At 34.8% G+C, this 144,179-nt stretch overlaps 5 protein-coding genes across 17 annotated transcripts in view; 3 read left to right on the forward strand and 2 right to left on the reverse strand.

Annotated features, from left to right (window-relative positions):
• Positions 1-4,909: 4,909 nt before the first annotated feature.
• On the reverse strand, positions 4,910-40,596 carry LOC143256258 (serine/threonine-protein phosphatase PP1-gamma catalytic subunit A-like). 2 transcript variants are annotated; one of them, XM_076513221.1, is made up of 7 exons: positions 40,406-40,593; positions 33,629-33,760; positions 19,172-19,402; positions 17,864-17,968; positions 12,823-13,046; positions 8,033-8,167; positions 4,910-7,612 (listed from the first exon to the last, which is right to left on the reverse strand). In XM_076513221.1, exons 1-7 carry the CDS (start codon positions 40,458-40,460, stop codon positions 7,502-7,504), a joined length of 993 nt encoding a protein of 330 aa, XP_076369336.1. In that variant the 5' UTR covers positions 40,461-40,593; the 3' UTR covers positions 4,910-7,501. The 2 variants fall into 2 exon arrangements, with proteins under 2 accessions (XP_076369336.1, XP_076369337.1); XM_076513222.1 differs by lacking the exon at positions 8,033-8,167 and having other exon boundaries at positions 7,369-7,612; positions 40,406-40,596.
• Positions 40,597-44,174: 3,578 nt separating this feature from the next.
• LOC143256259 (uncharacterized) lies at positions 44,175-52,806 on the forward strand. 4 transcript variants are annotated; one of them, XM_076513224.1, is made up of 4 exons: positions 44,175-44,303; positions 44,978-45,161; positions 48,103-48,198; positions 52,570-52,806. In XM_076513224.1, the coding sequence occupies exons 2-4, from the start codon at positions 44,990-44,992 to the stop codon at positions 52,644-52,646; spliced, it is 345 nt and encodes a 114-aa protein (XP_076369339.1). In that variant the 5' UTR covers positions 44,175-44,303; positions 44,978-44,989; the 3' UTR covers positions 52,647-52,806. The 4 variants fall into 4 exon arrangements, with proteins under 4 accessions (XP_076369339.1, XP_076369341.1, XP_076369340.1 ...); XM_076513226.1 differs by having other exon boundaries at positions 44,294-44,504; XM_076513225.1 differs by having other exon boundaries at positions 44,294-44,472.
• An 11,614-nt stretch (positions 52,807-64,420) lies between these two features.
• LOC143256261 (uncharacterized protein CG3556-like) lies at positions 64,421-96,069 on the forward strand. Of its 4 annotated transcripts, XM_076513228.1 has the most exons (7): positions 64,421-64,622; positions 78,682-78,938; positions 79,241-79,400; positions 87,787-87,961; positions 90,580-90,772; positions 91,884-92,020; positions 93,940-96,069. In XM_076513228.1, exons 4-7 carry the CDS (start codon positions 87,946-87,948, stop codon positions 94,011-94,013), a joined length of 420 nt encoding a protein of 139 aa, XP_076369343.1. In that variant the 5' UTR covers positions 64,421-64,622; positions 78,682-78,938; positions 79,241-79,400; positions 87,787-87,945; the 3' UTR covers positions 94,014-96,069. The 4 variants fall into 4 exon arrangements, with proteins under 4 accessions (XP_076369343.1, XP_076369344.1, XP_076369342.1 ...); XM_076513229.1 differs by lacking the exons at positions 78,682-78,938; positions 79,241-79,400; XM_076513227.1 differs by lacking the exons at positions 64,421-64,622; positions 78,682-78,938; positions 79,241-79,400 and adding an exon at positions 84,509-84,622.
• A 7,582-nt stretch (positions 96,070-103,651) lies between these two features.
• LOC143256262 (uncharacterized protein CG3556-like) lies at positions 103,652-119,689 on the forward strand. 2 transcript variants are annotated; one of them, XM_076513232.1, is made up of 9 exons: positions 103,652-103,804; positions 104,207-104,283; positions 108,226-108,448; positions 109,505-109,770; positions 110,005-110,165; positions 116,589-116,787; positions 117,719-117,908; positions 118,475-118,611; positions 119,432-119,689. In XM_076513232.1, exons 2-9 carry the CDS (start codon positions 104,232-104,234, stop codon positions 119,497-119,499), a joined length of 1,296 nt encoding a protein of 431 aa, XP_076369347.1. In that variant the 5' UTR covers positions 103,652-103,804; positions 104,207-104,231; the 3' UTR covers positions 119,500-119,689. The 2 variants fall into 2 exon arrangements, with proteins under 2 accessions (XP_076369347.1, XP_076369348.1); XM_076513233.1 differs by lacking the exon at positions 103,652-103,804 and adding an exon at positions 103,975-104,091.
• Positions 119,690-124,880: 5,191 nt separating this feature from the next.
• The window catches only part of LOC143256263 (serine/threonine-protein kinase unc-51-like), a 145,655-nt gene continuing 126,356 nt past the window's right edge, over positions 124,881-144,179 (reverse strand). For 2 of the 5 annotated variants that reach the window (XM_076513236.1, XM_076513238.1), the window contains exons 14-22: positions 144,037-144,179; positions 141,873-141,998; positions 140,388-140,617; positions 136,967-137,092; positions 134,600-134,759; positions 133,655-133,803; positions 133,259-133,303; positions 129,139-129,229; positions 124,881-127,921 (exon numbers count right to left, since the gene is read on the reverse strand). The exon at positions 144,037-144,179 is cut by the window's right edge and continues 100 nt beyond it. In XM_076513236.1, the coding sequence (XP_076369351.1) occupies positions 127,842-127,921; positions 129,139-129,229; positions 133,259-133,303; positions 133,655-133,803; positions 134,600-134,759; positions 136,967-137,092; positions 140,388-140,617; positions 141,873-141,998; positions 144,037-144,179 (1,150 nt within the window). In that variant the 3' untranslated portion in view covers positions 124,881-127,841. Of the gene's footprint in view, positions 127,922-129,138; positions 129,230-133,258; positions 133,304-133,654; positions 133,804-134,599; positions 134,760-136,966; positions 137,093-140,387; positions 140,636-141,872; positions 141,999-144,036 lie in introns of all 5 variants that reach the window. The other 3 variants (XM_076513234.1, XM_076513235.1, XM_076513239.1) reach the window with 2 other exon arrangements.

A 144,179-nucleotide genomic window follows, 5' to 3' on the forward strand; every position in this document is an offset into this window, starting at 1 on the left:
ATTAAAAATACCTGTTCAACGTATTATAGGTGGTGTGTGATTAAAAACAAGGCCGAGATTAAAAATACCTGTTCAACGTATTATAGGTGGTGTGTGATTAAAAACAAGGCCGAGATTAAAAATACCTGTTCAACGTATTATAGGTGGTGTGTGATTAAAAACAAGGCCGAGATTAAAAATACCTGTTCAACGTATTATAGGTGGTGTGTGATTAAAAACAAGGCCGAGATTAAAAATACCTGTTCAACGTATTATAGGTGGTGTGTGATTAAAAACAAGGCCGAGATTAAAAATACCTGTTCAACGTATTATAGGTGGTGTGTGATTAAAAACAAGGCCGAGATTAAAATACCTGTTCAACGTATTATAGGTGGTGTGTGATTAAAAACAAGGCCGAGATTAAAAATACCTGTTCAACGTATTATAGGTGGTGTGTGATTAAAAACAAGGCCGAGATTAAAAATACCTGTTCAACGTATTATAGGTGGTGTGTGATTAAAAACAAGGCCGAGATTAAAAATACCTGTTCAACGTATTATAGGTGGTGTGTGATTAAAAACAAGGCCGAGATTAAAAATACCTGTTCAACGTATTATAGGTGGTGTGTGATTAAAAACAAGGCCGAGATTAAAAATACCTGTTCAACGTATTATAGGTGGTGTGTGATTAAAAACAAGGCCGAGATTAAAAATACCTGTTCAACGTATTATAGGTGGTGTGTGATTAAAAACAAGGCCGAGATTAAAAATACCTGTTCAACGTATTATAGGTGGTGTGTGATTAAAAACAAGGCCGATTCAAAAATACCTAAAAACAAGGCCGAGGATTAAAAATACCTGTTCAACGTATTATAGGTGGTGTGTGATTAAAAACAAGGCCGAGATTAAAAATACCTGTTCAACGTATTATAGGTGGTGTGTGATTAAAAACAAGGCCGAGATTAAAAATACCTGTTCAACGTATTATAGGTGGTGTGTGATTAAAAACAAGGCCGAGATTAAAAATACCTGTTCAACGTATTATAGGTGGTGTGTGATTAAAACAAGGCCGAGATTAAAATACCTGTTCAACGTATTATAGGTGGTGTGTGATTAAAAACAAGGCCGAGATTAAAAATTAGTAAGGAAAGGCTTTTCATAACGAGAAGGGCCCTTTTCTACAAGCATTATTCTAAAATAGATTAAAATCTCACACACACGTGAAGTATTTATACAGAATTCCATAAAATTATAGATATATCATACAGATATTTTATAGTAAACAAAGTTCTGAATGTAGGACAGAAACGGTAGAGAAACTACCAGGTTTGTCTGTAAAGAGTACAAAAGAAACAATTTATCTAACTAATGATCTCTCTAATGAAACTTTATATTTTAGAAATGTCTAATACTTGTACTTTAAGTTTTCAGAAAACACTATAATAATTATATCATTCTTCCACCATAAGCAGATTTACAGTTTCATATCCATTCCAACTCTTCCAGATGGCTACTTAAAGTTTTCTTTCTTGATATTAATATAACACAGCTCTTACAAGTATAAAATAACTAGCACTTTGTACACTGAATCCAGAGAAGAAACAAAGGAATGAACTTTCAGAAACAATGAAAGACAAAAATTTAAATAAACTTATCTACTACAATAAATCTTTGTAAACTGTTTCACACGAGTATTTGTTTCCTTAGTTTTTCCAGAAGATACACAAAAATATTAAACAAAGAAATAAATACATGGTTAACAGCTATTTGGATTTAACAAAGGTTATGTACAAATGGCTCACTAGAAAGAGGCAGTTATATTCTATTCTTCCTGTAAACCATCAGGTTCCAGTTTATTTTCCTACTAACAACATTCTTTTCACCCTTCCTCCAACAAACAGGTACATTCTGCTACCCTCAAAATAATCAGTTATATTCTATTCCTCATATAAATAATTACATTCTATTCATTCAGAAAAATGGTTGTAATCTGTTGTACATCAAACAATACTTCAGACTAAATGTATATAAAAAATAAAAAAATACAATTATAAAGGGCATTTTTATATTAATAATAATAAAAACTTTTCACAGCTATTTGTAAAAGCCAATTTTGAAATCAAAAACTAAGTACTAAAAGGTTGTTTTCTTCGAACACTCTTTACGGACCAGGTCCTTGATAAATACTAGTTTTTCACTGATCAACATTTTTCAGATACAAACTGAAATCACTATAAATGCTACACCATTTATCTCTATCATGCTAAACACAATACAATTAGAAAAAAACTATTTGGCACAAAGAACCAGAACAATAGAAAATCACACAACATCACTCATTATTTAAGCCAATCATAAAATTATCTTTGACACATAATTTCGAATTATTAATTCCCAAAAATAAAAACAGGTTAACATTTCAATAATATTTCAGATATAATGCATGCACACAAAATGTATTATTTCAGTAATAATTATAATATGTACACTTTTATTGTAGTTACCTCTATCAACAAAAGAACTAAGCCTGAAATGGACAGATGAACTTCAAAATTTGCAAGTTTTAATATTATGAAAGCAACATAAGAAAACAGAGAGAGTGACAGACCACATGAAATGTCATGTAATTGATGGCCCCTTATGTCATTACAATTAGTTTCCTGAAAATGACAAAATAAAGAATCTATGTCGGGATTTACAAAATATCTGTCAAAGATTTTTGTTTTTGTCGAAAACAAACAGTGAATAGCCACCTATTTTCTACCTTATACCAATACAAATCAATTTGTAGTTTGTGAAAAATAAAGATTGGGATGAAACTAAGGAAGAGTGTAGTTTAATAGTGTTGAAATGTATCACAAAAAAAGAAAGTACCACAAACTACATAAAAGTTAATACCATTCTGTATACAACAGATATCACATGGAAAGGTGGTGTTCTATATAGAACAGCAAAACAAACTAAGTAAATGTTAAAATATGATTTTATTTCAATAAATAAATAAAATACAATTTTCTTTTTAAATTTGTAAAATTTTGCTTCACCTCAATATTACCGTGAGTAAAAAGATAAAACTAGTGAATTTAATTTTTGACATGAATTCATATAAATGAAGTTGTGTTATTTGTCTGTCAAAACTAGCTGAGAAACCACCTGGTAGAAAAAACTTGGGAGGATAAATCAATTTCAAAATGGCAAGTTTAAACAGATAAAAAAAAATGGAAGAACAGTTTGACTTTGGTGGCCGTTTGAGTTTTTTATGTGAATCCAAAGCCAAATTAAAGTGACTCTTAACACCCCATTTAGAATCGACATCTTTGCTGGTCAGTTGTATTAAGCAAACCTGCTACTTCCATGAAGCAAACTAACTAACTAAATGCAATGCAATGCAAAGTGCAAATACATTTGTTGTTAACCAAAACTTGTAAAACAATTCCAATACATAAATCACATACATGCAATCTCATTCTCTTCATTAAAAAAAAATATACAAGCATTACATTTGTATATACTCGAGCAAAGTACAGGGTGTCTCAAAAGTCAGGACCCATAGGGAAAATATTCATTATATTCTTGAAGATAAACACATTTCTAATGTTAGTTGTACGTTTCAGGAAAAAAATACCCTGATAGCACAGTATGTTAAGGATTGATGTGTGTGTATTAATAAATACAATAATTTGTTCCTATGGATGTGGGACACCCTGTAGAAACAAAAGTGTTGAGGTATGTTTCTGTGCATGTGTGACTGAAAGTATACTTCACTTGGCATAAGTCATAGTTTACCTGTGATGTTAGTATTTGTTAAGTTAGAGCTTTGGACTTTTTAAGTTCATGTTAAAAGTAGTTACATAACTCTGAGATTTAGACGTCACAACAATATATTATCGCTAATTTATAGTATTATATGACAAAATCTGGCAGTCAAAAACAGAAAAAGTTACAAGATAATAAATTAAAAGTTATAACTATTACAGAACCAGCTATATAAATCTCATTTACTCATACAAGAACCAATACTTATCTTTTCAAAACAAATAATTTGTTACTCAGTCATGAATTAATGGATGTTCTATACATTTCATGTAGGTTACTGACAAAGATGAATTATACACAACTGTTCATATTTGCCTAAACTGAAGTGTATTTCCAATAGATACTTATTTCTGCTCATAAAATAGCTCTTCTCAATTAGTACTGCCCTCTGTTGACACAAAGTCTCAAGGCTCACCACTAGTCTTCCACTTCCCACTTTACCAAATCCACATGTAAATGATTATCCAGCAGCTGTCCACCAATAGGAGCTAGACACAATGCCTGTAACATTTGTACTCATTAATCACTTTAAGATTGGTCAGACAACCTATGCCACATACCTATGGAAGTGAGGAGGGGTGGGTAGGAACAGTGAAATCTAACAGAACTATATTTTCAGTTTGTGAAATTGTTAACTTCCCACACAATATCTTACCTCCTCTCTTTAAATAACTAGAATCCACATTGAACAGGTGGAGAGCTGATAAAAAAATAATCCTCCCTTCATGAAGTGGCCACAGAGAGCACATGAGGTGTGGAACCTAAAAGAAAACATCACAACTCAGCAGGTTTTCTTGTCATTACGGGTCTCACATTTCCTACCCACCCTTCCCTATTTCCAGAGGTATGTGGCATAGGTTGTCTGACCAATCTTAAAGTGATTAATGAGTCCAAATGTTACAGGCATTGTGTCTAGCTCCTATTGGTGAACAACTGCTGCATAATCATTTACATGTGGATTTGGTGAAGTGGGAGGTGGAAGGCCAGTGGTGAGCCTTGAGAATTTGTGTCAACAGAGGGCAGTACTAATTGGGAAGAGCTACTTTGTAGTGAAAAATGTTTCGACCTTCTTCGGTCATCCTAAGGTTCACGAAGTTAGTCGAAATGTTGTTTGCTTTTCTGCTAGTGCTTTCTCTACCCATACCAGCCGTTTTTAAATATATAATTTTCAGTGGGAAACCACACCACATCTAATATAGGTATACCTCATTCTTATGACTTTGTTGCAAACATGAAAGAAGGAAAAGCATGAAGGAGATGCATAACACACATCACAAATTAATTGTATTCCTCTGTGTTGAGTGGCAAGGATGCAACAGCTTGAAGTGATAGTTCAACCTCATCAAACACCTATCAGTATCTTTGATTGTACAGTAGTTCCACAGTTGACAGAGAATCACCCACTTCTTCACCTCAAAACAGAAATTGCTAAACAAGACGAACTTTCATACTAAAATTCATTTCCACTTGCACACGTTTCCAGCCTAACCAACACCTGATTTACCAAGAACTGACATCCAACAGATGGTAGGAAGGAGGAAAGCCCAGAGTAAGTGAAATCTCTAGTTAAAAAATCTGGCAATATAAGGTATGGTTCTTCCATACTGTAGTAGGAGGATGATACCCAGCCATACTAAATGAAACACGTGTTGCATCCAGCTATGACCAACACTAGATAGATTCCTGAGAATGAACATCAAGCAGATGGTAGGAAAAAAGATGGACCACAAACCTGGTATACATCTCCATTCTAAAACTGGTGGCAATAGGATAGTTCATCCAGCCTGTGGTAGGACAAGGTATGCTGGTCAGTGCATGGAAGAGGACTTACTTAGCTGGACCATCGTCAACTAACACCTACTCCCCTGGGAGTGACAGATTGTACATCGGAGGAATATCTCAACCTGAGGGGCAAACTACATTATATATACATATATATAGTTGTGACATGGTGGAGTGCTTCAACTAAAACCTGGGAGTATCTAGAATTGTATATCAGATGTTTGGTAGGAAGTGCTATATGCCATCAACATCTGCAAATTCCACCACCCTCCTCTCAACTGTGTTGTACGATGCATCATGAAGACAGGTCTTCATGGTCCACAATCCCAGTGGCTGGGAACTGGTAAGTAGGAAGGACTCCCATGGAGAGAAAACAAAGAGCTGAAGAGGATCACACTACCAAAACAGTGCAACAGGTAACCACAATACCCTGTTTTGAAAAGCAGAGCTACCACATCAATGGAGTTGATAAACCAACACTTAATAGCATTTGGAAATGTCTCTCAGTTCTGCAGTAGGAAGAATCAACACCATAGAGCACCAGAGATGGACACCAATCCCTGTCAGCTTTACTCGTGTGTGTCCACGAGCGTATGGTCTAGGATGAACATACTTATGAAGCAAAAATCCACTAGAGAGAACTACCAGCAGTCCTATGTTACATCCCATCTCTATAATATAATCCTGCAACATAATGTTTTCACTACAGATGATAATTGAACAGACACACAACACCTGGCAGAACCTGAAAGAGCTATAACATAATTTCTAATGGATACTTACCTCCACTCACACAGAGCCTCCCCACTTCTGGAGGTATGTGGTGAAGGTCATCTCGTCAACCTCGAAGTGATTAACGAGTACAACTGTGAGAAAGAGCTGTTTACAAAAGACGTTGTGCTGAGCTCCTATTGGTGGAGAGCTTCTGCATAATCATTTACATGCGGATGTGGACAAGTCAGAGACGGAAGGCTAGTGACGAGTGTTGAGAAGATGTGACAATAGATAACAGTACCAATTGAGAAGAGGTAAGATATCGTATTGGAAATATGATTTTATGGAAGACTTACTTCACGATGTAATTGCATTTTCAGAAGTAAATATTTATGAATGATCTTTAGAATATTAAAAGTTTTAATCATATTTAAGAAACTCTGTAAATGCTAAATGTCTGAAGTATTTATTAAGCCTAATGAAGGAATTTCAGTCCTTACATTCCAAAATAACTTATTAAGAAAAAGGAAAGCATTTATATGCAAAACTATTTGATCTTTTTCATGGAAAGTACAAGAGGTAATGAAACAGGACTGAAAGCCGAGATATTTTTCCATTGACGACATTCTTTGCATCTTGTTTTATATTTGAATGTCAAAGATATTTTAAGCTAAGAAGTTGAAAAATATATAAATCCACAAAACTGCATCAATATGATAAGAGAAAGTGACAAAACATAAAATTATACTAAGAATGTTTTAACTTAAAAACGAAGAGGAAAACAGCACAAGCAAAGACAAAACTTTGGCTGATATATGTAGATTAACAAAGGGAAAGAAAATTTGGTAGCATTCTACAAATAAAAGGTCAAACTTATATTTTGTTGAAAGCAAACATGTACTCTTGTATAGCTAAATGCTACTTAACATTTCTATAAATGTATGTGTTCAAAACTACACATACGATGAGGTCAAAAAAGTACAAATAGAACAATACTTTATAAATGTACTGACAATGATCAAAAATTGTTTTTCCTCTAATTTATATTGTACAACTGCAAAGCTTTACTACAGAACCTCTATCATAGATTCATTTTTTACAAGCTTTTCAACTACTAATATCCACATGGACTTGTACAGATCCTCCTACTGAACTTCAAACCTGCACCTGTGATGATTTTCTAAGATATAAAAAGAGAGAGTAGTAAGATATTATTTTTTGCTGTTTTTCTTAACGACCTGACCTCTAGGAGGAGTTACTGGACGATTGGATGATGCCATTTTACCGTATGGTGAATTCTTTTTGTCTGCTGGTTTCAGAATCTGTAATTTAGAATTATTTCAAACAAAAATATTTAAAAAACTATAAAAAAACTGAATTTACATCAAATAAAATAACAAATATACAATTATCACAACAGTATTTACAAAGTCTCCATTGTAACAAGCATGAGTTAGTTGCAAAACAATAACCAAACACATTTCATTTACATATTGATAGGTTAAAAAGATGAACAAAATATACAGTTTATCCAAGAAATGTGTTCTCCCTGAAAAAGTAGTAACATGTGGTTTAATACAAAAATGTTTCAGGGAAACATCACTACATTCCACATTTATTTATCAAGAATGATCTAAATTTATAGTACTGGAGGTGAAAAATTTCAAATGTCTCATCATGAAACATGCTTAAAAGAAAAAAAAATGTTAAATGATCTAGGATCAAAAGAGAAATGTGCTTACCTGAAATGAGCACATAAGAGTTTCATCAACACTCATCATGGCTCCTGCATTATCAAACTCACCACAGTAGTTAGGAGCTGAGAAGAGAGTAACTAACTGTCGTTTTGCAAAGAATTCATATCCATCTTCTACCACCTACCATTAGAATAAAGTATACAGTGGTGAGAATTCATATCCATCTTCTACCACCTACCATTAGAATAAAGTACACAGTGGTGAGAATTCATATCCATCTTCTACCACCTACCATTAGAATAAAGTATACAGTGGTAAGAATTCATATCCCTCTTCTACCACCTACCATTAGAATAAAGTATACAGTGGTGAGAATTCATATCCCTCTTCTACCACCTACCATTAGAATAAAGTATACAGTGGTGAGAATTCATATCCCTCTTCTACCACCTACCATTAGAATAAAGTATACAGTGGTGAGAATTCATATCCATCTTCTAACACCTACCATTAGAATAAAGTATACAGTGGTGAGAATTCATATCCATCTTCTAACACCTACCATTAGAATAAAGTATACAGTGGTGAGAATTCATATCCATCTTCTACCACCTACCATTAGAATAAAGTATACAGTGGTGAGAATTCATATCCATCTTCTACCACCTACCATTAGAATAAAGTATACAGTGGTGAGAATTCATATCCATCTTCTACCACCTACCATTAGAATAAAGTATACAGTGGTGAGAATTCATATCCATCTTCTACCACCTACCATTAGAATAAAGTATACAGTGGTGAGAATTCATATCCATCTTCTACCACCTACCATTAGAATAAAGTATACAGTGGTGAGAATTCATATCCATCTTCTACCACCTACCATTAGAATAAAGTATACAGTGGTGAGAATTCATATCCCTTTTCTACCACCTACCATTAGAATAAAGTATACAGTGGTGAGAATTCATATCCCTCTTCTACCACCTACCATTAGAATAAAGTATACAATGGTAAGAATTCATATCCATCTTCTACCACCTACCATTAGAAGAAAGTATACAGTGGTGAGAATTCATATCCATCTTCTACCACCTACCATTAGAAGAAAGTATACAGTGGTGAGAATTCATATCCATCTTCTAACACCTACCATTAGAATAAAGTATACAGTGGTGAGAATTCATATCCATCTTCTACCATCTACCATTAGAATAAAGTATACAGTGGTGAGAATTCATATCCATCTTCTAACACCTACCATTAGAATAAAGTATACAGTGGTGAGAATTCATATCCATCTTCTACCACCTACCATTAGAATAAAGTATACAGTGGTGAGAATTCATATCCATCTTCTACCACCTACCATTAGAATAAAGTATACAGTGGTGAGAATTCATATCCATCTTCTACCACCTACCATTAGAATAAAGTATACTGTGGTGAGAATTCATATCCATCTTCTACCACCTACCATTAGAATAAAGTATACAGTGGTGAGAATTCATATCCATCTTCTACCACCTACCATTAGAAGAAAGTATACAGTGGTGAGAATTCATATCCATCTTCTACCACCTACCATTAGAATAAAGTATACAGTGGTGAGAATTCATATCCATCTTCTACCACCTACCATTAGAATAAAGTATACTGTGGTGAGAATTCATATCCATCTTCTACCACCTACCATTAGAATAAAGTATACAGTGGTGAGAATTCATATCCATCTTCTACCACCTACCATTAGAAGAAAGTATACAGTGGTGAGAATTCATATCCATCTTCTACCACCTACCATTAGAAGAAAGTATACAGTGGTGAGAATTCACATCCATCTTCTACCACCTACCATTAGAAGAAAGTATACAGTGGTGAGAATTCATATCCATCTTCTACCACCTACCATTAGAATAAAGTATACAGTGGTGAGAATTCATATCCATCTTCTACCACCTACCATTAGAATAAAGTATACAGTGGTGAGAATTCATATCCATCTTCTAACACCTACCATTAGAATAAAGTATACAGTGGTGAGAATTCATATCCATCTTCTAACACCTACCATTAGAATAAAGTATACAGTGGTGAGAATTCATATCCATCTTCTACCACCTACCATTAGAATAAAGTATACAGTGGTTAGAATTCATATCCATCTTCTACCACCTACCATCAGAATAAAGTATACAGTGGTTAGAATTCATATCCATCTTCTACCACCTACCATTAGAATAAAGTATACAGTGGTTAGAATTCATATCCATCTTCTACCACCTACCATTAGAATAAAGTATACAATGGTAAGAATTCATATCCCTTTTCTACCACCTACCATTAGAATAAAGTATACAGTGGTTAGAATTCATATCCATCTTCTACCACCTACCATTAGAATAAAGTATACAGTGGTTAGAATTCATATCCATCTTCTACCACCTACCATTAGAATAAAGTATACAATGGTAAGAATTCATATCCCTTTTCTACCACCTACCATTAGAATAAAGTATACAGTGGTTAGAATTCATATCCATCTTCAACCACCTTCCATCAGAATAAAGTATACAGTGGTTAGAATTCATATCCCTCTTCTACCACCTGTCATTAGAATAAAGTATACAGTGGTGAGAATTCATATCCATCTTCTACCACCTACCATCAGAATAAAGTATACAGTGGTTAGAATTCATATCCATCTTCTACCACCTACCATCAGAATAAAGTATACAGTGGTTAGAATTCATATCCATCTTCTACCACCTACCATTAGAATAAAGTATACAGTGGTTAGAATTCATATCCATCTTCTACCACCTACCATTAGAATAAAGTATACAGTGTTTAGAATTCATATCCATCTTCTACCACCTACCATTAGAATAAAGTATACAGTGTTTAGAATTCATATCCATCTTCTACCACCTACCATTAGAATAAAGTATACAGTGGTGAGAATTCATATCCATCTTCTACCACCTACCATCAGAATAAAGTATACAGTGGTTAGAATTCATATCCCTTTTCTACCATCTACCATTAGAATAAAGTATACAGTGGTGAGAATTCATATACATCTTCTACCACCTACCATCATAATAAAGTATACAGTGGTTAGAATTCATATCCCTCTTCTACCACCTACCATCATAATAAAGTATACAGTGGTTAGAATTCATATCCCTCTTCTACCACCTGTCATTAGAATAAAGTATACAGTGGTGAGAATTCATATCCATCTTCTACCACCTACCATCAGAATAAAGTATACAGTGGTTAGAATTCATATCCATCTTCTACCACCTACCATCAGAATAAAGTATACAGTGGTTAGAATTCATATCCCTTTTCTACCACCTATCATTAAAATAAAGTATACAGTGGTTAGAATTCATATCCATCTTCTACCACCTACCATCAGAATAAAGTATACAGTGGTTAGAATTCATATCCCTTTTCTACCACCTATCATTAGAATAAAGTATACAGTGGTTAGAATTCATATCCCTCTTCTACCACCTGTCATTAGAATAAAGTATATAGTGGTGAGAAAGAAATGTTTCTGTAAACTAACTTGAAGTTAACATAAAAAGTTATTTCATTTAATAAATAATTGTGTGAAACAAAAACTGCTACTTCCTCTCTAAAAATAGCCTATTTACTACAATTGATATTTACACTCACTATTTACTACAACTGATATTTACACTCACTATTTACTACAACTGATATTTACACTCACTATTTACTGTATACTAGTTTCAGATCAGTTATGCAGTTAAGCTCAAGAAAAGTACAAAGCCTTATAACTTGAAAGCTTTTGAAAGTTGTATCTTTCTTAGTGAGGCAATTCTGGTAGAAAAATTCATATTATTTGGTTTTGTATTTTTTGAAGTTGTGTTTTTTCTAACGTCATGAATGAATATTCATTTCAGTCATGCTTGTGTAAAACAGAAAATGTTGAAAGTGAGCTGATGGTGTTCGTCCCAAAAATTAAAATTTTCTACAGTCATGAAAAAAAAAAAAAAACCAAAAAAGGAACAAAACCAAAACATATTAGAATAAAACTTTCACTGTAAAGTTAAGATCTAATCATGAGTGTTTTGAAGTATTTATGTACTTGTGGTCTTACTTCACTTTTCCATAAGTGTACATATTAGTATTGTGTATTATTTTGTTTTAGTAGATCGAGATGATTCCTTGGGAAGAAAAGTCCAACAAACACTGGTATAGAGTGTTTCATTATTAAGAAATAATGATACAGCTACAGCCTAGTCCTACGAGTACAAAATATAATGCAAATTATATATACAACCTATAGTAATAGTGTACTTAGTAGGTCAATCAAACAAACAGTATTTAGGTTTGATTCTCACAAAGCAGCTTCCTTGTGATAGACACAAATGTTAACATTTTTCTTATCTGGAAAGGTATTTCATTTAAACCCGTCTTTATGCCACTAAGAACTATTACCTTACTGATAACCAGCATGAGATCAGTGTATTGCATTAACCTGTGATGTAACTGCCATATAGCTACAGTTCTCCACCAATAGGGTGGTGACATGACCCCTAAACACAATAATCCCTGTGGGCACTAACACGTGATCATAAACTCACTTTTCCGCATTACTGCCTGTGTTCAGGGAAGAGAGTTTGTTCAAAGCTCATGACATGCACGGGAAATTCTATGACAGTTGCATGCAAGGTAATAGTTCTTTATGATGTAGAAAGGTTAGTACTGTTTCTAAACTTATACCTGTATCAAAATTACAAGAAAATTTTTAAATGATGAGAACTATTAAAGATATTTTCTGATAGACTAACTTGATGTGCTCTGCATATCAAATCAAGATCATGTTTATGTAGGAACTTGGCCACTACATCAGCACCAAAGGTGTAAGAAACACCACGGTCATTTTCTCCCCACCCCATAACATCTTTATCTGGATCTGACCAAAGTAAATCACACAGGAGGCCTTGATCTGGCACATCTGTTGGCCGCATGATACGACGGATCTGCTCCATGGACTGAAGATCTGGACTTAATCCTGTCAAGAAAAATCACCATTTGGCTTCACACAACAGAACAGTATCACTTTACACAACGGAACAGTGCATCACTTTACACAACGGAACAGTGCATCACTTTACACAACGGAACAGTGCATCACTTTACACAACGGAACAGTGCATCACTTTACACAACAGAACAGTGCATCACTTTACACAACAGAACAGTATCACTTTACACAACAGAACAGTATCACTTTACACAACAGAACAGTATCACTTTACACAACAGAACAGTATCACTTTACACAACAGAACAGTATCACTTTACACAACAGAACAGTATCACTTTACACAACAGAACAGTATCACTTTACACAACAGAACAGTATCACTTTACACAACAGAACAGTATCACTTTACACAACAGAACAGTATCACTTTACACAACAGAACAGTATCACTTTACACAACAGAACAGTATCACTTTACACAACAGAACAGTGTATCACTTTACACAACAGAACAGTGTATCACTTTACACAACAGAACAGTATCAGTTTACACAACAGAACAGTATCAGTTTACACAACAGAACAGTATCACTTTACACAACAGAACAGTGTATCACTTTACACAACAGAACAGTGTATCACTTTACACAACAGAACAGTGTATCACTTTACACAACAGAACAGTGTATCACTTTACACAACAGAACAGTGTATCACTTTACACAACAGAACAGTGTATCACTTTACACAACAGAACAGTGTATCACTTTACACAACAGAACAGTGTATCACTTTACACAACAGAACAGTGTATCACTTTACACAACAGAACAGTGTATCACTTTACACAACAGAACAGTGTATCACTTTACACAACAGAACAGTGTATCACTTTACACAACAGAACAGTGTATCACTTTACACAACAGAACAGTGTATCACTTTACACAACAGAACAGTGTATCACTTTCCAATCATTCAATTTTTGACATAAACGCCTTCTAAATGGAGACCTTCAAACCAAAATATATTTTTAAGCACATGTAGTAACTTAAATCTCACTCCAGACTTTGTTTGACATACTTTAATATATAACACTTTCTACCCACTTTTTATGATCTATAAATACAATTACTTGCATAAATAAAGTTTCTCTATTCAACTACACTAGTTGTTGTTGTTTTTATACTTCATATCAAAACTAAGTCTGTTCCAAAGCTCTGTATCGTAATTCAGAGTTAACTTGTTTACTTAGGGTATATTAAATACAGTAAGTTCTGTATTTTTTGGTGTATAACACACCCCTATTTTCTAGGCTATCTTCACGGAAAAAAAAAATTTTTCACAGTTATTTATTAATTGGTTCAATATCAACATAATCTTTTAATGTTCTTTAGAATACTTCAAAAGCAGTGTCCACAATAAAATAAAATATAGTTGTTTCATACATTTACATCAAAACATTGTTCATTCATTATGAAAACTTTCAAAATCTTATGCATCACTGAATTCACTGAAAACCAGTTCTGAAAGTTCACTCTCACTTGTCCTCAATGTCATCTGTGGTGCCATTAAGGCAACAGCTCACATAAATTTTTTTGAAATACATATATTACAGTTTCCACACCTTGAAGACAAAAAGGTTTAGTACTTTTAAACATTTAGGAAACAAAAACTTCTTACTCACTATAAACCCCTTAAAAGTCTTTAAAAGCAGTATTAGAAAGGAAATAATACAAGGTTGTTCTATATACTCAATGCAGAAACATTTGTTATAAAACTATTCAAAATCATGTGCATCACTGCATTCAGTCACTGAAATCTGGAGGTTCACTCCCACCGGCATTACCCCTTTTCTTAAACAGATTATCGTCTCCACTACTACCAAAGAAACTACTTATGCCACATTCCTTAAATGTCTATTACAATTTCAGTCTTAAATCTGTCCCATGAGTTTTTCACCCACTCACACACAATTGGAATGCTTGGTCTCTTCCTTCTTCCTGTAGGAGTCACTTCTTGGTCTCTTCCTGCTTCCTATAGGAGTCACTTTGTAGTTGACCATCTACATTCACTCCTCACACATGAAGCACTTGAAGGACTTACTGATTGATACATAGATACATCCAGTGGTTGTAATTGGCTTGTTAGCCCACCAGGTATAACAGATAGCTGGTTCTTCATTTGGGCAATTTTTTTTCTTAACTGCATCAGTCTCATGTGCTCTAAAAGAATACCATTCAAGCAAGGCCAGGGTTTTCAGTAATCCACCTGTATGTTTAGCCCACACTTTCTCTAGCCATGACTACACCCACGAACAAGAATATCACTTGGCAACATTTCTTTTGACAAGGTCTTTCTTTTAAATATCAGCATTGATGGAAGTTTTGAGAGATCGGCACAGCATGATAACACTACTGTGTAATGGGATTTCTCCTCTTGTTTTTACAGTTATGCTCTTTGTGCCCATCTTGTCAACAGTTTTATTACTTGGAACATCAAAAGTTAGTGGTACCTCATACATATATAATCAACACAAGAAAATCAAAAACTTTGAGCTATTTCAAATGACTAATATATAAAGTATAATACCTTGACTTCTCTTTTTTACCCAAGAGTACAATTCTCCTTCAAGTTCTGGCCACTCAATTTTCTTACCTCAAGTTGTATTTACTGCCCCAACCTGGCTGTAACTCATCTTCTTGCTTATGCCAAGTAAAAATCATTTGTTCAGTTGGTGGTGACCCAAAAATTCTTTCAGATGCCCTACTACCATGATTCCTTTGCATACTTTATGGCATCTACCATAAATTTTATATTGTAGCAATGTCTTTTCTGCTTTGACATGGTGTTCCACCCAATATTTTTTTTATATTTCCTAAAACAATGACTTTTTGTTATGTAAGGCTCAGTGTGGCCCCAAGCTTCTTCACAATACAAAGGATAAACTCACCAGGCCAATGAGAACAGCTGTGATGCACCTCACACCTTAATTTCCACCAATCAGGCAACTCACCTTCTGGTTGCTATGGTTTGTCCTTTGTATTCTAAATGCATCATACTCTACTGTTAGCCAAATAATGGCATCACCCAAAGAAGTTGTACGAGAGAAGGCAGCGTAAGCTTGTTTACATTCGCTCTGACCTGAAGCCACAGAGATGTATATTAGATCACGTGTTCCCTATCTCGCTCTGTGTTGATGGGTGATGCCAGCGAGCCTCACCTGGCAGCCATCTTGGTGTGTACACTCGCCTCATATTTTGAACTTGTGTTAGCTGCCCGTATAGAGTTTTGTGCTCACAATTACTACTAATTTCCACGCTTAAATGTTTTTATTGTGTTCTTTATGGATATGACTCTAGTATTGTTAGTACAATGTCTAATTTAAGTTAAAGAAAGGTCCCCCTAACAGAACACTGTTCTACAGTTGTTTCTCATAATAACCCATTCTCTTTAGCCTATAAGAGAAGGAAAACAAGCCCAGGAAAGTGTAAAGGTTGATCTCACTAGTTTCTAGTCCTTGCTGTATGAGGTACGGTATGCCATAACTTTTTACCTTAGGTGTGTAGGACATAGGGGGTGCATCTTATAAACAGAAAAACACAGTATGTACTATCTTTTGCATGTCCCTACTATGTGCTTGAATAGCAAAATTCATCACATACCAGTGAAAAGTTACACACAGAAAAGACACATTTTGTTTGTTTGCTGTTAAGCACAAAGCTGCAAAACGGGCTATCTGTTCTGTGCCCACTACAGGAATAAAACATGAATTTAGTGCTGTAAGCCCTAAAACTTACCAATGGGAGTAAGAGAAGACAATCACAAGCAAGGAGAAAACTTTTAATTGTCTCTTTAAGAAATGTTTTACCTTGTGTGTGTGTGTGTGTGTGTGTGTGTGTGTGTGTGTGTGTGTGTGTGTGTGTGTGTGTGTGTGTGTGTGTGTGTGTGTGTAGACTTACCGCTGTACTAATGGGGGGGCTACAAGTATTGCAATCCTACAAGTACAAGTAAAATAAGGCAACACAAATTTCATACAACAATAACAGGTTATTGTTGGCCCTTTGTAAACATTCAAAACAACTCAAATGTCCCAAAGAAAGTCGGAATTTATTTTTTGTTTCTCTTTTCCAACATGACTATCTTGGTTTTGTTTTGTTTTTACATCTGTTTTTCATTTTCTTCTGTTTATTCTTTAGTGATTCTTCAGAATTACCACAAAATCACATGTATTTATATACCACTAAATTTATATATATTTCTAAGATTATTTTTAAAATTATTTAAATGTTATTGACTAACTAGTAGTATGTAATATCTGAAGTATATTCACATTTTATGGTATGATAGTCACAAGCTTAGTCAAACTAACATGTACTAAAGGCTTAAAACTGCAATTTTCAAAGAGTTTCCTTGGCTTACACAAACATTTGTTTTTTTAAGACATTAATAAAGTATCCTAAGACTTCCCCACAAATTAATTTTTAAAATTAAACTTCAAGACTTTTCATGTATGTTCAAGCCCAATAAAATATTTACATTCATGAAAAAACATCAAATGTAACCAACAGTTACGTTTGGAACTTAACGAAATACCAACAACTTTATATTCAAATATGAACTCAATGAAATGATAGCAAACAACATTAACTATCTAATTACAAGATATTCTAACTACATCTGTTGTTAAATGTAGTAGAATTACAAAACAGTTTAACTCCAAACTGAACAATTATAATAAAGATGTGTATTTTTATATTCCATACATAAGTGGGTTACAAAAACTATTGCTTAAGTATAAGAAAATTAAAACTAGAAACAAGACAAAAATGTTTACCAACCTCCATGGCAACAGAATATTTTTTCATCAACAATAGCAGCTACTGGTAAACAGTTGAAACAGTCTGTGAATGTTTTCCAAAGTTTAATATTATACCTTCTTTTACCTGAAAGAGTAAAACACAGTAGAACTAACTTTATTAACTTGTAAACAAACTAGCACAAAATTGTAAATTTTGTTTGGTAAAAAAACTTAAACAACAATAACCTTTATACTCCAGATAATTTTAAAATAACCTATTTTAATCCATATTCTGCATTTGCAATTTCTTCAGGGTTACAACATACAAATGAAAGATAAACTTTATTTGAATCATGCAGTTTTCAAATATGATTAACAGTATACTAAATTCAACTTTCATCTTGTTAGTTCTAAACTTATTTGTTCCGAAAAATAATTTCTAATTTTTCAAACAAAATCTTTTCACATAATCGTGGTACGTACAGCACACAAAAACAATAAATTAATGTGTGTATGGTATGCAACTTGTAAAGGTCACTTTCACACACATAACAAATACTGAACGTGCTACTCAGTAATTGCTGTAAATAAATATCCCCGTGTTTCAATGTTTTCCACAAGAGATATTCTTCAAAGAGTCAAACCAACCAAGTAACAGTCATAGTTAAGTGTACTCTACTACCAAATTAAACTAACTTTCACAGAAAAGTTTATTTCTTTGATAACAATCATTGAATAAACCATCATGTGAATATTACCAATATACAAAGTATACAAACTTGCATTACTTTAGCATAAAGTTATCACATTTGTTCCTTAACTTATATCATACAGGTATGTTTTGAGTACCTTGTATACTTTTGTTGTTTTTTTAATAATATTACACCTACGTCTGTTGGAAGGTGCTATGTCATAATTCAGTGTTTTTAGATAGATTTATCAACAATGCATAACACATATCATAGCAGACTAACAACTGATGTCTTTAAGGTATTTGCATGATACCATACCATACGATACTATACCATACCATAATAACTGTGAAGGCTTCATGGTATTTATGATGTTTGAAGAAGTAAAAAAAACATCACTATTAATAACTAGAAAACCATAAAGATATTCAGAAAAGATCTCACAAAACAGTAATTACTAACACTGAACCAAAAAACTGGTGCACAATAGTTCAGTCATTACTATTAATTAAAACTGCATCTTTCAGTGCAAGGCATAAAATTAAATCTTGGAGGCTGGAGACGTTCCTTCAATTTAATGTGTTACTTGGAGCTGATACATACTTCAAGTGTATGATACTTAAAATACAATAACTTGTATTTACTCATGTACTTACACTCATCATAGAAACCATAAATCCTATTAATACTCGCACATTCATGGTTCCCTCGTAGAAGGAAAAAATTCTCTGGATATTTTATTTTGTAAGCTAACAAAAGGCATATTGTTTCCAAAGACTGCTTTCCTCTATCTACATAATCTCCCAGAAACAAATAGTTGCTTTCTGGAGGAAATCCACCATACTCAAAGAGTCTTAATAAATCATAATACTGGCCGTGAACATCACCTAAAATAGAAAAAAAAAAAGACATTTAAAGATAACTATTAATGATGTTACATTGCATGTAACTATCATGAATTTATGTTCTCTAAGGTTGCTAAAACTTTTTTAATTTCAATTCTCTCCAGTACTCTTGTTCTAATTACTTGCTTTATCAACAGACCACAATGTAGTCTTTGTTTTATCATATCTACAGTTTGACTTAACTTCACATCCTAATTACAGATAACACAATTTGATATATCTCCACATTTTATCACTAGACCACAGCCACACCCTGGTGCAACTTCATAATGCATCACCTGATCTCAAGTTATAAACTTTAAAACCCTTAAAATACAAGTCACATAAACAGTTGTTTTTGTAAATATTGAGTAATTAAAATAAATCACATTATTCCTTGTCATCTGATTTTTTCCTCTTGTGTATATTTTGTTTACCAGTTGGCATAAAGAACAAAGGCACATTAATTTTATCAGGTATCATTTGCAGCAGTTATCCAAACTGCATTTACAATGTAAAAAAATTCATATTATTTCTCTAAGATAAAATTAATACCTGTACCAAGAAGGGTCAGTTTTTGAGATGTTTAATACTAATCGTGCACATACAGCTAGACAAGTAATTATAGTTAGTTTTGTGTGTGTTTATATTGCTATATCACTTTGTGCATATATTTTTTCTTTATCTATATAATAAACATCCCACTCAAGTTTTATGAAACAGAGCTCAAACAATAATCAGGTTTTTAGTTTGATAACAGAATAATGTCTGCAGTCACAAATATAGACAGACAGACACACACACACACACACACACACACACACACACACATGTAACTTCTTTACAATAACATCACCAATAAAAATGCATTTGCAAGATACTATATATGACAGTTGTGATACTTGTTTATTTTCCACAAAAAGTTACAAACTGGCTATCTGTTCTAGCCATCTCTAATTTTGAAGTGTGTGTTTCTAAAAGCAAAGCCACATCGAGCTATCTGCTGAGTCCACTGTGGAGAATCAAACCCCTGATTTTAGCATTGTAAATCCATAGACTTACTACTGTACTAGTTGGGGACATTTTGAAGTGACAGACTAGAGAGAAAACAGCTAGTTGAAAACACCCATCACCAACTATTGAGTTACTCTGATCAAATAGTGGGATTTGACTGTCATCTTTACAACAAATCCATTAACCAAAGTAAAGGCTGTATTGCTGTTGTTTTAACAGTAATAGGGGGTAAATTACAGAATCTCAAACCCAGAGTCTGACACCCTAACCATTGGACCAAGTTAGAAGTTAGCATTATTCAAAACTGAATATGTATTGCCAATAAATACTTCATCTCACATCTAGCTTTTCCCAATTCAGTGCTGTTCTCCACGTGTGAACTTTTTTGCTCACCTCTAGCCTTAAGAATCATATCCAACTTCAAGCAGTGTTGCTACACTATTGCAAGAAAGTGAACATCCAAAACTTTTCACCAATATGATTGCAAAACTACCTTGTACTGTAGCTGGCTTCACTCTAAAATCCTCCCTTCAAAATTAGGCAGAGAGAAAGAATGGAAAGTGTGAAAAGTACCTCTCAGAAATAGTGTCAGTGTTAGAAAATGTTAACTTCCAATATGACACCTAACCACTTCATTCATCTAACTAGAATCCCATAATGAAGTGTTGGGGGGATCAGAATCCCACAATGAAGTGTTGGAGGGATCAATTCAAGCTTTTATCTGGATGATTCCCCTTTGGGAAGCATTCAAAAAGAATCCATGAAGTGTAACATCCTTTACTTTCAAATATTACTGGGGCACACTAGTGGGAAACTGTACTTCATTGATACCAGGGTACACTCTTTGCCTGAAAATAAGGGTAATGAAAGTATTTCAAATGCAGAAATATGATACAAGCATAATCCAAACCCTGCCTTTCAGAAGTTCTGTACGTGTAGTGTAACTAGGGTGAACATGACTGTATGTTAACTCAAATACAAACCAAATGGCACTGGGAATTCAGCTTCCAAACCATTATAGGAGAAAGTCCTATCATCTTAACCTCAAACTCAGTGAGAGTAACATATAGCCTACAGATGAATGAAAATATACATCACAATTCCTGCACCAATCCAACACCAGACCACCTTGAAACCTGACATCTGAGAAGCTTAAGGAAAGGCAGCCAGAGGGGGTGAACTGTACTACATGGACAAAACACCACCACCCTGCTCTTAAGATAAAGGAAAGGCGGCCAGAGGGGGTGAACTGTACTACATGGACAAAACACCACCACCCTGCTCTTAAGATAAAGGAAAGGCAGCCAGAGGGGGTGAACTGTACTACATGGACAAAACACCACCACCCTGCTCTCTGCTGAGTGGAACTGGTCACACTTAAGAGACATCTTCCATGGTTCATTGGAAGGCAGCCAGAGGGGATGAACTGTACTACATGGACAAAACACCACCACCCTGCTCTCTGCTGAGTGGAACTGGTCACACTTAAGAGACATCTTCCATGGTTCATTGGAAGGCAGCCAGAGGGGTGAACTGTACTACATGGACAAAACACCACCACCCTGCTCTCTGCTGAGTGGAACTGGTCACACTTAAGAGACATCTTCCATGGTTCATTGGAAGGCAGCCAGAGGGGTGAACTGTACTACATGGACAAAACACCACCACCCTGCTCTCTGCTGAGTGGAACTGGTCACACTTAAGAGACATCTTTCATGGTTCATTGGAAGGCAGCCAGAGGGGTGAACTGTACTACATGGACAAAACACCACCACCCTGCTCTCTGCTGAGTGGAACTGGTCACACTTAAGAGACATCTCCATGGTTCATTGGAAGGCAGCCAGAGGGGTGAACTGTACTACATGGACAAAACACCACCACCCTGCTCTCTGCTGAGTGGAACTGGTCACACTTAAGAGACATCTTCCATGGTTCATTGGAAGGCAGCCAGAGGGGGTGAACTGTACTACATGGACAAAACACCACCACCCTGCTCTCTGCTGAGTGGAACTGGTCACACTTAAGAGACATCTTCCATGGTTCATTGGAAGGCAGCCAGAGGGGTGAACTGTACTACATGGACAAAACACCACCACCCTGCTCTCTGCTGAGTGGAACTGGTCACACTTAAGAGACATCTTCCATGGTTCATTGGAAGGCAGCCAGAGGGGGTGAACTGTACTACATGGACAAAACACCACCACCCTGCTCTCTGCTGAGTGGAACTGGTCACACTTAAGAGACATCTTCCATGGTTCATTGGAAGGCAGCCAGAGGGGGTGAACTGTACTACATGGACAAAACACCACCACCCTGCTCTCTGCTGAGTGGAACTGGTCACACTTAAGAGACATCTTCCATGGTTCATTGTCCCAGCAGCTACAAATGACAAAGACTTGCAAGCTCCACCAAAAGAAAATTAGAGGAGGGGGGGGTGAAATTATGCTGGAAAGTCTGGAGAGGTGCAACAGGTGACCATGAAAATCATAGGTGAGGAAGAGATTCCCCTGCCAGCTTTATTCATGCTTGTCCATTAGGGGTTAAGGTCTGAGCCAGGCTTTATTAACAGTGCACAGCCATTCGAAGCAGTCTTGTGGAATATCCCATAGCATGGGTGATTACTGTGTTAGACTAGCATGGCCCTATAACATGTGGATTTTGGTTACGTATATCCCGGTAGGTACTGTTTACCACTGAGTAGGATACTGTAAGGGGTTAGAGAGCTTTGTTAAAAGAAGCTAAAAGAGAAAGACGTGCCTTATGAGAAATGAAGCATAGCAACCAGAGGCAGTTTCAAAAAGGAAAAAAAGCCATATGATGGAGACAGTATGCAACAAAGGTCATGCATATTCTAACCTAAATAATCTCCTCTAATGAATAATAGAGGTGAACAGCCAATGAGTGAGATATTTGATAAATTTGATGGGAGAACACCTGGAAGTACAAATATGCATCTAAACACAACAAAGCATACAATAAAAAATAAGCTGTTAGCCCCACCTAGTGAGAGTAACAGGAAAAAGATCTCATGTGAATAAAGAAATATAAGAAAGTGATAAAAGGTGACATACCCAAGAAGAAAAATCATAGAAGGATGCAGGTATATAGGTGCCTCCATTAAATGAATTGTTTGTAAATTGAGGCAGAAGGAAAGAATTACAAAAGTTCTTGTCATGGCCACTTAAAAAAGCCCCAGGCCAAGTGCAAGACTCTACCACCTACCAAAAAATAGCCATCACATCCACTGTCAGACAAAAAGAAGCAAATAATTCTATAGCAATAGTCTGTCTAGGGTGAACAAAGTTAAGATGGTCAGAATTAGACAGCATCAAGATACCATCTCTGTATAATCCATGTTGCAGAAAACAAAAGCCACAGAATCTGCAGAAAAAGATTTTTTTGAAAATAAAAAGAGTTCTACAACCAAATGTTTATGTTAAGAAACCTCACACGAGTGATGAGACAACATGCTCTAATACACGAGCATAAGATTGAGAAGTGACAGCTGAACAATCAGCACAGAGTGAGGCAGCTGTTCTAAGTGGTGATGTTCCTGTTGGTAGAGGGTCGTAACACACCCATTTGAATGCAACAATACACCAGAAAGGTTCATATATGTAGGGCAACAATAAATCAGAAAAACTAGATGTAAGCAGAGGTTAAAAGTTGTATTGGAAACATTTCTGAAGTGATATTCTGTATTTTTAAAATTATAAATGCTAGCTTAACCTGTACAGATACACTTTACTACAAGACTCCAGTTCTGGTATATACCATATCTAGTATATACAATTAAGCATAGCCATCTGCAAGGAAGAGGGGCACTTATCCTCCTTCCAGAAAATGAGGAACAATTATTTATTTATCCATTCAGTATATGCGAGTTTTTTTATTCACTTCACAATTTCACATGCTTTACCCTTCCCTGCTGAGAAAAAGTTCTGTGGACACCCATGCAACTAAAGGTTGAAATTTTAAAATATTTTCTCTTTACCAGTCAAACTGGTACTGCAATATTATCTAACACCTGTTTGTCAAAATTAAAAGGAATGGATACACAGCTGAGAAAAGTACTGTTAGTTTTACGCACTACTTAAGGAAAATGTCCCAAGATACTTTCTCAATACCTTTCCTACATGTTTATTTGAGGTCACTGAAATTTAAAGAAATTGATGTAAAGTACAAGGGAATGGGGAACACCAAGGTTGTTCTTCAAACCGTTCTTCAGATTTGAGCAGGTGTCTTAATATTAAGACAGTACACTGTCACATGACTACAAAAAAAAAAAAACATTGTTTCAGTCTGGTTTACACTGGGAGAATCAACTGTTTTTACAAATTTCATTTTTGCACATGCTGCTGGAATAATTTTCCTGATTTCCTAATTATTATCACTGTACTTTATAAAAGTTCAGTTTCCTTAGCTACGTGGATAGTGACAGGGTATCAATTAATTTTCAGCCAGGGGGACATGAATGTTATAGGACACTATTACCATCTGATGCGTAAATCAGTAGTTTCAACCAGACACTGGTAGTGTCTGCTCGGGTTTAAGGAGTTAACATTAGAGAAATACTCTGCGGCATTTTCACTGATAAAAGATAAATTAGTTTTTATGTGACACAATGTCCCAAAGTTTTGTTTTATATCAAAGACAAAACTTAAACTCAAAATACACTTTAGTCAAGACATTAAGTCTAAAAACAGTGATGATCGCTAAACGCATTATAATTAACAGACTTCACACATAGAATTGTGATTTGTTTCTTAAATAAACCAAATGTACTTAATGTAGAAAGACAGAAGTAACTAATTCAAATAAGATCATAAAAACAGACACAAAATATAATCTAAAATAAACCTTAAATCATAAGAAATGTTTTGACTGACATCACAGAAAGGTAGTAAAACAAACCTGAAAACATTTAACTGTTTAAAGTATTCAGTTGTTATAAAAATATAACAAAAACAGCCATTTCATATCTTAAAATGCAACTTTGGCAACATTAATCTTACAGTATATATTACACAACTTGTGAATAACATAACATGACATTGGTCATAAACAACGTAAACAAAAACTCAATCAAGATCTGTTCTCATTTGTAACTAGCACACTTTGTTTTCTGTGTCAGACACATTATATCCATACCTGTATACTTACGTTTGTATCATTTCCAAGACAGCATTAAGAATAAACATTTGTCATCATCTACTTATTTCACAGAAATTAAAACAACTGGTTTTCTTAATTACTTCTTAGAGAGATGTTTGAAACCTTAGATGTTTACTGAGTTCTTTTACAAAACTCATCTGACTTCACCAATTCTTTAATTAATTATTCTTTTAATTACACTTTTTACAGTTACATTTACCTTTCTGTAATTTAATAATACATGACGTACAACTATTCTTGATGTCAGTGTTTTAAAATACAATTTTTTTTCTCAACTACTTTAATTAGTACCTGCCACTGCTAATGTCCTGAAGTAACGACAAACTAGGTGAAAGGCAGTCCTCTACACATAATTACAGATTGTAAAGTAGATCAAACACACACAATGTAAACCTCTCCAGTTACTAAAGGTGGCATGTACACTAGCAGTACAATTTTTTTTCTTTTAAATTACAAAATAATTTTGCGAAAAAAACAAATTATGTACTAGTTTTTGAGAGATACAATGAACAAACAGTAACAAACTGACCAAAACTTTAAATATGCCACTTTTGTATTTTAAAAACTGGACACTTACTAAATAAAGCAGGATTAGCAGTAAATAAAAAAGCACCAGTAAGCAGGCAGAAGTAGATTTGGACCTAAAAATAATATTAATTTAATTCAATTTAACATGGGTACAGCGTGTAGGTTAGGGTGCTCAACTCACAATCTGAGGGTTGAAGATTTGAATCCACTTCACACCATTATGGGGGCATAATTTCAGTAAATCCCACTGTTCATTGGTAGAAGAGTAACCGAAAAGTTGGTTGTGGTTGGTGATTCTAGTCTTACAGTGGAAAATTAGGGACAGCTAGCACAGACACCCCCTCATGTAGCTTTGCACAAAATTCAAAACAAATGAACAACTTGACATTTAATACATTCATAAATACTTTAAAATAAAAGTTAACATCATCATCATAAGGTTGATTGATTGATTTAGTGTTTTATGGCACAAAGCAGCTAGGCTATCTGTGCCAAACGTCCGGTTAAAAGGTAAAAATAAAGTAAATGTAGTAAAATACAGAAAAGGAAACGAAGGTAAAACAAAACATCATTGAAAAGCAGAAAAAGCATAAAACCAATGTTGACACCTGGTTTACAATGTTAAGAGAGAAAGCAGAGTAAAAGAAGTTGTAAAGGACTTCCTGTAGCAGAATGGTAATGATCATAACCCACCAGGAAGACTAACAGGTAAGTACAAAAACCACCGTCAGTCACCTGAAGTTGGCCTTTCCAGTCCTGGTTCCAGGTTGTGTGTCATTATGGCCAGTACTAAAAGGTAAAGCAATAAAAGTGTTAAATGACATGCAGCAAAAGTGTAATAACAACACGCCAGGATGACTAACGAGTAGTTCAAACAAATAGTTTAAACAGCAGCGTTAGTCATCTGAAGTTGGCCTTTCCAGTCCTGGTGTCGAGTTATTTAATGTTCTGGCCATTTTACAATTTCAAACTGAACTAGAGAGAATGAAACTGTGAAAAGGGAACCACATAAAAAGGTGTAATGAATAAATATGCAACACTTAAATGAGATTAAAAAGATTAATGGCCATTAAAAAACTAAAAACTTTATCAAGGTGGACAGTGTCACTATCACCAATAACACTGTCCAATGTTACAGATAAACCCTGGGAAAAAACATGTTTAAAATAGTGCTGTCCTTGAAAATCGTAACGATGGCAAGAAAGTAAAATATGGCTTACAGTGATTTGAGTGTTACACAAACTACACATTGGTGCATCAGTTCCAGATAAAGGAAAACAATGAGTTAAAAAACTGTGACCAATGTGTAGTCTAGTTAGAACAACTTCCTCCTTCCGAACCTTATAGAAGCTAGATGGCCAAAGCCCAATATAGAGTTTTATGTGAAAAACCTTGTTGTCGCGTTGCTCACTCCAAGTGGACTGCCAGCTGACACGGAGCCGAGCCTTGAATACAAGACCATAGTCCATGCACAGTGGTGATAGTGCTGGAGCAGATAGATTTAGCTGCCGTGTCTGCAAGCTCGTTCCTGCAAATACCAACATGGCCTGGTATCCAGAAAAACTGGATAGAAGTAGCAGTTAATGAGAAATGGGTCAGTCGGTGTTGAATATCAGCAAGAACAGGGTGTGAGCCAACATGTAGCGATTCCAGTGCCAGAAGAGAACTAAGCGAGTCAGTATAAATAGTGCAGTTGGAGTACTGCTCAGCTTCAATATGATCCAGGGCAAGAGATATGGCATACAGTTCAGTAGTGAACACAGAAGCTGTAGAGGGGATTCTGCACGCAACTACTGACCCATAGCAAACCATAGCAGAGCCCACTGAATTACCTGATTTGGAACCATCTGTATTAATGGGAACGGAATGATTGTTTGAAAGATATTCATTAAATAAAAGACGGTACTTCCAATCTGGAGTATCTGACTTTTTCAGAGGACTGAAAGAAAGGTCACATTTGGGGGCTATAATAAGCCATGGTGGGATGAGTTGACCAGTGGATTCTGCAATGTTATCCAAGGACAGATTCAATTCATCCAATTGCACCTGGATGCGAAGGCCAAAAGGAGCAATGGCAGATCATCTGTTCTGAAAAAGTACGGCCCACTGAGGAAGGAAAACACATCCCTAGGTTGGATGCTTTGGTATGGAACGAAGTTTCAAAGAATATAGTAAAGATAGTTGCAAACGGCGAAGGTGCAGAGAAGGTTCATGAGATTCAATGTACAAACTTTGAACTGGAGAGGTGCAGAAAGCCCCAGTGCAGACTCGAAGCCCTTGGTGATGAATGGGGTTCAGCACCTTTATTGCCGAGGGTCTGGCAGAGCCATAAACCATTGATCCATAGTCGAGTTTCGATCGATTAAGAGCACGATATACCTTTAACATAAAACATCGATCTGCTCCCCAACTGGTAGTAGAGAGGACATGAAGGATGTTCAGTGCTCTTGTGCATTTGACCTGAAGCTGCTTTAAGTGTGGTATAAAGGTCATCTTACTGTCAAATATAAGCCCCAAGAACTTGGTCTCAGGGACCACTGGCAGTGAAACTTCATCGATATGAAGTTCAGGATCAGGGTGAATACCCCGTTGGTGGCAAAAGTGCATGCAAACGGTTTTAGAGAGAGAGAAATTAAAGCTATTCGCCATAGTTCACTTCAGTACACGATTGAGGGCAGTTTGTAGTTGCAGCTCAATATATCACATGTTCGACGACTGACATGAGATGTGAAAGTCGTCGACATACAGCCCATTCGCAATAGTGAGAGGGAGTTGTTCACTGATGGCATATATCTTTATACTGAAAAGTGTGACACTCAAAACACAGCCCTGAGGGACTCCAAGTTCCTGCACAAAAGAACGGGAAAGTGTCGAACCCACACGAACTTGGAATCTTCTGTCCATTAAAAATTTTTTAATAAACATGGGTAAATGGCCACGTAACCCATATGTATGGAAGTCTCACAAAATGCCACACCTCCATGTTGTGTCATAAGCCTTCTCTATGTCAAAGAATATTGATACAAGATGTTGGCGGTTGAGAAAGGCTTCTCTGATAGATGTTTCAAGACGAATTAGGTGGTCTGTGGTGGAGTGCTGTCGATGGAACCCACACTGGGTGGGCGAGAGGAGGTTGTTTGATTCAAGGAACCAAACAAGACGAGCATTAACCATCCTCTCTAAGGTCTTACAGAGACAGCTCGTCAAAGCAATTGGACGGTAGTTTGAAGGAATCCTGGGATCTTTCCCTGGCTTAGAGAAAGGTAAAATAATAGATGCCAGGCATCAGGAAAAACATTCTCCTGCCAGATCCGGTTAAAGACAATTAGAAGGACACCAAAAAAAGCAGGATATAGATGGTGCAGCATGTCATAGTGTACATCATCAGGTCCAACAGATGTACTGCCAGATTGATGAAGGGCCATTTTCAGTTTCACCAGTGTAAAGGGACAATTACAGTCAAAGAGACAGTCAGTTTGAAAGGAAAGAGGTGAACTCTCTGCCCGAGTCTTGATGGCCAAGAAGGTGGAGGAACAAGCAGAAGTACTAGATACACAGCAAAAGCTTTCACCTAGAGTATCAGCGATGCTCCGGACATCAGCCACCTCCTGACCATCAGAGAGTAAGATCAAGAGGGGGGCAGAATTGTAGTGCCAACTGACCTTTTGAATCCTTTCCCACATGACCTTGGAACTGGTGGTAGAAGATATGCTAGTAGTGAACTTAATCCAAGATTCCTTCTGGCTTTGACATCTTACCCACCTAGCATGTGCACGGGCCTGTTGGAATGTGATGCGGTTTGAAAGTGTGGGATATCTACGGAAAGTATCCCAGGCCCGTTTTTGAGCCTTCCGTGCTAAGTGGCAAGCAGGATTCCACTACGGACGAGGATATCGTGGAAAACGTGTCGAGATTTTAGGAATACACTGAGCAGCTGCTTGTATAATACAGCCAGTTACCGCTGCCACACAGTCGTCTATTAATGGCTAATTCACGATGGCAGGATCAAGTTCTGCAAGAGCAGTGAAAGTGGACCAGTCTGCCTGATCCAGCTTCCACCGGGGTACGAGGAAAGAGTGGCATCGACCACAGCCAGTCTCTCTCTCAAAGGTATAGGAAAATTATCACTGCCTAGTGGATAATTGTCAACCCTCCATGAAAAATGGGAGAATAATGAAGGGGAGCAAACTGAAAGATCAATACCAGTAAAGGACTGACAAGGTGCATGAAAATAAGTGGAAGAACCAGTATTGAAAAGAGAAAGATTGTGATCAGAGAGCATACGCTCTACAGAGCGACCCCTCCCATCAATAACAGCACTTCCCCAGAGGGGATGATGTCCATTAAAGTCCCCCAGGATTAGAAAGGGAGACGGCAACTGTTCAACGAGAGCATCAAGGTCTGATTGATCATATCTCTCACCAGGGGACAGTAAGAGAGAACAAACAGTGATGGTATGACCCAAGGAAACACAGATGGCTACGGCCTCCAAGGGTGTGTTGAGTGACAAGGACAGGGTGGGCACATGCTGATCAACCAATAGTGCTACCCCTCCATGTACTCGACCATCACACAACCTGTCATTTCTGTACAGAGAATACTGCCGAATGGAGACAGTAGCAGCAGTTTTGAGAAATGTTTCTTGTAAAGAAAGACAAACAGGATGGTAGGAAGCAATCAGCGTTTTGATATCATCCAGATTAGAACGTAAACCTCGACAGTTCCATTGTATCAAGGTGGCCATTTTTAAGAACGGGTAGGTGAAGTGGCTGGAGAACCCTTCGGTTTACGGCCACGTCTTTTTTCTTTACTGTCTTTAGTCGGAGGAGGTCTGTCAAACTCCATGGATCCTGCTCTGGGTCGGGTAGGCAGCTTTTTGTTATTGGAAGGGGAATCCAGTGACTGAGGACACGAATGAATGATTGTTTTGCCTCTTGGGATGGGAGAAAAAGATGTATCAGAAGAAATGCCTGTATTTGAAACTGAAGGATGTGGATCTTGAGGTTTGTTGGAATGTATGGGAGGAACAGAGATGGGTGTGGAAGTCGATTCATCAACCTTTTTAACCATGAAGGTCAAAAGGCTTTTCATTTGTTTTGAAAACGATTCTCTTGGAGGCACAGAGAAATCTGTCTGCACTCCCACTGTTGTTGTGGAATGAAGTGCAGCAGCATATGTCCGAGATTGAGTGGCAGGCAGCAATTTCCGAGCCTCAGGATAACTAATGTTATGAGTCATTTTCAAACGCTGCACCTCTTTTTCCTCCAACCATTTTGGGCAAGAACAAAAGTAGGAAGGGAGAAAACCATTGCAGTTGATGCAATGTGGGTCCATGTCACATTCATAGGCATCGTGGTCCTTGCCACCACAACGAGCACATGTCAGGGAACCACAACATGATGTCTTTGAGTGGCCAAATCTCCGACATTGGAAACGTCGGAGAGGGTTTGGAATGTATGGCCGTACCCTGCAAATTAGATAACCTGCCTTGATGGTGGCAGGTGCACATGATGATGTAAATGTCAAAACGAGGGTATTTGTTGGCAGTGTAACTCCATCTTTGCAAGTGGAGATGCACCTCACTGCAGAAACTCCTTGAGTGGAGAGACCAGCGAGAATCTCTGACTCTGGGACGTTCTTCAAATCCCTCTCAACAATAACTCCTCATGATGAATTCAAAGTAGCATGAGGGGTAACCTCAATAGGTATATCCCCAATTGCCGTTGAATTCAAGATGTGTTCACTGTGTTGGGATGTGGATGTTTCAAATAATATGTCCCCAGATCGAAGTTTCTTTACTGACTTTGGAGGTACGTGTGTTACAAATGTCGAAGATCGCTGCTCAGTCTTCAAGACGTGGTCGCTTACCTATTGACTGTTTTTTTACTATTTATTTACATTTTTTGAAGGAGGATCCATAGGAAAAAAGAAAATTTCGGTACCCACTGACCCCACCCACCATGGACCCCTACGAGGGGACGCACTACAATGTCACGCAAGGACAATGCAGTAATTCCAGGGTTTCGTGAGCACTATACCCAAACACCAGCATCAGGCACAATGTCCACAACACACATTGAGAACTTCCAACACTGGTACTTGGTTGACTCTTGCCCAAGTGGATCAGCCGATTGACCCAAGGGGGGCCACCCAAAAGCCGCCCATCTACAGGAATTCAAGGCCAAAGTGGTGTGTTAGGGTTGGACCCCTCAACCACCAGGATCCTCTCCTCCCCTTCACGGGTCGCCATGCATGGCAAACACGTGGGTGGATGTTTAGATCCCAGAGAAGGTATCCAGACAGAACAGAACCTTCCCTGAGAGATCCCCTCACCATGTACAGGAATCCACACCAAAGGGTCATCATAAGGAAAAACAATAATTAAGTATTAATTAATTAATTAATAATTAACATCTTGTTAATAGTACAATACGATCACTACTGAACCATGGATATAATTAACATCTTGTTAACAGTACAATATGATCACTACTGAACCATGGATACTAAAGTGATGAAAAGCAAGTAAATATAGTTAGAGCTTGGTGACTTCTGGATAAACACCATCAATGTTGTAACCATGACAATGCTCTTTCTTTTAAAGTAATTCTAATTGTTTATTCATATTCTTAAATATCAAAAACATACATGTTTGTGTTAATAATGTTTCTCTAATGTACTGTTAACTAACCTTCTCTCTCTCACACCCAAGTTTTCAAATTCTGTTTAAAATGTGACTAAGTAAAGGGAGGGCTGTCATTAAACTGTGAAGATTTTCCCCCAAGAGGTATTACTATGAACTGAAGACACTTTGAAAATATATATGGATACCCTCACGTATAAGAGAATTTTCATTAAGTGATGCTCTGTATGTTCATAAGTAGTTACAAAATAAAACCGTACATCAATGTCATTAGCAAAATCAATACTGACAGTTATTACCTTGTTAACATTTAATATAACACTCAATCAGCAATAAAAAGTATCTTTAGTGGATATGAATCATCAACTTATGATTTGTCTACCTAAATTAGAAGTCTGCAAGGGTTCTAGATATTACATGCTTTTATTATTTTCACAGTGCAACTACATATTGAACAAAAGGAATCTGTTTGGATTTTTTCAGCAGCTAGCAAAAAAATGTCAGAACAGAAAAGCTGTAGTTCTCCAAAACTATCAGTTTCAGTTAATTTCACAGATGAATAATACTATGGCTAGTAGCTGTTCATAAATCTGACACCAGGGAAAAAAACCACAACCAGCCATCATTTGCTAATACCTTCAAAAACTAAGGTCACAGCCTCTTAAACTTATAATAATGATAAAAAAACATATCTGTCATTTGCAACTTACTACATAAAACTTAATGCATACTTGTTAACATTAGAAGAAAAAAAAATGCTTTTAAACTAGCATTGATTCATTTAGGAGCCAAACTTCACATCCTAATGACAGTTCTCCTTTAAGACTATCATACATCCATGTATTCATTGTTTAATGAGAATCACTTACCACAGATTTTAAGTGGTGCTTCTAATTCTAGGAGAATGGGTTGACTAAGGAATATTTCTCGTGATTTTAAACACAACCCTCGAATTTCTGTTTCACTCAGTTGGACATTCTTACCTGGACGTGACCCTCTCACTGGAAGAGGATATATGAATATTAACACAAAATAATTTTTAAATTAACATCTTAAAAACACAAATACTGATATTAATATATATAAATATATCGCAGTTCTGACCAATAACAAAATTAGAGGACGGGGTAAAAGGAGGGTTGGTTATGATGCTATCCTCCATTGTTGAGCTGGAAATAACAGTCGAGAAGACAACTGCTTTCCACTCAGTTTTCAATACTTGTTGGGTTTCTATTCATGAGCATAAATCAAGTGAAACAACTGGCTCTGTTCTTCTTTGTTATGTATAACACTACTATTGAATGATAAATGTCTTGAAACTAAAATAGATTATTAAATGAATAACAACTTTTCATAAAACATGTTGACGATCACATAAATCTATCTTTTCATTTTAAAAAAGTTTGACTAGAGAAAAAATATTAACAAACAAGACTTAAGAATATGACATTATAAAAATGTACAAATTCTGTAAGTATAACTTTCTGTATTACATACATATTATACATACCCAAATGACTACAAAAATGGATTAAATATCTTACAAAACATATATTCTATAACGTAACTTACGTGTGAATGAATATTTCTAGATTGTTTAATATAATATTCTTCCAAATGTAAAACAATAAAACAAGTAATATTTTCAACACTGTAAAACAAGTAATATTTTCAACACTGTTTATCATAATTTAATTGTTTACACTGTATTAGCCCATGGCATTTATAAACAATCACTCACACACACACATGCAACGAAAACACTGCACTCACATTTTCTAATATAAACTAACCTCACGGCCTGAGGTACAGATAGAAAAACAGAATGAATATCCTCAAGTCTTCAATTACTGATAGCTCTGACAAACAATCTGGTAAGAGAACTAGTCTCAAAAAGTAGAACACTGCCTGCTCATTTACATTTTAAACACGTCTGAAAATATAAAATGAACAGGGCTATCAAGCTTATTACACCAATAACTAAGAATTTGAAGTGGACACTTGGGGAGTACTGTAATGGAGCCATAAGAAAGACATTAAAAACTCTGTGCTATTCAAAGCCATCCAGATGGTTGGACCTATGAAAGTTTCCATTGGTCTGAGAGCTTAAAATTTAGTGGACTTATCACCAGAGTAAAAAAATGACAATTAGAATTGGTTGGTTGATTTGGTGTTTTATGGTGCAAAGCAACTCGGCTATCTGTACCAAACATCCAGTAAAAAGTTAAAATTAAAGTAAAATTAGTAAAAGGAAATTAAGGTAAAACAAATCTGTGATGACATAAAAACCCACTTGTTGAAAAAAATATATATGTAAAACAAAAGTTTAAATTTTGAATTAAAAAACAACTAGCATTAAAAACAACGTTTACATCTAGTCTACAGTGGTAAGAGAAAAACTACAGTAATACAAGTTGTAAAGAACTTTCTGCAGCATAACTGTTATTATCATAACTTGCCAGGAAGACTAACAGGTAAGTACAAAACTCACAGTCAGTCACCAGAAGTTGGCCTTTCCAGTCCTGGTTCTGGTTCCAAGTTATTTGACATTATGGCCATTTTCAGAAAGTAATAAAAGTTTTAAAAAACTTGTAGAGAAATTTCAATTATAACTCGCCAGGATGATTAGCAAGCAGTTCAAACAGCAACGTTAGTCACATGAAGTTGGTCTTTCCAGTCCTGGTTTTGAGTTACTTACAGCAACGTTAGTCACATGAAATTGGTCTTTCCAGTCCTGGTTTTGAGTTACTTACAGCAACGTTAGTCACATGAAATTGGTCTTTCCAGTCCTGGTTTTGAGTTACTTACAGCAACGTTAGTCACATGAAATTGGTCTTTCCAGTCCTGGTTTTGAGTTACTTACAGCAACGTTAGTCACATGAAATTGGTCTTTCCGGTCCTGGTTTTGAGTTACTTACAGCAACGTTAGTCACATGAAGTTGGTCTTTCCGGTCTTGGTTTTGAGTTACTTACAGCAACGTTAGTCACATGAAGTTGGTCTTTCTGGTCCTGGTTTTGAGTTACTTACAGCAACGTTAGTCACATGAAGTTGGTCTTTCCGGTCCTGGTTTTGAGTTACTTACAGCAACGTTAGTCGCATGAAGTTGGTCTTTCCGGTCCTGGTTTTGAGTTCCTTACAGCAACGTTAGTCACATGAAGTTGGTCTTTCCAGTCCTGGTTTTGAGTTACTTACAGCAACGTTAGTCACATGAAGTTGGTCTTTCCAGTCCTGGTTTTGAGTTACTTACAGCAATGTTAGTCACATGAAATTGGTCTTTCCAGTTCTGGTTTTGAGTTACTTACTGCAACATTAGTCACATGAAATTGGTCTTTCCAGTCCTGGTTTTGAGTTACTCACAGCAACGTTAGTCGCATGAAGTTGGTCTTTCCGGTCCTGGTTTTGAGTTACTCACAGCAACGTTAGTCGCATGAAGTTGGTCTTTCCGGTCCTGGTTTTGAGTTACTTACAGCAACGTTAGTCACATGAAGTTGGTCTTTCCAGTCCTGGTTTTGAGTTACTTACAGCAGCGTTAGTCACATGAAGTTGGTCTTTCCAGTTCTGGTTTTGAGTTACTTACAGCAACGTTAGTCACATGAAATTGGTCTTTCCAGTTCTGGTTTTGAGTTACTTACAGCAACATTAGTCACATGAAATTGGTCTTTCCAGTTCTGGTTGTGAGTTACTTACAGCAATGTTAGTCACATGAAGTTGGTCTTTCCAGTTCTGGTTGTGAGTTACTTACAGCAACGTTAGTCACATGAAGTTGGTCTTTCCAGTCCTGGTTTTGAGTTACTTGACATTATGGCCATCTTCTAATTCCAAATTCAACTAGATATACTTTGATTCTTAAAAGGGAATCACATTAAAAAAGGTATAATGAATAAATTGAAAATCAGGACACGCATTAACCATCCTCTCTAACATCTTACAGAGACAGCTCGTCAAATCAACTGGATGGTAGTTTGAAGGAATCTTGGGATCCTTCCCAGGCTTAGAGAAAGGTAGGACAATAGCCTGGAACAAGACATTAGGAATAACATTCTGCCAGAACCGGTTAAAAACAATCAGAAGAGTAGCAAGACAAGCAGGAGATAGAGGGAACAGCATGTCATAGTGTACATCATCAGGTGCAACCCCAGACCGATAAGGGGCCAGTTTGAAATCCACCAGTGTAAAAGAACAATTATAGTCATAGAAACAATCAGCTCGAAAGGAAAGAGGTGATCACTATGCCTGAGTCTTGATGGCCAAGAAGGTGGAGGAAGAAGCAAAAATGCTAAATACCCAACAAAAGCTTTCACCAAGAGTACTGGCGATGCTCCATGTATCACCTACTTCCTGGCCATCAGAGAGCAAGATTGAGAGGAGGACAGAATTATATTGCCCACTGTCCCTTCAAATCTTGTCTCATATGACTTTGAAACTAGTGGTAGATTTGCTGGTTGTGAACATAATCCAAAAGTCCTTCTGGCTTTGATGTCTTTCCCACTGAGCATTTGCACGGGCTTGCTGGAAGGCAATGTGGTGCGAGAGTGTGGGATACCTACAAAAAGTATCCCAAGCTTGTTTTTGAGCCTTCCGTGCCATGTGACAGGCAAGACTCCACCACGGACAAGGATATCATGGAAAATATGTCGAAGTTTTAGGAATGTTTGAGCAGCAGCCTGTATAATACAGTCAGTTACTGCTGCCACACAGTCATCTACTGATGACTTACAGACGATGACAGGATCAAGTTCTGCAAGAGCAGTGAAAGAGGGCCAGTTGCTTGATCCAGCTTCCATTGGGGCACACGGGTCGGGTGGCATCGACCACGGTCAGTCTCTCTCAAAAGTATAGGAAAATGATCACTGCCTAGTGGATTACTGTCAACCCTCCATGAAAAATGGGAGAATAATGAAGGGGAGCAAACCGAGAGATCAATAGCAGTAAAGGACAGAATAGGGGACCCACTACAATGCCAAAAAAGGGTACTCTAGTAATGCCAGGGTTTTGTGAGCACTATAGCTGAATCAGTTACAATGTCCACAACACCTGTTGAGAACATCCAACACTGGTACTTGGTTGACTCTAGCCCAAGTGGACCAGCTGATTGACCCTAGAGGGAGCCACCCCATGGCTGCCCATCTACAGGAATTCAAGGCCAAAGTGGTGTGTTAGGGTTGAATCCCTCAACCACCAGGATCCTCTCCTCTCCTTTACAGGTCACCACGCACGGCAAACATGTGGATGGATGTTTATATCTGGGAGGAGGTAAACTGAGAAAACAGAACCTTCCCTGGGAAGTCCCTTCACCACATACAGGAATACACACTGAGGGGACAATTAGGAATTGTTCAGTTTACAAGCTTTAAATAAATGGCAGTGAAAATACAGATGAGGGTGTCCAAAGGAAATCCAAGGTGGGACATAGGAATTAAGTGCAGTTTAAGAACACTGAACAATCTTAAGAAGTCAAAACATTAATTTTAGATGGGATTCCCAACACAGGTCTAAATGGTTCCTATAAAGATAAATGTATGTAAAAGAATATTGGCATTACTAAGTTAAAGGAGGAGCCATACTGAACTACCTAGACTAAAGGCTGAGAGCCATCACTATCTATCTAGCTGATAAATTTGCTGACAATAACAAAATATTGAAACATCCAAAAGAACCACTACAGACTAACTGAATGTGCTGAAACTTGTATAACATGAATTGTAAAGTTGTGCACTAGAAAAATACTGAAATTTTGAAAAGACAATTAATAGCTGTGTGAGATTATCCTTGGAGAAACAAAGACAGAAAAGGATTTGGGTGTTATTACCAATAAAACTTTACAGCTTTCTACTGAGGTTTCAGTTGTCATTAAAATAGAATTCATTCTTGATTCTATTCATCAGAATTTTGAAATTAAGAGAAGGAATATTACTGTAGCTTGTGGTGAGAATTCATCTGTTAGCAGCTTTAACCTCATTACTGAAGATACTGAACTAGTGAAATATGAGATGAAGAGGTCAAAGTTCAAAATTTATTTCTTAGTGAATAAACAGAATAATATTCTTAATTGATAAACATAGGGCTGTAGGTATACAAAACTTAGTGTTGAAATCAATAATACTTATATTTTAATTTAAGAATATTTAGAGAGGTCATTTGAAAATATCAATTACGGGTAAAAATCATTAAAAACAATTTAATCTTACACTTCAACATACACTATCTGAATTCCAAACACGATTAATCAACAAGTTATTCTGGATAAAATAAACACAGTCAAGAAATTAATGCTTTAGGAGGAAAAAAAATCATAACTTTCTCAATTTTTTTAAGGTGTAGAAAACTATTTTGAGAGTCACATGAAATCTGTGTAAAATGTGATTAAGCAGCTTTTGTTTTCAGTAATAACGTATTATTAACACAGTTTGAAATACAAAAATAACAAAGCTTTTTATTTTCAAATGACTTCATCCTAACTGATAATAAATAATATATGTATACCTTGGTTTATGGTAAGTTTTTATAATATTCCATGCAAATATTTTAATTATGGTAAACTTGCTTGGGAAAATGTTATACTGTTCATGAAAGGTTTTGTTCTGAACCATTTTTACTCATTAAGTTTAGTACTGAGAAAACTACAAAAACGGCATACAAGATATCCACCAGCTTTAAACATGCTATCTCACCTATTTCAGTACTTAAATAGTTGGAATTTCTTGAGATGTTCCACAAAATAAACATATTTTTTATCATGTGAATATATGGATGTGAAAAGTTATATTTTAAGACTGAACAGTTATTTCACTGGAAGTTTCGGTGAGTGGAGAAATATTATCTCAAATACCTGAATGAAGTTATACTGCATTATTTTATTATCTTACTTTGGGTGAGCCAACTGGGCTTTTTTCTTAAATTATGATCAGTATAAAGTCTAACTTAAAGTTTTAAGGTGTATTAAAGAAAAAAAATGTATGATTATATATTTGTATACCAAATTAATGTACAAAATCTGAGTAGGAAATTCAGTAGAATTAACAATTTAAGTTACCCATAAAAAGTATACAATTCTTAACTTTATTATTTTAAAAGTATTGGAAATTAGTTTTCATCAATTTTGTGATGTAATTCATATTAATGATACATATATATATATATATATACACACACACACACACAAAGTTAAATTTTATTAAAACTGATAGATAAATGCATCAGTTTCTAGTTCGTTACATTTATTTTGCCATAATGCTACTTACTTCAGTTATCAAACTTCCTAGATTAATTTGTAATAAATATTATATAAAAATTTACTACCAATTAATCACAATGTTTACACTCTTTTAGTTTCGGGGTCAGCATGTGAAAGAACAGGCGAATGAAATTTATCTGCATTCTAAAATAGAACTTGCAAAGTCAGGAAGATAACAAAAACTGTTTATAAAAATACATAAAGTAATAATAAAGCTTATCAGCTTCGCAGAAAATAGTCAAAATCCATAAAATCATAACAAATCTCTCCGTGTGACAGTGACACAGTGTGAATGACGATTAATATTATGACTGGCGGTAACCTGAAAAATTATTCTATTTTTACACTTTTTGTTCGTATCAACTTATTATTAGCATTTTCAAACATAACATAATTAGAAAATATACTAACCTTCTAAAAGTCGAGCTATTATACTATCAATATTTAGTTTGTCTGAATCAGCCATTTGTTTAATTATTCAACCTGAGTTCGTAGTTTTTGTCTCTACAAGAATGCTGATTCCTTACATCTACCGGTTCAATACATCATCACGACCAAACCCCTAATCGTAGGCCAACACACATAAAATAAATAAATGAAAAAAGAAACAGGTAATAAGGGAGTGTCCATCAACTAGCGCTACCTATTGGTCGTATGATTAAAACAAAGTTGAGAGATTTTCATCGTAAGATATAATTATTACATATTTATTTTCTTTACTGCAAAGCCAAACAATAACTCATAGTCTGCTCATAGGAGGTATAATTATAAAGCTACACTTTGTTTTTGTAAGTCGACTAGACAGTTACATTCTTCAGTTGTGAGTTAGATGATATTTTGAAATTATAAATTCCATTATTCTCAATTAGGAATTACCAGTCACATGAGTAGCACCAGTCACTCTGAAAATGTTTGATATTACGTAACGTACATTTTAGTTAGTCTGCAACAATATTTCAAGTGAATCCTGACTTGCTTTTTAGGGAAAACCAGTTTTATTTGCAATAGTTAGGAAATAAAAATATTTTTTACTGTAAGCATAAGATACTATTGAGAAATGTTCTGCTTGTGAATGTATTGTTTTTACTTAAACCTTGTGTTTTCAAATTTAAAGAAATGCTTGCTCAAGAAATACAATTTTCCTGGAGTAGAAGAACTCTTGATCAATAAAATTAGTTGTTGAAGAAAACAGTTTTGTAAATAAATTTTCAAGCCTAAGAAAATTCTTTTCCTGGGCTTTTGATTTTCGCCAGTGCTGTGAAAATCTATGACTTTGGTTTCTTCGCCACCGAGGGTTTAGAAAGATCAACTTGTACAGGACTCCAAGTCATCACCACTACGAGTAACATAATCCCAACACTGGTTAAGGCCATAAAAGACTGGTTGAGAAGGACTGAAAGTACTGAAAAAGTCCACTAGTCAGAACTGTTTTTATAGAAGATGAGACAGAGGGCATCAACTGATGTAGCCCATGTCCCATAGACCAATCGAGTGTACTTTTTAACAACTATGTTTATTGTTAAGGTAAAAAACTAGAAAAAATGTAACTGAATTAATTTGCAGGGGAGCTGGAAGCTTTCTATTTTAAATTACTAAAGCATGTGGTAAGCTTTAAAAGTAATATATGCATATGACAAAATACGTAAATAAATAAATATGCACATTGAAATATGTTATAAGCAGGCACACTTATGAATATACATGTATTACCTTCATTTTTTAAGTCCAAAATGTAGTTGAAATTGAACATGAAACTGAAGGTTGTGAGCGCATTATCAGAGGCTGAAAGTAAAACCTATACAGTAAAGGTTTATAAGTCACGCAAAATTTTTACTAAACTTGTAACTGGAAAAATATCCTTAAGTGAAGGCAATGTAAACATTAATGAATTCTAAAAGTCAAAATTAGAAGTTTAGTTGACATCAAATAGCCTAAGTCAACTCATGTGTGTTTGAAGGAAGCAATTATTATGGTATTGGCTAACTTGTTTTCCTTCTGAATCTGGACTATATCCACATGATAACCAGACTGTAATGAAAGAAGTATGCTTGAATTGTACTGTAAACTCTGTTGTCTTAAAAGTATGATAGAAGGTAGCATAATTATGGTTATTGGCAAGCTTTTTCTTGTCTTTAAATGGAAATGACCAGCTATATTGATAATTTTAGGCGCTCTGATGTTGTCGTTTTAATTAATTAAGTGTGTGCAAGGTCAGCCTCTAAGACATGTTTCGTATTGTGGAAGGAATATTTACCATAATTCCGAATTTACTTTATGTACCTAAACAAAATGTGGCAAGTTTTTAGTAATTCTGAGAAGTATTTGTACAAAAAAATCAGATGGGTCATAAAACTATTTGTACTTGAGATTTGTCTGTGGTATTTATGCTTCCAGCTTGACTCATACTCTCATAAGTTGGAGTGCAAAGTGATATCCATATGAAGAATGAAAATCCTTTTGTGCATCATACAGTTTGCATATTGCATAACCTATAGAACTCCTAAAGTGCATATATACAGTTTTTCGGTACCACTGTATATTGTATCTGATATTTACTCTTTTCTAGCATAAAACTTTGCTAAATCGGCAATGTAGAGTGAAATGAATAGTTCGTAACTTTGACATCAAATACCATGTTAATGGAACCTTATAAAAGGCTGTGGCATGTGTATTCACCTCCACACGTGCACATAATGCTAGCTAAGTAAGATCATTTTAAGTGAGTTAATCAGTCTGCAATAAATCTCAAAGAAATAACTCCACTCTAATTAATCTATTTCTCCATTATCCACAGGTGATATATATATGTGTGTGTGGGTGTTATTTTGATTATATTTTTATTTAAATTTAATATATTTTATATGCTTATGCCCAGTCCCTTTAGTCATTGTACATATTTAGTTACCTTTATTGGTATTCACTATCATTACTTTTTTTTTTTTTTTTGAATTTCGCACAAAGCTACTCGAGGGCTATCTGTGGTAGCCGGCCATAATTTAGCAGTGTAAGACTAGAGGGAAGGCAGCTAGTCATCACCACCCACCGCCAACTCTTGGGCGACTCTTTTACCAACGAATAGTGGGATTGACCATCACATTATAACGCCCCCACAGCTGGGAGGGCAAGCATGTTTGGTGCGACCGGAATACGAACCCGCGACCCTCGAATTACGATTCGAACGTCTTAACGCACTTGGTTATGCCGGGCCTATCATTACTAAAATTTCTATTATAAAGAGGAATTATCTGATTTACAGTTCAGAGAATCTGCTTTTATCTCACAATATCACAAATTTAAACCAATCAGTGAGAAATGAGCTATTAAAATAATTTGTAATACGATTTAAAATCATAGAAATAAAACAATTATTTTATCATTAATTGTTTGTTTTTGGAATTTTGCACAAAACTACTCGAGGGCTATCTGTGCTAGCCGTCCCTAATTTAGCAGTGTAAGACCAGAGGGAAGGCAGCTAGTCATCACCACCCACCGCCAACTCTTGAGCGACTCTTTTACCAACAAATAGTGGGATTGACCGTCACATTACAACGCCCCCACGGCTGAAAGGGCGAGCATGTTTAGCGCGACGGGGATGCGAACCCTCAGATTACGAGTCGCACGCCTTAATGCGCTTGGCCATGCCGGGCCATTTATTATTAATACTTTGCACTTTTCGTTTTACCAGACAATCCAAAAACATATCAAACAATAGAAACCATCACAACAGTAATTACAGGACTAGAATAATTTCGATAAAGTAAACCAGAATTCAGAATGAACTTTAAAATGACAGCACGTACTTTAAGTAAGATCGAAAATTTGATAGAAATGCTGGAAAAGTAGGAAGATGATTGAAAAGAAATAAACAGAACGGGAAACAGAACATTCATACAAAATCAAAAAAGGAAGAGGGAAGAAGTTAAGAGAAGACCCAGAAAAACAAGAAACGAGATTTAAAGATGAAATGATATTAGAAATCAACGTGATTAAACTCAACATATAGTATTCCAAATAAATTGTACGGAGGGATTATAAAATAAAACAGCGATAGAGATTATTTTCAGCTGAGACTATTTTATTTAAAGTGATTTTTGATTTAGTTTAAACATACACACAACAACTGTTTCTAGTTACAAACCATATAAAATAAAAAATGAATTTATTAAACATTACGAATAGAACAGTACTGGGAGCATCAAATTCGCATCTTTTTGGCAAAATTGGTAATTGCAAAAGCGCCTTCTAGCAGTTAATCGCAAAGTAAATTTAAATAGTAGCCGAATAGATTGATCCAGATTTAGTGAGAGAGGTAACATGAGTATTTTGTGTGTTTGATGTAATATTTCAGTGTATCATCAACTATTAATTTTATAATAATCGAAGTGTTTTTTTTTTTATATTAGGGTTGATGTTAAGTATTTAAAATGAAAACTCGGGTTGACAATTCTTGGGTTTTCTAAATTTGTTGCACTTTTCAAGTAAGAATACGTCAAAGTAACGGATAATTTCGGTATTACATGCTAGTAATAGTAATACTTTTGAGTAAGAAAGTCCTAAGAATAGAAAGTCGACCTATTACTAATGCAACAAAGCACTGTTGTAACGTTACGCAAAGTACGGATTTTAAGTTAAAGTTTCAGTCTTTTTTCCGTTTTTGTTTTATTAGTTCAGTATTTATTATAATACACAATAGAAATCTACAGATAGTAGATATTATCTACTTATTGCATATAATTTTATGTATATGTTCAAAAGTACATTTGGACCACCGTTAACAGTTACTAGATTTTTAATATAATTAAAAATATATATGGGGAAAAAAAGCTTATAAACTGGCATTAGAAGTTGAAAATTTCTATTAACGTTCATAAATTAAATAAAACAATTCCTAGAGAACAACAATTTTTAATTTAAATTTAATACACGTACAAAATTACTGTAAATCTACAAGTCGTGAAACATTGTATTATTATTTTTGCATAGTTTCGATACACCATGCGTTACGTTGCTGCCTATCTTCTGTCGGTTCTTGGGGGAAACAAAAATCCTTCATCTGAGGATATTGAAAAAATATTAGGAAGTGTGGGTATTGAGGCAGAAAAACAAAAACTTGACAAGGTTATTAAAGAACTGAAAGGAAAAGATGTAAAGGAAGTGATGGAACAAGGTTGGTTTAAATATCTTTTGTTTGAACTAAAGAGCTAGTCAGTGGACTAAGCACTTGCATGGGCAGCCTGCATCCAGAACTAATATTTTACAGTATTTGGCTCTTAATTTAGTTAACTTCATGATGTTGCCTCTTAAAGTTTAGAAAAATGCTTAAAATTCACTGTTAAACTGCCATATTGTTCCTGTTTAAGAATGTTTGTTCTCTCTTTGAATGAGCAAATTTTGTGTATTAGGATAGCAAATATCTTGACTTTCAATGTTGAAAGAAGTTGAGTTTCTCTGTTCTCTTTCAAAGTAAGATATGACATTCAGTTTTTAAATTATTACAAGTTGTATTCTACTCAAATATCTCATTTAATAATTTATTATGATCACATTTAATATGCAAACCTCTTTAGAACTTAGGAGACTTATCATGCATTCTTGTATAGTCAGGAAAAAAAATGACCAGTAGTATAGTCCAAGTAATTTCTGTCATTATTTGGTATATCCAAACTCACCATTTTAAGTTTTTGTACTGTAATTGTGAGATTAACTTAACCTAGGAGGGGCCTAAGAAATATTGATAACATTTGATAGAGGAATGTGGGTAGAACCCCCAGAGGTCCAGTTTAAATCAATGAGCAACTAGATAAAGGTTTGAGTTTAAAGGTCATTCCAGTTTCTAATACTTTAAGTTGTCACCATACAAAGAAAATGTTTAATACTGGAAGTAACAGAGGCTCATTTGCTGATACCTATCATTATATATACAGAGTGCATGACATATGATGTTTACAAAAAGCCTAAGGGTACTCTATACATTTCTCATATAGTGGTGGCACTTGTGTGTTGTTTGAAATTATTAATATGAACAATTTGTTTCTGTATTGTTTCAACTATTTGTTTTACTTCATTCTATAAAGATTCAAGTATCTGCAGTTAGTATATTTATTTTAAGACAGAAGTAATTCCCTTCTGACTAGAATTTTGATGCTAACATAAATTTTAGAACCAAGCTGTGCTATTACCTAGACTTGGAAGAAATCCACAGTGAATGAAGCCCTTTTCATCTCTTCAATTCTGCCAGTTTAAAGAAACTTACACTTCTTGTAACTAATTTCACACAAGCCAGGTAACTTTATGTTATCCTGTTTTCAGACTCCAACTTTAAAGAGAGAGCAATCGTCATGTATCTGTTTTTTTACCCTTAAACACAGCATGATCTTAGTTATTCATTTCATAACAAATATTGTTTTTTCAAGATTATTATGTCACATCATTAAAATGCCTTAAGTTATTTTAGATTTACCTACACTTAACTGATGTTACATTTTTATATTTTCCACATGACACGGTAATATATATAAAACTAAAGTTGACTTGTTTTAGCTTTAAAATATTGATGGTTTTGGACTCTCATAAAATATCATAAAGCTTATTTCATATGGCACCATTCTGAGATTATTTTAATCACATGTGTAAAACATAATTATTGTCTTGATACAGGGGTGTAGATTTTTTTACATCTGATGGGGGGGGATGATTTTTGCAACCACTTATGTGGACTGTTCAATTTGCAAATTCGTAATTTCTGATTACGTGAACCTGAAAGCTGTAAACATGCAGTCACAGAGTAATCTTGTTGCCACGATACTTGCATGTATAATTAGGCCTACTGACTGATACTTACAAACTATCGCTTACATCAAAATGTTTAGAAGCACTCTTATATTAAAGATGTACATTTCAGCTACTGAAAAAGCCTACATCTAGGCCTAATTATGTAATTCGATTGGTAAGAACACGAGAATCACAAGAACATACACACAATTTGTAGGCCTGTCATGCAATAAAACAATTCAATAGATGAAACTGTAGGGGAGGATGATTGTATGCACCATACCCCCCACCTAAAATGTTTGGGGGTGTATACCCTCCATCCCCCCAGGATCTACACCCCTGTCTTGATAGCATGTATTACTGAATTTTTATATTTTTATGAGTTTAAGAAGTGAATGGATGTAATGTTTGACAGAATGAGGAATTTGTTTTTAGACCTTTGAACTCTTATACTTAAGTTGTGTTGTTTGCTGGAAAATGGTAACTGTTCAATAGAATTAACCTGAATAATCTCTTGAATGATTTAAATCAAAATAATTTATGACAAGGTTTAACAATAAGAAAACAACTATTTATTCAGTACCCAAAAATAAGTTGCTGAATTCAGACATATTCACAGAAAAAAATTATTAAATAATCTACTTTAAATTAACTTTTCCTGGACTGTTATAACCAAAACTGGACATAGTTAAATGTCTATTATTGAATTTGTTAACTACTAGCACATCATTCTTGTCATCCATGTATTATCTGAAGTTGTACACATGTTATAGGTCATGTCCTGGGTTCAGTCTGTTGTCAGTTTAGGTTTAGTAATGGTATAGGTATGGCTTGAAAGTAATTAAAAACTTATATTCTCGGGTTAAAACAAAACCCCACATCTAGACTCGGTTAAATTCGTCTTTGTTTATGTAAAATGGTGTGTGAAAGTAATTCCAAAATGGAGAAAAAACACATTGTATTAACAACCATATCCTAAGCTTAAATTATGTCATTTTAGGTTTATCAGCACTTGACAATACAAATAAAATTTGGGATAAAAATTCAGATAATTTTCAGATGGTGTTCTTTTTGATGTTCGTCCAGCCCAACTGATGTATTCTAGTATTAAATAAGACTTTTGCTAGAGAAAAGATAACCTGTTGTTAAGTATCTTCAATTTTAAATCTCAAATTTTAAGGTCCTTTCATTTGTAATGTTCTTCCTACAGAATTTGTAACTTGATAGTGTGTTTTATCAGTTAAGTTGTTCACTCATATGAAAGTGTCTTTTTTTTTTATCATTATTCTGTGGTGTTTGCACTAATTCCACTAATGTATCATAAATAAACAAACTAGGAAGATCAAAATTGGCTTCTGTGCCAGTAGGAGGTGGAGTTTCTCCTGCTGTTGGTGTTGCTGCTGATAAGCAAGAAACGACAGAGCCTGCAAAAGGTAGGAGAATGCAGATAAACTGGTTAAACTAATGTGTGTGTGTGTAGACAAAAATTAAGATGTGTTGTGACTGAGAAAAAGTTTATTTTTTAATATCCTTACTGGAAGAAGATGGTCATCCATGTTTTTGTTTCAGAAGGTTTTAATACATATACTATAGTTTACCTATCACACTTAAAAACTCGTTAGGCATAATAAGTGTGAATAGCCGTAACAAGATGCAATTTGTTTGTTTAAGAAGCTTAGTCTATTTAGAGACAAGAACAGACCACTTATATATACAAGTATTTAGTGAAGTGATTGGATATTTCAGTGCCAGTAAAGTTGTTTATTGTTAGATGTGGAAGTTATCACATTCGTTTAGTTACTGGAATGATAAGTGAGGAGATTCTATAAGTGTAAGTTATTTGAACTTACCATCAATCAAGACACTTTGTGTTGAAGTGTTGGCACACTTAAGCCTACAATTACAACTGAAAGTAGCTTGTCGGCAAACATTAAAGAAAAAAATGAAACCAATTTTTACTAAGATATTCAAAAGAATCAACTAAAAGATCGTATACATCACAATACTGTTGTTAAAGTAGGATTACTTTGGTGAAAATAAAGTAGAACTGGGACTGAATTTCAATTTTTAAGATAACCACAAAGTAAGATTGGAAACCTGCTAGAGATGATAAAACAATATAATGAAGAACCAAGAGAAGAAGATATTATATTAAAAAAGGATAAAGAAGATAAGAGATGTAATACTTACAGAAGACTGGGGAGGAGATGAGAGGCATAATACTTAAGAAGACTGGGGAGGAGATGAGAGGCATAATACTTAAGAAGACTGGGGAGGAGATGAGAGGCATAATACTTAAGAAGACTGGGGAGGAGATGAGAGGCATAATACTTAAGAAGACTGGGGAGGAGATGAGAGGCGTAATACTTACAGAAGACTGGGGAGGAGATGAGAGGCGTAATACTTAAGAAGACTGGGGAGGAGATGAGAGGCATAATACTTAAGAAGACTGGGGAGGAGATGAGAGGCATAATACTTAAGAAGACTGGGGAGGAGATGAGAGGCGTAATACTTAAAGAAGGTTTAAAAACAAAAATAAGCTTGATTGAAGAGGAGATTGAAGAAATCAGTTTGAGTTTATAGATGTGATGATGTAAAACATCTGGAAAACAAATTAGTAAATTCAAAACTTGAACCAGTAACAACAACACCTGCATCTGTACCATAATTCCAACCTGAAACGCTGTCTAGTGGAAAATATAATATTACTATCACTATTGCTGTTCCATTTGTAAGTGCAGGGCCTTGCTGGAGTGCTACATCATTACTAAATCCAGTTCTGGAACTTAGCAGTGTTGCTCAGTTAAGTAACCAATGGACTTTGTGAATTTGCCACATGTGACTTATGAAGCTCAATTCGAAATAATTTCCACAGTGACAGGTAGACTATTGAAAAGGATGAATTTTGAAAACATTAAGTTACCTTCTAGCCAATAGCCATAATAGTTATCAAACATTGATAGCATCCTTATCCAACAAAGATGGAGTGACAAACCAGGAAGAAGTATCTAGAGCAATGTTCTGAAATAGAGGGAGGAGAAAAGAAGAGGACTGAGCTAAGCTTGAAGAAGATTTGGGAAGACTTATTCAGTTATCTTTCCTGGATGCTGCATGTAAAATGATGGATTCAAGATATATGAGAATTAGGTTAAACCAAATAAAATCTACATCTTAAAGGAACTTCTGTAATTAGTGTTGGATCTTGAATAATTACAGATATCCCACTAAAGACACCATCTCAAAATTACAGGATCATTGTATTGTAATACTGAAATAAAAACTTCTAATGACAGTCTAGAAGACTAAAAGTGTTAGTTATACAACTTAAAACACAGGTTGGAGGAAGTAAACCTAAGATAGTAGATGGTTTTATCAGGAGCTGCAGACATAACTCTGTAGGGAATAACTCTAAATGATATTAGAAGGAAAATGTTAGCTTTAGGAAGCCTGGTCATTTCAGCCGAGGATCTGATGAGAAATCAAATGATGTTATAGAGACAGTATCCTAAGGGTGAGTTCTTGAGCCCAACCTGATTAAACGAATGACATTGGAAAATGAGAATTAGCTATACATACACTTATGCATAAGCTCAGTTGAAAATCCTCCATTTTACATAAATGAGATGTTTGTAATTTAAAGAAAAGTCCACAGATCTGCAGATGTATTTAGGCATGCAGTATATTGATCAATACAGGTTTTACAGTTCAACTGGCTTGGTAATGGAAGGCTGGATATTTCCTCCAGAGGTGAAGAAAGGAGACGAATTGATGTGAACAGCAGATGTGCATCAATTTCTAAACAGAATAAAGTTGGAATCATCTTGATTATTACATCATTATAGTTAGTCAATGACAAAATTATAACATTGAAATAGAGCTTACAACAAAGAGTATGAAAAATACACTTTACCAAACCTGGAAGGTTAAAATGCTTAGTTATCATGGAGGCATCATGTTAATGATTTAATCTTGAAATGAAAGTGTCCAATTTACAGCTCTGTTCTTTTAACTCTGTGTTCTTTCATTCAAGTACCTTTGAGTGTCTTATTGTTTAATGTATTGAGAAGATAACTTTTTCTTGTGGACATGGTTGCTTGTTGATGGTAAGTTTTTACTCTGAATAATGTAACATGCTTTTCCTTTTATTGCTGAATTTCTCTCAGATTTGAATGAAACTAGTTTACAGTTATGCGAGTCTTAAATTAATCACAGTTTATGCAAGTGATTAACATAAAAAATGTTAGATTTTTTTTTGTAATATTTTTTAATGAAACTTTACAGGTAACTGTGTGCACTTTCCTTTGGTACTATATATGTATTTACATGATCTATCATTAGGACTGAAATGCAAGAACAGTTATATTACAAATAAATAAAACTCCTTTGTTTGATCTAATTCTGATCTAATGTGCTTTCTAGTTGCAAGTAAAAAAACTTTGTTAATCAATTCTAGTGTTAGTAAAGCAGTTAATGTAATATTTGATCAGTGAACACTAATTGAAGTATTTACTTTTGTTTTTACGGGATGTTCTATTATGTAAACACAGGGATGTGCGTACGGTAAGGGGCACCCAGAGCAGGGGTTAATTTTTGGAGCTCTTTTGGTACTTCTATGCTTTCCATGTGATATGCTACTTGATCATATGATCTACTTCTATGCTTTACATGTGATATGCTACTGATCATATGATCTACTTCTATGCTTTACATGTGATATGCTACTGATCATATGATCTGCTTCTATGCTTTACATGTGATATGCTACTGATCATATGATCTGCTTCTATGCTTTACATGTGATATGCTACTGATCATATGATCTGCTTCTGTGCTTTACATGTGATATGCTACTGATCATATGATCTGCTTTTTCCAAATTTAATATTTGTTTTTGTAGAGATCTAAGTGGGGTAGAAAAACATGACTTCACAGACACGGTTTTTAACTTTATCTTTAAAAATATGTCTCTTTTTACGTTTTACTATATCTATTTTTTTATATACTTTTATTTTTCATTTCTTGGGAGCTCTGCCTTTGATTCAGCCCTGAGTCCACAGTTTACTTACCATGTATATTGTAAAATTCAGGGCTGAATAAAATATTTGAGGCACTGCTAGGCCTAATATGCTAGAGGTATGTCTATTGTAACATTACAAAACAAGTATGAACAACTGAAACAGAATGTAACAGAAATACTTTGTAAAGTAACATTTAATTTAGTTTTTCTTTTACTCTAACTAGTTGGGGCTCTGTTAAAGAAGCAAACACTATATATATGTCAATGTTAGATGATCTCTATCTTGTTATTCAATTCATGACCTTATTTAGATGCTGATTGCATGTTCTGCTTTATGGAAAGTGATAACTGACAGAGTTGAATGGCTTAATACTTGGGTCCTTGAAAAAAGTGTGCCCTATTTTAGATCCTTTTAGGTTGCCCTTCTGAAGAAATCCTAGATGGCCAGGTGGTTAAGGTGCTCGACTCATAACCCGAGGGTCACGGATTTGAATGCCCGTCACATCAAACACGCTCCCTTTTTCACCCATGGGGATGTTATAAAGTGACAGTCAATTCTACTATTTGTTGGTAAAAGAGTAGCCCAAGAGTTGGCAGTGGATGGTGGTGACTAGCTGCCTTCCCTCTTGTCTTGCACTGCTAAATTAGGGATGATTAGGACAGATAGCCCTCATGTAGCTTTGCACAAAATTAAAACAACCAACAATAAATCCTAAACTGTTATGCACACTATTGCACATTACTACTGCTATTGATTATATATGAACATATGTTTCTTTTATTACAGTTGAAACAAAGGAAGAAGCTAAGAAAGAAGAATCCGAAAGTTCTGATGAAGACATGGGCTTTGGACTCTTTGATTAAAGTTCTCTTGTTGTTGCTTATTATATATAATTATTTTTAATAGTTTTTAAATGGCTTTCATAAAGTGCAGATTTCTATTGAAAATTGTTTGAAAATCTAGTCGCATTTTATCATGTTTTCTAGTTTTGCTTAACCTGAATAAATACATCTCAAAACTTAATTATTCGTAATTTTAATTAGTTTATTAGAAGTTAAGGTAAACTAGCATTTCATCACGATGTTGAAATGTTTTGTTCTTTCAGAGTAATGTATAATTAATCAATGTTAATGTATTTAAAAAATAAAACTAAGTTAAATGATAAGTAACTTACTAAGCCTAATCACAGAGTTTAAGGTCACAAGAGTTACTGAATTTTGAAATGTTTTAATTTTAGTTTCAGAGCTGTGAAATTATGTTTAAAATGTATGATTAGCTGAATAACTACTGATAATTAGTTATTTCATGGAATAGCATGAGCTGACTACTGGATTTTCTAAAATGAAAGCAGTTATTCCAGTGTTAAAACTGAAAATACCAAAAGCAGAAACTGTTTGTTTCCAGTTAAACATTCATTAGAAAGATTTTCTGACACATTCATATAGTACCTAAATAATGTTTACACTATCTGTCCAGAACTATAACAGACTTTGTCTATATTGTTCAGTTTGTGCTTATTTTCACAGACTCTAAGTCCACCCCAACTTATCTGTCTTAGTTTTACAATGAAAATGATTGCTTTTAATTTATTTAATAAAGCTAAATTTTACGGTTGTAAGATAAATTTTACGAGTCATTAGTTTGCAAAATGTTCATCCCGAATCAGATTTCATCAAATGTCGAGATATTCTGAGCTCAAAGAACTCTGTTTTCAAACCCATTTGCTTAGGTGATAATGTGTTTCTCTGTGTTTGGTGTACTTTGTAAAAAAATAGAAAAGAATAAATACAAATTTAATTTTCTGTCAAACAGTTGTAAAGGGGAAGTTGTATATGGTATCTCATACATTGTTTGTACATAAAAAGATTCTATCATATTCTCTCTCTCAGAGCGGTGCAATAACAATCATTGCAGGCATTATCAGTTACATTCAAGTAATAAATTATCACATGATTAATTATTCTTTAAAAATAGCCGTTAGATTTTGTGTTAAAACTGCTAAAGATTATTTTTACACAGTACAATAGTTAATATATAGTTCAATGAAAATAAATTCATTTCCAGAAATGCAAAAGAAGTACAACATATGATAGTTGGCAAAAATTGTGATTATATGAGATGATCCATTTGCTGAGAAATCAATAACCCGAATCCATGACAACAGTCACTTGATTTCCTTTTTCAGTAAGCCCAGCATGGCCATGTGTTTGTCTCACCAAACATGCTCGTCCTTTCAGTTGTGGGGGCATTATAATGTGACAGTAATCCCACTATTCGTTGGTAAAAGAGTAGCCCAAGAGTTGGCGGTGGGTGGTGATGACAAGCTGTCTTCCCTTTAGTCTTACACTGCTAAATTAGGGACGGCTAGCGCAGATAGCCCTCATGTAGTTTTGCACAAAATTCGAAACAAACCAAGCCTTTTTCAGTGCTTCCAATCTAGCTAGTCTTTCATACAAACAAGTCAACGATGTTAAATGTTGTCAGGTATTCTATGTCTGGTAGTTTTTGACAAACAATTAAAAATGAAGTTACTTGTCAAACCGATTTTGAGCAAATAATATTAATTTGCTGCAACATTTTCTAAATCAAAATTCGCACCTTAAATAACACTGCATTGGGTGATACCTTTTAATGATATATATTGGGTGATACCTTTTAATGATATATATTGGGTGATACCTTTTAATGATATATATTTTAATGATATATATTGGGTGATACCTTTTAATGATATATATTCCAAATATAATTAAACTTTTTGTTTACATTACACCGATAAGTATAGCATGAAATTGTAGCTAATCATATTTTAAGAGTAAGTTTTAGGTTCTTAATTTTGTAAGGCAATACTAAAAAAAATCCCCAATATCTCCTAGTGAGACTTTTTTCTTCAGGCATCCCCCTCTTCATTTATTCACCAACCCTCCAATAAGTATGAAATGTAACATAAATTACTCTAATATCGTCATCGCTCTGGCAGCGCGTAATTTTTGTAGTCTTCAATCTTGTTTGGTTACAAGCTTTGTTTCCACGATAAAATTCTTACGTGATCGGTCAATTTAACCCAGCCTGAACTACTTTACCAGGCGTAGTGTACTACTGTACTACCAATATGTGTTGTCTTTTCAAGATAGCAAAGGATGTAAACACCCTTTAAGAAAACTTTAAAATGAGAATACCGAATTTTTGCAGGACCGCATTACCCGCGTAATACATCTAAAGATTGTGGTGCTTGACATGGTTCCAGATGTATGTTCAACTTTCCAGGAACGCATAACGACGTTTAATTGGGACTCCTTGTAGTTATAGCTTGTAATAAATAAGTAATCTATTAAAATGAAGCTAAATTGTTATTTAGTTAAAACCTGGTAAACTTGAAAACAGATGTCAGTATTGTAAAACGGTCACTTGACCAACCCTCATGTGACTGACCCTTAATCACTGAGCCATACTGACCCAAAAGTGAACAAACTTAAATCATTCAGTAACGAGAACTCGTAACAGCAATATTTCGATTAATTCGTGATGACGAAACACCCACTTGAAGTGATAATGTATTTCAGGACGGCTGGTATAGGTTTTAACACTTTTACTAATAATGCAGTGAACAACGTTTCGACCTTCTTAGGTCATTTTCAGTTAATAAAAAAAGGATTTGTTACCATGAAGATGACTTACGAAGGTCAAAACGCCCTGAGATACAATATTTCGATTAGTTAATTATTTTCTTCAATTTACCTTTTAATCGATCATAGGTAATCGATTAATCACCAAACTATTATCAAATCTCTAATTCTCTTATAGTGGCACAGCGGTATGTCTGCGGATTTATATCGCTAAAAACCGAGTTTCGATACCCGTGGTGAGCAGAACACAGATGGCCCATTGTGTAGATTTGTGGTTAATTACAAACAAAACAAAAACGCATTACTACGATAATAGTTTTATGTTTCCTTTAATAAAACCTTAACTCTACAGTTTCGGACAGTTGTAACAAATTTATGAGCTGTTTTGAAGCAAGAGGTAACCAGAATCGGTAACACGTGTGTAAGTAAATAAAAATAACACAGGTAAAATGTTTAAAAGACAAGCGACAGGAAATACACGATAATGTAAATTTATGGAATTTGAATACAAAATTTTACCGCTCTGTGGGTGGCGGGCTCGAATCCCCGTCGCACCAAACATGCTCACCCTTTCAGTCGTGGGGACAGGTAGCCTTCGTGTTGCTTTGCGCGAAATTCAAAAATAATTTTTTGTTGTTATTGTTCAAAGTAAAATCAGACTACAAAATGAAATAACGTATGACAACTGTTACATAAGATTTAGAAATACTTCTAGGGTATAGTTATCACTTCTCTAAAATCATTAACACTGAACACTATAACTTACGTTATCGAATAAAACAGCCTAGCATTCTGCGTTGGTGATGCATTGTTAATGGTTTCGTATTATTAAGTAAACCTGATTTCCAGAATATTTGAGAAGGTGAAGTTAATACTGTGGTATAGGTAGATATGTGTTGTTCTTTTTTAACTTCTAATTTTAGTAATTTTATATGGTACCCATTTTTTCTCTTGCTACTTAACATAAACGAGTTAAGTACATTTTTTCGATAATATATTCATAATTAATTTAAGCAGTGAAAAATAAGTGGTGTTCGATATATTTTCTTTATTTAAACATAGAAAATAGATTTTGAGTATGGGAACTTTAATCGGATAGTTACATCACAAATGTTAGCATGGCTCGGGCACTATCACATTTAACACCACATCACTGATTATGTGTTTATAAGTTACAGCTATCTTTGTTACAAAACGCCCCTCAGTGGTTCACGGGAAAGTTTGTCACAACGTTATCACTCTGGTTTCAGTAACCACAGTGAGCAGAACAGATAACTCATTGTGTACTTTTGTTCTTAGCAATAAACAAACTTTCCCATGGGAAGACAAAAGTCGTTATCGTAGGTGAGGATAAATACAAATATGTTTAACTGTATTTATCGGTATTTGAATAGGTCACAATAGCGACTTGTGTTTCATTGCATGACCATAACCTTTATTTCGTGATTGGCTTCACCACGTGACATAAGCGCAGATGATTTAGTTATTTTATTAACACGATACAAGCTTTTTTGAAAGTTTAATCGTAATATTAGTAACTAGTTAAAGTACCCGCCCCTTGAAGGTGCGAAATAAAAACTCGTTTGTACCAAAGGATAGGAAATTGTGCTTCTATTTGTTCTTAATATTATAAAATTAAAAGTACAATACATATACATAAGGGTACCATTTCTGAAACGAGGAACACTGTTTTAAATAATTCCATTAATATGAAATTAGATGGGGGATCCAAGTTTTAAATATATTCAACAAAAAATATTTGAGACTCCTAACATTAGAGCAAAATTAAATGCACATATAACTTTCCTCATTTCATCCTGTGTCAAGTTTCGTGCGGATTAATCAAGAAATATGAAAACGTATAAGGAACAGATATGATATGATAGACCTTGTATTCTTTCCGGACACACTTTTCTTTATATGGCAAATAACAATTGTTGGAGAAAGATCCTGTAGCTTCAACCAATGGTATCCACAGGTTTTATATACCTCTCTCCAACCAACACCGATGAAGATGGATTAAGTGTTGTGACAAATTTCACTATGTGACTGAGTACGACTCATACGTTGTTTTTACAATTACATTGTTGTCTAGGCTTTACTTATGTTGTTGACGTCACCTTACTCGAATCTTCACTATTTTTATTCTTACTTTGCAGTATTACTTCACAATAGCGTTCGAGTCATTTAGAGAAAGTTGGAGGCCTCAGTAAAGAAAGTATAAATGCAAGTTAAAGAAAGGTAAAGTGAAAGTAAAGTTCAGTCAGAAAAAGTAAGAACACTGGACATTAATCGGTATATCTAATTAATCTTTACGAGTGATTTGTGTTTTACAACTTCTTGTATTAACAGGAAAATTAATTGTTCTTGTCAAAGGGTGTTCTGAACTAACTGATCCCGCCTGTTTAAGATTCAGAATATAACTGTGGCAATCCACAGGGTAACGTAAATGAATTATTCACTGATACTGCTATTATACGAGTAAAAAAACAATAACAATTGGTCTTCTCAACTGGATTCCAAAATAACTGAACGAACCTGCGTGGACTTGGACAAAAAAAGATAATTATTTATACAAAACTATGATATTTTACAGTGGAAAGACATAAAGTTAGTTTACACAGTACAAGTATATCCTCCTGCAACAGACAGTATTAAGTTAGTTTACACAGTACAAGTATATCCTCCGGCAACAGACAGTATTAAGTTAGTTTACACAGTACAAGTATATCTTTATGCAACAGACAGTATTAAGTTAGTTTACACAGTACAAGTATGATTTCATGCAACAGACAGTATTAAGTTTGTTTACACAGTACAAGTATATCCTCATGCAACAGACAGTATTAAGTTAGTTTACACAGTACAAGTATATCCTCCGACAACAGACAGTATTACATTAGTTTACACAGTACAAGTATATCCTCATGCAACAGACAGTATTAAGTTAGTTTACACAGCACAAGTATATCTTTATGCAACAGACATTATTAAGTTAGTTTACACAGTACAAGTATATCCTCATGCAACAGACAGTATTAAGTTAGTTTACACAGTACAAGTATATCCTCATGCAACAGACAGTATTAAGTTAGTTTACACAGTACAAGTATATCCTCATGCAACAGAAAGTATTAAGTTAGTTTACACAGTACAAGTATATCCTCATGTAACAGAGGGTATTAAAAACATAAAAAAATCAGTCTCACTATTCTCGTTGATAAAGATAAACTGTAGGTGATATATAAAGAAATTCATCTTTCCTGACTATCACTTGTAACGGACTTAATGTTATTTGTTTTTCAGTATACGCTGGCTTCAGTTTACTGCATGTGACGTATATTATTGAAATTATATTGAGAAAGTCGCACGTGTTCTCGAAATTTGTAGAAGATTTTCGAGTGTAAGAACCAGCAATATATGTTTTACCAATGGAGTAGTGTATCTTGAACTATTGTTTCCAAGTGAACTTTCACGAATGTCGCCTTAAAATTTATAAACCTACACGTCGAGAGAGAGTTATATGTAATAATGTTGGTCTGCTACAGTCAGTGTACTACAAGTCCAGAAACTTATAATTGTGACAAACGTTTAATCGGAAAACTAAAGATACTTGAATAGGAACGTTTATATATTTCTAATATTACAAACTTCAGTGAATTAACTTCAGATGTTAGTATTTCTACGCGGACATGAGATATTTTCGTCGGGGAAAAAATTCACGTGTGAAGGATAGAGACAGCTAGCATTCTCGTCAAGTGTGTCAACGTAAAGGTAACGTGCACCTCGTTAACCGTTGAAAAAAGTATTTAGTTCCAGACCAAATAGGTGACTTATTATTGTTTGTAAAAGTTGTGTATATAACCCATTATTTGTAATAACTGTAATTATAAATCATATTGTTGTTTGTATAATAAAATATATTTATATTAAGGAAGGAAACTGTGTGTATCAGTCTTGTTGAATGATACATAACTTTTATGTATGTCGACATTTAATTAACTTTAAGTTAAAATCTCCAGCTATTTGAAATCATAATACGTAACATAATATATCGGAAACTCGTCCAAAAAAATAAGTTATTATACGAAACTTCAAAACTAAGGATGACTGTTACAGGTAGACCCAGCATGGCGAAGTGTGTTAATGCGTGCGACTCGTAATCTGAGGGTCGCGGGTTCGCACCCCAGTCGCGCCAAACATACTTCCCCCTTTTAGCCGTGGGGGCGTTATAATGTGATGGTCAATCCTACTATTCTTTGGTAAAAGAGTAGTCCAAGAGTTGGCAGTGGGTGGTGATGACTAGCTGCCTTCCCTCTAGTCTTACACTGCTAAATTAGGGACTGCCAGTAACTGTCTTCCCTCTAGTGTTACCCTGCTAAATTAGGGACTGCAGCAAGGATAGTTCAAGTAGTTTTCTGCGAAATCCAAAAAGAAACAAAACAGACTATTACAGGTAGTTCTCAAGTTGCTTTGTGCGAAATCCAAAAAGAAACAAAACAGACTATTACAGGTAGTTCTCAAGTTGCTTTGTGCGAAATCCAAAAGAAACAAAACAGACTATTACAGGTAGTTCTCAAGTTGCTTTGTGTGAAATCCAAAAACAAACAAAACAGACTATTACAGGTAGTTCTCAAGTAGCTTTGTGCGAAGTTCGATAAAAGATATAAATCGTTGTCAGTAAAGCTGTGAAATGAAAATTTTGAAAACGGTTCACTAACCACTATTATTTAAACAATGGGATGTGCGTGTAATTGGTTTATCATTTCTTGTAGTTTGAAAATTCTGGTTATTATTAATATTATTTAAAACATACCAAGTGGAACAATTCGTCAATATAGTAAGATAACTCATTGTTTAATGATTATTTTCACAGCATTGGTTTTTTAAAATTTTGCGCAAAGCTACATGAGGGCTATGTGCGTTAGCTGTCCTTAATTTTGCACTGTAAGACTAGAGAGAATAAACAAACAAACCTTTACTTTTGTTTTAACAAACTGGAAAGTTTTATTGTTAATTTCGATAATATTTATTTGAGCAAAAAGAAGTTTAAATATAATTTTATAACACTATGTAACACAAATATTGTTCCTGGATAGTATGTGTTATCTCTTAATTACTTATGTTGTAAAAGTACAGAAAATGGCCATTATTCCCTTCAAACTTTCCTTTTGTGACCTGGATAACGAAATTTAGAAATTAAACTATTTTCTATGTAAAATCAGGCAAATTTGCACATTTTCATTTACATGAGGTCTGAATAAAACAACATATGAATCAAGATTTACATGTATTTGTACTAAAGTTATACTAAAATGAACAAAAATGCTTAGAAGTGAATAGTTTTTCGAGATTTGCGACTGTAATGTAAATCACTTTCACGTATCAGCTCACAAATATAGTCTCCCATCATGTTTTTGTTATACGTTCCTTGGTAGCGGCGTTCAAAGTCCAGTGTATCTTGGTGGAAGCACTCGCTCCTCTGAGTATGCTTCCATGTTCTGCTTGAACTTATCAAGATGAGCATCAAGGATATGGACTGCAGGGACATCCTGCAGCCCATTTTGTTGTAGTTCTTCACCAGAGCCTCAACCAGTTCCACATAATTTTCGGCCTTTTCATTGCCCAAAAAGCCCCAAACCATTGCGACAAAGCCGCCCTAAGCTATTTTACCTTCCTACTGAGCTTCTTGAGGAATTATGTGCACTCCAGGATCTTCTTTATTTGTAGTCCAACGAAGACATCAGCTTTGACCTTTGCCTCAGACAGCTTAGGGAAGAAGTCTCGAAGGTACTTGAAGGCTACAGGCTCCTGATCAAGAGCTGTGAAAAATTGCTCCATAAAACCCAATTTTATGTGCAACGGTGGGAACAACACCTTCTGGAGCTTTACTAGTGGCTCACACTTGACATTGTGCCTCCCCACAGAGAACTCGGTCCGTGGTAGCCAGAACTTCCTGTTGTAATGCACTTTGGTGTCCCTGCTGTCCGAAAGGCAAAGATAACAGGGAAAATTGGTAAAGACTCCTTGGAGGCCCATCAGGAATGTCACCATTTTGAAGTCTCCGATAATCTCCCAGCCATACTCATCATACTTCAAGGCTTGTAGCAAAGTCTTCACGCTGTTGTATTCCTCTTTGAGGTGCACCGAATGAGCCAGGGGAAGAGACGGAAACTTATTCTCGTTATGGAGCAGCACAGCTTTGAGGATTCTGGATGAGCTATCAATGAAAAGGCGCCACTCGTTCTGGTTACAAGCAATTTCAATTGCCTCGCACAGACCGGATACATTGCAGCAGAAGCAGAGCCCACCTTGACAAGTGAAAAAGCTTGAAAAATGTTGGTGACGCTTCCTCTGATTTGCGACTTGCACACTTTCATCTAACAAATTCCACTTCTTGAGCCTAGATATCAAAAGCTTTATATTCGACTTTGTTAGACCAAGATCTCTGATCAAGTCATTGAGGTCTCTTTGGTTGGGGTAGTATGGGTTTCTCTCACCAGCTGTACCTCTGAAATTGTAAGCTGGATTTTCCACGTCTACCTCTTCTTCTGATTTGCTGCTCTCTTCTGGGGATGGCTGATTTCTCTCTGGAGGAGTGGGTACAAGGAGCTTAGGGCAGTGCGGCACTGGGGCGATGGATCATGGAAGGCCCGGATACATGATAGCAGATGCATTCTTTACAGCCCGACTTTTGGAAGGGTCCACCATACAGAAGTAGCAGTTGCTTGAGTGGTCAGTAAGTTCACACCAAATTTTTGGAATAGCGAATTTCATGGCTCTCTTTTCCCCTCTGTATCATCTTGCAAAAGAGCAAAATAAAATTGTTATTATGAAGAATAAATTTATTTCATCCACAACTAATGTGTAAGAGGTTCATGCAAAATATTTTATATGTGATATTTTTTCTACACTAATAGAAATTAAAAAAATTAAAGAATTTAAATTGTAAAAGGTCTAAAATTTGTATAATACAAAATCTTACTATTCAAGCAAGCAAACATTGTCCGTCTTACCTTCTAGAGTTTTCTTACAGTACTCGCAGGTAAAATGAGGTGCCCAGGGTTTGTCTTGATCTCCGAGAGGCATGCCTAAATATGCCTTATAGGCTTCACACATTTTAGCAGATGCTGTCACGGAGTACTTTTTCGCTCTTGTCTTGGTAAATTGTTCACATACATAGCACAATGCATCTGGAGAATGCTTGTAGCTTCTTGACGCCATCTCTGATAAATTCAGATAGGTCTATGTGTTCATTGAGGCAGCTAGAACTAAACTGAAGTGGTGAGCCCCTGTATATATATATTATGGAAAGTTCTAGAAAATTCTCGTAAGTTTTACAACATTTTAGAAACTTCGTGTAAATTGTACAACATTCTAGAAAATTCGTGTAAGTTCTCTAACATTCCAGAAAATTCTTGAAAATTCTCTATCAGCTACACAGCACTGAATCTACCTGGAATGTTCTGAAAAATGGGTAAATTTGAAAATTCATTACCCAGGTCACTAAAGCAAAGTTTGGAGAGAAAAATAGGTCTTTTCCATTTACTTTAGGCATAAGTAATTGGAAAATAAATCTTTGTGTCGAGGAACAATAAAAGGTAAACATTTTGCTGCATGTTGTAATTGTCTTGTCAATCTGCACCATACTTATTTTCTTGCAATTGTTTAGTTTTAGTTTTTCACTGAAAAAATTGTAAACCTCCTTGAAATTTACTTAAATTAGTGTGAAAGAATTGAGTGTACATCTTATTTATCATCTGAAAAAAAAAACAACATTTCATATAAGTAGTGACACAAATGAATGTAAAAAAAATAGTTTTCGAAGAATTATTAATATTAATATTTTTTGAAATCGTTTATTTGGTTTATTTTATTTATTTGTTTATTTTTGAATTTCGCACAAAGCTACACAACGGCTATTTGCGCTAGCTGTCCCTAATTTAGCAGTGTAAGACAAGAGGGAAGGCAGTTAGTTATCACCACCCACTGCCAACTCGTGGGCTACTATTTTACTAACGAATAGTGGGACTGATCGTCACATTATAACGCCTCCACAGCTGAAAGGGCGAGCATGTTTGGTGCGACGGGGATGCGAAACCGCGCTCCTCAGATTACGAGTTGGGCGCCTTAACACGCTTGGCCATACCGGGCCCAGTGGTAACCTAACAGCCTTTATGTATTCAGTGGAGAATTTCTAATTCGATTATTACACATAAAACAACCTATGATTCTATATTCTCGACAAGTGGACTTTCACGAGAGATTCAAGCCTAAAATATGATTTTTTAATGATTTATTTGATAAAAATAATGATATTTATATATATATAAACTTTCAATGCAATGGAAGCCCAGCATGACCAGGTAGTTAGGAAGCTCAACACATAAACTGAGGGTCATGGGTTCGAATCCCCGTCTCATCAAACATGCTCGACCTTTTAGCCGTGGGAGCGTTATAATGTACGGTCAATCCCATTTTTGTTGGTAAGGTAAAGTAGTAGCCCAAGAGTTGGTGGTGGGTGGTGATGACTAGCTGTCTTCCCTTTAGTCTTACACTGCTAATTTAGGGACGGATAGCGTAGATAGTCCTCATGTAACTTTGCGCGAAATTGAAAAACAAACAATTTAATGCGTGTGATTCTATAAAACTATCTTTCGTAATTTCCAAGGAAACAACTTGGCCTTATTCTATAACTTTAGCATTTGACACAAGTGTTTATCGTGCAATAATCAAACAGAAATAAATATTAACTTAATAATCACGTTTCGAGTAATATTTTCCTTAAAGTACAGTTACACGTAAAATAATTTAAACTTTTAACGTTCATACTAAACTGAACCAAAACGTTTGATTAAATATTTGTGTATTTTTCATTTTTTTCCTCGAGTTTTTACAAATGCGTTAATATTGTCTTATTTTTCTTTCCTTTTATTTGAGTAATTTATCGATAGATGACACTAAAAGATTTATTATCGTAATATAGTACTGGTAGTAATGATAATATTTGTAGTTTGCCTAGTCTGCTAATGCTAATAATACTTACAACGGTTGTGGGGAATAGACGTGGAAATTTTCTTAACGCAAAGTTGAACCAAAAGTTTCGTTTTTTCAATAGATTAAATTAATATGCATATTTAAAGATGGAGAAGATATTATGTTTTGCTTTTACGCTTTTACTGGTAGTGATATCCGTGAAAAGCCAGTACTGTGGTAAGTACCTATATTCTAATCTGTGACAATTTCTAAGTGATTAGCGTCATGTTAGTGTTACATAAAATAACCGTTCATTTTAAATAATGATACTGAGTCCCGAGATAGAATTAAGCAATTTTATTAATTAATTAAGAATAAACAAGCACAACATTAACAACTTGCAGTGACTTCTATTTAAAACTGACAAATTTAAATGTTGTATAAAAACTGTCGTGCGTAAAAAGGCTTAAATTTCAATCAGTTTAATTATCAGTTCGTCAGTGGCTTAATTACGAAGTGAATATGATTATTACTTATAACGTAAAAGAAATTTATATTAACTATCATATTGCTTTATTAATTAAATACTCTTTGAATCAGAATAAACAGTGTGTCTATCTGTCATGCATATTATTTTATTGTAGGTCATAATTAAACAATTTATTTCAGTCATATAAAAATTAATAAAACAAAATGAACTCTTTGGATTTTCTGTGTCATATATTAATAGTATTTTCTGTGTCATATATTAATAGTATTTTCTGTGTCATATATTAATCTAAATTTGTGTCTGTGAATTATGTAAATAAACGTTGATAATGTAAGTAGAGCTTGTTGGTCTGAGATCACTGACCAATGTTCAGGAAAATACGTTAAGCTACATAAGCGAATCGGAATTTAAAATAAGCTAGATTAAATACCATATATTACATAAGTTAGTTGGAGCAGTATGTTATCACGTAACCTGAGAGTTTCTGCAACAGTAAAAACATTAAAACTACGAAAGGAACCTAAATTATAGTAATATCTGGTACTGTGTCAGAACCTTAAAATTAATTAAATATTTTACGATTGACAAAGGCAAAAGAGATACGAGAAGACTGCCTTGGAATCGTGTGGAGGAAACCAAAATTCTCTCAGCATGAAATTTAGAGAGATTAGGAAAACTGTAGAAGGACAGATGAAACATACATAGAATTCACCAGGTACATGATAAGCTAGAAAGAGTTTGGATCTCTGCCACCATGGAAGCCTAACAACGTGAATATTTCAGGCACCCAACCAACCAAACGAAAGTGGGCATCAATCTAAACGCAACATTTACGTCATTTGAAGTAACAGAGAAAAACTTGTAATTAATTACGAAAACTTGAACTTAGGTAGGATACACAAACTTGGTGTTTTTGTAGAACTTATCCCGGGGATTTGGTGTTGGCCTGCCATTGCTCTCGGCCTTTACCATCTGTAAACAAAGTTGTTAAGGAAATATTAAACACAAAGTAGTGAGGATTGCCAGAGATTGAAGAAGAGAGGTTATCTTACTTGTGGGATGTGTGGATTATCAAACGACGATCATTGGGGGTAAACTATTGGAAGTTGATTATAATGTCGTAAAGAAAGATCAAATAACATTAAACCCTGCGTCTTTGAACTGATGAGTGGATTTTAATTGCTAAGAATAGATAAGGAAAACATAAAGAGGGCAGTCCCATAACTTCTGGATATGATATTATTTTAAGGACATCATAATAAATGGAAAATCATCAGAGGTGTTTATAATGATCTACAAAAAGGAGAGAGACATTTCGTACGTAACTAAACGTCAAATATTTTAATCTGGTTTCTCTTCTGAGCGTATTATCATCAATAAAAAGGGATTTTTTTAAAAAAAGTATCTAAAAAAATTTGTACAAACTGATCAATACCAACAAGCAAATTATTCTTCTGATGGGCCTATTTGATTCACAATCCCCAGTTCACACTTCAGTAGTTTATTGGCTTCAAAAGCAAGCGACGTTCGTACGTAATTAATTTATAAGGATAGAATTTATCAAGCAGTTATTAAAATTGATGTGAGGAAAAGCTAATATTGTGAGCAACATTTGACCAAATTATTGACCGTCCAACCGTCCATTTTTATCATCTGTACAGTTTATAGCTATTAGAACTATTTGTCTGTATTTTGAGACTTTAGTATGCTACAGTGTGCCCCCCACCCCCCTTATGCTGCGGTAAATCTTCGGATTTGCATAGCTAAAATCAAGGGTACGATTCCCCTCGTTGGACATAGCAGATAGCCCGATGTGGCTTTACTGTAAAGAAAAATACACACACACATATTATGCTGTACTTATTATTATTTTTATCATTCTTATTAGTTACTCTTATGGATTCTTTGTAAGGTTCGGTTTTTGTTTCTAACATTCCGGTTTGTTGTGCCACCCTTAAAAATTTACTTATTTTTTAAAATCAGTCCTGAGATTTATGAATGGCATATCTCGGTGGTCCTAACCTAAATTCAATATCGCTTACAAATGAAGTGAGAACCAAGACTTAACGACATTCAGTAGGCCTCTGTATAAAATAATTGGGTTAAATATTTGTTCAGCAAGTAATTTCTAGTTCAACTCTTAACCGATCTCAGTTTTTTTTTTTAATTGTACGTGTTAGCTTTAAAATTCTAAGTTTTTAAAGAACAGGTTCAAAAATTTTAGGTTAAATACATGGAAGTTGTCGTACAATGTTTGTTTGTTTTCGAACTTCGTACAAAGACATACAAGGGCGATCTGCACTAGCTGTCCCTAATTTTGCGGTGTAAGAGTAGAGGGAAGCTAGCTAGTTATCACCACCCACCGCCAACTCTTGTGTCACCCTTTTATCAACGAATAATGGGATTGAGCGTCAAATTATAACGCCTCCACGGCTGAAAGAGCGAGCATATTTTGGTGCAACGGAGATTCGAACCCGAGACCCTCAGATTACGAGTTGAGCACCTTAAGCACCTGGCCATGCGGGGCCTGTCGTAAAATGAAAGTGTTAAAGAAAGGTTATTTTAGAAGATAATTGTTCATAGAAGTCCACAGATAAAGCTGCGTTTGTTTCAGTAGGATGAGCTGGTTGTGGCCAAGTCGTTAGCACGCTGGTCTGTGAACCCGAGGGTCCTTTGTTTGCGTCTCGTTGCTGCAAAATTTAGTTTCGTACTTTCCAGTCTTAAATGCGTTATTATAAGAGTGACCGTCTACTACTATTATTCGTTTAGGGTAGCCCAACAGTTGGCGATGAGTGCTTGCTCTCTGGCCTAACAGTTCAAATTTAGGGATTGATAACCCTTATGAAGCTTTACTAGACAAGCAAACTAAACAGAGTCAATAGGACTTCATCAGACTGTGTGGCGATACTGTTTACAGATGTAAGGAGTCACAAAGATGAGTTGTGGATAGTGGTAACTCAGTCTGCAAATAGAAGTTGTGGTTGGTAGTAATTCAGGTCAACAAATAGAGACGAGTTTGTAACATCATAATGTTGACATATCTTCTTTAAAAATTAGAATATTAACTACTTTTCACACTGCCCTTATTTTTATATTAACTACTTTTCACATTATCTTTATTTTAATATTAACTACTTTTCACACTGTCCTTATTTTAATATTAACTACTTTTACATTATCCTTATTTTAATATTAACTACTTTTCACACTGTCCTTATTTTAATATTAACTACTTTTCACACTGCCTTTATATTGATATTAACTTCTTTTCACACTGCTCATATTTTAATATTAACTACTTTTCACACTGCCCTTATATTGATATTGACTACTTTTCACACTGCTCATATTTTAATATTAACTGCTTTTCACACTGTCCTTATTTTAATATTAACTACTTTTCACACTGCTCATATTTTAATATTAACTTCTTTTCACACTGTCCTTATTTTAATATTAACTACTTTTTACAGTCCTTATTTTAATATTAACTACTTTTCACATTATCTTTATTTTAATATTAACTACTTTTCACACTGTCTTTATTTTAATATTAACTACTTTTCACATTATCCTTATTTTAATATTAACTACTTTTCACACTGTCCTCCATATTTTAATATTAACTACTTTTCACACTGCCTCCTTATTTTAATATTAACTTCTTTTCACACTGCTCATATTTTAATATTAACTACTTTTCACACTGCCCTTATTTTGATATTAACTACTTTTCACACTGCTCATATTTTAATATTAACTGCTTTTCACACTGTCCTTATTTTAATATTAACTACTTTTCACACTGCTCATATTTTAATATTAACTTCTTTTCACACTGTCCTTATTTTAATATTAACTACTTTTCACAGTCCTTATTTTAATATTAACTACTTTTCACACTGTCCTTATTGTAATATTAACTACTTTTCACACTGCCCTTATTTTAATATTAACTACTTTTCACACTGTCCTTATTTTAATATTAACTACTTTTCACACTGCTCTTATTTTTTTAATATTAACTACTTTTCACACTGTCCTTATTTTAATATTAACTACTTTTCACAGTCCTTATTTTAATATTAACTACTTTTCACACTGTCCTTATTGTAATATTAACTACTTTTCACACTGCCCTTATTTTAATATTAACTACTTTTCACACTGTCCTTATTTTAATGTTAACTGCTTTTCACACTGTCCTTATTTTAATATTAACTACTTTTCACACTGCTCATATTTTAATATTAACTTCTTTTCACACTGTCCTTATTTTAATATTAACTACTTTTCACAGTCCTTATTTTAATATTAACTACTTTTCACACTGTCCTTATTTTAATATTAACTACTTTTCACACTGCCCTTATTTTAATATTAACTACTTTTCACACTGTCCTTATTTTAATATTAACTACTTTTCACACTGTCCTTATTTTAATATTAACTACTTTTCACACTGTCCTTATTTTAATATTAACTACTTTTCACACTGCCCTTATTTTAATATTAACTACTTTTCACACTGTCCTTATTTTGATATTAACTACTTTTCACACTGCCCTTATTTTAATATTAACTACTTTTCACACTGTCCTTATTTTAATATTAACTACTTTTCACACTGCTCATATTTTAATATTAACTACTTTTCACATTGTCCTTATTTTAATATTAACTACTTTTCACACTGTCCTTATTTTAATGTTAACTACTTTTCACATTGTCCTTATTTTAATATTAACTAGTTTTCACACTGACCTTATTTTAATATTAACTACTTTTCACACTGCCTTTATATTGATATTAACTTCTATTCACACTGCTCATATTTTAATCCTAACTATTTTTCACACTGCCTTTATATTGATATTAACTTCTTTTCACACTGCTCATATTTTAATATTAAGTACTTTTGACACTGCCCTTATATTGATATTAACTACTTTTCACACTGCTCATATTTTAATATTAACTACTTTTCACACTGTCTTTATTTTAATATTGACAACTTTTCACACTGCCCTTATTTTAATATTAACTAGTTTTCACACTGTCCTTATTTTAATATTAACTACTTTTCACACTGCCTTTATATTGATATTAACTTCTTTTCACACTGCTCATATTTTAATATTAACTACTTTTTACACTGCCCTTATATTGATATTAACTACTTTTCACTGCTCATATTTTAATATTAACTGCTTTTCACACTGTCTTTATTTTAATATTAACTAGTTTTCACACTGTCCTTATTTTAATATTAACCACTTTTCACACAGTCCTTATTTTAATATTGACTACTTTTCACATTATCCTTATTTTAATATTAACTACTTTTAACACTGTCCTTATTTTAATATTAACTTCTTTTCACATTGCCCTTATTTTAATATTAACTACTTTTCACACTGTGCTTATTTTAATATTAACTACTTTTCACACTGCTCATATTTTAATATTAACTTCTTTTCACATTGTCCTTATTTTAATATTAACTACTTTTCACACTGTCCTTATTTTAATATTAACTAGTTTTCACACTGCCCTTATTTTAATATTAACTACTTTTCACACTGCCCTTATATTGATATTAACTTCTATTCACACTGCTCATATTTTAATCCTAACTACTTTTCACACTGCCTTTATATTAATATTAACTACTTTTCACACTGCTCATATTTTAATATTAAGTACTTTTCACACTGCCCTTATATTGATATTAACTACTTTTGACACTGCTCATATTTTAATATTAACTACTTTTCACACTGTCTTTATTTTAATATTGACAACTTTTCACACTGCCCTTATTTTAATATTAACTAGTTTTCACACTGTCCTTATTTTAATATTAACTACTTTTCACACTGCCTTTATATTGATATTAACTTCTTTTCACACTGCTCATATTTTAATATTAACTGCTTTTCACACTGTCCTTATTTTAATATTAACTACTTTTCACACTGCTCATATTTTAATATTAACTACTTTTCACATTGTCCTTATTTTAATATTAACTACTTTTCACACTGTCCTTATTTTAATATTAACTACTTTTCACATTGTCCTTATTTTAATATTAACTACTTTTCACACTGTCCTTATTTTAATATTAACTACTTTTCACACTGTCCTTATTTTAATATTAACTACTTTTCACACTGCTATTTTATATTGATATTAACTTCTTTTCACACTGCTCATATTTTAATATTAACTACTTTTCACACTGCCTTTATATTGATATTAACTTCTTTTCACACTGCTCATATTTTAATATTAACTACTTTTGACACTGCCCTTATATTGATATTAACTACTTTTCACACTGCTCATATTTTAATATTAACTACTTTTCACACTGTCCTTTATTTTAATATTGACAACTTTTCACACTGCCCTTATTTTAATATTAACTAGTTTTCACACTGTCCTTATTTTAATATTAACTACTTTTCACACTGCCTTTATATTGATATTAACTTCTTTTCACACTCCTCATATTTTAATATTAACTACTTTTTACACTGCCCTTATATTGATATTAACTACTTTTCACTGCTCATATTTTAATATTAACTGCTTTTCACACTGTCCTTATTTTAATATTAACTACTTTTCACACTGTCTTTATTTTAATATTAACTAGTTTTCACACTGTCCTTATTTTAATATTAACTACTTTTCAAACTGTCCTTATTTTAATATTAACTACTTTTCACACTGCTCATATTTTAATATTAACTTCTTTTCACATTGTCCTTATTTTAATATTAACTACTTTTCACACTGTTTTTATTTTAATGTTAACTACTTTTCACATTGTCCTTATTTTAATATTAACTACTTTTCACACTGTCCTTATTTTAATATTAACTAGTTTTCACACTGTCCTTATTTTAATATTAACTTCTTTTCACACTGCCCTTATTTTAATATTAACTACTTTTCACACTGTCCTTATATTGATATTAACTTCTATTCACACTGCTCATATTTTAATCCTAACTACTTTTCACACTGCTTTTATTTTGATATTAACTTCTTTTCACACTGCTCATATTTTAATATTAACTACTTTTCACACTGTCCTTATTTTGATATTAACTACTTTTCACACTGATCATATTTTAATATTAACTACTTTTCACACTGTCCTTATTTTAATATTAACTACTTTTCACACTGTCCTTATTTTAATATTAACTACTTTTCACACTGTCCTTATTTTAATATTAACTACTTTTCACACTGCCCTTATTTTAATATTAACTACTTTTCACACTGTCCTTATTTTAATATTAACTACTTTTCATACTGTCCTTATTTTAAGATTAACTACTTTTCACACTGTCCTTATTTTAATATTAACTCTTTTCACACTGTCCTTATTTTAATATTAACTACTTTTCACACTGTCCTTATTTTAATATTAACTACTTTTCACACTGTCCTTATTTTAATATTAACTACTTTTCACACTGTCCTTATTTTAATATTAACTACTTTTCACACTGTCCTTATTTTAATATTAACTACTTTTCACACTTCTTATTTTAATATTAACTACTTTTCACACTGTCCTTATTTTAATATTAACTACTTTTCACACTGTCCTTATTTTAATATTAACTACTTTTCACACTGCTCATATTTTAATATTAACTTCTTTTCACACTGTCCTTATTTTTAATATTAACTACTTTTCACACTGTCCTTATTTTAATATTAACTACTTTTCACACTGTCCTTATTGTAATATTAACTACTTTTCACACTGCCCTTATTTTAATATTAACTACTTTTCACACTGTCCTTATTTTAATATTAACTACTTTTCACACTGTCCTTATTTTAATATTAACTACTTTTCACACTGTCCTTATTTTAATATTAACTACTTTTCACACTGTCCTTATTTTAATATTAACTACTTTTCACACTGCTCATATTTTAATATTAACTACTTTTCACATTGTCCTTATTTTAATATTAACTACTTTTCACACTGTCCTTATTTTAATGTTAACTGCTTTTCACACTGTCCTTATTTTAATATTAACTACTTTTCACACTGCTCTTATTTTAATATTAACTACTTTTCACACTGTCCTTATTTTAATATTAACTACTTTTCACATTGTTTTTTTTTTAATATTAACTACTTTTCACACTGTCCTTATTGTAATATTAAATACTTTTCACACTGCCCTTATTTTAATATTAACTACTTTTCATACTGTCCTTATTTTAATATTAACTACTTTTCACACTGTCCTTATTTTAATATTAACTACTTTTCACACTGTCCTTATTTTAATATTAACTACTTTTCACACTGCTCCTTATTTTAATATTAACTACTTTTCACACTGTCCTTATTTTAATATTAACTACTTTTCACACTGCCTCTTATTTTAATATTAACTACTTTTCACACTGTCCTTATTTTAATATTAACTACTTTTCACACTGCTCATATTTTAATATTAACTACTTTTCACACTGTCCTTATTTTAATATTAACTACTTTTCACACTGTCCTTATTTTAATGTTAACTACTTTTCACATTGTCCTTATTTTAATATTAACTACTTTTCACACTGTTCTTATTTTAATATTAACTAGTTTTCCCACTGACCTTATTTTAATATTAACTACTTTTCACACTGTCCTTATTTTAATATTAACTAGTTTTCACACTGTCCTTATTTTAATATTAACTACTTTTCACACTGTCCCTTATTTTAATATTAACTACTTTTCACACTGCCCTTATATTGATATTAACTTCTTTTCACACTGCTCCTCATATTTTAATCCTAACTACTTTTCACACTGCCTTTATATTGATATTAACTTCTTTTCACACTGCTCATATTTTAATATTAACTTCTTTTGACACTGCTCATATTTTAATATTAACTACTTTTCACACTGTCTTTATTTTAATATTGACAACTTTTCACACTGCCCTTATTTTAATATTAACTACTTTTCACATTGTCCTTATTTTAATATTAACTACTTTTTCACACTTGTCCTTATTTTAATATTAACTACTTTTCACATTGTCCTTATTTTAATATTAACTACTTTTCACACTGTCCTTATTTTAATATTAACTGCTTTTCATACTGTCCTTATTTTAATATTAACTATTTTCACACTGCTCATATTTTAATATTAACTTCTTTTCACACTGTCCTTATTTTAATATTAACTACTTTTCACTGTCCTTATTTTAATATTAACTGCTTTTCATACTGTCCTTATTTTAATATTAACTACTTTTCACACTGCTCATATTTTAATATTAACTTCTTTTCACACTGTCCTTATTTTAATATTAACTACTTTTCACAGTCCTTATTTTAATATTAACTACTTTTCACACTGTCCTTATTGTAATATTAACTACTTTTCACACTGTTCTTATTTTAATATTAACTACTTTTCACACTGCTGTTATTTTTAATATTAACTTTTCACACTGTCCTTATTTTAATATTAACTACTTTTCACAGTCCTTATTTTAATATTAACTACTTTTCACACTGTCCTTATTGTAATACTAACTACTTTTCACACTGCCCTTATTTTAATATTAACTACTTTTCACACTCCTTATTTTAATATTAACTACTTTTCATACTGTCCTTATTTTAAGATTAACTACTTTTCACACTGTCCTTATTTTAATATTAACTACTTTTCACACTGTCCTCCTTATTTTAATATTAACTACTTTTCACATTGTCCTTATTTTAATATTAACTACTTTTCACACTGTCCTTATTTTAATGTTAACTGCTTTTCACACTGTCCTTATTTTAATATTAACTGCTTTTCACACTGTCTTTATTTTAATATTAACTACTTTTCACACTGCTCATATTTTAATATTAACTTTTTTCACACTGTCCTTATTTTAATATTAACTACTTCCTTTTTTTTAAATTAGTCCTTATTTTAATATTAACTACTTTTCGCACTGTCCTATTGTAATATTAACTACTTTTCACACTGCTCATATTTTAATATTAACTTCTTTTCACACTGTCCTGATTTTAATATTAACTACTTTTCACAGTCCTTATTTTAATATTAACTACTTTTCACACTGTCCTTATTGTAATATTAACTACTTTTCACACTGCTCTTATTTTAATATTAACTACTTTTCACACTGTCCTTATTTTTAATATTAACTACTTTTCATACACTGTCCTTATTATTTTAATATTAATTATTTTCACACTGTCCTTATTTTTAATATTAACTACTTTTCACACTGTCCTTATTTTAATATTAATTTACTTTTCACACTGTCCTTATTTTAATATTAACTACTTTTTCACACTGTCCTTATTTTAATATTAACTACTTTTCACACTGTCCTTATTTTAATATTAACTGCTTTTCACACTGTCCTTATTTTAATATTAACTTTTTTCACACTTGTCTATTTTAATATTAACTACTTTTCACACTGCTCATATTTTAATATTACTTTTTTCACACTTCGTCCTTATTTTAATATTAACTACTTTTCACATTCCTTATTTTAATATTAACTACTTTTCACACTGCCTCCTTATTTTTAATATTAACTACTTTTCACACTGTCCTTATTTTAATATTAACTACTTTTCACACTGTCCTTATTTTAATATTAACTACTTTTTACTGTCCTTATTTAATATTAACTACTTTTCACACTGTCCTTATTTTAATATTAACTACTTTTCACATTGCTCATATTTTAAATAGTTAATCTTCTTTCACACCTCTTATTTTAATATTAACTACTTTTCACACTGTCCTTATTTTAATATTAACTACTTTTCACACTGTCCTTATTTTAATATTAACTACTTTTTCACACTGTGCTCATTTTAATATTAACTACTTTTCACATTGTCCTTATTTATTTTAATATTAACTACTTTTCACACTGTCCTTTTTTTTACACTGCCCTTTATAACTACTTTTCACACTGTCCTTATTTTAATATTAACTACTTTTCACACTGCCCTCTTATTTTAATATTAACTACTTTTCACATAACTGTCCTTATTTTAATATTAACTACTTTTCACACTGCCCTTATTTTATTATTTTCAATCTACTTTTCTAGCCACTGTCCTTATTTTAATATTAACTACTTTTCACACTGTCCTTATTTTAATATTAAACTTTTCACACTGTCCTTATTTGGCTTATTAATTACCTTTTCACACTGCCTTATTTTAATATTAACTACTTTTCACACTGTCCTTATTTTAATACTAACTACTTTCACACTTATTTTTTAATATTAACTACTTTTCACACTGTCCTTATTTTAATATTAACTACTTTTCACACTGTCCTTTATTTTAATATTAACTACTTTTCACACTGTTCTTATTTTAATATTAACTTACTTTTCACACTGCCCATCTTTTATTGATATTAACTGCTCTTATATTGATATTTCTATTCACACTGCTCATATTTTAATCCTAACTACTTTTCACACTGCCTTTATATTGATATTAACTCTTTTCTCACACCGTTCTTATTTTAATATTAAGTACTTTTGACACTGCCTCTTATATTGATATTAACTACTTTTCACACTGCCCTTATATTAATATTAACTCTACTACTTGACACTGCAAGCATATTTTAATATTAACTACTTTTCACACTGTCTTATTTTAATATTGACAACTTTTCACACTGCCCTTATTTTAATATTAACTACTTTTCACACTGTCCTTATTTTAATATTAACTACTTTTCACACTGATATTAACTTCACCCTCAATTGCATATTTTAATATTAACTACTTTTCACTGCCCTTTCATTGATATTAACTACCTGCCCATTTTAATATTAACTGCTTTTCACACTAGTTTTCACACTGTCCTTAGTTTTAATATTAAACTAGTCCTTATTTTTTTCACATTGTCCTTATTTTAATATTAACTACTTTTCACACTGCTCCTTATTTTAATATTAACTACTTTTTCACACTGTGCTTATTTTAATATTAACTACTTTTCACACTGCTTTTATATTGATATTAACTTCACCCTCCACTTCGCATTTTAAACCCAACTTTTACACTGCCTTTATATTGATATTAACTTTTCACACTGCTCTGTATTTTAATATTAACTACTTTTCACACTGTCCTTATATTTAATATTAACTACTTTTCACACATATCCTACTTTTGGCTAATTGCTTATATTTTAATACAATTTACTTTTCACACTGTCCTTATTTTAATATTAACTACTTTTCACACTGCCCTTATTTTAATATTAACTACTTTTCACACTGTCTCTTATTTTAATATTAACTACTTTTCACACTGCCTTTATATTGATATTAACTTTTCACACTGCTCATATATTTTAATATTAACTACTTTTGACACTGCCCTTTTATTGATATTAACTACTTTTGACACTGCTCCATATTTTGCTTATTAACTGCTTTTTTCACTCTGTTCTTATTTTAATATTAACTACTTTTCACACTGTCCTTATTTTAATATTAACTACTTTTCACACTGTCCTTATTTTAATATTAACTACTTTTCACACTGTCCTTATTTTAATATTAACTACTTTCTCACACTGTCCTTATTTTAATATTAACTTTTCACACTGCCCTTATTTTAATATTAACTACTTTAAAAGAAAGCTTGCTTAGTATTTGATTGATAAGAACCGGCTTTGAGTGTTGTTGTTGTTTTTTTTAACACTCCTACGAAAAGACGTTTCTAGTCCTGATTTCTCCAAGCCCGTTCCCCTGGCTGTGGTTTCGCTAGATAGTAGATAGGGACAGTGGGAATCTCGTTAATCCATTCATTAATGGATTTAAATGGCAATTTCATTTAAATACAAAATTATTAGCCTCATATTACTAACCTTTGAAGTTGCTCTGGGGCCTATTAGGCCCCACTCTTTCGTAGGAGTGTTAAGTTTAGTTTTGTGAATGGGACAATTTAGATAGACTAATAGGCCCCTTATTGTCTTTAAGTTAATGTTACAAGTTCGGGTAATGTGCCAGGAATTCGTTATGTGATAGACTATGAGTGAAGACCGCTGCAAACATTCTGTTTATCATGAAATAAACAAACTGTTTCTTATTACCTGGTGTGGAATCAACGATTATGTTTTCGGTTAACCCTGAACAGTGAAGTTAAATTAAACAAAGAAAGGACGGCGTTAAAAACAGCAAATCTTAACCTCTAACTAATTACAATTTGTTATAAACAAAAACAAGTTCAAACAATGATAATAATAAAAAACTTTGTACTAATCGAAAAAATCCCCAGGGTACAGGCTATAATGTGGGATATAAAATGTATCCTAGGTTTTGGAGGTGACATGGAAAGTAGGACTACACTGCGGTGGGGACACACTGTCTGTCATTCTTAACCTCCGTTCGCCAGTCTCAAATGAAGAATAATTAAATAATACAATAATTAAAGGAATACAAATAGAATTCAGGAGAGCGAGATGTGGGTGCTTGAGCCTACATCGTTCCACCCTTTACTACCTGCAGACAGTTGTGGGAAGGCAACTACTCCACGAAGTAAAGAAGAACAAATAATAATAAAGAAAAAAAATAAAGTATTACCACTTGGGTTTAAGTAAGTTAAACATATAAATAGTCCCTCCTCCAACTGAGACATGGATAAACTGTTATATGGTAATGTATATTACTCAACTTTGTAGAATTGTATTTTATCCAGTTCGATGTTGATTGTGTTAGTTTCCTTCAGGTCTCACAGGAAGAAATTGACCGCAGGTCAATTAGCACTGTACGTGAACGGAATCTCAGCGACCTGTGGAAACCCTATGAACTTCTTTGGCATCGATCTGACCAAAAGGCTCAGGCACTTCCAATATACAAATTCGGAGTTCGAATACGCGTTGGTTTCTTTATCTCTCTGTCATGCCAGGAAACGCCTGTCGAAGAAAAGAATTCTGCATCTTTTGAATCAGTTGCGATCTACAACTGATTTCAATTTTTGGGCAGGTATTTGAAACGGTTATTCCTCATAATAGCTTACATATCACCGTTAAGTTTCTAGCTTTAAGCTTAAGGCAAAAGAAATAAAAACGTAAGGTAACTTCATCCGCACAAAAAAGAAGTTCTTATAATTTACAATATTTTAAACTGAATCAATGTGCATATTTGGAATTTATGAGATATTTCCATAACGGTTTTAAACTGTAATAAACTTCATAACAACGGTTTCGTTTTATCTTATCTGACGTGTAGGTAACTTTCAGAGGTAAAAGTAAAATACGGTGTTTTTTGTTTTTTTAATTCAATAGATACACAAGCAGTAGCAGTGATGGCTTTATCGTGTCTTAGGAAAACGAAGCATATGCATTTGTTCAAGGCGATATATATCAGGCTTTGAAGGGCTTCAAAAAGTTGCAACTACGAGATGGAAGTTTTGGAAATCTTTATACTACAGGACTTATAGTGCAGGTGAAACTTTGTACTAAGTACAGGGTGTTTCAAAAATACCATCCCATTTTAAACTTTGATAAAAGTCATTATCCATGAATATAAATAACTGAAACTTTGTATAGGTAGAGGTACCACAGTCAAGATGGGCTTAGGGCAATATTAACACTAATTTCGGGGTGTGAAGTTTTATTAGTGATTTACTGGTTAATTGTTTATTAACATGATAGTTTTCATGATAAATGGTTAGTGCGGCTTCCTTTGATGGTCGTAAATGTCCACAAACATGCTGGGACGTTACATGTGGAAAAGCGGCATGTCTGCGGGCTTACAACGCTTGTTTGTTTGTTTTTTTTAATTATAGCGCAAAGCTACACGAGGGCTATCTGCGCTAGCTATCCATAATTTAGTAGTATAATAAGACCAGACGAAAGGCAGCTAGTCATCACCACCCACCGCCAACTCTTGGGCTACTCTTTCACCAATAAATAGTGGGATTGACCGTAACATTATAACTCCCCCATGGCTGAAAGGGTGAGCATGTTTGGTGTGACGGGATTTGAACCTGCGACATTTGGATTACGAGTTGAACACCCTAACCACCTGACCATGTCAGGGCACTTTCACTACTAGAAACCAGGTTTCAATACCTGTGATGGGCTGAGTACAGAAAAACCCATTGTGTAGCTCCGTGCGTAACTGTAAACAAACAAATATTCCATGTTGTTCATTTATTTTAGCCTAAAGCTAAACAATGGGCCGCCTGATCCTAAAGTTGTAAGTTCGTTAAGTTACCGCTGAACCATCGAAAGATTGACGCAGTAATCCCCACATTTGTATTATTACCAGAGCTATATCATTTTTTTACATTTTAATATTTTATAACCGTGTACAATTAATTATTCATAATTTGCAATTAATTTTGGTACTGTCGTAAACTTTATAGTCAAATTGGTAGGTGTACAAAGTTTAATTTTCTTACGAATACCAGTAATGGTTTTATAAAGGTTTAAAATAGAGATGTTGTTTTTGAAAAGCCCTGAAGATATTTTATATAAATGTTATTTTTAAAAGAAAATTCCTCAGCAGTGTAGTGTAGCCCCAGCCCTCAATAAATCGCGTCATCTAGTGTTATTAAAAAGTGATTTAAGTTTTTTAATATTGTGAACTCTACTTTTAGAACTGTGTTTCTTGTTTTTGGTGTTAAAAAACACGTGCTGTGGGTTTTCTCTCACGACTGAAGACTTGGAAACTGATAAAAGATTATTTTCGAATATTCGTGTAAAGGTACACGAGGTTAGGACTATCTCCGTTAGCTGCCCCAAATTTTGGGCTAATAGACTAGAGAGAAGACAGATCTATGAATAATACACACCGCCAACTCTTGGGCTACTCTAATCAAATAGAGCCACAAAGTGGTGCGATTTTGTGACGACGGGACGTGAACCATGGACACTTGGACTCTCAGTCCAATAACAACTTTATAAGGTAAAATAAACGCAGGTTACTTGGTAATACCAAGTGTGCACTGTTTTTCATCTGTTATCTGGTTTTGTTCAATTTGCAAAACTATTTTGAGACCGATCACGGGCCTACTGATTAACCTGCTGGACTTCGAATCTAAGAGTTCGTGGATCGAATCTCGTTGCCGCAACATGACGCTCCTTCCTTTGACGTTGTAAGCACTTTATAAAAGTTACGATGAATTTTACTATTCAAGTAAAGTACCCCAATTGTTGGCGGAATGTGCTATAAACTACCTGCTTTCTTTTATGTTTATAAGTTCAAAATTAGAAACAGTTAACAGAGACCCTTTGTATATCTGTGCAAGGATATTTACTCAGGTGGGTTAGCGACAAGTTTAATGTTTAAAATCCGGGGTTCGATTATCCGTGATGGACAAATCACAGATATCCTACAGTTTAGTTTTGCGTTAAAACAACAACAGTTTGGATTTCCAAAACTTTACTTAAACGTACAACTTGAACAATGAAATCCGGTGTAAATTTGTTTAACAACAGATGTCACCCGCTAGTACAGCGGTAACTCTTCGAATTTACAACGCTAAAATCAGGTGTTCGATTCCCTTCGGTAGGCACAGCAGATAGCCCATTGTGCCTTTGCCATAAGAAAACAAACACACACATTAACCGCAGATGAAATTCAACCATTTTGTAAATGGTCGTGGACAGCTGTCTTTATTTCTTCTGTAAGAAGGTATTTTAACAAATGTGGACATGTTATATAAAGATACGTCACTCTATAAATTACAAATATTCAAGTCTTTAGATTACGAAGCAAACTGAACGTAACGGTTGCACGTGCCAGCTTGTTTATTTATACTTTACCTTATTTTTGGTGTTTCTTGTGTTACGTTTCTCCTAATCGTTCCCAGTTTTAAATCAAACACGAGGGAATGCAGCTAGTCAACACATCACCCACCGCCTACTTCTGAGCTATGTTTTAACAACGAATAGTGAGACTGACCATCACAGTATGACCACTCACATGGGTTAAAAAGGGAGAACGTTGGGTGACGAGCTCTGATCTGTTTCTAGAATTTCGTGTTTTCTGCCATCAGAGATTATGTTCTGCTACCTTTAAGAGTATAAAATTCTCTAAGGTCGATATTCCGAAGCTCTAAACGCAAACAAATGTGTTAACATTCGATAATTCGGAAATAGAAACTGTGATGAAGAGGGCAAAAAATGAACAAAATGTTACAAACGCCGAGTAATATAATCATAGGAAAACGTGAGCCTGTTCATAGGTGTCGCACTTAGCTTAGCCAATTTGTTCTCACAGTCAGCTAACTTCAGAGTGCAGTTATTCGAGTGACCGGTTAAGAATTTATGTTTCTGAAAATGCAGATATTGAAAATGTTGTCAAGAAGGAAGTTTCCTAAATAAATTTTCTAATATGATTTCCAAAGTCAATACAGTTTGTCAAATTTCTTTTCGTTCTAGTAGCAAAATAACAGCACTTAGAAAAACGGTTTGTTTTGAATTTCGCGCAAAGCTACACGAGGGCTATCTGCGCTAGCCGTCCCTAATTTTGCATTGTAAGACTAAAGAGAAGGCAGCTAGTCATCACCACCCACCACCATCTCTTGGGCTACTATTTTACCAACAGATAGTGGGATTGAGTGTCACATTATAACGCTCCCACGGCTGAAAGGGCGAGCATGCTTGGTACAACAGGGATTCGACCCCGCGATCCTCAGATTACGAGTCGAGTACCTTAACCACATGGTTATACCGGGTCTAGAAAAACTGAGTTCTCTTCTTCCATTACATATGAATATAAAGAAATACAAAAGCAATTACTCTTGTAAATGTAAGACCATTTAAGAGCGACCTTTATGGGTGCACATTATTTCTATGTGTATGTGTCGTTAAAGTTGAACATAAAATGTCTTTCCAACTGCAACATTTGTGAGAGACAATTTTTCAGAGTATTGTTTATACTAATAAGAAGTATTTTTTTATATTTTAAATGAAATGTTGCTGTAATAAGCATGCCTGAACATCTTTATATTGCGTTTCAGATAGGATTACTGAGCAGTGTTCTTTTTTAAATTTTTTTTTTTACAAATTCATTGTGTCATTGAGTTCTGCGAACTTTGTTATCGAGTATATCACGCGGATGAATACCTCACACTTTTGAAGGAGTGGAGTGTTATAAAGTAGTTCCGCTGTTAACAAGCGCATAAACCTTTGAAGGTGGATTCAGTACTCACGATTTATGTTGATTTGCAGTTAAGCAGATAGCAACAGAACTGCCTGTCTGTGCTCTGACCACCACGAATATCGAAACCTGGTTTATAACGGTACAAATCCGCAGACATGCCACTGTGCCAATGAAGGCCACACTGATGAATTTTTGTTTATTTTTTTTAAGTTTAAAATAATTTTAGATATAGCAGATAATCCAGTGGCCAAATATTTCATCTCATGATGTCATATAACAATAACTGAAGGGAATACCACAACTCTGAATATTTTGTTGAAGTTTCAACTGGTACATATATAGTAGAAATAAACGTTCGTATATTCACTTTTGCTACACAGTTAAGAGACGGTAAATATTCGAAACATTGAAACCAAATAAACAGCGTATCTGAAGTTCACATCGACCACTGACAAGTTGGATTTCTTTTTGTTGCCATCCGTTATATCGCTAAGAGATCGGAGCTACGTACGACCTCGACTTCGCACGTTCCAAAGGTCGTAAGAAAACGGATCGTTTCAGGTTCTTGTGGCCGAACCTTCAGAGATTATTAGTAAAATAGTTGAATCAGTTCAAGGTTCATGACATGCTCAGAGAAAGTGTTTGATAGCAACATTTGGAAATGCAAGGAAAAACAACAACTTAAACAAAGATTTAGGAACCACACAAGTACTATGTAATTTAATAGTGGTTAATGCAAATGAAAAGACAGTTTGTCTATGGCTAAAGCAAGTAATGTAATATTGCGGTTTATGTATATATGTATATATTGAATGTCTTCGTGCTAAAATAAATTTTTTGTTGTTGTTTCTATGATAGATAATTTAATCTGAACCTTCACAAGGAACTTATCAATTACTCACCTATTAAAGTTCTTTAGTTATTTAAGACTTTCTTCATAAGTGCTACGCTGTACTAGGCAGTTGTTGCCCATTTCACCCATGTTTGTTTATCGATATGGTATTTGTTAAGGGTATTACACGTAAAACACGCTATCGTATACCTATTACAATATTTATTACAATATAGTAAAGTCATTAAGTAATCTGTGTGGATAATCGGGGCTCTATTTTGTGCTATTTTGTCTGGATTTTATTATTAAATCGTTAGTATCAGCAATATTCTCTATTGTTATATGTATATACACACACACACACACACACACATACATATAAAGAGCTATGGTTTTAGCGCCATCTATTGCTGAAACTTCGGAACTGACGCTGAGATTTGTAACTCATTGACTCTTTGTTAAAACGTATGTAACACTTTGCGTATACAGGCCAGTAACTATTCTTGATTCCTGTCTCGTTGTGATCGATAAAAAAAAAAAAGACAAGTTTTGAAATTGTAACAGATATAGTTATTTTTTAATGCTTGTTTATATATGTTGGTCCCCTGTCTGTTTTCACTCTATGGCGCTTCTGTTCTTAGGGATAAACTATATATTCAAGATAAAATATTCATGTTTTACGTATACACGTGCTATAAATTTTAAGCGTATTGACTTATACGTAAGTAATTCATAATCTTTGTTTTTTTATGAATTTTTGTTTCTATTCACTTTATGAGTAGACAAGCAGGGTGTTTGTTACTACACTCAAACTGTTTTAAGTTTTATCTTTACAGTTATACCTCATAATTATAATACAAGGTCTAATTACCGGGCTTTTATTTTAAGTTATAATATATTACCAGTTGCTTTAACTATAACCAGTTGGCCCCCGTTGGCTCGATGGTAACTACGAAGGCTTTTACAATTAAAATCCGCATTTTATTACTTGTGATGGCTACAGAAAGATATGGCCAACTTTAACAAGTTAGGCTTAGGAAATACCCCATTTTAATCATCGATTTTTTTTGTAACGTTTATTCATCGAATGCTGAATAGAGGTGTCTAGGTAGAGGTAAGCCACATTAAAATATGCATTACATTTATATAACAATTACGGAGTCGGTTTCTATTTAGAATCGAATCAGAGTTAACAGGAAATTGTGCTTAGCACTGTCAAAAAATAGAAACTTTGTAACGTATAAATATATTTGTAATCATCCCCCAACAACGATAGCTTTCCAGTTAGGGGGGAGGTGTCTTAATAAAACTGAGAAATATTACTTTAGAACACAATCAAGAATTGAGAAGATCTTAGATTTTATCTCATTAGTGTGAGTCTGTTCATAGTTCTTTCTTGCTAGCTCTTACAGCCGTGGGGGCGTTATAATGTGACGGTCAATCCCACTATTCGTTGGTGAAAGAGTAACCCAAGAGTTGGCGGTGGGTGATAATGACTAGCTCCATTCCCTCTCGTCTTACACTGCTAAATTATGGACAGCTAGCACAAATAGCTATCGTATAGCATTACGCGAAAAAAACAAACAAACTCTCCACTTCATTATTGTAGTTATTCCAGATATTTGTGTGTATTTTATGGCAAAGCTACTATCGCCATCTGCCGCCGTTTTTAATTTTAAATTATTAACAAAAGGAAATGTAGCCTGTGAGCAACACTCTATCACACATACTCAAGGATTTGCTGTCGTTCTTATAACGTACCCACAAATTAAAGTTCTGAAATATTTTGAGGAATCGAAGAGACTCGAATCCGGTGAGCCAGCTCCGAAATGTAGAGCTCTATCACAGAAACATTCTTCATCCTTGATAACTGTGTGCTTTTTTGCACTCAAATTGTATTTTCTTTGTAAAAATATATTCTTTTTTAACGTATTTTTGATCTAAATTATGTAATGTTTATTTCAGTGAAAGGAAACGTTTGCTAACACTGCACATGAAGTGGTTTTATTTCATTTATTTAGCCTTATCCAATTAAAGTACACCAATGGAACAGTGGTACGTCTACAAGTACTAAAATCCGAAGTTTATGTTATTATAGTGGACAAAATGTAAACAGACCCTTTTGTAGCTTTGCACTTAAAAAAAACAAACAACACACGCACGAGTATTCATTTAATGATGTCAAGATATTTTAACGCAAATAAAACCCAAATTTTAGCTTTGTAAGTCCGTAAACTTACCGCTGGGGGATATGTGGAAATACTTACTTTTTTATCAAATAAATACTCTTGTGGTATTTCCTTATTTCTACGTTTCAGAGCAAATAGGTAACGTGTCGAGCTGTGTATCGATAGGTCCAAGATTCGAGACGTAATATCATCCAATACGCACAGTACTTCCAGCTGTATACGTGTTATATAAATAACAGTCAATCCTATTATTCGGTTGGGAGAACTGGATTAAGCTCTCAGCATAATATCCCTTCACGTTTAAAATTCGATTTCCTTTACCTATAACTTTGTACGCAAAGCTCCACGAGGGTTATATGCGCTGGCCCTCCTTAATTTAGCAGTGTAAGATTAGAGGGAAGGCAATTAGTCATCACCACCCACCGCCAACTCTTGGGCTACTCTTTTACCAACGAATAACGAGATTGACCGAACATTATAACGCCCCATAACTTAAAGGACGACCATGTTTGGTGTGACGGGGATTCAAAGCCGTGACCCTCAGGTTATAATTCGAGCGCCCTAACCACCTGGCTTTCATGAAAAGAAGCATTTATATCATTGAAATGCTCAAAGAAATGTTGGCTTTAAAACTGACATTTGAAACGATAACAGTTGAGAATACTGTTTGGGAATGAATGTACTTTTGATAAATAGAAGGAAAAGAAAACGTTGTGACAACCAGAACTCAGAAAACGTTGTGACAACCAGAACTCACCCCTTGAGGAAAGGCTACTGAATTATAAAACAAAACGCATTTGAAATAACATCTCTAACTCGTCTTTTCATCATACTTAATAGTTTCGAATGCACTGATAGAAAAAGTACTTTTCCAAACCCACCTGCGACCCGGCATGCCCACGTGGTTAAGGCATTCGACTCGTAATCCGAGGGTCGCGGGTTCGAATCCCCCTCACACCAAACATGCTCGCCCTTTCAGCCACGAGGGCGTTATAGTGTGACAGTCAGTCCCATTGTTCGCTGGTAAAAGAGTAGCCCAAGAGTTGGCGGTGGGTAGTGGTGACTAGCGGCCTTCCCTCTAATCTTACACTGCTAAATTAGGGAAGGCTAGCGCAGATAGCACGCGTGTAGCTTTGCGCGAAATTCAAAACAAACAAACAAATATTCCTCATGATGGCGCTTTAATAATTTTTATTATTCTTAATCCAAATGTGAGTTTCTTTCATTGTTACAGCAGCTTCATGTTTTTGGTTTTTAATAAATAAATATCCTTCTCATAATGTTTTATCTTTCATAGTTGCATTTTTAAAATACTGTTATACTGTTGTACTCTTCGTTGGAATTGTTAGTGGAACATTTCTGGACTATAAATATTTTTAAAAATATACATTTTTTTAAATATTGTATTCGCAATATGAGGGTTGGAGGTTCGAATTCCGACAACGAGCATGCTCACCCTTGCATATGTGGAGGTATCATAAAGTGATAGTCAACTCCACTATTCGTTGGTAAAAGAGTAGCCCAAGAGTTGAACGGCGGCTTGCGCAGATAGCCCTCTTGTAGGTTTGCGCGAATCTTATAACAAACCAAACCAGTTCTACCTTCACTAATACTGCACTTATTGTGCGTTTGTATAATAAATATTACTGTGCTTTCTTTACGTATTTAATGTTAACGTAAGCTGTGTTTCACGTAGGCTTTATTAGCGGCTGAAGACGATGGAGTTGGCTGGGATTTCCTTCAAACCTTGAATTACCTGATATCAAAACAAGAATCAGACGGATCGTTTGGTGATATTCTCGCTACCTACTTCATACTCCCAATTCTCTACTCTCAGAACTGCACGGAACCAACGATGTTGAACGATACAGGTGTGTATGTAAACCTCATTAATAAGAAAGTGAGTGTAGTCTTCAATTCTTTCACTGATATGTTACCATCTGAAGTCAAACCATGGGAGTCTTGAAGTTCCTATCACCATGAAGAAAAGTGGTTCTCCGCCAAACCACCTAAAGTTTACTGTTTTCAAGTAACGGAATATAAAAATATGTGTTTTTCTGTTGTGTATCTAAATATAAATATAATATTTATCTCCTTGATTTTCTCCTGTATTTATTAATCTCCTTGATTCCATGCTGTATTTATTAATCTCCTTGATTTCCTCCTGTATTTATTAATCTCCTTGATTTCCTCCTGTATTTATTAATCTCCTTGATTCCATGCTGTATTTATTAATCTCCTTGATTCCATGCTGTATTTATTAATCTCCTTGATTCCATGCTGTATTTATTAATCTCCTTGATTTCCTCCTGTATTTATTAATCTCCTTGATTTCCTCCTGTATTTATTAATCTCCTTGATTTCCTCCTTTATTTATTAATCTTCTTGATTCCATGCTGTATTTATTAATCTTCTTGATTTCCTCCTTTATTTATTAATCTCCTTGATTTTCTCCTGTATTTATTAATCTCCTTGATTCCATGCTGTATTTATTAATCTCCTTGATTCCATGCTGTATTTATTAATCTCCTTGATTTCCTCCTTTATTTATTAATCTCCTTGATTTCCTCCTGTATTTATTAATCTCCTTGATTCCATGCTGTATTTATTAATCTCCTTGATTTCCTCCTGTATTCTACCAACAAAATTACTCAAGTGTGGTCACAGTACGGACATTTAGTGCATTTGTTTTTTGTTTCAACAATAATTCTGCTTATAGCATTAAATCTGGTGAACTTACGTGTCTCATAAACCTAACATAATAAAACACAATCGGACTGAAAATGAAAACATACAGTTTAATAATTAAATTTACATTATTTTAAAAGAACCGGCATGGTTAGAGGGCGCTCGACTCGTAATCTGAGGTTCGCGGGTTCGAATCCTCGTCACACAAAATAACTTTTTCTGATATTCTCAAGTACTTAACCCTCACTGTCAAAGTAGACGTACTACTGATATAACCTTCACAGGATTGTACCCTCACTGACCTCAGGGCGACACAAAGTAAATGTAGTACTGCTCTTTTAGAAGGGTATAACTTACGCATAAAACACAAGTGCGGACCGTTGCATGCAAATAAGATTGTAATTCAAAATTGATTTGGTTTTCACGTAAAGCTACACAAGGCCTATCTGAGTTAGTTATCCCTACTTTAGTAGTGCTAAACTCGAGAAAAGGCAGCTAGCTGGTCAACACCATTCACCGCCAACTATTGGACTACTTATTACCCAAGAAAAGTGGGATTGATTGCCACTTTATAGCGCCTTATGATAGAAAAGGCGAGTATATTTGTTGACGGTGTTTCGAACCTCCGACCTTCGGATTGCGAGTCATGCGCCATAACCCTCAGACGCCCCTTATTAGTGAATGGTACGGTAACACATTACCAACACGAGAAATGAAATGATAACATGACAACATTAATTCAAGATAGCAACTATTATTTCCTTTGTTACAATTTCCATAAAGTTCACTTTGTATTCTGTTGGGAAAATTTGTATTTAGTTCATTTACAAATTGTCGAAGTTGGTTTATAAACCACCAGTAGCCGAGAAGACTAAAGGAAATCTAATACTGTGAGAAACAGAAAACAACTTTGTTTTTGTAGCGAATTTAATCTTCGAGCAGCTCTCGCAGATTCTAAACGAAAATTGTAAGATTGTTTATTATACGTCGAATACGCCACCTATTTCCCAACTTTACTTATTCTCTAAAGCTGTAAAAAACAACAACTAATCTTGTATGGGAAAAATCTAAGTTTTGAAACTAAGACTGTCAATAATTAGTTTTGAATTTCGCCTAAAGCTATAAAGCAGAGATAGCTAGTTGTTCCTAATTTAGCAGTGTAAGACTAGAGGGAAAGCAGCTTGTCACTATCACCCAACGCCAACCCTTGGGCTATTCTTTTACCAACAAATAATGGGATTGACCAATACATAAGCTGACTAACCACTTAGCCATGCTGGGCCCACAACTGGTAAGAAAAAGTGTTTCCCAATTTTGTGCTAGTGGCGGGCTACGTGTTTTGTGTGTGGGGCTGGACACTATCTATCAATAGATAAAAGAAAATCGTCGCCAAAGAAATCCAGTAACAGGCACAAATATGAAGTCTGACTCATCGTCACAAAACATAAGTTATATTTCTGGATTATTTACTAAGTTTTTGTCTGGTGGTTATCGGGTCGCAACTTGGAAAATGTGGGCCTAGAATACAATATTTCGGAGAGAAGTCTCGTTTAAACAAATAGAAAAAGAAAGAAAGAGAGATACATTGCTATATATTAATTTGAAATACCTTCCTCAAGATAATATTTAAATTTACCTCCTGGTTTAATATAATTTTTACTTAATATTCTACAATTCTCCGGAAGAGGGCTCTTCTTTCCAACACCGTTTCGTTTTGCTAAGGTTTTTGTTGATATTGTAAATGTTACTGACAGTAAATTATTGAATTATATTTAAGTTAAGCCTTCTTCCATTCAAATAGTGAAAGAAAACTTTACTCAGCTTAAAGAACCTGAGGTCAACGACCTGAAATGGTTCAAAGAAATCGAAGTTCGATACTCCCTGTGGATTGGAGACAATAAAGAAGAAAATTATTCAGTTAAAGTGAACACATCTTCCGTCACTAAATTTCTTGACGTCATGAAATATTCAGCCAACCATAACCCAGTTTACCAGTAAGTAGTAACAAGTGTGTGTTTTCGTGTAGCAAAGCCACATCGGGCTATCTGCTCTGTCCATCGTGATAACAAGTATTTCTTGTTTAGTTATTGTCAGATTGGCCTAACAAAGAAATTTAAAGATCGGAATATATACCCTTGTTTGTTCATGTGTGAGTGTGTAAGAAAATAAACATTTATAACTAGTACAAACACCAGAAACTACATGTATAAATGTTCAAAACATATATATTCTAATCAAAGGCTTACCCAAAATCTAGGTAAGATGTTGCAAAACATAAAATCGCATATTATGATAAACACATTTCTTAAATTACCAATAAAAATATAATTAAATTTGTATTAATGGCAAAGCTAGTCATTTTGAGCTACTGACCTAACAGTCAGTACCTGACAGTACACCCATCACCCACAATAACGGACTGAGAGTCACTCTTATAACGCCCTGGCGTGGAGAATATTTTATAATATACCACGGATTCGTTACCAGTTCCTACATTTACAGCTCTACGAAAGGGCTAACCCGCGCCCAATTAAAGTTCAAGAGAAAAAACGTCTGTTTTTTTAAATTAATATTAAAAATAATCATCGCATCTAATTTAAATATTATAGTTTCGTGATTTATAATAAAAAGCGACATTTAAATATAGCAAACTATTTTTATTTTTTGATTGAAATTTTAATTTCTAAAACATACCAGCAGAACAAATCCTTTAACCGTCGAAACACCAATAGAACAAAATTATTACCCACTAAATACGAGTCACCCGGTTGGATAGCGGTACGTTTGTAGACTTACGACACTAAAATCCAAGTTTCAGTTTCCCGAAGCGAACACAGTCTATAGCTCAATGTGGCTTTGTTACAAAGCAACTAAAGGCGCTAACATAAATATATTTTGGCCCTCTATGTAGCTTGGTGCCAAATTTTGAAACAGTTTTAATTTTTGTTTTTCACAAGAATTATTCTTGAATCTGAGAGAAGAAAGGTTAAGGTACCTGTCGTTCAGATGTACGAATCGTGGCCTGACTGCGATAATTATAAATGTCATCATTTAAACACGTATCAGTTAGAGGCATTTTGATAAATATTCATTGTTTTTGTTCAGATTTGAACTGGATGAAACATCTTGGGGACCATTTGTCTATAAGATTGCTGGTATGGCTAATGACCCTGTTGGTCAGAGATACTGGATTCTTTACATCGAAAACCAAGTTACCCATGAACTTCAGTTCTCCGAATATGGTAAGAAATGCCATTATGATATAAATTTCTGGACAGGTAAAAAGACGTCTTGAAGAAAAGAAACAAAACATGAACAAAAACCAGTTGTCAAAATGTATCACGAACATTAATTCATCATTTATTATAACACAAGTATTTTGTAGTAGATATTGAAACATTAACGAGTTAATTGAAATCCGTTTCAGTATTTTGTATTCATACCTTAAGTACCACAACTATCTCTACATTGTAAATATTTTAAAGTTCTAATTTGATATTAGCCTTCGATTAAAAGTGTGGCCATATTAGAGTGTGAACTGGACCATGACTACAGTGTATCATTGAAGGACTGGACCATGACCACAGTGTATCATTGAAGGACTCGACCATGACCACAGTGTATCATTGAAGGACTGGACCATGACCACAGTGTATCATTGAAGGACTGGATTATGACCACAGTGTATCATTGAAGGACTGGACCATGACCACAGTGTATCATTGAAGGACTGGACCATGACCACAGTGTATCATTGAAGGACTCGACCATGACCACAGTGTATCATTGAAGGACTGGACCATGACCACAGTGTATCATTGAAGGACTGGATTATGACCACAGTGTATCATTGAAGGACTGGACCATGACTACAGTGTATCATTGAAGGACTGGACCATGACTACAGTGTATCATTGAAGGACTGGACCATGACCACAGTGTATCATTGAAGGACTGGACCATGACCACAGTGTATCATTGAAGGACTGGACCATGACTACAGTGTATCATTGAAGGACTGGACCATGACTACAGTGTATCATTGAAGGACTGGACCATGACCACAGTGTATCATTGAAGGACTGGACCATGACCACAGTGTATCATTGAAGGACTGGACCATGACTACAGTGTATCATTGAAGGACTGGACCATGACTACAGTGTATCATTGAAGGACTGGACCATGACCACAGTGTATCATTGAAGGACTGGACCATGACCACAGTGTATCATTGAAGGAAAAATATTTTGTTTTACGAACTGAAAAAAGTTCGAAAACTGAAAAATCACAAATCCTTACAACTGTAACAAAGTTGGTTTGTTTCTCACAAGACCATATAAATAAACCAGTTTACTGATTATAGGAACACATTATATTTTCATATAAATAAACCAGGTTACTGATTATAGGAACACATTATATGTCCACAAAAATAAACCAGTTTACTGATTATAGGAACACATTATATGTCCACAAAAATTAACCAGTTTACTGATTATAGGAACACATTATATTTCCATATAAATTAACCAGTTTACTGATTATAGGAACACATTATATTTCCATATAAATTAATCAGTTTAGTGATTATAGGAACACATTATATTTCCATATAAATTAACCAGTTTAGTGATTATAGGAACACATTGAATGTCCACAAAAATTAACCGGTTTACTGATTATAGGAACACATTATATTTCCATATAAATTAACCAGTTTACTGATTATAGGAACACATTATATTTCCATATAAATTAACCAGTTTAGTGATTATAGGAACACATTATATTTCCATATAAATTAACCAGTTTAGTGATTATAGGAACACATTATATTTCCATATAAATTAACCAGTTTAGTGATTATAGGAACACATTATATGTCCGACGATTCTGTTGATTTTTTCTCCACATAATTAAATCAGAATTTTTAATTGCTTGTTATACAAATTTTGGTTCTCGACAATCAGAAATGGATATGTTGTGGTATTATTTTTAGAAATCCCAATTTTGTGTGAAAGTCCGTGCATTTTATGCTTGGAAGAAAACACTGTTAAACTATTTATAACTCGTATTGTTAGTTAGATATAAAATTTTGAAGATGTTAAAAATACCTATTTAAACATTTTATAATTCTGTTTTTGTTTTCTTCCTGTAGGTGTCGGCAAACTTTGTCTTCAGAACGAAGACCACGTTGTGTTCTGGTATAAAACTGTAGTGAATGTTATATAAACGTTTTAAAAACCTTTTTAAGGAATGTTTCTCGTCAATTTGTAGTCCTTGTTTTAGCATGAGTGTAGTTAGACTTTGTTTTACCGTAATTTTTAGTATTAGTCATATTGCAATATAAATGTTGTTAGGCCTTGTTTTAACGTAATTTTTAATATCTGTCGTATTGCAACGTGATTGTATTTAGGCTAAATAATAAAATAGATGTGATTTCTAATTAAAAGTGAACAAAAAAGTCAGTTAATGTTCTTTATTAGTTTACAAGTATATATATATAGAAGTTCAAGAATTATTAACGTTATAACGACATTGGTGTTGTATTTTTATTTAAAGGAAACTAATTTATTGGAAAATGTTTAGAAGCGCGGTACTAAAATAATTCCAAAGATGGAAGGGTTATTTTAAAGGTTATCTTAACTTATTATCTCTCGAGGAAAGGAACGTAAGAGGTGACCTTAGTAAAGTTATTAAGATTACTAGGGAGGAGGTAGGATAGAGACATCTAATTTGTCTTGCCTTCTGAAGACAATAGGACTAGAACACGTTTAGGATTTGGAAAAGACAGGCTAAACTCCAATTAAGACTTTTATTGTTTATAACAAGATGGTGGGCATATTGAATGAGTTGGTCTTATCAGTAGTAAAGGCTAGCATTTTTCAAAATTTTAGGAATAAATGTGTTATTTCCATAAAAATAAAGTGAGACGGAGTTTAAATGTGTATTTCTCTCAGGAATGGGTGTACAAGGACAGCCTTGTAGGATCATATATGTTGCCCGTCTGTTTTGCTGTTTTTATAAAGCATATACTTTTATTAGAATGAAGATACGAGACTGATGTAAACCCTAGTTTTAACACACAAAAAAACGAACACAGTAGTGAAAAAAAACGCGTTTACTCTGGTCCTTTCTTTTAACTGAAGTGATAACATAATGTTATTTTCTTAATGCATCCTGCTATCAGATGGGACAGCGATAAGTCCGTGGAATTACAACGCAAAATCTGGAATTCGATTTTACGCGGTGGACAAACCAGACAACCCAATATGACTTCTATCTTAAAAACCAAAACAAAAAAAAACTAGTCGGTGATCTTGGGTGTCGTGGGTGTTATTTCTTGAAATGATTTACTCTTAAAACCTTTTATTCAAAAAAAAAAGTTTGCAACTGAATTAGACTCGTAGCAGAGGATTGGTCAATCAGTATATTGTTTTCATCTGAATGCTCACAATTGCGCAAAACCTACGTGAGGGACTGCGCAGAAAACTGAAAACAAGGCAAAGTGATTTAAATACAAAGCCATGAGATTTTCAAAGAGCTTGGAGGGTACCAGAGACCATATCTATTTTTGTATTTGGCCTTTTGTTTTATTTGTGAATTAGAATCCTGAATGAAGGGGCTAGATAACACAGTCTGACGAGATAATACAAGTCCTAGAAGCGATTGAATTTAAATCGGTTTCTATTCTTCAAACCTTAAAGGTCACCTTTTGAGAGGTTCGCTGACTTTGTTAGTATTATCTAGTAGCGTGTCACATGAAAATACAATCCAAATGTTTATTGTGCAATATTTTGAGAGGGATGTTTAGTTTGTTTAACGTGGGGGTCATCAACCCTTTCTGTATCATGAGAATTGAATCTTTCGTTCCCTCGTTGAAATATTCGCATCCGTTGTTAAAATTTTCCAACTTAAAAGAAACTTACGAAACGGTGAATTGAGTTTAATAGCTATTATTTTTACCTACTGTTTTATCATAACATATTATAAATTTGATTTTAGCAATGTTCGTTTTAGTGTATGTGTTAAATTACCATGGTAATATTAAAGTTATTAGTGTATTTTCTATATTACCATGGTAACATGAAAGTATCACTGTATTTGTTATATTACTATGGTAACATGAGAGTTTTAAGATTAGTAAATGTGGTTAACAGAACCTAACATTGCTTATATTGATTTAGGTTTTGTGGTTAATTGATATATATAATATTTTTTCAAACTATCTTACAGAAAGTAGAACATGTTGTAAAGCCTGAAGTCAATAAAGATTAATATAAATAGAGTTCTGATTTAATGGTGATGTAAATCGTATCGTTTCTAGACAGTAATTCAAGGCTTAAAGTAAGAGGTTTTCATTGGTGGGACAGATTAAAATGAAGAGCATAATATTCCCTAAACTATTTGTCCTATAAAAACAACTTCATTACAAGCAGTTATACTTTAAGTACACACATTGCAAATGAGAGGTGGTACAGTCACACTGTAGTTAGTTTACAAGTCAGAGAGAGGTGGTACAGTCACACTGTAGTTAGTTTACAAGTCAGAGAGAGGTGGTACAGTCACACTGTAGTTAGTTTACAAGTCAGAGAGAGGTGTTACAGTTACACTGTGCTTAGTCTCCAAGTCAGAGAGAATTGTTACAGTTACACTGTGCTTAGTCTCCAAGTCAGAGAGAATTGTTACAGTTACACTGTGCTTAGTCTCCAAGTCAGAGAGAGGTGTTACAGTTACACTGTAGCTAGTCTCCAAGTCAGAGAGAGGTGTCACAGGTAAACTGTACCTAGTCTCCAAGTCAGAGAGAGGTGTCACAGTTAAACTGTAGCTCGTCTCCAAGTCAGAGAGAGGTGTCACAGTTAAACTGTAGCTCGTCTCCAAGTCAGAGAGAGGTGTCACAGTTAAACTGTAGCTCGTCTCCAAGTCAGAGAGAGGTGTCACAGTTAAACTGTAGCTAGTCTCCAAGTCAGAGAGAGGTGTCACAGGTAAACTGTAGCTAGTCTCCAAGTTAGAGAGAGGTGTCACAGGTAAACTGTAGCTAGTCTCCAAGTCAGAGAGAGGTGTCACAGGTAAACTGTAGCTAGTCTCCAAGTCAGAGAGAGGTGTCACAGGTAAACTGTAGCTAGTCTCCAAGTCAGAGAGAGGTGTCACAGGTAAACTGTAGCTAGTCTCCAAGTCAGAGAGAGGTGTCACAGGTAAACTGTAGCTAGTCTCCAAGTCAGAGAGAGGTGTCACAGTTAAACTGTAGCTCGTCTCCAAGTCAGAGAGAGGTGTCACAGTTAAACTGTAGCTCGTCTCCATGTCAGAGAGAGGTGTCACAGTTAAACTGTAGCTAGTCTCCAAGTCAGAGAGAGGTGTCACAGTTAAACTGTAGCTAGTCTCCAAGTCAGAGAGAGGTGTCACAGGTAAACTGTAGCTAGTCTCCAAGTCAGAGAGAGGTGTCACAGGTAAACTGTAGCTAGTCTCCAAGTCAGAGAGAGGTGTCACAGGTAAACTGTAGCTAGTCTCCAAGTCAGAGAGAGGTGTCACAGGTAAACTGTAGCTAGTCTCCAAGTCAGAGAGAGGTGTCACAGGTAAACTGTAGCTAGTCTCCAAGTCAGAGAGAGGTGTCACAGTTAAACTGTAGCTCGTCTCCAAGTCAGAGAGAGGTGTCACAGTTAAACTGTAGCTCGTCTCCAAGTCAGAGAGAGGTGTCACAGTTAAACTGTAGCTAGTCTCCAAGTCAGAGAGAGGTGTCACAGGTAAACTGTAGCTAGTCTCCAAGTCAGAGAGAGGTGTCACAGGTAAACTGTAGCTAGTCTCCAAGTCAGAGAGAGGTGTCACAGTTAAACTGTAGCTAGTCTCCAAGTCAGAGAGAGGTGTCACAGTTAAACTGTAGCTCGTCTCCAAGTCAGAGAGAGGTGTCACAGTTAAACTGTAGCTCGTCTCCAAGTCAGAGAGAGGTGTCACAGTTAAACTGTAGCTAGTCTCCAAGTCAGAGAGAGGTGTCACAGTTAAACTGTAGCTCGTCTCCAAGTCAGAGAGAGGTGTCACAGTTAAACTGTAGCTCGTCTCCAAGTAAGAGAGAGGTGTCACAGTTAAACTGTAGCTAGTCTCCAAGTCAGAGAGAGGTGTCACAGTTAAACTGTAGCTAGTCTCCAAGTCAGAGAGAGGTGTCACAGGTAAACTGTAGCTAGTCTCCAAGTCAGAGAGAGGTGTCACAGGTAAACTGTAGCTAGTCTCCAAGTCAGAGAGAGGTGTCACAGTTAAACTGTAGCTAGTCTCCAAGTCAGAGAGAGGTGTCACAGGTAAACTGTAGCTAGTCTCCAAGTCAGAGAGAGGTGTCACAGGTAAACTGTAGCTAGTCTCCAAGTCAGAGAGAGGTGTCACAGTTAAACTGTAGCTCGTCTCCAAGTCAGAGAGAGGTGTCACAGTTAAACTGTAGCTCGTCTCCAAGTCAGAGAGAGGTGTCACAGTTAAACTGTAGCTAGTCTCCAAGTCAGAGAGAGGTGTCACAGTTAAATTGTAGTTAGCTGGTTCAAGTGCTGGATCAAGGCGATTGTAGGGTCCAGCTACATTTTGTTCGTAGGCCCTACCAGCCGTATAAGTTAAATCAAAGGTTGGATAAATGATAAATTCTGGTTTGAAATTTATATATATGCATATAACGTATGCTTGCTGTTCACGTATGTTAATACACTATAATTAAATGTCGGCTGTATGTTTACGTGGAAGATGTATCAAAGGTTGTACAGTAAAATGTATATTTCATGTTGTTGTTTTTTTCGCCCTCTAATATTAACTTTCAAGGAAAATTTTCATGGACTCAAAGTTTTCGTAGGCACTAGTTAGTTGTACTTGACACAATACGAGATGGCTTTTAATCTCACACGTTAGAAAACACCATATAAATCACCTGGAATTTTCAGTAAAAGGTTAAACTTGACAAACAATGAGTGGTAATTCTCATATTAGAGTGACGTAGTAGGTAGCCTCGCTATAGGGAAGAAACAGTTGAACTTTAGCGCTGGAAGGATTAACCAGATATCGAGTGTAATCTGTACAATTATCCAATAAAGTCAAACAAAATAAGCTTTTATATCAAACTTTAATAACAGTCTTTTTACCAAACATCTGGTGTAGAGGCTATATTTTACGTCACTTTAACGCATTGGCTCTTTATCACTTACTGGTAATCTGAGGTCATAATAGTTGTGTGTAATAATTATGATATATTTAACTAGTTTTGTGAATAAAAAGATGTTTTATTTTCGTAATGCAAGTTTCGTAAATCGGAAACCAAAACCTTAAGTATAATGTTCTACTTAAAGATGTAGAAAGTTATATTGATACTTGTTATACGACATTAATATTAACGTACAATAATAAATTTCTACCACACTATTAGTTATATCCATATCCGACAACGACTATCGCTCATTCCAGGCCATCTGAGATACAACAAACAGTAGTTTGTTTGTAGTTAATCCTTTTGTTTTTTACTTGACTTTTATACTTTAACATGAAACTTATTTCCAAAGACATGAAATTAGTGGTGACTTTGAGATTTAAAAAAAATGACATGAATCTTACGCACGTTTCACCGAGCGGTTTCCACGTGTGGTCAAGCAAAAGACATTTTGAAAATGCACGGCCTAGTAGTTAGAGTACACAGACAGTGAATCCAAAGATCCGTAGTTTTACAAACATGCAATCGATTCGTAGTTTAAAGACGTGAGTGCATTATGAAGGTGGCGACCAAAGATCAAAATTTGAAACGAAGAATAGCTCAAGAACCGAGTCGATTTGCAGGTTCGAATTCCCGTTACACCAAACATGCTCGGCCTTTCACCCTTGAGGGCGTTAATGTAACGCTAAATCCCACTATTCGTTGGTAAAAGAGTAGTCCAAGAGTTGACGGTGGGTGGTGATGACTAGCTGCTTTCCCTCTAGTCTTACACTACTAAATTAGGGACGGCTAGCACAGATAGCCCTCGAGTAGCTTTGTGCGAAATTAAAAAAAAAAAATGAAAATAAGAAAGGGAAATAAAAAACTTTTTAGCATTTAATAGGGAAGATGTGAACACTGTGAAATTAGTCTAAATACTAGTTAGTCAAAAGTTTAAGACCATACGGAAACAAAGCGTTAATCTGTAAACATGTAAAGAAATTTAGTCATTTGTGTTCAAGCATTAGTATTGTCAACATCTTCCACTGACATCTCTGGTATTACATTGGGGAAAATACATGGCAAAGGCTGAAAAGTTGACAGAGTTTGAACGTAACAGAATTGTAGAGCTGCAAAAGCAAGGTCTCTTTCAATGTGCTGTCGCTGGTGAGATTGGACGTAGTAAAACTGCTGTTGCAAATTTATTAAAAGACCCTGAGGGATACGGAACAAGAATTTCAAATGGTCGGCCCAAGAAACTTTCGCTGCAGTTGAGCAGGAGAATTCAAGGGGTTGTCGAAGACACCACCAGATCGGCGAGCCAGACCCAGACCCAATTTTGAATTTATTTACAACAAACGAAACTGTACAAAAAGGCATGACAAGGGAAAAACGTTAAATATATACAAAAAAAAAAAAAAAGAAATATTTTCAAGTGAAAAAAAACGTGAAATGTATACAAGAGAAAGAAAAAACATGAAGCGAGAGTGAAGGCAGGGCTGCTTAGAATCCAAGCTCCACCCGGCTCCCCACCAACCCAAAAGGTGGCGAAACGTGCGGCCGCCAGAGATGGTAAAATGTCCCGGGATCCGGAAAAGGCGATCAACCCTTTCCAAGGTCTCCGTCGACGTCGGACAGAGGACCAACGTGTGCAAGACAGACTCCACATGGGTGTGACACACTGGACACAACTCAGTCGCACAAGAGTTCCGAAGGTATGCACGCTCCCTCACTGGAAGGATATTGTGCAGGACGCGCCAGTTGAAAGCCTGGAGGTGGCTACCAACATGGCGCAGCGCGACGCCGCCCCAAATAAAGGCCCACGGCAGAGCAGGATGGAATCACTCTATCCTTTAGGTACAATCGGGGACCAGCAGACGGTAGAGGGAACGGGAGTCCGTCGGTACTTCGGCAGACACGGCACGACACCACCGGATCGCCCAGGACACGTTCCAAGCTGCATGGACCGAATAGCCGACCAATACTCACCCAAGCTGATGGGTTTCACCAGCTGGTCGTAAAAGGAAAGGTCGAGGGAGAGCAAAAACCAAGTAATCTCATCCCACAACCCTTCGTTCACAGGTGAAGCCAAGAATAAACGGCGGTAATAGCCGAGGCACACATTTAGAATGTCAGAGATGTCAGATAACGATTGACCATTCTACAACATCAGACTGGAGATGTGTCTGGTCTTAGCCATCTCCCGTGCCTTGCACAGCAGAACCCTCGGGGCAGTTCTGGGATCGAGTGATTCGATCAAACTAGAGACGCTCGTCGCATGGAATAGTTTGGAATAGTCCAAATGTATGTCCCTACGGAGTGTCTCAATGTTCGAGAGGGCCCAGAGATCCATTAGTCTAACCACGAAGTAAGGCAGCCAAGGTGTCCTGCTGCCCCGCAAGGCCAGGCGGCGGGCCCTCGAATGCCGCATGCCAGCGTGCCGCAGCAAGGAGGCACATGCTTCCTTAAGACCCGGTGACAGACTCAACAGAACACAGATTTCGAACAAGGCCAAGCAAATCATCTCCAACCTCATCCTCAGCAAGGAGGAAGACGTTGAGCCTCCACACACCAGGACCCCAATAATCGGGGACAAAATCCCAGAAAGTGGTAAGAAGTGCCTAATGGTCAGACACATAAAACAAGACATCCCCAACCCGGTGAACAGCAGCCCTGCTGCCAGAAAGAAGATCACCCCAAATCTTGTCGAGGTGAGGATCCAAGACGCAGTTGAAGTCGCCACCAGGGACGATATCGGCATGTGTAACCATGATCCTGTCCAAGCCCGAGAAGGACTCCTGCTCCCCAGACTGGGCAGGTGCATAAACATTGACAAGCCGAATCTTACGACTCCCAGCGACCACATCAACGTACACCACCCGCCCCTCAACATCACTATGCGATGCGAGGATCCTCACACCCCGAGCACGTGTCGTGCCAAACGACCAAAAGGTGCAGACAGGAAACCGAGAATAAAACGAAAAGTGGTCCCTTCGAGAGGCAAAATGGGTCTTTTCCAAAAATATAGCATGAACCGCAAAGCAGTTGAAGAGGGAGAACGCATAGAATTGCTTAGCAACGCTACGCAACCTCTGGATGTTTAAAGTGATGCAAGAAAAATCCATCAGCCAATCAGAGGGGAGAAATCAGTGATGCTGCTGCTTTGACAGAGTAGACGGAGGCAAAAGAGTATGCGGCCTCTTGAGGCTACCCGACCCCACCTTCTCCTCGCAGCAGCGGCCGCCGACATCTGACCACCCCCGCTACACAACAGGGACATCCAGCCCAAAGTCCAGTAACAATACATGTAACAAACAACACAAACTCCCGGAGCGATCACAGCAAACAACGGTACCGACAAAATCCTGAACCGTATGGCGACCCACCCACGCAGAATGCAGCTCAAGAACAATAAGACGGCATCTACGAGAGAAAGGCTTTAAAAACTGTAAACGTCTTCTGGAAGCCACGCCCCCTTCCACATCACGAAACAGCGGTTAAACTTTGCTGAGAAACACCAAACATGGGACGTAGAAAAATGGACGAAGGTTTTGTTTTCTGATGAGAAAAAAATTAACCAAGATGGTCCAGATGGCTTCCAACGTTACTGGCACGATAAGGATATCCCACCGGAGACATTTTCTACACGACACAGTGGAGGAGGTTCCATCATGATCTGAGGTGCTTTCTTCTTCCATGGAACAATGGAGCTTCAGGTTATACAGGGGCGTCAAACAGCAGCTGGCTACATTGGCATGTTGAAGAGAGCATTCTTATTGACTGAAGGTTCTTGCTTGTGTGGAAATGACTGGATCTCTCAGCAGGACAATGCTGCAATCCACAATGCCCGCAGGACAAAGGACTTTTTCATGGCGAATAACACGATTCTTTTGGACCAACCAGCGTGTTCGTCCAAACTGAACCCCATTGAAAATGTTAGGGGGTGGATGGCGAGGAAAGTCTATAGAAATGGACGTCAATTCTGAACAGTGCATGATCTTCTTGAAGCCATCTTCACCACTTCGAATAACATTCCAGCCAGCCTTCTGCAAACGCTTATATCGACCATGCCAAAGCGAATGTCTGGAGTTATTCGCAATGACGGCCGTGAAACTCACTACTGAGACCTCTTGTTGGGCATTTCCTACCCTGTTTAGGACTTCTTTTTGATATGGTCTTAAACTTTTGACCAGCTAGTAGTTAGGCTAATTTCATAATGTTCACATTTTCTCTATTAAATGCTTAAAAAGTTTTTTATTTTATTTTCCCATTTCTTATTTTCATCTTTCGAAGCTCTACTCAAATAAGTGGTTGAGTCTAACAACGCAAAATGCATATTTTTTCTGTATGTTCATTGGCCTCAAGATTTTGGCCATGAGTATAGTTTACGTAGCATAATAAATCGTAGACCCGTCCGAGATAAATTATAATACGTAACAAATAATAAACATAACAAACATTAAATGAGTTAAGAATGAAATAATTGGACAATAAGTGTAACTTTTGTTAGTTTGTTTGTACAACATAGGAACCACCTACCCTCAGATCCATAGGCTAACATGCTAGCCCAACATATTAAATAAAAGAATTATTATATTACTTTATTTGTTTGATTTAATGTTTATTTGCATGCAATGTATAAATTGCGCCACGATGCTGTAACTCGGTTTTTGTGCTCGCACAACGAATTTCAAAAGAAAACCGGAAGTGGGCGGAGTTTCTTGACTCTGGTGCCGGTACATATAGTTAGTTGCAGAACAAGATGAAGCCATTTTTAAAGTATTATGGTCGAGCGTGTTAGTTATTATAACGCCAAACACTAGTAAAGAGTAGAACAACGCACAGGCCGAGCAGCAGAAATAACAAGTGTTATCAGGTACAGTGTTGTAGAAAATTTGTTGTTAGCATTTTAATTTCTAATTAAAACTCACGAAAAGTTATTAAGATATTTATTTGCCTAATACCAGCCATCACAACTAAATTTCTTGTAAGAGATTGATAGAGGAAGTTAAAACGGAAAAGTGTTACGTCACTTATCGTTGAAGGAAGGTGTAGTGAAACTAATTGTACTACTGACCTGTTCATGTTCTAGTGTTATTGAAACTAACGACCACACAAGAATGACAACAGATTTCTTTTCTGCAAGTCGTAGCTGTTATACGAGTATGCAATTTGGTTAAAAACGTTTAAAATTTTGTTCGGTTGATAATATTGTATAAAATATCATTAACTAAATTTATTTTCCGATAATTTATTTGTATTTTCTCTAATACTATAGATAAATAAAGGGAAGCCTAATCAACATGATGTTTGTCGTTGGTGTAATATTTTTATTCATCATGGCGGTAAAATCAGGTGAGTGTTTGATTTCTGTTTTTGTTGCTCTGAACAACTTTGTAACATGTGAACAATAAACCCGAGTCTGACTTGTATACCTTCCCTCCCTCCCCCTAATGGTACAGTGGCATGTCTGTGAACTTGAACTGATGGAAGCCAGGTTTCGATACTTGTAGTGGGTAGAACACAGCTAGACCTTTATGTATCTTTTGTGCATAGCAAAACAAACATTTACGTACTCGTGGCACCGTAACGCTTTACAATTTAGTTTATGGTTCGGTTGGCGATTTTGAAAGACTAAACATCAGACAAGGTACTCATCCGTGTCATAGACCCCTTCCATTCAAATATAACCAGTCTGCTGCACCTGACCTCTACTGCACTATAGTCATTCGCGATACACACACACACACACACACACACACACACACACATTTTAGACTTAACAAGGAAAAGGAAATCCGCCCCAATCGATCCGTTTGTAATTATTCTATTGCCATTCTACAACAAAAACAACTTTGTCTAACACCCAAACCTTTTGCAGAAGACTAAACTAGATATTGTGTAGGTCGTAGGGCTATTGAAGTCTTGTGTTTCTATATTTTATACAAGTTCAAACATGCATCCAGTGTAAACAATGTTATCTTTATTCTCTCCCCCCCTAGAAGTTGTATTTGTTACAAATATCTGGTGTTCCTTTAGAAGGCTTGTGTATAGGGTGAAGTAGGAATTATCAGTCAATAATAATTATCCATTAGATGGCTACTTTGTACACTATACAATAGGGGTCTTTATGGAGTTAACTCCTATGTTGTGTGTAGTGAAGGAATAAACAAAATATATACTATTAAATTTCATTACAATCATTAATAAACTATTTAACTTCAAAATACTGAGGTTTGTGTAAATTAATGTATTTGATTATATGCTTCATTTGAAAATGCTGCTCTTTTATTGGTAAAACTTTATATGCACTCGGTAGGGAGTTGTCCTAGTCCAGACATCTCTTCTCATTTGCTATATATCAGGCCATCCCTTAGGTAATGTCCGATTTTAGATTTAGAAAATGAGGTTTTCAAATGCTTTTAATGTTATTTGATCAATAATGTATGTTCCATTATTATTATTAATTACTTTCTACCAACGACTCACGTGCTTCTGAATGTCACTTCTATAAAATTCTTGGGGTTTGGAGAAAAATAATGTAGAGAGGGCAGTTTTGACATCTTAATGTGTTACAAGTTCTTTTCCATCAAGAAACTTTGGAATAGATGATAATCAGATGGGACAAGGTCTGGAGAATAAGGAGGATGTGGAAGTTTTTCCCAGTCTAGCTCTTCAGTCTTTACAGATGTGATCCTTGCTGTATGCATTATCCTGGTGTAACACAACACCTTTATGACTGATTAAAGTATGCCTCTTTTCTTTCACTGCAACATTCAAACGCTCTAACTGTTAAATAGAATTCTGATGTAATCGTTACATTGAGTGGCAGCAACTTAAAGTGGATCACACCAACAATATTGCATAAAAAGCTTAAGACTTTCCCCGGGTTGTGGTCCATGTTGGGCTGTGCTTTAACCAGTTTACCTGCACTGAGCCGTTGTCTGTTGCGTTTAACATTATTCTAATACATCCATCTTTCATCTTCAGTCACTAACCTGTCCCAAAAAGGTGTTCAGTTCACGGGACTGTAGAGAACTTAATATTTTAATATTACGACATCTTTGTTTTCAATAATCCAAACCTATTTATGATCTCTTAATGATTTTTTTTTTTTTTTAGTTTGAAATCTTTAGTTTGTAGCTTTGAAAGAAAATTGTTTAGAACAGTTGTTTTCGAACTTTTCAGGTTCACATAAAATGTTTGGTTTATTTTGATTAAAAACTCTGGAATAATATTTCAAAAGAGACAGTCTCATTTTTATCACTTACTCAATAATAGAATGATGGGATTGTTTCTTTCTGGTATAATTGAGGGATGTATTACCATTGTAGTAAATTCGAAGCGAAGAAACTATTGGCGAATCTTGCTTGGAGCGAGCGAGAGAGTTGTGTTCTTTTGTTTTTGAATGTCGCGCAAAGCTACATATGGGTTATTTGCAGTTCCCGCACCTAACTGATAGACTATCGGGAATACAGCTGGTCGCCATCACACGCCGTCAACTCTTGGGCTACTCTTTTCCTAAAAAATAGAGGGATTGACCGTTACCTTATAACGCCCCCATCAGTGAAAGGACGAGCATGTTCGTTACGGGGTTCGAACCTGCGTCTCTCTGATTGATTGTGAGTTAAGTGACCTAACCACATTGCCATGTCTGTTACTGTGGCTAGTATGTACATGTAGGTGGGAAAACTCTTATAGGAGTTGTATAAATTTTTGTTTTATGTTGTGTGCCACTGACGTCAGCTCCATGTGGTACACGTATCGGTTTCAGAATCCCTGTTAACTGCGTAACTTAAATTAACCTTTTCTTTTTATACAGATAATTCATCCTCTTAACTCCTTCTAGTATCTCTTAACCTCACTATATCTGGGTATGTGCTGACGAGGCCTTTCGCTCAATACCATGGCTCATCAGGTCAGCTTTTATACGACAAAGATCGTAATAGTTGACACGACAGTTATATGCATTATCAAATCGTATAAGCAATAACTGTTATGGTGTGACTTACAAGTTAAGTGTAACTAAGTGATTTAACTAGGGAAAGGATTAGTAACATTATTACTTGTCACGCAAGCGCGCCAAATTAACCGACCTTTTATGTACAGTTGTTTGGTGTGGCGTCTTGCATGCCCCTAGGTATGTTGGTACACATGCGTTAAATTCTCTTGAACTTCATGTGAAATGTAACATTCCATGTAGTACCGCATAATAGTGTGTGCCTCTCGAAACAGTTTTATCAGTGTATTTCCACGGGTCCTTTTAAACGTTAATGTGAAATTTCCTGATTCTTTTATCTTGGATATAATGTCCCCACTCTCCGAACCCCATTTTTCAAGTTTAATTTACGGTTCTCTTTAATCGTGTTTTCTTGCTTTTCACAAGATGACCACAGTACACACACAGCCAGCTAATATTATAGAAGTGGTTGAATAATATAAAAACAATTTACTCTAAAGCTGTGTTGGATTTCTTGTTTTGGAGTAAATTCTTGTTTTCTCTTTATTCCAGGCTGTAGTTTTGGCTCATGTTTGGTGATTTGATATCCAACTTAACCTTGTTCTACCCCCACGTCTGTGGTGAAGTGACATCATTTCTGTCAGTTTATACTTTTGTCTCAAATATGGTAGACGTATTTCACTCTTAAAATATTTTTCATCCTTGTTATTCATAACAAACTTAAGTTTACAGACGTACTACTAAAATTCCACGTTCGATTCTTCGAGGTGGACAACTCCTTAAATAGTTAACCATTGTGTAGCTTTGAACCAAAAAATGTTCCGACTTTATTTGGCTAGGTATAAAATCAGATGAAAAATATAAATATAAAATTACATCTTTGTCACGGCGCAAAATCACTGGAAACTTCACTAAATTACTAGATTCGTATAACTATGAAATCCACGTAACTACTGTACCTACAAATAACAGTTTTTAACGACAACTGTTATTCTTACAACGAAATGCCATGAAAAGCAACCTGACTTGAAATCTAAGTACCCTATTTTGGTATTCTGTCGACCGGGTAGTGATACCTAGGATTTTAAACTATTTATATGTTAAAATTGTAAACCTTAAATGTGACATTTTTGTTTATCATTCAGTGTTGTTCTTAGTGATAATTACAACTTAAAGCATTAATGTGTAAAAGATCGGAAGTTTCTTCGATCAGTGTATAACAGATTTGTTGGTAGACTCGTGGTTTATTAAACAACACTCTAGTTTCTATGTAGTTTTTCGTATTTCCTGCAATAAACAATATTGATAGACTTTACCCAATATCTTCCTTGTTGTAGGAGACGGGTTGACCTGTGACCTGGCCAACATTCCAGCAAGTATTGAGCGAGGAAAGTCTTGGTTGTTATCCAAGCGCGATGAACATGGAGGATTAGGAGAACAGACGCACCGCGCAGTTACAACCTTGTATCTGACAGACCATGCCCACTTCACAAAAGGAGACCTGTCAAGTGAACTCATGGTCAAAGAAATGGAGTTGCAACTAGCTGTCGCCCTCTGGAGGTTTGCAAGACAAATAAGCAATTAAATCAGTTTGTTTTGAATTTCACGAGGGCTATCTACTCCACCCATCCCTACTTTAGCAGTGTAAGACTAGAGGGAAGGCAGCTAGTCATCACCACTCACCGCCAACTCTTGGGTTACTCTTTTACCAACGAATAGTGGGATTGAGCGTCATATAACGCCCCCACGGCTGAAAGGGCGAGCATGTTTGTGAGGAGGATTCGAACCCGCGATCCTTGGATTACAAGTCGAGTGCCTTAACCCACCTAGCATGCCGGGCCAGTTAAATCTGAGTTTTTTTAGAGGGATTCCAAGTAGATTCAAAACTAGAAATGACGCGAAGATTTTTTCTTTATATTTCACAAACCGTTAAATAACTCTTGTGATATTTCATTGTTTTAATATTCCGCTTGTCTATCCGAAAATAATTACAGTGGAACCCCCTCTAAAGCAGCCACCCGCCGGACTGAGACAAACTTGCCTGATTAGAGGGGTTCCACTGTACATAATTAGGGATTATGTAAACAAAAAAAGGAACTGATTGAATGACCACTTTTAAGGGGTGGCCGCTTAGAGGGGTTCAACTGTATTATTATTATTATTATTGTAAATTGAATTATTTGCCTTTCGTTTCATTAATAACATTAAACAACTTAAGTACATCTATAGACATGGCTGTCAATACATTTCTCTAGACCAGTCGCGATTCGAGGTTTATAGTACATCTATAGACCATGGCTGTCAATACATTTCTCTAGACCAGTCGCGATTCGAGGTTTATATATTGGGTTCTTAAACACTGTCCATTATAGCGAACGAAAATAATCTAAGCGACAGATTTACAAAACAATCTGTCTGATTACGGAAATTTTTAATTATAACCAAATCAGCTTTTATGAATTAAATTCGTTAGGCTGTGTAATTACTTTCTTTGGGAGACAGTGAACATGCCCACGACAAATCTGGTACTATCTTTGGGAGACAGTGAACATGCCCACGACAAATCTGGTACTGATGTGGTTCTTGTTCGTGATTTTTTTTTCCATTGATTTTTAGATCACTGGATCCCGCTGGAGAAACGTTGTCAGCGGGTAGATTAGCCCTCTACGTCAACGGACTTTTAGCCACCTGTCGGAAACCTAGGAACTATTTTGCCACAGATCTGACAGAAACTCTTATGGAGTATAACTTCACAGCCTCAGAATTTGCATATGCTTTAGTTTCTTTGGCTCTCTGCAATGCTGGAAGAACTCTCTCAGAAGAAAGAATTGTCCATCTTCTGGGTGAAATCCAACCTAAGCCCGGTGCCCACTTCTGGACAGGTATTTGTTAATACGGATATTTTACTTGCTAAGTTTGAATGTAGAAGAATAATTAGCTTGTTTAACGGAATTGGTACTTTCAATTAACTTAAGTTTTTAAATACGAAACTGTATATAGAACTGCAAGTTTCTTAAGCTTGTAAGTTACGTTGATAATATCCATGTCGTATCTATATAGAATCGTTGTACTCTTACTGTTCAAATTAAATTTATTTTTCTCAAACAACTTGACAGATACTCAAGCTTTAATAGTGATGGCTTTGTCTTGTGTCACGAGGAAAGAAAGTAACGGTTATATTGAAAGTAATGTATCTACGGTCTTGGAGCACTTCAAAGAAATCCAGAAGCCAGATGGGAGTTTTGGAAACGTGTACACGTCTGGACTTGTCGTACAGGTAAATAAGAGCCGTATACGAAGCTATTTCTAAGAAGTGTTCTAATTGCACGTGTTTAACAGATGTCTAGTGTTTAAAATTCTAAGTTTCTAACTTGGATGAATGCACTACTACACCGGACAAAAGGATCCAAAGTTGTCATTGTGTTAGTGATATCTGGTTAACCCATAAGATCGCATACAAAAGTTCTCAAACGAGACTCGAGCTCATTCGAATAGTTCTTTTCTTCAGGGGAATAATTGTGTTATAAGTGTAATGAAATATGTAGACACTGATGTAGACGTCACGTAAACCGGATGTTCAATACGAATTGGCCTTGAACTAGCCAGTCACAACCTAGGGATATTTGTTACAACAGTTCTAAAAATTAACCAATTTATATGAAGATAATATAGAAATAAACTAACTGTAAAATGGTGGGGAAATCATAAATATAGAGAAACTTAAAAAATTTGTTTATCCGTTGTTCCACATACCAACTTCTGTCGCAACCCAGCGGGTAACCAGTTTTTACATGATCAAAGAATTTGTTTATCCGTTGTTCCACATACCAACTTCTGTCGAAACCCAGCGGGTAACCAGTTTCTACATGATCAAAGAATTTGTTTATCCGTTGTTCCACATACCAACTTCTGTCGAAACCCAGCGGGTAACCAGTTTCTACATGATCAAAGCTGTGACTCTCCACACACCAAATGCAACATTACATTCAATCTAACGCTCGAATGAAAAAAAGATTATCTGATGTCACATTAACGAAAAGGGACATTGACCTAGAAAATCCAAAAGACCCACCCACCTTTTCAACTAGTCATAATTGATTATCAGATTAAAATTAATCTTTTTAAAACTTCTATTCAATCTCATCTTGTTCACTCCCAGCGCTATTCACAACAAAACAATGGTTTCCCAATTAGTTTCCTAACGCGCCCCTGTCGGCATCTTTCTCAACTCCGCGGGTTCATTAATTTCTTTTTTTTACGACCTACTCCCAGCGACTTCGTACAGATTAGTTTCGCACTTAACCTCCCATCATGCGGGGTGAAGATAAGTTCCTAACCAGCCAGGTTTGTCTTTGAGGCCCCCAGAAATTCTGCAACCTGATGGAATTGTTTTTATAAGCCTAAATTCCTACTACAAATAACCAGTAATTTGAACATAACCCTTTGCTCCCCTCTAGCACAGCGGGAAGTCTACGGATTTACAACGCTAAAATCAGGGGTTCGATTCCCCTCGGTGGGCTCACCAGATAGTCTGTGGTTTTGCTATAAGAAACAGGCGCATGCACGCGCACAACCCTTTATTATCCTGAAGAATATAACTCTTCTAAAGCGCTTGCCTTTCGGTTGAAAGAAGTATCAGGACTTAGACAAACTACACTCTTAGAAACACAACTGTACTAATAACGGTCGTTTTAATACACTACGCTCTTAGAAACACAACTGTACTAATAACGGTCGTTTTAATACACTACGCTCTTAGAAACACAACTGTACTAATAACGGTCGTTTTAATACACTACGCTCTTAGAAACACAACTGTACTAATAACGGTCGTTTTAATACACTACGCTCTTAGAAACACAACTGTACTAATAACGGTCGTTTTAATACACTACGCTCTTAGAAACACAACTGTACTAATAACGGTCGTTTTAATACACTACGCTCTTAGAAACACAACTGTACTAATAACGGTCGTTTTAATACACTACGCTCTTAGAAACACAACTGTACTAATAACGGTCGTTTTAATACACTACGCTCTTAGAAACACAACTGTACTAATAACGGTCGTTTTAATACACTACGCTCTTAGAAACACAACTGTACTAATAACGGTCGTTTTAATACACTACGCTCTTAGAAACACAACTGTACTAATAACGGTCGTTTTAATACACTACGCTCTTAGAAACACAACTGTACTAATTACGGTCGTTTTAATACACTACGCTCTTAGAAACACAACTGTACTAATTACGGTCGTTTTAATACACTACGCTCTTAGAAACACAACTGTACTAATTACGGTCGTTTTAATACACTACGCTCTTAGAAACACAACTGTACTAATAACGGTCGTTTTAATACTCTTGTCTCGCATTTCAAGACTTAAAAGAATTGGTTAGGAAATAAATGTAAAATTCTAAAACTAACTTCATTCTTAAACCCGATTGAAATTACGTATTTTAAAAATAAGATTTATTAGCTAGAAATAAGTTATCCCCACTCTTGAACTCTGAGAAAATTAGATGCAATATTAGTTGTAAATACAGCCCTTCTGTTTGTTTTTCATACATTCTTCCAGAAAGTTCCAGTAATCCATCGATTTTAGTCATGGATTCTGTTTGTGGTCTTACTTGATGCGTTTTGACAGGATCTCTAACAATTTCTTGTTTTAAGGTAGTTCATGTTAGAACACTAGTGAAAAGTGTTTAATATTTGTTTTGTTACCATAGTATTGAAATGGTATTCCGATCGCAACATTAACTACAAATTTTGATTTGTAGAACCATTTTGACCTGATCTGATTTACAATACACTTTAAGGGGTGTGAACCACGGAATAAGTTAATCTTTGAATTTCGGTTAATCATAGTAAATTCAGTGTCTGAGTGAAACTACACGTTGTGGTGATTGAAAAAATGTCTGTCACTACAGTTAAGATGGGCCTTCACGCCAGTTTTTGTTTTCCTTGAACTGTTTCAATGATTCCTTCTATTAGGCTAAGTTTGTTCATAAACAACTATTTTTTAAAGCAACTTTGCTTTGTATATTTCACTCGTATTTTATGGTATAAAACTTTTACATACTTGTATGTATGGTGCTGTCATCTGTCACCACGTTCAAGATGTATTCATCCAACGCCATGTTCGTATACTCTTGGTGCCCGGTAGACCAACGGTTCTAAACCCTTTAAGCTGTTTGGATGTTTGACCCGGACGAAATCTTTATGAACCTTGACCTACCCCGATAGTACGTGACACTCGTCACAAGTTTAGTGAAAACAGCATATTAGATATTAACTTGGACAGAAGAACCTTTCTCTATTCTCGGTCTATCTGGACTTCTTGGAGTCATCAAGACCTTGGTCGAAACATGCCATTCAATCTTTCCTTTTGTAGCGGTTGTAAGTGTCCATCAACAACCTTTGTGTTAGTTTTCCATAATTGCTTCTTTTAGCGTACAACAATTCTGATTCATTTCTTAACTACTGCTTCATGATAAGGGGAGTAGGCCCGTGATATTCTGTACTTCATGCAATCTCTTTAGTATATGGTCTCGATCTGTTTAAGAGGAAAATATATTTTTTCCATCGGTATATCGCAACGAATTATACTATTCTGTGTACACCCATAAGACTTCAACCGTAAATTACTAAAATTGTTATGTAGAAAGTTACCGAAGCCAGATATACCACTTTAGAACTCCTGAAATCTGTTTTAAGATTATCCTAAGTGATCTTTGTTCTTGGGCTATGATCCACAGCTGATCCGCAGTGTCTCATTGAGCAGCTAAGCCAGATCTCTCGTAGGCTGAGTCTGAGCTGAATTAACTGTATTTGATAGGCAAAGCTGCTATTAAGGAATACTGCAGATAGTTCAACGGTCTATAACTTGGTTGTATGCTATAATGCTCCATACACTGTCGTACAACGGCTGTTCTTTCTAAACCTAAGTGAATTGTATTCGTTAGCATGTATTTGGGCATGTCTCTAGCGAATAACCTTCTTATTATATTCTTATAACCCCGCACATCCTTTTAAGGCTATACTGACTAACTAAAGAGTCGTTATTACAAACGGGTTACCAATTAAAATAAGTTAAATTCTACAGAATGTTTCGTGGTTTGGGAAAACATTTCTAACTCTAACAACTTCCCATTTTATCGCCATCTTTTGCACGCATAGTGCACTTCCCCAACACGTAGGAAACTCACTTTTAACCTGTCTGAGAGGAATCGTTACATTTTAACCGAGTTAATAGTATTAACACTTACAAGCTGTATAGTGGTGGCTCTTAGGTCCTTTATTCAAGAGAAACAAAACCAAATAACCCATTGTGATTACGCTATGCCTAACAAAAGAAGTTAACAACGACTATCTTGGATGAGACTTTGTTTAAACAAACTTTATGTAATCGTGCCCTATTTAGAAAATTATTCGTAGTTGGGCTACATATTTAAATGTTACGTATTTAAATAATTTTTAACATATTGTGAATAATGTGGCCACAAATGGCTAATTCGTAAATAGTTTAAGGGTTTATTTGGTGGAACCAAACTTTAAAGATAAAATAGAATGACGACAGTAAACAGTGAGCATGTTGCACACTTGTGTTAAAAAGAACGAAACGTTTAACTATTGAACGTTTCGGAATATACATATTCCGGCGTCAGTAAGTTTGTTTGTTTGTTTTTGAATTTCGCACAAAGCTACTCGAGGGCTATCTGTGCTAGCCGTCCCTAATTTAGCAGTGTAAGACTAGAGGGAAGGCAGCTAGTCATCACCACCCACCGCCAACTCTTGGGCTACTCTTTTACCAACGAATAGTGGGATTGACCGTCACGTAATAACGCCCCCACGGCTGGGAGGGCGAGCATGTTTGGCACGACTCGGGCGCGAACCCGCGACCCTCAGATTACGAAGCGCACGCCTTAACGCGCTAGGCCATGCCAGGCCCTTTTTTAAAAAAAATTAATTTAGATCGCAGTATAAACAATCACCTAATTTAAAGTGATTGTGTGTGTTTCTTATAGCAAAGCCACATCGGGCTATCTGCTCAGCCCACCGAGGGGAATCGAACCCCTGATTTTAGCGTTGTAAATCCGGAGACATACCGCTGTACTAGCGGGGGGGGGCACTTCAGTAAGCTATATTGTAAATTATTACACATTTTACAAAGTAATTAAAATTCTAAATGAAATTATAGACAACCAGATAATGAAACAACTATACAAACAGACTTGTGGCTATAATAAAAGTAGTCATATTTAAAGTGGGGGAGTTCATCTTTATAATAGAACTGTCTGTACGTCCACGTAACTAGTCTGTAGAGTATGGATGGAACTTCTACAAAATCTAAACGGAGGTTTCCTGTATCCATGCAGGTGTTCATGTCTACTTTCAGTTTAGCGATTTTTATGGGCATTTTCGCGTCTTTAACCAATTACTTCACCTGGTGGTGATGGATCTCTACTAAACTTGATATGAAGGTTTGACCCATGCGGAAATACAAGCAAACTTGCTGTTTCGTATTGTGTTTTTGGAGGTTTGTTTTTTTATATAATGGAAATGAGTTTTCATGTTGTAAGACAATCTTTCATTAATCATGAATTTTTAACTTCCATCCAGGGAACGGTTATTCCAGCTTGTTTATAATAGATAAGTTCGACATTGGAAGATCCAGGTACAATGTTTTTAGTTGTTTTTTCGCTACGTGTGTGAATTATGGTGTTTAGTAAATTTGATAGCTTTGTTTTACCAGTTTTATTTCATACTGTCAAGTGTTTTGAGAGGTAATGGGCCTATAGGTTTACCAATATAAGTGTCATTACAATTATCAGGTATGTATTTATATACGATCCTGCAACACATAAGGGGGGGGGGTAAGTAATGTCTTCAGAGCTGAATAAGCTTTGTATCTTAGAAGATTATCCAAACATCACTTTTTAGTTCAACTCGCGGATTATTGTTTTTCCTCAATTTGTGACTTCATGTATAGAAGCTTCTTTATTTAAAGGAACGAGCGGTCTTAAATATTTATCAACAGGGTAAGTGTTTCTTTAGGGGTTTAACTTTGTGAGAAAGTAATTTTGCATGTTAGGCCTGGAACAGAATGTGAGGTGTAGCCGTTTACTGGAATGTTCTGTAAGGTGGGGTAGGAAGAGATGTTATCGGAACAGATTCGTGTTCTATTGACAAACATGAGTAAACTCGTGTGTAAAGAAACTCCAGAATAGAACTTTACCTCGAACAGGAAACTAAACTGCTAAACTAACATGGATGTCAATAACTTTGACATCGGTTAACGCCCCAAGAAAACTTGTGCTTTATTTACCACTGGGGACGGGTGTGTCATTAGCGTGCCCAGATGTCAATAACAAAGGTTCATGGTTCTCTTCCTTCCTGTCGAATAGCTGTTTGCACTTTTGGGGCATTATATATTATAAAGGTAAGTCATATCCAATTATCTAGTTTAGAGAATTTCAACAATACTTTACTTTTATAAAAGTAGTATTATTCACTAAACTGGTTTTGTGGATGTGATTTTTGGTTTTTGTATCAATACCAGAATGTTTACCGAATTTCTGTTTTTTTTCTATACATTCAGTTAATGCCTTCTTAGTACCGGAATGTTTACCGAATATTTAAACACCGTTTCAGTCCTTTCACTTCACCTTTCCCCTCCGTCTTTACGCAGGCGCTTTTGGCAGCAAGAGACAACGGAAATAGCTGGGACTTTAATCAAGCTCTAGGCTACCTGTTATCTCAACAACAACCGGATGGGTCATTCGGAGACTTGTTGGCCACATATTTTGTACTTCCGGCACTGGCCTGTCAGAGCTTGGTGGACTTGGGAGACATTAATTGTACAGAATCAACAACCTTGGATGACACTGGTATGAAATATTCACTAACGTAACACCAATTAGCGAAACCTAGCCCTCGCGTTCGTTTTATCTGTTTTAAGTAGTTGAGTCTTGCAATCGTATTTTAACAGAATATCACCTGACTTGTGGCCTCTTATTTGAACGACTTTATTTAGCCCATCTGGACCTCCAACTGGAACGAAGAATTGGACAATTTTCAATCGCTGTCTCGAAGCGCGTGATTTTAATTCGAATTACTGGTCACATGATTATAGATGACTATTTTTAGTCTTTTTGATTACGGTCATGCGAATAACGTCATGAGCTCGTGCGAACTGATATATAGACTTATTGCAAGTAACACCTGCAGTGCTCATGACTTTATTCGTGCGCACGAACGTTGTCACGATTACCTGAATATTAACGGGTTTGTTTAAAGAACTTGAGTCTGTGTACTTGTATAAAAGTTTGAAGGATTTTCCTAAGTTATATTTTAGTAAAATTAGAGTAAAATTCAATATTGAGTTCGTTGACTGATACCTTATTTCAATTGTACGAAAGTTTTTACGATTGTTTTCCTAGGTTATTCTGACTTTGTAATCGTCTGGGTTATTTCTTATGTAATTATAAGATTTTCTTGACAAAACATTTAACCTTGAAGTAACAATATCTACACGTTGGGCCGAATGTCTAATTACATTCAATATGAAATAAAGTTTAACACTGGCTTAGTTGTCTTTAAGCACAAAGCTATACGATGGGTTATCTGATATACTCGCAACAAGTATCAAAACCCAATTTTAACCGTTGTCAGAGTGCAAATTAGTCGGAGAGATACCAGGGGGCGGGGTGTGAAATTTAGAATCGTTTTTATCTCGCGAACGCACACCACTACCTCTTGTTTTATTCTAGAAGTTTTACAAATATAACTTGACTTGTCACCTGTTACATGCTTTAACAGGTGACACTACAACACAGGAAGAAGAGGAACCTGGCCACCTGGAGGGAGACGACTTCATTAAAGTTTATTATTCTCTGTGGATTGGAGACAAGGCAGAAGAGAAATACAACTTAACTTTGGATAAAGTTGTACCAAATACCACGTTTTTCAACATTATGAAATACGCTGCCAAGTTAAACCCTAATTACGAGTAAGGTTACGCTCTCGGTTAAATTACACTTAGTCTGAAAGGTGTTATATTTTTATAAATCTTGTAAAATGTTTTCTTGAATATAACATGAAAATAAGACTTTCACTTCCATTCTTAAACATAATAACTCAACTGTTCTAGAAGTGTCTTTTAGTTCCTAGAAATTCATAACCCTAAGCCTACTATAGGGTTAAGTTTTATAACCTCTATCATAAAGTTTAAACCTAAAACTATTTTTAGATACCGTCATTAGTTAAAACTAACGGTAATAACTTTGAAAGATAAAATATAATAAACCACACTTCACGAAAATAATAAAACGTACGAATTAATGTCGCTAGCCTCTAATTTAACGAGTTATCGCTAAGAACTTAATGTACTTGAACTCCACTTTAAACCATACTTTTGATAAGTGTATTTTGAACACACTCAATTTTATTGTAGGCGACAGAGAGGAACAGTTACAAAATAAAACAACCGTATTGGATACTTTAACAGTAGTGCACAAACGTGATTTCCCATAACTTGTGTTGTATATTTTAATTCAATATGACTGCTGTTTTCAGGTTTGAATGGGACGAAAGGGCTTGGGGACCATTTATACAAAAGATAGCTGGTGTTGCTAACGTTCCCGTTAAGAAGACCTACTGGATGGTTTATATCTTGGATCCAGCCACAAACAAACCTGTGTCTTCAAGAGTAGGTAAGAAGTACCAATAAACGACCTGCTTTCTATTAATTTTCTTTCTATCTTGTAATTCCTAATTACTATGTCGTTATGTGTTTTATTTACATATTACTCGTATGTGTATTATCTCTATTCCAGGAAATGGTGCAGCGGTGAAACAACTCAGTATTTTGTGCTGTATTATACTTTTTGTTATCATGTGCAAATATTTGTTTTACGTCAAAACGACCGTACATTACGCCCCCTGGCGAGTCGACGACTAAGTTAAATCCCTTCGGTCGACGCAGTAGGTAGACCAATGTTACTGTGTATTAAAATAAACGTTACATTATAGTAGTAAGTGTAATTTACATTTCTAAGAAATTAAGTTAACACTTCACTATAACCTTGCTTTGACTACGCTGTATTACGGTATTCGATACCAAGACTCGCCAGGCAACCTGGATATAATAGACGAAGTAATATGCTTACTAGAATCCACTTATCCGCATTCAGAAGAACCAGCGAACGTGCACGCCACGAGATGTTTATTTGGGCTTCACGGGAATGACTGAACCTCGCGTGTTATTTTGTCCTTCATGTACACACGGTAAATACTATTAGTAAACGTGGGACACAACTCCAATCTGGTATCGCTTCGGATGAACGCGACAAACATTCAGACGTCTGCCCAACTGGATTCGTTAGACCTGTTTGTCTGTGTCGGATATTAAACACTTCCACGGAAGTGTTTTAACTCGTTCCATACACGACCTTATAACTAAGACATCACGTATAGACGGTAACTAACTTATCTGTGTATGTGCGTATAATCTTTTGTACTTTTTTGATGTAGGTGTTGGAAAGCTTCAACCTAAAGATGAAGACCACGTCATACTCTGGTATCAGACAGTAGTGGTATAACCTGTGAAAGACGTATTTCCACCTTTAGCAAACCTTTCTTTTATTCTCTATGGAAAGCAGACTTGAAGATATCGGACAATTTTATTAAAATGTCTTTTTTTTTTTTTAAACCTATACTTCTTGTATTATTTCACTCCATTGTTTTTTGTAACGGTTGAAATACAAGATATTTTTTTTTTTATCAGTCCAATCCCTGGTTTTGCTCATGCTCGTTGTACCTAATTTATTTCTAAGCTTCATGCCTTAAACTCTTTAAAGCAGTAACTATTCTTTTGAAGTCGTTTAACAATTAAAAAAAAATCTAAGTCACCACGTGGATCGTTAAGTTTCGTTAGACACTGAATTCGCAACAAAAAACAGTCACCTCACAGTGTATTGGTTTTCTCAAAACTAACATAGTAAATCTAGTAATGTGACAGTGTTTGTATTCTTACAGCCATTAGGTTTAGTACGGTTTATGGAAACTGTTTCATAACTAATTCAAACTCTAATATCCACGAATGTAGGCACATAAGTAGATATAACAAAGTAACACCCTGCTCTTATTAAACTGTCTGTAACACATAACTAGATACAACAAAGTAACACCCTGCTCTTATTAAACTGTCTGTAACGGCTTCACAAACTATCTTTACATTCCCATTACCTGTAGACGGATTAGGGACAGGTGTTAAACCTTTATTTCTTAAGTATGCTAGAGTTTAATCTATTTATTGTTTAAGATGTACTGGAAGACTATTTTTCAAGCTATTAATTTTGGTATCGTATAATGTTTTCGGATGCAAATTAATATAATAACTTCTTTATTCACAAAATGTTAAATCACGATGATAGAAATTGTATAAATTTCGCGCACATCACTTCTAGGACTATCAGTAATACTACGCTTTGTTTTTCCAGCATTATTACTTTGACCTTATGGTTACTATGATTTAAAAACAAAAGGCGATCTATTGTTCATTTGTAATTCAATTCAATATACAAGCCGTTTCCAAAGTAAAGGTATATTTTGACTTTAAACACAACCACGTTTGGTACCCCAATCTTCAATTAATACAATTTATTTTTAGTATCTTTTATTTTACACCGTAAGTTAACGGTACTTTGTGAACTTTAACGAAGTTCTCTCCGGCAGTCAGTAGCTGACTACATAATTTCTACACTAAAAGCTGCTTAAATTCTATAATAGAAATCGGTCATTAACTATAAAAGGCTTATTCCTTTCGTCTTTTGTTTTGGAATTTCGCACAAAGCTACTCGAGGGCTATCTGTGCTAGCTGTCCCTAATTTGGTAGTGTAAGACTAGAGGGAAGGCAGCTAGTCATCACCACCCACCGCCAACTCTTGGGCTACTCTTTTACCAACGAATAGCGGGATTGACCGTCACATTAAACACCCCCACGGCTGGGAGGGCGAGCATGTTTAGCGGAACGCGGGCGCGACCCTCGGATTACGAGTCGCACGCCTTACGCGCTTGGCCAGGCCAGGCCTTCCTTTCGTCACTGTCGAGAATGCCTTAACTCGTTTTAGTTAACATTGAAACTTACATCATCGCTTAGCAACAAAACTCTTGTTTTAAGGCTAACTGATATGTTTATCCTGAGATATATATTCATATCGATTTGTTAATGTTTTAGTTTTTGGTCACTTTGATATATTACCCAAATAGTTTTAATTCGAATGTTTTATGACAGAGTTGAAGCTAAAAACATAATAAAATTGAAGTAGTTTCAGCTAAGCCTTCCGTTACGCTTATTTATTAAATTGGCCTACAAATAGGCTTATTATGAGTAAAGTTGTTTAATTAATAAATATTTTGTGGTATTTTAATACGCGACCTATGTGGCCTTAAACCAAAGTGTATTTCTACCACATGTATTTTGTCCTTTGTACAGTCGAGGGATTTAAATGAGTATCGGAATATCGGTACTGTTTTCTATGTCCTGTCTTTAGAATACACTGAGACTCAAAACTGCTATTTAACTTTAAAATACCTTTTGGAATGCAACCGTATGTTTGTTCACGATAATTTCGTGTTTTTTTTTTGCGTAGTTTTTACTAAAAATGTGACTTTAAACAATTACTTCAAGCATGAAAAGACAAGTGAAGAATAGATGCATTTTGAAAGTACAGACAAATTCGTTTTAGTTAAATTCTATAATCATTCAGCAATGGTCTTCTGTCATTTTTGACAGGTTTTCCTGAGAGTTAACTACTCCTGTGAGAAGTAGCGAGCAATTACAAAAAGGTATGAGAACTGCCTTGGGTGAAGTTATACTTTGTTAACGATTTTTAGTGCTCTAAAAAGCAGAACAATGTTTTTTGGCCTTTTATTCTTTGGAAGAAAGAGGTCTGATATCGTATAATGTAGTTTCTTTCTGCATAATATTGCATAACGATACAGGGTCTATCGCTATATCATTTGATACCCTAGTGTACCACAAGAAGAGCTTATTTCCTCACGACTAGGAATATTTATCTACAACGTGAACTAGATACTTGTATTTTAATATGCTGGAATATGTAAAACGTTTCAACCCTAGTGTTAAGGTAATTGAATGGTCACACTTGTGTGCGGGAAACTATACTTTTTCGAAATAGGAATTTTCAATTATTTAATGCAAGATATAACAAGTTTTAAAGCTCTATACCATTTGTTTTTTCAAAAGTTCTTGAATTCATCATACAACGACTTTAATTTAAATGTAAATATTCATAACATTTACACCTACTTCATTATACAGTGGTTTAATTGTACGATACGGTTGGTAAACTACATCAGTGACAGTGAAAATAAAGATGAAAGGTAGGCCTAGCGCATTTTTTAAGTAGCCTTATCCTCTGCTGTGAACTGTAGTTTCACTTATTTAAAGCTCATCTGCACACATTTGAGAGAACAAACCAAATAAATAGTCAAGCCTCTTATAATGGTGATGTTTATGCCATACTTATGGGTTTTTTTTTTCAGTTCACAGAGAGTAACTTCTGTGTGAGCGAGTTCCAAGTTCACTGTGTCGGTATTTGGGTATTGATGTTGTTAAATACCCAGGAGGGTCAGATACATTTGACCTCTTCCTCCCTCCCGAACGATTATAACGTCTGTAAAGCGAATGAAGAAATCGTACACGATTTGAAGCACAGCCAATCGTAATCTTTACAGAAAAGCGCCCCCTACTTTCACTGATCTTCACGGCAGTTAGATCTTGTAAGATAATTCTGCTCTGACTGAATGTTTCAGGTGGTGTACACCGGTGTCATTCTCAGAACCACAGTAGAAAATCCAATGCTTCAGCAGTCAGAACGAGTTTTGCCGGCTTTTGTAAGAGAGCAGGTCAATGGTAAGCTGTGGGAATTAACTTTCATATCGTATTCAGTAGCTATGCGATTATTCATTGTTTCAATAACCACCCACTGAAGGCACTTTCGTGACAAGCTAAATTCGTCTGTCGTAGATGATTGCTGAAAGCCAAGTATCTTTAATATTTACAAATGTTGCTCGCATTTATAAACACTGTTTTCACGTTCTAATTATAAATCATGCCAACTGCTGCGGTCTTTCACGTACAAGAATATATAGAGCTGCTAGAACAGTTTGTATGCGTTATTATAAAATTAAATCGTTTAACTGTATCCAATAGCTTCCCTTTTGCCTACTTACTACCGAACTACATCAGAAAGTATTACTGGACTACCAACTCAGTTAAATACAACTTAATGTGCCAACTCTGCATATCATATTGTATTAAACTAGAACTGGTAGTTAACTATTGAACCATTTGTTCTAAATACACCTGGTAGCTACTTAACAATAAACTCAGTCAAATTTTGTCTTTCAAAGAAGAATCGAAAGAGATGGGAGAAAAACACTGGACTATAAAGGGAATTTTCTTCCAAGAAATGGCCAACCAAAATCATTGTATAAATTGTGATAGATTCTGCTAAGATATGGTTGTAGAAATATTTTTTGGCCATAAATATTTACGTTTATGCACTAGTACAATTTTTAAAGGTACATTTCTTTCTCTACAATTTTTTTTTTATATAAGCGCCATCTTTAACTCAAAATTCAAGTATGTTATTAATTATCAAAAATATTAAACCCTGCTTATTGTTTAATTAAGGCACTGGGTATTTTTCAATTTTTATTTCGTGTATTTATGGAGCTAAGTGTTTTTAAAAACCACATTATTACTCTAGTGGTTTATAATACACTAATATAACAAGATGCTATGCAGTTGTACGAAAGAAATGAGATGTTATAGTCCATATGAATTATGGACTTTAAGGAAGCTCCTACCAGAACAACAAAAAATTACAAGCAAAGATGCCTTCCAAACAGAAGACAACTCCCAATTAAAAGGAAGACAGTTATTATTATTATTATTGAATGTGTGGCTTGAATATTAAATGAGTGTAACAGTATACTTATTACTATAATCTTTGTGTATCAGATGATCCTCACCAGAATGGATGTGGTTGAAGTTCCACTTCTCATCCATAGTCCATTTCTAGTACATCTTTGTGCAAACTAAATTGAATATATGTCAAGTCTCTGATCTGTCTTCCCAGATTCCATATTTGAGGAACATTCATGTGACCTCTCTGCAATTGTGTTTGGCAATGTTTTTATTGAACATCATCTTGGATTACCCTACAAAATTTCCTCCAGAATGCTGGTTTGAAAACATTTCCAATATAAAGAGAGATACCTTTTCATCTCATCATGCCTTGTTGAGTGACTTATTTCTACTCATTCTGTATTTTTGATTGGAACATAATAATCACCAAGAATTCTTTAGACATCTGTCCTCTTACACGGGGTCTTTTGGTAAAATTGAACAAGTTAATAAAACCTTTTAAGTGGTAATGACATGTATCTATACATAAATGTGCCATTTAAGCATCTAAAGATGAAATTATATATGTATAAATATCAGCCACTTGTCAAATAAACTATGGGTGTATCCACTAATTTTTCCTGAAGCAGGAGGAAAGCCTGCACAGAGGAGTTAACTGTTTTAACCACTCGTAACCCTTCAGTCCCTTATAAAGGTAACTGAACTGTAGTTAAGAGGTAATAACCTTGTGTTTTGTGCAGACATAAATTCATTTTACAGTGACAAACGTTTCTTTCATTCATGCCACATCTTTTCATGCCTGACAAATCTGAGTTTTCTAATTTTTCCAAAAGGGGGCTACAGGCTGCCTGTAGGGTTCTCCTGTTTTAACCATTTGCAACATTATGCAGTAGCATGTTGTCATGTGAGGGAAGCTTAACATTAAGTTGTACTGTTGTGACATCATTAAAAGGTGCATGTGTCATGAATCATCAGAAAAATGATGTCTTCTGTCGTCTACAACACAACATGACAAGCAAAGGATGAAAAAACATTACTTTGGTTTTATTTATGTAACACTTTTTGAGAACCCTGCAGAAGTACAGTTAGTGGATACCTTGTAGTTATTGCTCGTGTCTTACAGATGGACAAAATAATGAAGTTTGTTAAACAATGTTGAAAGTGTTCACTCCTGGAAAACTTATAATGTATCATATCTTCCTTCTGAACTAATTGTGAAAACAGTGTCAAACATTGCACAACAAAGGTGTAATTGGCTACAGACAAATCTATTCTATCAAGATATTACAGACAAAATACAGAACTTTACTTATTTACAAATATTTTACATTTTTTGAACTTTCAGACATGTTTACAAGTATTACAGTTAGATTCCTGTATGTAATGAATTCCTCAAAGGTATATATATATATACAATATGTACAGCCAGACTTTTCACTATACTGAACTAGATTAGTGTTAGATGCAACACATTTTACAAAATGTGAAAAAATTAATTGAACTACAAGCGACCACAGTCATGTGAAATCATGCACACATGTGAAAACCACACTGAAATATGAGTACAGTAACACACACCCCCATCCAGTAGACAAGTAATTATTAGTTAAATTCAGTATTAATACTGCCAATGAAAACAACACATTCAAATAGTCAAAAACTGTATGTCATAATAAATCATAACAGAAACCACACTTGTACACTTTATGCAACATACACTACGACAAAAAAAACAAAACCATGTAGGGTTATTTGACCTTGAGGTTTTAACCCTTGCAACATGATATTTCTTAACAAAATCTATCACTAATATATATATATATGTTGGGGGTAGTATATCCAGACCTACCCTTATGTAGAATTATCACTAAATAACATGGTTTTATATATATATTCATAACATAGAATGTTAAACTACAAACATTATCAAATAAACTTATCCTAATTAAACTGGTTAATACACTGCATTTGTATAGCTACAAGTACAATACTTCAACTATACCAACAACCTGTAACATATGGGTATACATATCTTTCAGAGACCCAAACACCTCAGAACAGCCATCATAATTTACACTCATTCTAAGAGTATATTAGTTGTAATATGATACATTTAAGGCTTTATTTCTAAATAACAGTAGGGTTAAAATAACCTATAACTTAAAGGTAGGAATACACCAAATGAAGAAAGAAATCATTATAAGCTCACAGAACCATATAATTTAAAAACGACACATGTATCACATGGTATTGTGATTTATAAACATAAGATATTCCATATCATCTTATGAGTGAGGCAGGAAGATATTATTATGGGATGACACACAATGCATTCACCCCTGTAAGCACATGCTACAATCATACATAAACACCAGTCTTTCAACCTCCTGATTACCAACAGAGACTTGGAGAACTTCTTCCAAGCAAATTAAATAGGATAAGTTATTGCAAAATTAATATTTAAACAGAGATATATAAACATATACTGTTACTAGACAACAGACTAATGCTATTATTACTCCAAACATCATATTACTAAGCAACCATTAGTAATGTTGTCACTATAATAAACACTCCATCACTAGGGAACAGGCAACTAGAACATCAATGTTCCTGTTACTAGATTAAATCCACTCAAGTTGTTAGTGCTTCAAACATGCAGTTACTAGGTAACAATCACAAATCTTACCACCCTCTGGAACATTATATTACTAGGTAACAATCACAACTCCTATCACGATCTCCAACATTCTGTTACTAGGTAACAATCACAACTCCTATCATGATCTCCAACATTCTGTTACTAGATAACAATCACAACTCCTATCACAATCTCCAACATTCTGTTACTAAGTAACAATCACAACTCCTATCACAATCTCTAACATTCTGTTACTAGGTAACAATCACAACTCCTATCACGATCTCCAACATTCTGTTACTAAGTAACAATCACAACTCCTATCACGATCTCCAACATTCTGTTACTAGGTAACAATCACAACTCCTATCACGATCTCCAACATTGTGTTGCTAGGTAACAATCACAAATGTTATCATCATCTCCAACATTGTGTTGCTAGGTAACAAACGCAGATGTTATCACTATCTCCAACATTGTGTAAGTTGACATTTCAAGTACACTAACAATTTTTACAATAATGAATAATAATAATAATAATGAATGTACTCCTAGTAGAACATCCCAAGTACTTGGTTAATACATAACAAACCAAACAACAGGACCACAACCTTCACCTATGATATTCTGACCTCTCTCAAACCAAGCTACTGTCTACACATTTTCAGCTACACTGACAACAATGTGAAACCCTACTGTTAAGACAATATATATATATATTTGAAATTGTCTTTACAAGTTACAGATTTTCTGAATTCCAGTATTCACTCCAGGTATTTGAAACACTTTTATCTTTTACAGGTGTGATCCACCTTTGATTCATCCATACAACGTAATACACACTTACTTTGGCATACGAGATAACTCTAGAACAATAACTTAAAAAGAAATATTACAGACACACAGCAGCCAGTAAATAGAAAAAAAATGCACTTTAGAAGTCAGTATCACACAGTGAAAATAAAGAGTGACATCTTTATCACACTGTATTAAGTCAGGTATAAATTCTAAACTATATGTGCTAGAAAATAAATATTTAGTCATCTCTGTAGACCAAGTCATGATTGGTAGAGTTCCCTCCAATCTTACTTATGACTTCTTCCATTTCTACTAACTCTATAACAGTTAGCTTCATCAAATCACTAACTTCAAAAACAGTAAACAAAAAAACTGTTTTTCTAAAGTAATTATTGAACTTCCATTCTGTGAACTATACTGTTAAAAGAAATGTAACTTGATATGATAGATTATACATTTTTAGCTGAATATCTTCTCAATGAAAGAAAAACCTGAAACTAATGTTATGTTCTTTAATAACCATAAGTCAGTCAAGTATATTTTTTTTAGCAATACGTTGTATCATAAGCTTGTACATAACCTTGACTCTGGAGTACATACAGTCGTCTTTCCACGGCTTCCTTATCTATAGAACATTGAAAAGAAGGGAAAATCAGTCTTGGTGATGTATACTTGATGCATTTTTTACTTCCAATCCATTTAAATATTAAAAGTCTAACAAAAAAACATAAAGTGACAAAAAATAGTACGAAAATTTATCTCAGGGCAAATTATTATTTTTGCACTTTTACAGTAATAATAATTATAAAATGGAAAATAAAATAAAACATTAATGCTAGTTGTTTGTTCATTTCACCTTTACTTCTATATAACAAAAAACTACATCTAAAGAAAAGATACAAAAGTTCCATTAAAGGAAAATGATTTCAAAGTAACAATCTTTCAAGCAATCAAACACTAAAAAGAGATGGATATAGGGGAAAAAATTCAAACAAATAAGACTATTCAAATAATGCCTAATAAACAAATTCCTTTTATACATACTTTAAATTCAAAGTAAATATCAAATTTAAAAGCAGCTAAAAGTTTGTTTTGTTTTTTGAATTTTGCACAAAGCTACACAAGGGCTATCTGCACTAGCCATTCCTAATTTAGCAGTGTAAGACTAGAGGGAAGGCAGCTAGTCATCACCATCCACCGTAAACTCTTGGGTTACTCTTTTACTAACAAATAGTGGGAATGATTGTTACATTATGACGCCCCACACGGCTGAAAGGGCAAGCATGTTTGGTGTAACGGGAATTCGAACCTGCAAATCGACTCAGATTGTGAGTCGAGTGCCTTAACCACCTGGCCATGCCGAGCCAGCTAAAAGTTAGGGAAAACAAAAACTAAACTAGTGTAGGTAGTACAAATAAAAAGGAATAAATAAGAGTTATGTACAATATAAAGTTAGAAGTATTCTAATAATATCTCATGAATACCATGCTAAACAAGCCTAGGCTTTCTCTCAACTATATAATATTGTTATTTACTTACTTAAGAAGCAAGAAACTGATTTCACTACTGATTTCTTGGAGGCCCAAGTATTAGTTTGATAGCTGACAATGCTAAACATTAGATTTTGACACCAATAGCCCATTGCGTAGCTTCAAAAAGAAAAAAAACTAATCTTCAACTTAAGTTTAAAAGACAAATATTAAAACAAAAATATAATAAACAGAAAGAATAAAAGTCATAAAACATTCCTATAATTTTATGTAACTTCACAGAAATATAATTGTTAACAGATAATTACCAAGATTAAATAAAAGATGTTACCTCTTTCTATTCTTAACTTACATTTGTTTAAAAGTTTCTTGTCCTCATCATTAGTGATTTGTTGGGCTAAACTGTGAAAAAGTATCTGTGCTGTCTGGTAGCGACGGAAACACTAGAACACAAAATTTAAACAGTTATAGTATGACTAAACAGTATTGATTTTTAATGTCAAAATATTATTAATTTGAAAAACATTTGGCAGGAGTGGTTTCTCAGCTTTCTTATCTATTATTAACTCTCTAATTAAACACTAAACTTCAATGCAAAGTGGATGCTGAAATGGTTCTTCAATCACAATCAAACCTGCAATGAATTATATACACCATACTGTGGAACTTAATTGATTTTAAATGTCAAAATATTATTAATTTGGAAAACATTTGGCAGGAGTGGTTTCTCAGCTTTCTTATCTATTATTAACTCTCTAATTAAACACTAAACTTCAATGCAAAGTGGATGCTGAAATGGTTCTTCAATCACAATCAAACCTGCAATGAATTATATAAACCATACTGTGGAACTTAATTGTTTTTAAATGTCAAAATATTATTAATTTGGAAAACATTTGGCAGGAGTGGTTTCTCAGCTTTCTTATCTATTATTAACTCTCCAATTAAACACTAAACTTCAATGCAAAGTGGATGCTGAAATGGTTCTTCAATCACAATCAAACCTGCAATAAATTATATAAACCATACTGCGGAACTTAATTGTTTTTAAATGGCTGTTTAAAACTAGTTGTGTATATAACTCGACATATTAAACAAAACATTAATCAGGACAAGAAATGCTAGGTAATATTAACCATATTTCTATAAACAATGTTCTTAATGTGTTTCTAAGTTTCAAATGTTTAGTCCTAATGCAGGAGTTTAGAAGACAGAATTAGAACTAACAAACAATCTTCCTGATACAAATAATCCATGTTATACAATGTAGTACTTTCCTTAGTGGGATGTAGGTGTGAAAATCACTCCTTAATAAATTTTATAAAGGGTGTAAAACGTGGCTTTTTAAACTATGGTGTACTGTACAAAAGACTTTACTTTCAAATTTAACAATTTTCCTGGGCAAGGGGCACTTTACTGTTGCTATGTGATCAGTTTGGGGCCATGTTGGAAGGGTAAAAACAAGGTTTTTTTTCTGCATAGAAAATATGTGCGTAGATAATGTGGTTACATCCTGTCATCTTGTCATGTATCACACTTCATCCAGTAAACTAGTGTGAGAACAGTGGCATGCTCTACTAATGGAACATGATACTGTTGGTTCACACATGCATGATGTCAGTATGGTGACATACAGTAACTGGTGAATACTATTGCCTGGTAAAGTAGTCTGACAATGTGAAAACACTATAGTCAGTATGTTGACATACAGTAACTGGTGAATACTACTGCCTGGTAAAGTAGTCTGACAATGTGAAAACACTCTAGTCAGTATGTTGACATACAGTAACTGGTGAATACTATTGCCTGGTAAAATAGTCTGACAATGTGAAAACACTCTAGTCAGTATGTTGACATACAGTAACTGGTGAATACTACTGCCTGGTAAAGTAGTCTGACAATGTGAAAACACTCTAGTCAGTATGGTGACATACAGTAACTGGTGAATACTACTGCCTGGTAAAGTAGTCTGACAATGTGAAAACACTCCAGTCAGTATGGTGACATACAGTAACTGGTGAATACTATTGCCTGGTAAAGTAGTCTGACAATGTGAAAACACTCTAGTCAGTATGGTGACATACAGTAACTGGTGAATACTATTGCCTGGTAAAGTAGTCTGACAATGTGAAAACACTCTAGTCAGTATGTTGACATACAGTAACTGGTGAATACTATTGCCTGGTAAAGTAGTCTGACAATGTGAAAACACTCTAGTCAGTATGTTGACATACAGTAACTGGTGAATACTATTGCCTGGTAAAGTAGTCTGACAATGTGAAAACACTCTAGTCAGTATGGTGACATACAGTAACTGGTGAATACTATTGCCTGGTAAAGTAGTCTGACAATGTGAAAACACTCTAGTCAGTATGGTGACATACAGTAACTGGTGAATACTACTGCCTGGTAAAGTAGTCTGACAATGTGAAAACACTCTAGTTAGTATGGTGACATACAGTAACTGGTGAATACTACTGCCTGGTAAAGTAGTCTGACAATGTGAAAACACTCTAGTCAGTATGGTGACATACAGTAACTGGTGAATACTACTGCCTGGTAAAGTAGTCTGACAATGTGAAAACACTCTAGTTAGTATGGTGACATACAGTAACTGGTGAATACTACTGCCTGGTAAAGTAGTCTGACAATGTGAAAACACTCTAGTTAATATGGTGACATACAGTAACTGGTGAATACTATTGCCTGGTAAAGTAGTCTGACAATGTGAAAACACTCTAGTTAGTATGGTGACATACAGTAACTGGTGAATACTATTGCCTGGTAAAGTAGCCTGACAATGTGAAAACACTCTAGTCAGTATGGTGACATACAGTAACTGGTGAATACTATTGCCTGGTAAAGTAGTCTGACAATGTGAAAACACTCTAGTTAGTATGGTGACATACAGTAACTGGTGAATACTATTGCCTGGTAAAGTAGTCTGACAATGTGAAAACACTCTAGTTAGTATGGTGACATACAGTAACTGGTGAATACTACTGCCTGGTAAAGTAGTCTGACAATGTGAAAACACTCTAGTTAGTATGGTGACATACAGTAACTGGTGAATACTACTGCCTGGTAAAGTAGTCTGACAATGTGAAAACACTCTAGTTAGTATGGTGACATACAGTAACTGGTGAATACTACTGCCTGGTAAAGTAGTCTGACAATGTGAAAACACTCTAGTTAGTATGGTGACATACAGTAACTGGTGAATACTACTGCCTGGTAAAGTAGTCTGACAATGTGAAAACACTCTAGTTAGTATGGTGACATACAGTAACTGGTGAATACTACTGCCTGGTAAAGTAGTCTGACAATGTGAAAACACTCTAGTCAGTATGTTGACATACAGTAACTGGTGAATACTACTGCCTGGTAAAGTAGTCTGACAATGTGAAAACACTCTAGTTACGATACATGAAGACATTGTTTTAAAAATAATTGTAGTGACTGGTAAACTGGAAAAGCAATAAACAATACTAGAATGTTATAGTAACAAAACAAGGTAACATTGTTTAATACATGGGTATCAATTAGTGATCCACTATAAGGAGTGGACCAGACAACAGAACAGACTATAAAGAGTTGACCAGGATATGAGGAGACAACCAGACAAGGACTATGATCGGTTGATCAGACATAGGATACAAGAAGTTGCCCAGACACAGACTATGAGGAGTGGACCAGGATATGAGGAGACAACCAGACAAGGACTATGATCGGTTGATCAGACATAGGATACAAGAAGTTGCCCAGACACAGACTATGAGGAGTGGACCAGGATATGAGGAGACAACCAGACAAGGACTATGATCAGTTGATCAGACATAGGATACAAGAAGTTGCCCAGACACAGACTATGAGGAGTGGACCAGGATATGAGGAGACAACCAGACAAGGACTATGATCGGTTGATCAGACATAGGATACAAGAAGTTGCCCAGACACAGACTATGAGGAGTGGACCAGGATATGAGGAGACAACCAGACAAGGACTATGATCGGTTGATCAGACATAGGATACAAGAAGTTGCCCAGACACAGACTATGAGGAGTGGACCAGGATATGAGGAGACAACCAGACAAGGACTATGATTAGTTGATCAGACATAGGATACAAGAAGTTGCCCAGACATAGATTATGAGGAGTGGGCCAGGATATTAGGAGACAACCAGACAAGGACTATGATCAGTTGATCAGACATAGGATACAAGAAGTTGCCCAGACATAGATTATGAAGAGTGGGCCAGGATATTAGGAGACAACCAGACAAGGACTATGATTAGTTGATCAGACATAGGATACAAGTTGCCCAGACACAGACTATGAGGAGTGGACCAGGATATTTCATATTAATAAGAAAATCTCTTTCTGGGTTTCCAAAGTTTATATATACATACACATAATATCATAGTAAGGTTTCTTCAACTTCAATTTCCAAAAACAGGAACAACATAATTACCTCTTCTGGATTTCCAAACAGTTCTTCCAGTGCTGCAGACTGACACTGTACAAAACAAGAGAGAAGAACTTAGTTCAAATAACACAAGACATTTCAAAGATCTAAGCACTTTTCCACATTCAATAAGAATAAATAGAAGGTGCCCTTAAAACAATCTTAACATCTGTTCAGTGAATGTAACTTCCAAGCAAAGAAAACACCATACAAAATGAGCAAGTGCCCTGTGAACAATTTTAATTTACTTTCCATAAAAGTCACTGTCGTAATACGATACTCACTTTTTTGAATGACAGCCGTAACTTATCATGTGGTTGGTTACATGACTAAAAGAGTGAATACAAATTTATGGACAACATTTACACTGAATAATTCTATCAAAAAACTCATAACAGATACCATTTCAATAGCATAGTTATAGATTAGTTGATCAGCTGTGATAGAATAGGTGCTCAAGTCCACTCCTAATGCATGCAGTGTTCCTGGACTGTTGAGAGACTTGCACATGTTGAAACAGTAATGAAATCGTTCTTTCAGACTCTGAAGGACTGTAGAAATAAAAGTGGTTATTAAATTTGTTATACAAACACAACTACAAACAAGAAATTCTAACTGAAATAACAGCTGATTTGAAAAGTAAAGGAACTCGATAAGCTGAGCTAGAGATGGCATAGACACTTGTACAAGTCAGCATAAGTTGTGAGGCATTTCTCTTAATGTATAATAAAAATGATCAATGATGTAGGTACTTTGGTGTGCAGAATGTCTCACTGAGCAATTCCAATAAATCATTGTTTTTGTTCTTGTATTTGTCTTTCATAAACATCTTGCCCCCTACTGGTCAGTCCAAATGAAAGTAACAAAAACAAACAGTTTTGTGAAGCTCCAGAAAAACCTAATTTATTAATTATTTATTTTTATAAAAATAAAGATTTTTGTTTCATGGAAAATTTAGGCAGATTAGACAGTGGGTTCAAGAACTTTTGTGGACTGTAACTGTCTAGTAAAAGAAACGAAGGTGTTTGGATTTCTGGACTGAGGTCCTTTTTTCATTTATATACTTGTAGTTGTTTCTTTTTCTTCACTGTCCACATTTATTTTTTTCACAAGTTAGTTACAAATATGCAGGGTATATTGCTATTAATACCTTTCTGTCAGCAATCAGTGCACTCAAATACCATATCTTTTTTGTATGATACTTTTCTGGCTTTAAAAAGATAATTAAAATAATTACATATTAAGTTCAGAAGGCAGTATTGTCTGACAACCTGACACTACTAACTTAAAGTCTCTGTGCTACACAAAACATCTTTAATAATAAATCTTTTAGTGCTCTAACCTTACCAAATCTCATAGAAGTGGAAGGAGAAAGACGGCCAGCATCAACTTCCTGTCTAGAAAGCTGGAGAGATGAAGATAACAACTGAAGAGCTCTTGTAAAAAGTACCAGTTGTTCAGCTCTTCGCCAACCTTCGGTAACAACGGGTATCTGTCCAAGCTGACTCTTAGGAAAGTATATTTAAATGTGTATTGTCTGAATTAATCAGATCACATTTTAATTACAAAGAAATCACAAGAAAATGGAACTGTATGTGAAATCTAAAAACACTGTAATGGGATAAAAATGTGCTGTAGGTAATCTATAATGCATTATTTGGTAAAACATCATTCTGAACATGGCTTAGTAATGGTAACATGTTTCAAAATTGTTTTTACATGGTAGGTACACTAAAATGATGTAATAATATTTGTAAGCATCCACTGTAGAATACATAATTTACTGTTAGGAAGTTATGATTTCATGTTGAAATGGAAGCCTTAGTTCTCTAGAACTTTAAAGTTGCTAAAAGAGTGTGAAAGTTCTGAGGCTTGTAAATAAAGCACAACACTTAAGTGTTCACATTTAGAGAAGTGTGTTACTCTATCTGTTATGGCTTCAGTAACTTTATTTGCTCTGAATGCATTCAAACAATGACCACAGCTTAACATCTGTTTATATTGCTGGGTGTACAGAATATAATATTTCTGATTTTAGCATGTCAACAAGTGCAACAACTGCTGATAATGGGTTAACCTGGTGAAACATTGTAACCATAGATATTACACAGTGTATACCTGAATATAAACAAGCTTACGTAACACAGTACTTCCTTTAATTAGTTAGAGACCAAAGTTGATTGTTGAAATCAAAATAGCAGGCCTCACAGTGTGCTGCATGCCTGTGTATAACTTTTGTCTTACTTCATGTACTTTAAGTTTAACCACTGGGACTAGACCTCTGATGTTTGTTAGCTGATACAGTATGACCATTTTCTCAAGAACACTTCTCAGACCCTGTTTTATCACAGTTAAATTCCAATCATATGATAGGAAAGGTCTTACTCCCCAGGAGATCTCCTACAATATCTACTAGACAGCCAGTGTATACAAGGTACTGTTGGTATCACTCAGAGATGGAACCTCTTTTTAGTGTGAATTTCAACCATCACCATGACACAAGCTATAGATGATCAGGATTAGGATTCTTCCAAGATTATGCAGAGGATTAAAAAATAGGATTTTAAAATCACCCTAATGCTGGGAGGATTACACAAGTTAAGTCTTCTTCCAAACAGATACCATGTTACACACTACACTTTTCCTGCACCTTCTAATTTAGAGGCAGCCATAATGAATTACAGTGATGTAACAGCCTAATTATATCAATGTACAAGGTAATATGTATCATCTGTTGTTTTCTTTCTGTAACTATTCTGGATGTAAGTAATACAGAAAATAAACTCTGGTTTGAAATGGCACTTTTTAGTGGTCATCATATTTTGAATGACAGTATAATTAGAATCAGGTATATTGCACTGAATTGATTTTAAATACATAATTCTGTAATTCACATGACAACTTACAGCTCATATAAAGTCAAGGTGGTACAGATTGTATCAGAACTACATTTTGACACTGTTTTGTTAGATAGTTAGCAAAAATTGATCACTTTTTGGAATATATGTAGCAGCCTTTTCTAAAGCAAAATAAGCATACACTCAGATCATAAAGATGTATTTAGACATGGGATTTTGAATTTCCAAAAAATGGGAATATCCTGTGCACTTAGTAGCATTGAAAATCAATAAGAATCAATATAGGACATAAGGGTCACTTAAAAATAGACCTTCAATAAGTCATACCTCAACCATGGCAAGCAAAATGGAACTTCACCTGGAAAATCAACACAAATCTTGTACACAAACTGCTTCCTTAACACATCCATTAAACCACTGCATGCCTGAAGAATGAAACAAGTATTCATGTTACTCCATACAGTTGTTGGCTCCAGAGATTAAGGATTTCTGCATAATCCAGCAGTTGAAATAGGTATTAGGAAACCAGTGCTATCACACATTTGATTTATTTTGGATAGGCCACAGGATGGGGTGTACTTTGAACACAACAATGGACTTCATGTCACAGAACTATTGTCAAGACGTGGTAGGCTTTAAATTTGTTTTCAATACAATGTACTCAACGTCTATATAGTATGATTACTGTCATTATTCTTCTGTGATACGGGCCTTTTTAGAACCTTACCGACACACTTAGTCTTTAAAACAGATGTAATCTAATTAAATTAATGATATGTTAAAATAATTGAAAGAGAAGTAATGAAAAACTTTATATATTTGTTTTTCAGTATTTATATTAAAAAGAAGATCTTACTTCTCTATTCATAAAAGAATCTGTTAGAGATGCTAGTGGACTTCCTTTAGACTTTGCCAGGTCTAGGACGCATTCAACCAGAGCCAGGACAAAGTTTAGTTTGGCCAATGTCTCATTATGTTCTTTCTGTAAAGAAATGCAATTCTTTAAAAGTTGATATATTTGCAGCTATTTTTTCATACATTGTGTTATCTACTCAAACAGCTACAGTAGCCAACATTTTATGAATAAAAGTTAGAAGTGAAACAGTCAGAAAACAATAGTATACAGATTAAAAGCACAAGAACTAATAGCCAGTAGAAACTTTTTCTGAAAGTGTGAATTCATTCTACTAAATATCACAGGCCCTCTATGCTCATAACATAATATCTGTATGATGATAACATATATACTCCACTTGTATCTTTACGTTTGTGTAATGTTATCTACTCTATTTGCTACTTTATGTTTGTATAATATCGTGCTTTCTCTGTTTGTTACTACATTCGTGCGACATCTTGTGTTTTGTATTTGCAATGTTGCATTTGTGTTTAAACAAAATAATTTACCAAAACAGTATGGGGAAATACGAGATATTACTAATTAAACAATATCATGGAAATGGGAGGTGACACTACTTTAACAAACTTGCATGACAGACACTACAGCTCAAAAAGAATAACCTAACAAAATAACGTGAAGGAGTGAGAGATGCTGCTAATTAAGCAAAGAGCAAACATGAGTAATAAAGTCCTGTCTATTAAAATACCAGGACAATGAAGTTCATGATGAAATAATGTTGCTCATACACTGTACTTTGTATTAAAGAAACAAAAAATGACAAGGCTTTTAGTGTCTGTACAGTATTGAAACAACATGAAGGCTCTGGATAATAATTTCTAAGCATGAAGAGAAAAATGGATGACTTTAAGTGGTCACGAACAATCTACATCATGGTTTCATTCAGTACTTTATTATATTTGAAAGAGTTTTAATAAGGTTCAGTTCTACATCACAACATTATCTATTTTTAAAACTCCCTCTGTTGGTAACATTCAAATTGGCTCAGTGATTTGATTAATGACAGACATGATTAATTTTTAAAAATTATTAACCCTTTCACAATAAGCTTGGTATAATACTCACAAGTTAAGTATTTATACCATAACTTTCAACACAGTATGCATTCCTTCACAAAATTTGGTAGGCTTTTTGTAACATTTGCAAGTTTTTCTATAAAAATCTCACATTTTTGTAATGACGTATTTTTACTAAAGATCTGTTTGTAAATATATTAAGTCTGTTGTGTTACTAGTCCGAGTACAAGGTGATTTTTATTTTATAAAACAATCATTGTTCCAAAAATCTCAAATATGATTTGTAATTGCTAAACCTCCTAATTACATTTCAAATATCTCAGTAAAACTTTATATTTTACCTTTATTTTCTCTACTCTAACTATTTCGGGTCATTTGACCAACCCCGTAACCATAATAAAAAAATTACAAAATAAATATATACATTTTCATTCTAAAATGACTACAGATTATAGAATGAAAATACAAATGTTTAGTTTAAATACCTTACATTTCATAATGTTATACATTTATATGTATTTGTTACTTCTATTATATTGACCTTCCAGAAATGACTGGCTAACATTGGAGAACTTGTACTGATGTGGTGCACGTGCATTCATTTTACTATATGCAATAATATGAATCTGACCATTAGTCTTTACAGAGTGACCTGTCTTGGCTGTGTCTTAGTGGACAAGTATTTTGTAATATACAGTCACATTTCAATTATTATAGATTGTATATATGTATACAGATTATCAATATATTTAGAAATAAATTATTAAATTTTTCTTAAAACATAGAACAATAAATAAAGAAGTAAAGCAAACAATTATATCTTCTTGCTACAATGACCTTTGTACTCAGTTGTTGCTTTCCATAGACTGCTAAGCCTTTTCAAATTTTGCACAAGGAGTATGTGAAATGAAATAATTCTTTTTAGGTTTTTATATGCAGTTCAAATAACCAAAAAATCATAAATAACTACACTGATACCATAGGATTACACTATAATTTATCAAGCTCAGTAACTAAGTTGTATTTTGTTTAACAAAACATGAAAGCTTGAGCAGACTACAGACACAATGTAATTTCTTGAAGTATTGGTATGAAAGAATGAGATGACTTCCAGACACTTTCAAATGGATGAAAAAGCAACTATGGTGACATTCTGAGCTATTGATTGGTAATATGTCATATATTGATAAAAGTGTAAATGAGGGACCATTTACAAAATCAGAAAGGTGAATGGGGCCACTGTGTTTGATTTAGTACATAAGCAATGTCTCAGGATGTAGAAAATATACAAGGTTCTTAGCTTATATTCTAGCTTGACAATATCAGTAATTTCAATTCCTAATTCACATGAAACTATAGACTTAGTATTTTGATATCACAAACATATAATTTGAGCCAATGTTCCATTTAACATACCAAGTGACTCACAAAAATTAATATTTATTATTAAATTGAGAAATTATTTATATAATAATAATGAATCACGAATTACAATCTACAATTTGATACCCAACTAACTGAAATATATCCATAAAATAATATTCGAATAAAATTTTGAAAGCAAAGCCAATAAACACAATGATGGGGTGAACTCATCATGTTTAGAGTAAAGTATTACAGTATTTGGAGAAACCAGCACAGTGTGATGGTTTAATTCAGGTATCTGAATTAGTTGTTAACATTTGATTACAAAAACACTGGAAGTCAAAGGGGTTATGGTGCTGAACTATCATTAGAATGTCTCATGTTCAGATCAAGTCAAGTCGAGATTTTATGACCTTTTTAATTATATCTATTTTTTTATATGTGTAATATTATAGTTACTACCAGCACCTTGGCTATTTAGAAAAATACAAATACAATTATAGATTAAATAATAAACAAAATATCTTTTAAACCTAATAGATGGCGTCACAATACATTAAGGTTTGAACAAAACATAAAAATATATACAAGTGAAAATTCTAATCAAGGATTACTTACAGACCAAGTCCAGATATACATAAAAAATGCTGTTTTAATGAAATAATAGGAAAACAGAACATTCTTTACTCGTACATTATGACTATAATTTATTTGTACAAAACATGATAATAAAACATTTACTTAATTTTGAGAAGAAACATTAATCAACATTTACCGTCACATGATAGCCAATCAGCTAGTTTACTACATAGCTCACCTCCTATGTTTCATTACTTCTCTTTTTCATATTTTTAATTTATGTCTATATTACTAAGTTTTTTATGATGTTACAAATATAAGTTGTCCATTTGTTTTAGTTAATAAATCCTCTAGCATGGCAGTTAAAAATTTTCCCACATTTACAGATCACAACACGTCACCTCCAATATTGTCTCTTCTGGTAACTCTGGAGCTATAAACATAACAGGTTCTTCTAGATGTGGTGGTGAATTACTGTACAGGAAACAAGGTTGGGTGTTAAATGAAGAGTCATAAAACTTGGAACAACCAGTTGAGTTACGACGCAGTCGGTCAGGTGATCCATAAGGAGTCATCATTTCATTTAAACAACAGTGGTGAGAGGGATGGCCATAAGGCATCATCATGGTCTCTGGGGGAGTATGTGAAACTGACACATACACACAAAACATTATAAAATTCAACTTTAGAATGTATGGATATAATAATAATGTACAATAAATAATACAATAATGTACAATAAATAATACAATAATGTACAATAAATAATATAATAATGTACAATAAATAATACAATAATGTACAATAAATAATATAATAATGTACAATAAATAATATAATAATGTACAATAAATAATACAATAATGTACAATAAATAATATAATAATTGTCTATTATAGAAACAAAGTGTGCTCCTCCTTCTGGTTCTTATTTTTTAACAATCATCGTAAAAACTAGTTAATTCATCAACTGACAAAACCGCTGGTTTGATTTCTTACTTGTGGCATAGCAGCTTATAGAATGGTTCTGAGTTTGTTTTCAAGTATACTGTTTAGCTCATAACATTGTCATCTCCTGGTCAATTTGAAATCTAATTACAGCTTTCAACTCAGGAGGTCCCTTTTAACTGATATATTCAACCACGCCCAAGGTCTGACAGATTAATTTACTTTAATCCTGCCTGAAAGAATTTCAATTCGATGGTAGGCTGGTATAGATTTTGATGAGTAATAAAATTCAATCAGGTATACACATGCACCCAATGCTTGTTGTTGTTGGGACATAAATACATAGCTAATAAAAAGGTTTTATTCAAACTTATCTAACAATTCATGTTAAGGCATTTGTCTTTGTGAAATATTTGAAAAGACAGTATAACTTATAAACAAGGTGTCCTAAAAAATAACAATTCATATCTTAGTTATTTTACACCAAACAAAAAACACTCTTCTATTCTAAACATTTAAAGTTTTGAAAGAACATCTGACATTTATTGAGGTATATCAGATAGAGTTTAAGTTTCTGAGATAGAGATAGCAATGATGGTAACCTAAACAATTTGATAACCAGCATTAAACAGTTAAAAACAACAGGCTTGAGAACTTTATTGTACTACAACTACTTGATGAATGAAAATGGGGCAGTTTCTTGGCATTCCATTATAGTTCTCTATCATACTGTCTACTGTGCCTAAAGTTCCACTGAAACAACTGAGAAATGGCTCTGTCTTTGTAATATCTGACATTATTGTACCAAGTTTTGATTATATTACTTTAGAAGTATTTGACATTTGATGTAAGCCCATAAAAGCTGAAGTTATTACAAATAATCAATAACAGTCCTTATCTATTTTTCATATTCAAATATCATAGCTTATGCTTTCTTACTGTACTGTGTTCCTGGTAAAGAGATAGCTCTGTGGAAACCTCTCTCACTGAGTCTGCTCGAACTTCCTGATCTATTCAGGCTACTCTTCTGATGGTCCATCAGTTCTGGAACTCCATATCCACTCCCTAACGTAACCATCAAACACTTTTTGAACACACAGTTAACAAGACATATAAAAGGTTCTTAAATACATAAATCTATTTTATAATGGAATTAATAACTCTAAAATGAAGAAATCACTGTTTACAAGTTTCAGTTAACCTACATTTAATTTTTAAGCTTTCTTTAATATATAAAAATAATATTCTATATTTATAATACTGAAAATTCAATTCAAGATTTCTGCTCTCAGTAAACTTGAAACTAAATAGGAGAGAACAATGTTTCAACTTTCCTTGGTCATCTTCAACTTAACAAAAAGGTCAAAATGTTGTTCTGAGCTTATCAATAAAAGTGTTAATACCCATACCAGCCATTCTGAGATACAGTCTGTACACATGACTTGACAAATTAATTTATGCAGTTGAGAGGAGGGGTGTACAGGTATACATCTTTATATATGCAGTTGAGAGGAGGGGTGTACAGGTATACATCATGTACAGGTATACATCTTTATATATGCAGTTGAGAGAGGGGTGTACAGGTATACATCTTTATATATGCAGTTGAGAGGAGGGGTGTACAGGTATACATCTTTATATATGCAGTTGAGAGGAGGGGTGTACAGGTATACATCTTTATATATGCAGTTGAGAGGAGGGGTGTACAGGTATACATCTTTATATATGCAGTTGAGAGGAGGGGTGTACAGGTATACATCTTTATATAACCAAACCAGTTGAGAGGAGGGGTGTACAGGTATACATCTTTATATAACCAAACCAGTTGAGAGGAGGGGTGTACAGGTATACATCTTTATATATGCAGTTGAGAGGAGGGGTGTACAGGTATACATCTTTATATATGCAAAGGAGTTGAGAGGAGGGGTGTACAGGTATACATCTTTATATAACCAAACCAGTTGAGAGGAGGGGTGTACAGGTATACATCTTTATATATGCAGTTGAGAGGAGGGGTGTACAGGTATACATCTTTATATAACCAAACCAGTTGAGAGGAGGGGTGTACAGGTATACATCTTTATATATGCAGTTGAGAGGAGGGGTGTACAGGTATACATCTTTATATAACCAAACCAGTTGAGAGGAGGGGTGTACAGGTATACATCTTTATATATGCAGTTGAGAGGAGGGGTGTACAGGTATACATCTTTATATAACCAAACCAGTTGAGAGGAGGGGTGTACAGGTATACATCTTTATATAACCAAACCAGTTGAGAGGAGGGGTGTACAGGTATACATCTTTATATATGCAGTTGAGAGGAGGGGTGTACAGGTATACATCTTTATATAACCAAACCAGTTGAGAGGAGGGGTGTACAGGTATACATCTTTATATATGCAGTTGAGAGGAGGGGTGTACAGGTATACATCTTTATATATGCAGTTGAGAGGAGGGGTGTACAGGTATACATCTTTATAACCAGTTGAGAGGAGGGGTGTACAGGTATACATCTTTATAACCAAACCAGTTGAGAGGATGCAGTTGAGAGGAGGGGTGTGTATACATCTTTATATATACAGGGGTGTACAGGTATACATCTTATATATGCATGAGAGGAGGGGTGTACAGGTATACATGCAGTTGAGAGGAGGGGTGTACAGGTATACATCTTTATATATGCAGTTGAGAGGAGGGGTGTACAGGTATACATCTTTATATATGCAGTTGAGAGGAGGGGTGTACAGGTATACATCTTTATATATGCAGTTGAGAGGAGGGGTGTACAGGTATACATCTTTATATATGCAGTTGAGAGGAGGGGTGTACAGGTATACATCTTTATATAACCAAACCAGTTGAGAGGAGGGGTGTACAGGTATACATCTTTATATATGCAGTTGAGAGGAGGGGTGTACAGGTATACATCTTTATATAACCATACAGTTGAGAGGAGGGGTGTACAGGTATACATCTTTATATAACCAAACCATTTTTGAAGGGCAGACCTTATTTTTCTAACGTAACACCACATATATATATATATTCACACTCTTTTACATACACAGCATCTATAATATAGTAAGGTGGAGATACTAACCAGGCCAGAACTTCTGAGAACAGATCTCTGGAAGTGTTACAGCTCTTGTGCTGAATGGTGTTCGCTGTGTTGAAGAACCACTGTATCTGTATAGATCCATTCCTTTTGTCTTTGAGTATTCCTTCTGATTTCTCAGTTCACTG

Source organism: Tachypleus tridentatus, chromosome 7, assembly GCF_004210375.1.
Source record: "Tachypleus tridentatus isolate NWPU-2018 chromosome 7, ASM421037v1, whole genome shotgun sequence".
Classification (NCBI taxonomy): domain Eukaryota; kingdom Metazoa; phylum Arthropoda; class Merostomata; order Xiphosura; family Limulidae; genus Tachypleus; species Tachypleus tridentatus.

Bases quoted from the DNA above. Each gene is read 5' to 3' on its own strand.
- LOC143256259 (XM_076513223.1), top strand. From the start codon at position 44,576: ATGCAACAAAGCACTGTTGTAACGTTACGCAAA. The intron at 45,162-48,102 runs GTTGGTTTAAAT...TAAACAAACTAG, and splicing joins AAAGGAAGTGATGGAACAAG to GAAGATCAAAATTGGCTTCT. The intron at 48,199-52,569 runs GTAGGAGAATGC...CTTTTATTACAG, and splicing joins AACGACAGAGCCTGCAAAAG to TTGAAACAAAGGAAGAAGCT.
- LOC143256262 (XM_076513232.1), top strand. From the start codon at position 104,232: ATGATGTTTGTCGTTGGTGTAATATTTTTATTCATCATGGCGGTAAAA. The intron at 104,284-108,225 runs GTGAGTGTTTGA...TCCTTGTTGTAG, and splicing joins CATCATGGCGGTAAAATCAG to GAGACGGGTTGACCTGTGAC. The intron at 108,449-109,504 runs GTTTGCAAGACA...ATTGATTTTTAG, and splicing joins CTAGCTGTCGCCCTCTGGAG to ATCACTGGATCCCGCTGGAG.
- LOC143256261 (XM_076513227.1), top strand. From the start codon at position 84,524: ATGGCGCTTCTGTTCTTAGGGATAAACTATATATTCAAGATAAAATAT. The intron at 87,962-90,579 runs GTGTGTATGTAA...CCATTCAAATAG, and splicing joins AACGATGTTGAACGATACAG to TGAAAGAAAACTTTACTCAG. The intron at 90,773-91,883 runs GTAAGTAGTAAC...GTTTTTGTTCAG, and splicing joins AACCATAACCCAGTTTACCA to ATTTGAACTGGATGAAACAT.
- LOC143256258 (XM_076513221.1), bottom strand. From the start codon at position 40,460: ATGGCTGATTCAGACAAACTAAATATTGATAGTATAATAGCTCGACTT. The intron at 17,969-19,171 runs GTAAGTACATGA...TTACTCTTTCAG, and splicing joins TTATGGTTTCTATGATGAGT to GTAAAAGAAGGTATAATATT. The intron at 8,168-12,822 runs GTTAGTCTATCA...TTCTAATGGTAG, and splicing joins TGATATGCAGAGCACATCAA to GTGGTAGAAGATGGATATGA.